A 143085-nucleotide genomic window follows, 5' to 3' on the forward strand; every position below is an offset into this window, starting at 1 on the left:
GTGTCATGTCACAGAGCCATAATTGGATCCAGAGACTCTATCATTGATCGACTTGACTGACAGAGACTCTCAGTATACATTACTAGGTTAGAATCTTGAATTAGAACCTGTAAGAAGCAAGTTTGAGTCCCCTCTCTGCCATAGAATATTATTTGGAGACTGCCATTCAGACCATCTTTCTCCCTCAGTACAACTGATAGGGTTACTGTGGCAAGGAGGAGAGAACTAGGTCCCCATTGGGGAGGAAAGTGGGATGTATATATAGGACAAATACATTAAAATGCTGCTTTGTTTAGAATAACAAAAGGTTCTGTACCATATGCATGGCATGAGGAATAACGGAAGACCAAATGAATGATGAATACAGGTACATTTAAGCAACAATAGTTACTAGGCAACCAGGTTAGAAGTGGGACATTTCCCATAAGTAGCAATTTCAGCTTTGCGATTGGCAGCAAAGTAGTTGCTGTCCTGCATCTGTTATCCAATTTAATCCTGTCTGAAAAGCCAAGGATACAAATGAGATTTGTCTTCCCATAGGCAAACTAGTTATTGTGCCAGCATTGAATCACCCGTGTCTTTCCTATCCTTGGAGTGGAGCAAATGCTCTGTTCAGACAGACGTCATTAAATTAAAACAGGTTTGCATATCCATTCCCTAGGCATTTGCTATCACTATTGTTCTAACTATGCGAACAGGAAGCTGGAGATTTTAATAAAACCGTTCTGGTCCTAAGACTGCAAATGAAGGAGTGCTCAAATAGGGAACCAAGAGTGGGAACTCACAAGAAACTTGCAGGAGCAGCTATGCCATACCTTTGCTTCTTTCCTTCTCCCCCTACTTCGCTCCGTCTCTCACTCTTTCTCCCTCCTGCAATCTTTTTTTACTTGCTGTCTTCTCCATGTCCGTCACTTTCTCTTTCTGCCTCCCATCCCATCTCTCTTTCTTTCTGCCCCCACCCCATAACTTTCTCTTTCTGACCCTCATAACCCTCCTGGATGCCCACCTGCTTCCCTCCTCCTCTACAGCAGCAGGGATGGCTGGGGTTCTCGCAGAAACACAATGGATCTCCCACCTACATAGATCAGTTCCCCTCTGGGTTGCCAGCTCCAAGTTGGGAAATTCCTGAAGTTCCTTGGGCATTGACTAGTTGACAAACACTTGGTTTTGCATAAGGCCAAAATCACAAGGATTGATTCAGAACTTCAGACAGGTGGTGGGACTTCCAGGGATGATTGCCACACAAATGTTGTCAATTTGAAGTGCACAGTGGATTCTGAAATTTGGCTCATGTACCCAGATGAAGAAACCATGGGTATTGTTGGATAATCTCCTTGGAGAGATGACACCTTTGCATTACAAGCAGAGTGCACTGGAGGCTGCAGCCCAGCAGAAGCATCTCCCAAGCATGCATGTGAGCTTGAGCGCAAAGAAAACTCGGAGTCATTTGTAGTTTCAAATCTAATAAAAAGAGTATTTATTAGTGAACTCCACTCTGGATAGAAAGGTAGATAGATAGGTTCACTATTCTAATCTAATCTAGCTGGATGGGGATGGATGCACTCAGCATCCATCCTCTCTACGCACATGGGGCTGTAGAAGGTTTTAGAGCAAGAGGGAGAGTGAGCCGGAAGGAAGGAAGAACCTGAGAGTATCAGTCTAACATCAAAGGGATAGTACCAGCATGATAAAGGTGTCAATCCATGGCTCCCTATCTAGCGTCTGACTTACTAGTAAAAAACCCTCTGTGGTTGAGGAAGGAAACAGCATAAAAGTCCCTCACTTCCAACAGCCAAGCCTAAGGGGTATTGCCTAACCCTGCTGGTTTGGATGTCATTTTTAAATTAGGATCCTTACCCCAAACTGCCCACTGGACTGAATCCAAGTGGTTTAAGCACTCTAAGGGCACTTTTGCACATGAGAATAATGGACTTTCAATGCGCTTTGCAGCTGGATTTTACTGTGCAAAATAGCAAAATCCACTTGAAAAACAATTGTGAAAGTGCATTGAAAGTGCATTATTCTGCATGTGCAAAAGTGCTCTAAGTATGCATTGGTTCAACCCATTTTCACGGGCGATCACACAAAAAACCATAATACCTGGGGGAGGGGAAGGTCACTGCATGACCTTGGGCTAGTCACACACTCTCAGTCTAACCTGGCTCACTTGTGAGAATAAAATGGAGATAAGGGGATGATGTAAACTGCTTTGGGTCAGCTTGGGGAGAAATGAAGTGAACGAATTAGTAATGTCATCTCAATCAAAGTTACAACTGTTGAAGTTTGTTTAGAACTACACTGCACTGTGACTACCTTATGGACTTTCATGAGCCTATGACTTAGAGATAGTCCCAAAACACCTCTACAGCTTTTCTAATATTACCTACCTTGTCCACCAAGTAGAGACAAAATTTCTATAATTGCCTGCGCATATATTTTCCTAATTAAAGCAGCACTGTAAAGGCATATCCAAATACTTAATTGAAGTTCTCTGAAATGAATTAGAATCACAGAATCATAGAGTTGGAAGAGACTCCAAGGGCCATCGTGTCCAACCCCCTGCAATGCAGGAACAGACAATCAAAGCACTCCTGGACTGTGAGCTTACCTTGTTTATCCTCTGTCTTGATATTTGGAACTTCAAATGGGCAATATAAAGCTATACAGGAATTAAGTAATATTAGGTATTGTTCAAAGGAATAGAACATAAGAACATAAGAAAGAGACTGCTGGATCAGACCAGAGTCCATCTAATCCAGCATTCTGCTACTCACAGTGGCCCACCTGACACCTTTGGGAGCTCATATGCAGGACGTGAAAGCAATGGCCTTCTGCTGCTGCTGCTGCCGAGAACCTGGTCTGTTAAGGCATTTGCAATCTCAGATCAAGGATCAAAATTGGTAGTCATACATCGACTTCTCCATATATCTGTCCAAGCCCCTTTTAAAGCTATCCAGGTTAGTGACCATCACCACCTCCTGTGGCAGCATATTCCAAACACCAGTCATGTGTTGCGTGAAGAAATGTTTCCTTTTATTAATCCTAATTCTTCCCCCCAGCATTTGCAATAGAGGATTCTCTCTCAAGTACTTGTTTTGTTCTGTTCTCTGTTGTTCTTCTATGTTGGCACTGCACTTTGCACTTTTCTACATTAAAATTATCTGTATTGTTTTCTTAATTGTTTTGGATTTTGGCCAGTGGCCATAGTGCAATAGTTGCTGTTTAGTTTTTTTCACATTGCCCATATCGTTGTGCTTGTATCTAGGGTTCATAAAATAGGCCTGAGTGCCTAGAAGATTAGGCTGTAATAAATCTGTTTAAATGTCTCAAGACTCCATTTTGGTTTTGTTGTGGAAAAACTAACACAGCTGCCACTCTGGAGTAAAGCAACTGGGTTGGTTTTCAAATGTGATATTTTAAAAAATCACAACACCCAAAGCCTAGTTCAAATATTTGTCATTTTTCATTTTTTTTCTGGTCTCTAATGAATTATTTTTCTGCCCTAAGCAAATAATGTGTGTCATGAAGTAAATGTTCTCCAGTGCACTTATTATTTACACAAACCCACAGACAACAGTAATACTTCACTTTGATGCTTCCCTTTCCTGTTTCAAATTAACATGCCTGTTTTATATGAGCTGGGTAAAAAGCACCCTGAAGTCAAAATCAGTAAGTTTTTGTTTTGTTTTTTAGAGGTTGTTTCATGCTGCTGGTGCTTTTCTGCCTACAGAAAAATAACTGTGAGCAGTGAGTAACTGTTCTCTGGGGACACTGGGTTGGACACAGACTAAATTTTCATCTGCAGAGCATCTGTTTGCCTCTCTTCCTCCACTGCTGTCCACTGAACTAAAAAAAATACTGTTCCTGGGGGATAGAGGCCCCCAAAGAATGACATGAATCCCATTGCTCACTAAGATGCAGGTGATTATGAGTGAAAAGGACCTATGGTTGATTTTTTTTATTCTGGAGAGATTCTTTAAAAATGTCCAGTTACCACAGTGTCTGTTGACAATGGAAGGGATATTATTTAAAATAAGCAAAAAGAAGGGAAGGAATAATGGTTTCCTCTTTATTCCTGGATTTCTGTTTTCCAAAGGAAGGTCGTTGAGGTAAATCTGCAGGAGTAGAGAATGCCTAAATTGTGAACAGGAGGCAGGAGTAACTTGATGTATATCACTGGTCCCCTGCAAAGGTGCATTAGTGAAGGTATCCTCACGTTCACATGATCCTACACATCCTATTTCCCAAGAACATCACATCCTTTATTTTCTCATCCTCAGCGCTAAAAATGCTTGAGATTAACCTGGAAAAATCAGCATATGCTTCACTGCTTCAGCACTTCCAGTCTTTGGCAGAGGCGTAGCAAGGGGGAAAATTGCCCGGTGCACCGGTGCGTCCTCCACCCCGCCCCGCCCCACCCTGGAATGCCCCTGCCCTGGAACGCCCCTGCCACGCCCCCGGAATGCCCTTGCCACACCCCCACAGGGGAGTACGCCTGATGCGTTGTGCACCCCCTTCCCTCTTGGAGCTTCACTTCTGGTCTTTAGCAACTCCAGCTCTGTAGTTTCTGGCTCCCTGCCCATTTCAGGTGATAATGATGTTGCATGCAGTTCCCCGCCTCACCTGAAGGAGGCTCAAAGGACTAATAATGTAGCAGGATAGTTCCCAAACATTTGAGGTTCAATTCCCCCAGCCATAACTGCACATTTACATGAACAAGAATAGCATCTGATTTCTGCATGAGTATTTCCTAATTCTCTAACCATTGAAATGCTGCCTCACTCAGTTATCTGATATAACTTAGAGGTGCTTGCCTTGAAACCAGTGTGTGTGTGGGGGGGGGGGGGGGATAATGTGTTCATTATGTTGAAGAGTGGAATGACATGATAGACTTTAATGCCTGGTGCCATTTCACAGCAGTAAAGTGGGACTTATAAGACTCCCTGGCTCCAGCTTTTGGAACACAAGTTATCACTTGTAAATCTGAAGGTGGAGAACCTTTTCTCTTTTTCAGATCCATGAAAAAACATGTGTCTAAATGATCTGTGCTAGAGATAAAAGTTACACTCGTTTTGATGCTCAGAAGACATTCTTCACTTGCCCTGGGCCTTCTATTTAAGGGTAGTTTTCCTTCCTATTTGGACTCTCTGGTTAGTTTTAAAGTTATGTAGAACATTTATGCACTCAAGATTTAATTGTCCTTTTTCAATGGTTTTGCTGGGTCGTCTGCTAAAGACCCCTTTTTCAGACAGGCCTTCTGTCAGTAACTCCTTGGTACATATCCTTTTGCAATGCCCTCATGTGTCCCAACTGAGGCTAAAATGAATTGTCCCATAGCTTTAATAAATGGTCCATGTTTTCTCAAACAACTTTAGAGCAAAAGAGTCAATTCCTCTTGGAGGACTCTGACCCTCGACATACTTATCTTGCTGCTTGTTTTCTAGCGGTTGCAGAGAAGAGTTGAAGGGAGGTGTTTTTACATATGAGTCTTATTTAAGTTTTCTGGCTGTATTGTTCAAAACCTTGGTCTATAGGGGGGAATAGGGGGGAAGGAAGGAAGGAAGGAAGGAAGGAAGGAAGGAAGGAAGGAAGGAAGGAAGGAAGGAAGGAAGGAAGGAAGGAAGGAAGGAAGGAAGGAAGGAAGGAGGGAGGGAGGGAGGGAGGGAGGGAGGGAGGTGTGGAGGGGAGGGAGGGAGGAAAGCGAACGTAACGTAACGTAACTAATCTAACGCAAGCGACGCATCGAACACTCTTTAAATGGTCTAGAGATCGGCTAAGTCTTTCGAGAGGCCATGTAAATTGTTTACTTCAGTTGAGAAAAAAATTCAGGAGTGACCTTTCAAGCTCATTGGGGAGAAGCACCTCTGAGGCTTAAATGGACAAGGAAAAACAAATGTTGACTAATTTATTTACCTCCTCTTCAGTTTTTCTCATGTAGTTAGGACTGTGGTTGGCTCAGTAAGGGAGGAAAGAAGTCTTTCCTCACAGATGACTTCCCCTGATTCCACACAGTCAAGCCTCAAGCCATGGATCTGGCTTTTTCATGTTCCTTCTGCACTTTGTTAATTTTAACAAACTGGAGTTGTTGTGGGGTCCGTTTATTTTCTTCCTCACGTACCCAAAACAATCCAGATCGTAGGGCAGTTCATTGTTGGTAGCGTCGCATTGCCAAAGGTCTTTTTAATTAATTTATTTGTCACATGATATTGTGATATATTGACATAAAACTAAAAGACCACCCTCTTCTTTGTGTGTGAAGTGAGGCGACTGGAAAAGAGCCTTCCTACATCGAATTTTGAATGAACTGAGCAGGGTTGTTTGGTTGTTTGGAGGAGTGATTCATTAATGTGGTTTCTTAGTCATTCAACTTAGAGGAGCAGCAGTGGCGTAGTGGTTAAGAGCAGGTGCACTCTAATCTGGAGGAACCGGGTTTGATTCCCCACTCTGCCACTTGAGCTGTGGAGGCTTATCTGGGGACTTCAGATTAGCCCAGTGGTGGCGAACCTATGGCACGGGTACCAGAGGTGGCACTCAGAGCCCTCTCTGCGGGCACATGCAGAGTGCCTCCCCCACATCTAGGCTGGCCTGGGCCGCTGGCCTTGATTATTAGCATTAAACCTAGGACCTAGTTTTGGGGAAGCATTGTAGGTAACCCTGTTAAGTGCTGTTAAACCCCACTGATTTTCATGCGAAGAACTACAGCGCGAGCCTCTACCTGGGAGTAAGCTCGGTTGCTGGCAATGGGGCTTGCTTCTGAGTAAACCCTCCTAGGGTTATGATTCACCAGTTGGAAGAGTTGCATGGTTGCTTCAAAGCAAAGCCACCGACCACCACCAAGCCACCGACCACCACCAAGCCACCGAGCAATGCACACCTCAGAGCCAACCGCTTTTTCTAAACTAAAACTTCAGTATTCAGGTTAATTTGCCATGTTGGCACTTTATGATAAATAAGTGGGTTTTGGATTGCAATTTGGGCACTCGGTCTCGAAAAAGTTTGCTATCACTGGATTAGCCTGTGCACTCCCACACACGCCAGCTGGGTGGCCTTGGGCGAGTCACAGTTCTTCTAAGCTCTCTCAGCCCCACCTACCTTGCATGGTGTTTGTTGTGAGGGGGGAAGGGAAAGGAGATTGTAAGCCCCTTTGAGTCTCCTACAGGAGAGAAAGGGGGGATATAAAGTCAAACTCTTCTTCTTCTTCTATTGAATCTCCAGTGTATGTTTCCTGCGCTGAGTTAATGTGGAATGGATAAAGATCACAGATAAAAATCATGGCTAAAGCTTCATGCAGCAGGGTAGTGGGTCTCAGCTCCTTGGCATCCAGCAAGGCTGGCTGATCCCCAATTGCTGCAACAACTTCCGCATTGAAAAAACCAACTGTCTAGAAATCCCTTAGACCAGCGGTTCTCAACCTGGGGGTCGAACGGCCCTTTCACAGGGGTCGCCTAAGACTCTCTGCATCAGTGTTCTCTATCTGTACAATGGATACATGTTAGGGTTGGGGGTTTCCACAACATGAGGAACTGTATTAAAGGGTCGTGGCATTAGGAAGGTTGAGAACCACTGCATTAGACTAATGGGTACCATGGTGTGGTGTGAACCCTGGTATCTCTATAACAGGGGTAGGGAACCTGCGGCTCTCCAGATGTTCAGGAACTACAATTCCCATCAGCCTCTGTCAGCATGGCCAATTGGCCATGCTGGTAGGGGCTGATGGGAATTGTAGTTCCTGAACATCTGGAGAGCCGCAGGTTCCCTACCCATGCTCTATAACATGGTTCTCCTGCAAAAAGAGAAAAGCAACAGCAATGCATCGGCTGACAGAGGAATGTGCAATGGAATCGGCTGCCTAGGGAGGCGACGAGCTCCTCCTCACTGACAGTCTTCGAGTAGCAACTGAATGAAGACTTGCAGGGGTGTACTGCCCGTGGGTCAAGTGTCCCTGGGCAGCTGCCATTTAGTCACACGTGGGGCAGAAAATTGCTCCCCACACTCCTCCTCCTCCCCCCTGGGTCCATATACTGACTTCAAGACCTGGTGCAAATAATTTTTTGACCATGGTGGGGTGGGTGGCCGCTCATGTTGGGGAGGGGGTGGTGGAAAACTGGGCTACATTGCACTGGGCTACATTTTCCCTAGATACACCTCTGAAGATTTGCCAGGGATGCTATAGTATAGACTGATCCAGTACTGAGCAGGGAGTTGGACTAGAGGTCCTTTTGGCCCCCTTCCAATGATTCTATGAGCCTACTTGATAATTCCCCAAGGCATGCAGTTCAGATTCATGTCCTTTAGATTCCTTGCCTTTCTTTTGTGGAAATTTGTGCCACTAATAGAGAACAGAGTACAGAGTACAGAGAGTACAGAGAAGCAACGTTGAGCCAGTATTGAAGAAAACCGGAGTTATTTCACTTTGAAATTAGTAGTATGGCTGTAAGGCTGGGGGGAGGTGTAAGGTGAACAAAACAGCCATAACCCAGGGAACTTACCTTGGTGGATCCATGATTCTTGTCAAGATCCTCTGCGTCCAAAAGAAAGCTCTCTGTTGTTGTGTGTATATTGTCATGAATGTCTGTAAGGATAGAACTCAAGGACATTGTTCATGATATCTCAAAATAATGTGAAAGTGAGAGTAGGGGTGAACACAGTACTTACCCACATCTATTGGTAACAGATGTAGTCTGGGTGGATAGTCATCAGATCTCTGTTAAAAAGCTCCCTGAAACCTGGTCTCTCTTCATATGAAGATCTTTCAATAGCAGGGGCCTCACCATGTCCTTTGGCTGTATTCTTGCATTGCTGCATAGTAGCAATTCAGTTCCTTGTAATAGGATAGGTGGTGGGAAGTTTCCAGTTGTTCTGAGCAGTCAGCTGTCTGCATTCTTTCTCATGGACTTAGTTTTGGTCTAGCACTCCATTACAGATCTCTCATGGCCCCTGGTCACCATATGCTCTGATAGTCTCTCCAACACATCAATATTCCAGTGAGATGATCCCAGTGCTTCTTCAAATTTCTCCTTGCCTAAAAAAAATCCAAAGTCTCTCTTTCTGTCCAGGACACACTGTGGCCTCCATTATTCTTCTTGATCCACATGGACATGTTCCTCTGTTAGAAACACAGAAGTGGAAAGTGCTGGAAAAAAATGGCAAGAGAAAGGAGCTTCCGAAAAGAAAGTTTTTCTGCAGTCTTCAGAGTTATTGTCCAGAGAGAGATGCACTCTAATTAGATACAGTGGTTCTAAATTGCCTGTGATTCACTGATAAGTGCTCCAGTTGCAATTCTCTCATTGCTGATAAGAACCCATGCACTAGAATAGCTATTTGCAGAGCCCAGGAAAAGGAAGTGAAGGAAAACAAAATGGTGCCTTTTGTTTCTGAGTACAAAAAGTGTATATTTTCACAATCTCCATTTGAACCCCAAATGAATGCAACATTGTTAATTTTAACTATTTAAAGAGATTTCGTCAAAGAAACACCTCTAAGGAAGGCAGCAGAGGTTGCCTCTGCTCAACTCTTATGTGGAATGCCTTGTGGATGGGGTTGCTATGGGTTGACGATTCAATGGCACATTCTTTTTGGGAAAAGGTGGACACTACTTCTACACTGGGCTGGCCCTTCAGAAGATGCTTCTTTAGCTCTATTAGAATTATGCTTTCTGGGATGCCAAAAAATTCCTAAACATGTGAATAAGCATCACCCAAACTGCACATTCCAGAAAAAAGAGAGAGGGGGGGAGAGAGAGAGAGAGAGACTTGGATTACAACTTGACCAAAACCAGCATTTCCATAATTTCTTGCCCAAATTCCTATTTAGACATGAAAATCTTCCCATGCAATTGCTCCTCTGTGTGAGTATTTAAAAACCCATTTGCGCTGCTTCTCCCTCCTCCAAACAACCATAACCATTCTTTATTTTTTCTCTCCAGACCTGCAGAAAACAAGGTCTTCTTTTGCTGCACCTGTTCTCCTCTGGCACCAGTTCTCCCATTTTCCCAGCTGTGATTCTGGTCCCTGCAGGTATAACAGGATTAGGCTCGCTGCAATTTTGATGGTGCCAGGTAACAGGATTTTGATGCTCTGTAATTTTACTGTAATTTTGATGATGCCAGGTAATTGCTCTCAGTAACAGGAAAGTAATAAAAACCCAGGCTTTATTTCTAACAGACCCTCAGCCAAAAGAACTCTTACACAGTGGACCTTTGCCTGCCTCTCTCTCTCTCTCTCTCTCTCTCTCTCTCTCTCTCTCTCTCTCTCTGAGCAGCAAGTAGACATGGTAATAAAGTGATATTATGGCTTGATCATTATGTACTAATGGTTAGGACCTTGACAAAGGCATGTTGCTGTTTCTTAATGGTCCTCGCTAGATGCCTGAATGAGCTGCTACCTGCAGTCTGTGACGAAGTGTTCAGTAGAATTGTGTGTGAGCCGTTCTAAAATCAAAGGACAACTGAAAGTTAGCCAGACTGAGGGCTGGAACAGATCTGAGGTGCACAAACCTTCAGGTCGTGTGCTGATGTGCTTCCAAATGCTATGCTTGAATGTTTACCAACATAATGAATATTGCAATGACTCTAAGGGCTATTTGCATACACAACTTACTCCTGGTTTTTATGGCAGCCATTCACAGTCATTTAAATCAGATTGGGAAAATTGCTCTGCATACCTGCCTTTTCCTCTGAATCTCTTCTGCTGTGGAGTCAGCGTATTGCTTCTGCATGTGATCAAATAAACAGGAATATCTATCAAGAGTGAGGGGTGTCACCAACAGCATCACTGGTGGTGCAACCAACCCTCTCTCATTATTTTTTTGCACACTAGTGCTACTGTGCAGAACCACTAGAGTCATTTACTCCTCCAATAAACTGTTATCACTAGCAATTTGTTGTGTACTGACTGGACAAACAGTGCACAAGTAAAAGAGTAGGAGAAAAAAACACTCAACAAAAATGGCTCCCAACCCTGCATCAGCTAGAAACATTTTACATAATGTGTGAAGCAAAAACCTTTCAGCAAGTAGTAGCAATTAACAGAAGAAGTCTCCCTACACAGTAGCTTCCACAAGCCATTCCCCTACTCCAATTTTTTTGCTTTGTTTTGAAAGAACAAGTTTAGCAATAGAATGCTGATGGGAAGAAGAACACACTGTGGAAGAGTAAGGGAGAAGAATGTTAAACCAGAGTGGTCAAATGGATAAGGGTGGTGGACTCGGGAGAACCGAGTTTCATTATCCACTCCTTCACATGAGTGGCGGATTCTAATCCGGTGAACTAGGTTTGTTCCCCCACTCCTCCACATGAAGCCTGCTGGATGACCTTGGGCTATTCACAGTTCTTTCATACTCTCTCAGCCCCACCTATCTAACAAGGTGTCTGCTGTGGGGAGAAGGAGGTTGTAAGATACTTTGAGACTCCTTACGATTGAGAAAAACAAGATATAAATCAAAACTCTTCTTCTAAAGAGAGTGGCTACTGAACCAGCACCAACTGGTGCCATTTTAAATACTATGTGAAGGATCAGTGTCTTCTCCCCCCACCCCCCAAAGATGAGGGATTTCTTTCCTTTTCTTTTTTAAATGAACAAGAAGATATTGCTTGATCACTGGGGCATTGAAGCAATAGTCCCAGCAGGTTCTTGAATACCAAGTTTCATTGAAAACAACTCCCCTACGTTTCTAGCTTCTTCCCAGGGAGGCATAGATGGGGGTGACTAACATCCACCTCTTGATGGTGTGCAGTTAACACTTATGCAAACCATTTAGAATCCAGGAGTGACTCTTGGTGCCTTATCCATGGAGGCTCAGATCACAAACACTGGCTTTTTACCATCTTCAACAGGAGAGGCTATTGGAACCCTATCCGTCCCAACCCGACCTGATCACAGTGACCCATGCCACAGTCACCTCCAGACTGGATTACTGCAACTTGCTCTCTGCAGGGCTGCCCTTGGGCCTGCTCCAGAATCTCCAGCTTGAGCAAAATGCAGCAGTGCAAGTCCTTACCAAAACCCCACGGCAAATGCACATCCAACCAGTGTTCTACCAGCTGCATTAACTCTGGGTGGAGCACAAAATCAGGTCCAAGGTACTCACCTGCAAAGCCCTCAATGTTCCAGGGCCATCATATCTGCAAAACCGCCTCTTCCAGTTTGTGCCCCAAAGAGTATTACACTCACCTAATACTGATTTGCTGTCCCCAAAGCAACCCGGCTTGCCTCAACCAGGACTAGCAACCCCATCTGGAGTGGGGGGGATGACTCAATGGAGCCAGTGAGACCTTACTGGTCATTTGCCCATCCTGACAATGTATTTGGCAAATGCGCCAGTGGAGTAGGCAATTAGGAGGTGGGCAGGCACCGTGGACCTCGGCACTGCCCATCTAGAAGGGAGATTGGGGTTAGGGGCTGAACTGGTGTTTAATCAGACACCAGCGTGGGGGGGAGTGGACTGGGTTGTTCCCAGGGGACAAGTCAACAAAAGTTGGCTCCCACCTGAGCCTTCACACCATGGCTGGTGCCCTGGACTTACACTGCCTGAAAGGGTGGTGGAAGTCCATTTAGCCCCACGGAGGGCTTCCAGTGGCTGGGGAGGTTTGCTGTTTTTCCCGCCTCCCTGCGCCACCCAAAAGCACTCTGGAGGCAGTGGGGCAGAGCAGTAGTGGATGGGGTTGCCCAATATTTTTGGCCGTCCAACATTTTCAGTCATGGAACATTCTGTCAGATGAGACCCAGGCTCTGCGGGATTCAATGCAATTCTGCAGGGCCTGCAAGACAGAACTGTTGCACCAGGCCTACAGTTGAGGTAACAATGGTCTTACCACCTAGTGGCCTCCGTCCCTCTTCCCCTCCCCTCTTACCCTTCTGTCTTTGTATTGGTGAACATTTATTGTTCTTTTAGCATATCAGAATTCCAGTCACCATCTGAGTGTATTGCTATAGAAAGTTTTAGATTGTTATGGATAGAATTTTATTGTATTCATCTCATGTTGGAAGCGGATCTGAGCCTACAAAGGGAAGGGCAGCCTGCAAGTAGAAAGTAATAAATAAAAGTATTAAGCCCGAGCTGCCAGGGAATAAAAAGGCTGATAAGTGGATAAGGGGCAAGGGTCTTAGGAATACTAGGTTGTGCTACCTGTTGCAAGCAGAACTCTGAGGTTATAATAGCTTAGATACTCAACAGGTGAAGAATTCTCTACCCAAGAATGCAGAGACCGAAGAAATTTCACCTATTCCATTTCCATAACTGTTAAAAACACAGCAGCCTTACCAGTAGACAAGGTTGCAAAGTAACCTGAGAAAAACAGCTTCCAGGTTTTCTTAAAGATGATTTGATGTCACTACTATTTCCAGGAGCTTGTCAGCAGATTAAGAAAGAATGTCAATGAGACGCCCCTCTAGAAATGTGAAGCAGTACAGAACGACAGTCTGGTATAATTTGACTTTAATAGCCTGCTAGTTGAAGGCTAACAAATTTTAATTCGCAATTTAAATGCAAATGAAAAACACAGAGGAATGAAATACAACAGAGTAGCCAGCAGTTGGCTTTGGAAATTTCACTCTTGCTTTAATAAATCTTTGACGGATTCTTCCATTTCAATTTATCACAGCTGCCTCCTCCTCTCCATTCCCTCTTTTAAAGGCAATGGCCGAATTAGACAGAACAAAAATTTTGACCGTTGTCTATCACTGTCAAGGGGAGTGATGGATATTCTCACAAAGAAGACAATTGTATCCTGAAATGTTCAATATGAAAGACTTTCACTGTTAAGAATATTATGGAGCTGGGATGAAGTTTGGTCTACAGGGAACATATTATATGATTAGTTAATCCACATAGAGAAACTTCTTCCTACAGAATTATTCAATATCGGAAGCTACTCACATGCTGCATTCACTTTACAAATGAAAGCGGGGAGTACTTCAATGAATGTAGGTAACTTATACCTGAAGCAGCTCAAGCATCCTAAAATGTAATTCATCTTTGAAAAATGAAAGTAGACCATGATCTTTGTCGCATTTACTTACTCACTTGTTGGAAAACAGGTATAAGTCCAATAATGTATGATGCATCTGAGTTGACTCTCAATATATATTACATGCAGAAACAAGAGAGAAAATGAAAAATTCTTCGTTTGGGCTTCCTGTTCAGTCAGGTGGTGGAATCTAGTCTGTCCTTGTCTGGTTCAGGCAGCTGTACCAGGAGGGACTGTCGCTTTGTGGTAGGATCCCTGTGTTGCAATCAGAAGATTCCAAGTTCAAATCCCAGTATATCCAGTTATCTCTAGCAATCACCAGTTAAAACTATCATTTCGCAAGTGCTTCTGTAACCTCAGCTTGTGGGTTTTGTGGGGCAGAACTTGGAATGAGTTTGCAACAACAAAATTTAAAAACAAAATTGGTTTACTTTCTTAACATATAACATCAACATTTAACATCACACTTCAAGGTCCTGTTCAGGTTTGCATTTTCAAGTCCTTATATTTAAAGTCTGCTGATACTGCCAAGTCCAATTCTTCTTTGCAAGTGGGTTGGCTCCTGAAGACTCCAAGGGCTTGATGAACAGGATTCAACATGGTGAAGGTTTCCAGGAGAACTCTCACCCATTACAACCACAAAAAGAAACCCTGAAACAATAAACTCCTGAAACATAACTCCCTGGTCCACCGTCTGCTCTCTGACACCCATTCCAACCCCTGGTTTTCCATAATTGAAGAAAAAATTGCCTCTATCGGACTGTCAGTGGATTCACTTTGCCCTTTGTCCTATTCAGAAGCTTATAGGAAATTAAAAGGTCAACTATTGGATAGAGAGTTCTCCACCTTAATCACTGCAGCCAAGAAAACGTTCTCCCCCCTGTATTTCCTCCCATTTGAACGGGGCCACTTTGGCTCACTACTCCGTATTGTTTAATCAAACCCTGTTCAAAGGAGAGCCATAATGCTCGCCAGGTTCAATGTTATGCCTTCTGCCTTGTTACATGGCAGATTTAATAAGCAAGAAAAGGCTAAAAGATTGTGCCCATGTAACGATGGCTCAGTTGAATCTCTGGCTACCATCCTCATCCCCACTTCATCCTGTCTCCAGCATTCAAGGAAATCAGATCCAAGCTTATGTGAATCTCACTCCCTTACATTTACCCCGACCTCCCCGATTTATTTAGATTACACTACTTGTTGGACAACCCTGATCCTTCTCTCTGTATGATAGTGGCAGACTTTCTCCTGGAAATTACTAAATGCCAGTAGATTTCCTTTGTCCTAACATGTATATCCTATGTTGTATATGCTTTTTAATCTGTTTTTATTATTGTTTTACTGCTGTCTATGCCAATAAAGGCTTGCTTCTCTAACATTTACAACATAGCAAAAATAAACAACTACCTTCCCAGTAGTTCCCAACAATATTGCAGTTTACCTTAACAAGGTGTTAAGGGCTTATACAACCAAGGTCCGAGTCTGGTACAACCAAGGTCCGAGTCTGGTAGCCTTGTCTCCTCCAACTACATGAGGTCTGCAGCCTCGTGCTGCTTTGAGTCTCCACCCCTTACTGGGTCAACCCATTCTGAGGGGTTACACTTACTTCAGGGGTTACACTTACTTCAATGATATTGCTTTAACAGCCCACTGGCCACAAGCCGCATCACGCTAATAAAAACCACAGAAGAAATTTGCCCCTTTTTACATTTAATGACCACCCACGAAAACTTAGCAACCAGTAGTGAAATCCTAATAACTGATCATAGAAAATGAGTAAAATTTTGTAAAGAATACAATTTATAAAATAAAAGCTGCCTCAAATCTCCCCAGCAACTACAAGTCAACAAAAATATGCTTAATAGTCTCAGTACGGTTACATTCACGGCTTCTATCCAAAAAGGGGATACCTGTGTAACATCCTTCAGTTACCTAAGACAGAAAACCATTTAAACCCAGCTAGCATGAAGGCCCTTCTGTACTGATGTACTGTTAAATTGAAAACATACTGTGGAATAGCATTAGGGGGAAGTGGGCCATGGGTAGCCACTGAGCAAACCCACAGAGCTCTCTCCTGTGTGCTGCTAAAATTCCAGAGATGTCACTGCTAATTTAATTTCATTGGTGTAAAACACCATATTTGAATCAAAGCCAAGCAGCTGCAACCTGCTAGCAATAACCTTTTTCCAAGATGATGTTTGATCTTTACCAATGAGGCTTATAAACCCTTCATCAGACATAAGCACCTTATGAAATATCAGGGAAGCTCTTTGCCGAGCAAGGACTTCCAAAGATTTTTGACCTAATTCCACTCTAAGAGCTACCCCAGAAACACAATTTTGGCACATCCGTAATAGAGTGTAGAAACTATGTTAAAGATTGATAGCTTTATTAATAGTTTCATAGTTCCCGGTATATAATTCCCACCCCTAGTATAGAAAAAAAAATGTGTCAAAGCATTACTACAGACTTTCACTTCGTATTTAATGTAATGCAAATACAATTTCCAAGTTAGATTAGTTTGAATTGTTATACCTAGGAAATTAAATTGCCTGACTTTTACACCCACTGCCCAATTTTCCACCCATTTTCATATAGCAAGTAATGTGGGACTTGAGACTTTGGAGATCTATGGCCAGATTGAGTAGCCCATGCTTGTCTTTGATAGACCAACAATGGTCTGATCGGGTACCATCATGTGTATTTACCCAAATGAAAATGTATTGCCCAAATTTTAAAAGCATTGACAGGCCTCCATTTATCAAACTCAGATAAGAAAGCAAGGGGGGGAAATCAAATCTGTTACTACTGACATTAATTGAGGCTGTCTCTGCCTGTCTTTACTTTCCTCCTTTCTTTCTGTGATTCATAGCATGTGTGTGTGAGAGGGGGGGCACAGAAACTATCTCAGATACATGCCATTGGAGAAACCCTATGCTGCTGCATCATGGACAAGCACTGAGGCATCAGCTCCACAGACCCCCCCCCCCCCAAGAACTGCCAGTACAACACTCTGTGCTGATGATGGAAGGAGTTAGCTCTCTAAGCTTCCCCAGCCTGGGAACACCTCCTGCAATGGAACAGAGCTACACCTGCAGAAACTGCAGCATAGCACCCAGGCAACCATAGAGCTGGGGAAAGGCAGCATCTCCAGCCCCAGATGGTTGGGGCTTCTAATGCCACAGGAGGCAGACAGGTGGCATGGTCACACCCATTGGCCCCAGTCCAATCCCTTGCCTTTAACACCATGGCTAATGCTGGCCCCTAGCAGCTAATATAAACCCTGTGATATGCACTGGCAGACCAGGTGCTAAGTTGTGTGACAAGGGGCTAAGGCAACTGACTCCATGACCATCTTGAACCTAGTGGGGGTTAAAAGACACATGGGGAATGGGAGCACTATACAGGGGCATACTGCAGACAAGACTGAGGTGGGCAAGAGAGAATAGCCGCACTCCTGTGGACCTGATCCCCAACCATGGTGAGTATCCCATGGCTACTGCAAGAGATACTGCAGACCTACCCTGCAGGTATGCTGAATGGGATTGGGTATGATGGCGGCCTACTGCCCAACAGCAAAACCCTGGACAGCAGCCAAGCCAAGGTCTTGTCCATCACAGAATAAGATATACTTAATCCCCCCCCCCCCACACACACTAACTCTCCCAAACCATCACTCCTCAGACAGTTCTGTCTAGGAGCCATGGCAGAGGAGGGGGGGAGGCACACTGCAAATTCCCAGTGCTCAACCATTCCTCAATTCAATGGGAGGTCAGCCATTAGTTCTTGTGGAGATCATGGAACTGCTAAACACACCTCCAGGGGAGCCCCTGAAGGGGACAATCATGGTGGGCTGCTCAGAATCAAATCTCATTCTATCCAGTGGGGCTTACTGACAGAAAAGTGTTGACTTGCAGCCAAGCTGTGTCTTCTACAGGCGGAAGCTGCACAGCGATCCCACCTCATGCTGCCAAGGGTTAACCTTCCCAAACTGTCCATGACAGGGGATAGGATACCACAGACCTCCCCTCTAGATGACCCACTGCCCAACCCTGCAGACTTTGGCCCAGCGACATAGCCCTGCCCTCCTGGGACATGAGGGACCAGGGCCACAGCCAAATGCAGACAACACACTCAATACACAAATAAGAACGGGTTTTTATACCCCGCATTTCTCTACTGAGAGGAATCTCAAAGCAGCTTACAATCGTAACCCCACCCTCCAGGCACCTCATGAGGTAGGTGGGGCTGAGAGTTCTGAGAGAACAGTGACTTACCCACAGTCATCCAACAGGCTTCATGTGTAGGAGTGGAGAAACAAGCTCACTTCATCAAATTTGAGTTCACCACTTATGTGCATGAGTGGGGAAACAAACCTGGTTCTCCACTAGCTGGGGGTTTTTTATTATAAGAGGGCAAATGGGAACCCTATCAAGGACGATGCCCACCCCCCTGGAATTGTTAACCCAGCAACCAGCCCTCACCCTCTGGCTTGGCTGCCAGTTGCCTCTTGAGGCTAGGTGGGTGAAGACCTGTGTATTGTGCAAACAGCCCATATGGTGATGTCATATCATGACTTTTACTAGGCAGACTATGGTCGATTCCCCACTTCAAAAGTGAAAGCAGAGGCAAACCAGTTTTGTAAGAATTGGGTGCTTTTGAGTATGGATTCATGCTCCCCACTGCAGCTTGTCCGTTGGGTTTCAAAAAGGCGTACCTCCAACGAGGTTCCAAAATACCACGCGCTATGGGGTGGGAGGAGCGGCAGAATCGGGGTGACTGCGTTGTTGATGCTGGTGTAGTGGGAAGTGCTGCAGGACCCTGGGATATTTGCCGTGAGGAGCGCGCATCTAATGGTGAGTGGGGAATTGGCCTGTTTATGGGGTGGTTTCCCACTGCCTTCCCTAGTCATCCACAGTGTGCACTTTACCCTAAAGAAGCGGGGTCCTCCTTTCACCAACCTCTGAAGGGTAGAAGGCTGAGCCAACCTTGATCTGGCTATCTGAAAATGACTTCTATCAAAATAAAGTTGTGAGCCAAGTTTTGACAGCAGCGCTGCATCTTACCACTCTGAGCTACTGGGCTCCTATCCGTGCCCTTACCATTACTAAAAGACTGAAGTTATAGGACTGGAAAGATAAATGCCCAGCTCCAGTAATCCAAACGATGCGGCACCTTACGGCCTCATCAACATTTTATCGAATTATAGATGACAATTGCATTTGAAAACATTTTTAGAATTTTATAAACCTTGAACAGATGGTATCTGTAAAATAATATCTTTTGGAATTTTTAGATTTCTGTATAGGGGTTTGATTTTTAACAAACAGTGGCAATATGGGGCCAGTTTCCAGCAGTCAACAGCAGACAAAAGAAGCCAGCACCCAAAAAGCGGCCAGAATCCACAAGCATTTGAAAGGGAAATTGAGAATATAACCCTATAACTCTCCTGGACCTCTTGGCGTCTTTTGAAACCATCAATCACTGCATTCTTCTGGATCATCTTTTGAGACTGGAGGCCCTATTCTGCTCTGCCTTGAAGGCAGGTTTCAGAGTATACCACTGGAGGACAGCTGCTCTGCCCCTTGATCTCTGGCCAAGGTTCCATCTTGACCCCCAAGCTTTCCAGCATCGATGTAAAATCACTGGGCGAAGTCATCTGGTTCTGGATGCCATATTGTTTTGTTGCTAGTTTGTAGTTAGCTGTCCAACCAATGGTATGTTTTGGGAAGGAAGTTGATAAAATTTAAGATAAAACAAAACTCATATAATCTGCATAGGTACATGAAAAGTAACTCGTCCTTGAATATCGAACAGATGCGCACTCGACTTCTCTCCAAAGCCCATCCATTCATCTTCCACGTGCACAGATATATATGGCTCAGAGTATAGAGCTGTCGACCCGAATATAAGTCAAGGCATCTAATTTTACCACAAAAAACTGGGAAACTTGTTGGCTCGAGTATAAGTCTATAAATAAAATAGATACCAATAAAATCTCACTGGTTTGTAAGAAAAGTTGACTAAAAGCAATCTTCATGATCAGAGGACGAACAGGATGAAGGCAAGGAGACTGCAAAGACTGTGGCTATCAAAGCTGGCGGATTTACAAGCTTAGCTTCACATAAAAACACAAACGGGAATGGTGAATTTAATACTCAAAGTTGGATGCAGGCAAAATGCTTCTGCCACAGCTGGCATGATCTCCTTTCTTGGCATGCCACAGCTCTGGTGGCCATCTTGGAATTACTGTATATACTCGAGAATAAGCAGAGGGGGGCTTTTTCAGCATTAAAAATGTGCTGAAAAAGTCGACTTATACTCGAGTATATACGGTATGTTAAAACAACCTAAGTGCTCAATGCTTGGAAAATCTGTCTGGGTCCTGCGAAAGAGTTCCATGAATGGGAGGGGTGTGTGAGTAATTTTCACCAATCCCCCACTGATGTTTCCAGGAGTGCCCTACCGAAGAAAGGAGTCAGTACAAGGTTCTGTGAGATTGAACCAAATGTCTTGAAAGCAGACTCATTAGATGATTTACTCAACAAATGGAAAAATGATAAGAATAGATTTGGGCTAAGAACTTTGATACCATTAAGAATCCATCACATCACAAGGCATGATTCTTTTCCTTTATTGAAGTTCATCCTTCACACATACTTATATTTCAGTGAAAACTTCTTTGATATGGCCACACTTGAATGCAGTGGCTCCAATTGGGACAACGCTGTGCAGTCACTCTCATTACAGGAATCTTATTCCAGCTCCAAACTGAATTCCATCACATATTCTAGAGGAATGAAAAACATTGACAAAGGAGATCCTTTAGAATTATTTCATTTGAAAAATAATTTACAAGTCATTAAACATCTTCAGCTGCTTTGCATTTAGTTGTTCCACTTCTGGGTCTCCTGAAACTAAATTAAGATTATCGACTAAATTTCTATTCTCCGTGACAGTTGAATGTAACAATATTATCTATAATATGCTGATGCTACCTTGTTCCATTCTTTATTTTTAGCAAATTCACATTAAGAAGAACATAAGAAAGAGCCTGCTGGATCAGACCAGAGTCCATCTAGTCCAGCACTCTGCTACCCGCAGTGGCCCACCAGATGCCTTTACCAGTGATGTCTTTGAATCAGTATCTAAATCGCAGCAATTAAACTGAAGCCAGGCCAGTAAATGGTGGCTATAAGTTGAGGCTTCTGAAAGAAAGAGCATCATGCTGGCAGGGGATGATGGGAACTGTTGTCCATAACATCTGGAGGGTCGCGAGTTTGACACCTGTGCTCTAAGGAATCAGACAGCAGCTGCTGGACTGCACGAATCTGAGCAAGCAAATAAAGAGGAGCAAAGAGGGAATAAGTGAGGGTCGCTGTGCTTGAGGCTGTTTGGTTCTTAAAAAGTTGCTTATCTGTGTGTCTGAGGCCCCTTCCGCACATGTAGAATAATGCACTTTCAATCCACTTTCAAAGAACTTTGCAGCTGGATATTACTGTGCAGAATAGCAAAATCAACTTGCAAACAATTGTGACAGTGGATTGAAAGTGCATTATTCTGGATGTGCAGAAGGGAACTGAAACTTGCTTTTAGTTCTTGGTGTGTGTTCTAAGAAATCAAGCGGCAGCCTCTGGAGCACGTGACCAGAATTTGTGCAAGCACAAGTTAAATATGGATGTTAAATATGGGTGGGAGACACCCACAGAGAAAAAATGATCTCACAATCAGATGTGAAAGTTCAGAACTGGGCCAAGGAAGTTACAGTATGACATTAACCTTCTTGATATAAGATTCTGCATAGTTTCTAGGAAGTACCCTACCTTATATAACACAGCCACCAGTAGCCACAAGAGGAAACAGACAAGAGTGGCCAATTAGCCACAAATCGCCAGTGGCCAGCAATGCCCAGTAGCCACAAAGTGTCTAATAGTTGCAATTGGGCAGAAACCTGGAGAGCCAGTAATTGGGCAGTAACCTGGAGAGCCAGTATCAACAATGAGCCAGTACAGAGAAGTATCTAATAGACACAAAAAACCTAGTGAGGCCAGTAGACAGAGTGGCCAGAAACTACAAGTGGCCATCAGCCAGGAGTAGGAAATACCCAGAAATGACACATAGTCAGGAGAAGCCTCTAGCCACAAGAGCAGTGGTCAGTAGCGACAAGTGGCCAGTACATTTCCCCTAGATACATCCCTGTGTGAGTTAGATATAATTGTCCTAATTATGTTTATATGTCACTGATAAAAGCTTTATGCTGAAATATGTGGCTCTGTTTTATTGTATTCGGCATCGTGTGTTCTTATTGTACCTGCACAACTGTTTCCTGTTTTTGATTTGCTGATATATTAAATTACAGCAATCTCAGTTCCCCAGGAATGTGACTTTTAAAAAAAATAAACGGCAGTAGAATGTAATCAAATGTCTTTCCCCACTCACTCTCTGTAAAAAATTCTGCCTACTTTTTCACTTCATTGCATCTGATAAAGTGGGGTCAAGCATCGCAAAACCATATGCTACAGTAAAGCTGTCAGTCTTCAGCGGGTTGACAGAGTTTTTGCTTTGGGCACTCACTGTACACTGCCCTGAGTGTTAAAATATTTTTAGAATCATAGAGTTGGAAGAGAATCATAGAGTTGGAATCATAGAGTTGGAAGAGACAACAAGGGCCATCAAGTCCAACCCCATGCCATGCCGGAACACACAATCAAAGCACTCCTGACATATGAAACAGAATGTAGAAACAATCTGAAAAACCAGCATAACACACCTGTCTCCACTTTGTACCCCCATAGGGACACAGTAATTGAGTTCTAATCGAGCGATATTTCCAAGCCTGAGAACTATTCCAGCACCATAAGACCACCGAATATACTCCGCTAGCTTACGAAGATGAGCTTTAGGACCTTCTCCTGAGTAAAGAAATAAAGCCAGTAAGTAAAAGATATATTCATACCAGTGAGTAGCCCAGCTTTTCTTTCAAGAACAGGAAGAAGCATTCAATATATTCCTCTTCAAACACATAATTCAGTCCAACTTAGGAACCTACAAGCTTTCTGTGTAAACAGGAGAAGCAACTCAAATACCTTACTAAAGAAAGGTGGGTTTTATGAGCACAATTCTTACCGTAGTTAAGGTTGCAAAGGTTACCAGCATTAAGGAAAAAGTGTGTTCGAAAGAGATCTCCAAATCCTCCACGGCCAGGACGAAAAGGGAGAGGTGTATACCAATGTAGGCCACCAGCCCAGTAAGCTTCACCTCCAAGGTAATCACCTAGAAAAGTAAAGCAATAGAAAATATAATCTAGAGATGCAAAGGCCCAGGGAGGATCATAGAGTCAGAAGACACCACAAGGCCATCAAGTCCAACTCCTTGCCATGCAGGAACACACATTCAAAGCACTCCCATCATACGCATCCAGCCTGTTTAAAAACCTCCAAAGGAGACTTTGGAGACACCACTCTCTGAGGGAGGGAATTCCACTGTCAAACAGCCCTGGCTGTCAGAATGTTCTTCCTAATGTTTAGGTGGAATCTCTTTTCCTGCACCTTGAATCAATTACTCCGTGTCCTAGTCTCTGAGTCAGCAGAAAACAAGCTTGCTCCCTGGATCCTGTGGATCCTGGTTCCTGTTTAGGTTTCATGCATGGAAGCACAACTTCCCTGCATCTCCTCTCCCACTACAGTCTGACCCCCATTCTCCATGCTCTCCCTGGGAGTTGAAGGACTCTTAGGAGTAGAATGAGGTGGGAATTAGAAGGCTTCTGTTGAAGGGGGGAGTGACCAGCAAAACCCACCCCCACACCTGAGGATCATTTCCACAGGCGCCAACCCCAATATTTTAATTGAGCCTCCCTTGTTTTTTCCAAAGTTTCCCCCCATAGTTTCACAATATCTGGAAATCTTACATTTCTAATGCTGTTCCATTCTTCGTCTGAATGGCTTCAGGCAACTAAGGAAAGTACCCAAGCACTGTAGCCTGCTGTACATTTCCAAAACTGTATCAGAAACACCGCTGTCTCTGGCCGTTTCCGCATGGGCCAAAAACGGCGGCTTCGGGGCGGTAAAGCGCCGCCCAAGGCCACCCCGTTACTCGCGACAGGCGGGCTGCTGTTGAAACGCAGCAGCGCCGCCTGGCTCAAAGTTCTTCTCCCGTCCCTCAGAGGCGGACGTCCAGGCCAGCCCTAAAAGACAACCAGCACAAGTGGTTGTTTTTGAGGGGACAGCTGCTCTTTCTGGCGGCGCGGTCGCAAAGCACAGGCACCGCCGGGAACACGCTGTTTCCCCTTCCCTCTCCCACTTACCTCGTCCCTGTCGTCGTCCTGTTGGCCTCCACAAAGTCCCTCCCTCGCTGTCCTCCGACCCCTGGAGGTCGGAGGGCAGCGTGGGCGGGGCTTAGGAGGCCAGCAGGACGAGGGAAGTGGGAGAGGGGGGAAGAGGCGGCTCCGTGCGGAGCCGCCTCTCCTGCGGCGGCCTCTGCTGGGCCTGCTCGCACGCTTGCGTGCGAACGGGCCTCCACCCCCACGCCGGCAGAATTCTTGCCGGCGTGGGGGCGCTTAGAGGCCATGCGGAAACGGCCTCTGTATTTACAGCCAATGGGTAGAAAACTAACCAAAAAGGTAGCATAATATACTTTGTGATAAAACAATCAATGACTAGCCAGTAGTGGTCTTAAGCATGGCAGAAATCAAAAGTCTACAGTGCTAGATCACTGAGGACTGGTGCCAAGGGGGGGGGGTGTTATATGTGTCATTAGACTCATCCAATTATTGCCTGAGGCACTGGGGCCTCAGCTGGTCATTTGGGTCTTAATGGGAGTGAGTGAACCTAGCTCACTTAGGTGAGCTACAGTGGAATGTTCTGTGGGAGTTAGTCAAGTTTGATGGAGACTCCAGGACAGAACCGGAATGAAGGCCCTCTGCGTTATCTTTCTCAGAATGGGCATCTGAGTAGTTTCATTTCAAAACTTTACCTGCAGCCTTCATAGCGCCAAACAAGAAAAAAACCACTCACGAACTGTAGAAAGCCATAAGAGGGTTGGGGGGACATGCAGTTTTACCCACCATAAGTCAGTATTCCAGAGTGGCCTACAAGCTGAAAAAGGTTGGAACTCCTGACTTATATTCTTTTACACTATGATTGCTATTAACATAGTCACACATAGCAGATGGAGGGGAAAATACTTCAGCGAAGTTGGGACCTAACAACATTTCCCATTCCTATGCTGTTATTTCTTATGGGACAAGTACATGATTTTTGGGTGTGAAAGTTGGACAATGAAGAATGCTGACAGGGAGAAAGTAGATTCCTTGAAAAGTGGTGTTGGAGGAGCATGTTACAGATACCATGGACTGTCAAGACAAATAAGCGGGTTCTAGATCAAATCACGCCTGAACTCTCCTTAGAAGCTAAAATGGCTACAATGAGGCTATCATACTTTGGTCACATAATAAAAAGACAACTGGAAAAGATAATAAAATGGCTACAATGAGTCTATCATACTTTGGACACATAATAAAAAGTCACTGGAAAAGATAATAATGCCAGGAAAAGTTGAAGGCAGCAGCAGAAGAGTCTGGATTTGTGCCCCACCTTTCTCTCCTGTAAGGAGACGCAAGGTGGCTTACAAACTCCTTTCCCTTTCTCTCCCTACAACAGACCCCTTGTGAGGCAGGTGGGCCTGACTAGCCAAAGGTCACTGAGCAGGCTACATGTGCATGAACGGAGAAACAAACTAGTTCACCAGATAAGAGTCCACCACTCATGTGGTGGAGTGGGGAATTAAACCTGGTTCTCTAGACTAGAGTCCATCACTTTTAACCACAATGCCATGCTGGAAAAGAGTAAGACCTAATAACTGATGATAGCCTCTATAAAGGAAGCCATGGCCCTCAGTTATTAAGACTTGCACAAGGCTGTTAACAATAGGACATTTTGGAGGACAGATTCATAGGGTCACCATGGGTCAGAAGCAACCTGACGGCACTTAACACTCGCAACTACATGATTACAATGTGATTTTCTATAACGCAGTGCTTCTCAGGAACACAACTACTACATTACAGCAGAACTGGCTGTATTTAGTCTGTCCTCTGTATTTAGTCTGTCTATTTAGTCTGTCCTCTTGGTTCTTATAACACTTACTACACTGATGGTTGGCATTTATTATAGTGATATTATACTACTTAGAGTTTCACACCTTCGCTCTGAGGTCCAATGCTGTACATATTGAATCCACGCACACTTGTTGGTCCACCAAGATAAAATCTAAAAGAAAACAGAAGAGCCATTACAAGATATAGACAGCCACCGTGACTAATGCTAAACTAGGATCTGAGAGTCCAAGGTTCAGATCTCCATATAGCCCAGGAAGATTACTGGGTGATCTTAAGCCATACAGTCTCTCAGTCTAACCTCATCTCACAGGGTTGTGAGGATAAAACGGAGGAGGGGAAAGGAATTACGTTACAACTTAGTGTTCCACTGGGGAGAAAGGCAGAGTATAAAATAAATAAAACAGATGTCCAATTAAACTTGAGATGAGGAAAACGTGATCATGAATAGGTGCTTGTGTTAAAGAACCCAATAAAAGGAAAATTATTTTTCAAATTAAATCGCATTGTCACAGTTTACATGTCATAGCCACCAAATGTGATGGAAGTAAATAATGTAATAATGCCATCAATACTGAGAAGGACTGTTCAGAGAACAGCGATTAAAATCTGACAAAATATTTAAGAGTGTAATTTCAATTAGAAAAGAGTTACCAGCACAAAACACTGACCTGTACATCCAGAATTAACCACTGTATAAGCAGAAATGTTTCATCACCAAAATACAAAGCAGTACACAAAACTCAGACACGTTTTGATGATTTAAAAAACAACCTGTAACCTGTCTGCTTGTCAATATGCCAACAGGCAAATGTTCCTTCCAAATAACTGGGCTTCACATATATCACAAAGGGACACAAATCACAAAAGTTATTAATAGCCAGTGTCAAATTTTACCTTATTCTACACCTAAATGGTCCTCTAATAATCCAAAAATGCTTTATCACCTTGCTAGCAAGTGGGTTATAAAACACTAATGTAAATGTTTTAGGGATAGAGACTTTCATTTATTAAGAGATATTTGGAGGGAAAGGCAGAAGTACAGTCCATTTATAATTATTTGTTTACTTATCTAACTATACACACGGGAACTTTTTCTCAAAATCTGAATCCTCACACTCCCACACAAAGGATGGAACTGACAAGTCTTAATGCATGTTCACTTCAAGTTGGTTCTTTTGGCACTTCTAAGTTCTTCTCTCTATCACTGCCTGTTTAATCAAATGCTCATACAATCCTGGACAACCTTTTCCATATGGATTGTTTCTGGATCAGTTGCTCAGCTTCTGTTATTTTACATTCCCTGTCCCTTTCTCAGCTCACAGAATTTCACTTCCTGGCTGTGTAGTCCACTGTCCTGGGGCTTGATTACCTCTTCAGTTCCTCTTCAGCCCATTCAGTGCATTTCTTCCTGCCTGCAGTATATTTTCCTCCCCACCTGACTAGAAATATAAAGCCCAGAAAAAAGGCAGATGTGGGGGGGGGGGGGGGAATCATTCTGTCATTTTATCTGAGGATTTTTTTATTTTAGTTTTTCCAATGAAAAAGGGTTTGTTTTCATTCAGAAAGAAGCACATGGTCATGTAGTACATGGTCCTCTAGTACTTTTAGCATGCTGGGGAACCTGATCAACAGGTTGTCTTGGCAGAAATGGATCCCCTTGGTTCAAAGATCTGCCATGACCAATGCCATTAATATTGTAAATACACTTGGGGCTGAGGCAAGACCAAATGGCACAGCCTTGAAATGAAAAGCAATCATTATATGCAATTTTACCTTGTTTAGGTATTTCATGTACTCATGATATGTTTGGTCGTGGTCCATGAATAAATTATATGATTTGACCATCAAAGGCAGGAGCCAGACCTTGGAGAGCTCCACAAACTCTTTCCTACAGTTAGTTAGGTCCTTCCAAGAGCTAAAACACTTGTATTGTCTTCCTGAGAGAGAGTCTGAAAAGTATAAGGCTGCCAGGTGTGTAATTCACCACCTGATCCAAGCTTCATAGAGATCTGAGGGAGAGTCTGGAGGTCCACCTAGGAAGTTCCTGGATTTTGAACAGGAGCCTACTGTTGAAGGGAGGGGAGTCTTTCCACTGGAGTGTACACAGTACATGATGCATCTGGCATAGTGAAACTGGGGGGAGGGGGGGTCTTCCCTCAGTACGAGAAGAGGCTGGACAAGGACAACTGTTGACCCTATTCATATTTTAAAACATAGCTACAAAAATCCTGAATAAATACTTTTTGTACTTAAGTTCATGTTAATCTATGGTCAGTGTCAGACAGACTGCAGTGTGGTATGAGTAGCATGGTGGACTGAAGCTGGGAGATTAAGGGTAGACTTCCCACTTTTTTGTGGAGGCTTACCTAGGGTCAGTCACACACTCTCATCTTAAGCTAAATCAGAGGGTTGATATTGTGAGGGTACAGTGGAGAAAAGGAGAATCATGTTGTATACCACTCTCAGTTCCTATTGGAATGAAGAATGGAGTATAAACAAATACCTGTCCTATGCCTAATTAATACCAAATTATTAAAATATATCCTTACTGAAAAACAATATAATTGTATTCAATTCTAAGTTGTGGCAGCCAACGATAATAGAAAGATATAAAGGATGAATGCATATCAGGGGTCCCCAAACTACGGCCCGGGGGCCAAATGTGGCCCCCTGAAGGCATTTATCCGGCCCGCCAGGCATGGCGGCAATGGCTCCATTCATGTGCAGTGGGGGCTCGAGGGAGAGGAGGAACCGGCTCCAACAGCTGTTGATTGCAGTTACATGATGGCACCCCCAAATCTCCATGAATTTTCTGACCCAGAGTTGGAAACCTTACATGTGGCAACGCCTGCTCCGCCCTTCCCTCTCAGCTACTCCATCTGTTGCTCTCAGGCTTTCTGTTCCGCCTCACTCCCATTGGCATCAGCCAGGCTGGCGAATCGCTCGCTGGCTGCTAGGGAGGAAAGAACCCAGGAAGATACCTGATCCTGGGTTAGATGGAATGCTTCATTGGGAAAGTTCTACTTTTTTTTTTTTACAGGGGAAGGTATTCCACAGCCTCCCCAACAATATTTGGAGCCCACCCTGTACTTGACATACTTTGGTCACTGTTCTAAAAATAGACCATGACAGAAAGGCTGAAAAGTGAAATCAAACATTTTACAATCATTTGTGCATATGAATTTGTTCATATGTATTGTTCATAGTTTTTTTTTAGTCCGGCCCTCCAACAGTCTGAGGGACAGTGAACTGGCCCCCTGTTTAAAAAGTTTGGGGACCCCTGATGCATATGAAGTAAGATAAGTAACACCAACAATGATTCTGGTGGAATTATTTATTTTGTTTATTTTAAGAACATAAGAAAGAGCCTGCTGGATCAGACCAGAGTCCATCTAGTCCAGCACTCTGCTACTCGCAGTGGCTCACCAGATGCCTTTGGGAGCTCACATGCAGGATGTGAAAGCAATGGCCTTCTGCTGTTGCTGCTGCTCCCGAGCCCCTGGTCTGCTAAGGCATTTGCAATCTCAGATCAAGGAGGATCTTTTTTGTTTATTTAGTTTAATTAGTTTATTTTGGGATAGTCTGGGTGTAGTGGTAGTAGGTTAAATAAACTTGTCTGTTTGGTGGTGGCGGGATTAAAAAGAAAAGCTTTCCTCAAATGTTTTCAACAGGACAGACTCATATGAACACTTGACTGGAATAATGTATGCTGTTGGTTACTTGAATTCTTTTCCTGATTCAAGAGACACATCAACTAAGCGGATATAATAAGGTAAAGTTAGAGAACTCTGTGGGTCAAGCCAAAGCAAATGCAATCACTTGCCTGTCAGCGATGCTGGATGGTTTATCTCCAATCGGAACCAACATTCCCCCCCACAACGAAGCTGAGAAAACCTTTTAAAAAGATACATTTACTTTTAAAAGATGCTCATTACTGTTCAGAGCACCTCCGACAAATAATATAAAGACCTAAACAAAGGGAAAAATCCAAACATCTTTTATTAGAACCAATCACAATGACACGTATATATAAGTTCACTGGAACTCTTAATCATGCTAGATGTTACAAGAAAAGTGCAGGAGAGCACCAAAAAGGATTGCATTAAAAATTGTTTCCTGAGAACAGTTTTCTTTGCATTAAAGATTATTTCCTGAGAACAGTTTTCTTTGCCACTACTGTCTTTCTTTCTAGAGTTTCAGAAAATTCATAACAGGGTAAGCAAGAAAAGCTATCTAGCTATCTAACATACTTAACCACTTTATGGCTTCTCTGAAGATGGTAGGAAGACTTATGTGGGCATGTTTCTTAGTGGTTCTAGGGACAATTTTTACGTGGAATAGGACATTTGATAAATACACTGTTTCAGTGCAGCCGGAAGCTGGCAGATGGAGGAGGAGGGGATTTTCAAAGATGGCCGCTCCCCAACATCAGGGTCAGGGCCTGTGAGCTAGCATAAATGCCCCTTAGAATGGCGTAAGTGACATTAACACTGGCTACAGGGTCTCGCTACCTCCTCAGCAGCTTCAGCCCCTCCTTTAGATTGAACTGCAAATCTCCCACTCAATTCAACCGAAAATAATTTCCATTATAATCAGCTACTGCCAATATAGGAGTACTTACTGAGTCCCACAGAAAAGGCCTATTCAACTGAAGCTCGAAGTCCTCTTTTAGAAAGCTCACATCACCACCTGCGTAACCAGCCAGCTCCTAAAAAATCCAGAATCCATTTTGAAACCTCAATGTCAACATCCAATTAAACAAGAAAATATTTATAAACATCTATATGATGGATTTAATCATGTACTGTTTTTGTGTTTTAATGCTGCTATAAATTGAGCTAAATATTCTTTTCGTGAACTATCTGAAAAACAGGACACTTCTTCTCCACAGCATAACAGACACTGCCATTTGAAAGTCAAGCACAAAACCCACCCTGGGATTAATCCAGAAAACAATACCTGATTTATTTTCAGCAAAGCACCTTTTCTGGGCAAGATCGAGGATTTTCGAGAATCAACCACCATTGCATGCTATTAGGGAAGAAGTCATACAAGATTTATAAGTTAGGAATTGGCAATTGAGACATTCTGCTGCAAAAAAAATATATTGCATAAAGATTTACTGCAGCTACAGAAAATACCACCTCAGTTTACTGAATTATTGTTATAAGGAATAATGATAGTATCTTGTGGCCCTGTCCCCTTGGAGTGTCAAAGGGGACAGGGCCACAAGATACTACCGTTATTCCTTATAACAATAATTAATTTTATGGTATTTCCATTTCACCCTTTTGTCTGAAATTCAGCAGTCATTCAAACAAAAAGCAATAACACACAACAGTTCACTGAGAAACTGTGACACTTCGCAAGTGTATAGACTGTTGTAAGGAAGAAAAAAGCCATTTCTCACTGGCTGATTATGCACAATGTGCTTGTTGCATGATGGGGGTGAATGTCCGTCGCAGCAAGATTTCTTGTACAGACCTGGTTCCTCAAGCCCAGCTTTCACTTTCTATTCTCTCCAGGGCAAGTGAGACCAATTTGCTTCACCATCAGAGCGGGGAGATTTGGCAGTGAGAACAGCTTTGCCCCAGAGATCTTTCCTCCACCCACAGCCAGCTTCCCTCTCCCTTGCACCGCTTCGCACGCCTTCACCCTCGCCCTTCCATGTTGCCGGATGCTTCAAGTAACAGAAAAGAAGTTCCCTTGCATAACCTCTAATTCTCTTAATATTTCAAGATATTGACATAAAGAGAGCTTGGAAATAACAAGCCTCTATCCTCTGACAACTGTAGCACGAAGTGTTGTGGGAAGGGGAGGGGGAGAGAATGTCAGCTCTAGGACGGTCCCCTTCTCTAGCAGCCTGTGGTCCAGGGAACTGCTTTGCCTCTTTCATTTGGGGGATGGAAGGATAACTTTTGGAACAGTAATATCAACAGAAGCGCAGTTTAAAGGGCTATGCCAGCAGTCTTGAAAACTGGGTGTAATGAAATCTGTGCCTTTAAAAATCACTTGATGGGCAGAATTAAGAGAACCAGGTCTGGAGAGCTCTCTGCAGAAAAATGCTGGAGAAAGGAGGGAGTGCCTCCTCGCATGTAAGCAGAGAAACTCCAGGAGAGCCCTCTGCAAGCCTAATGCGCAAAGAAGAGTCCCAAGATAAGTGCTGCATGAGTAACGGGCCACTGAGTGGCACAACCCTATAGACCAGTGGTGGCGAACCTTTGGCACTCCAGATTGGCCATGCTGGAAGGGGCTGATGGGAATTGTAGTCCATAACATCTGGAGTGCCAAAGGTTCGCCACCATGGCTATAGACCCAGTAAACTAGCACTCCCTCTAATGCTTCTGGGCAACAATGGAGTCACAGTGCTTCTAATACAGTAATTTTAACATTTTTTAAAAGGTAAAGGTAGTCCACTGTGCAAGCCAGCTTACTGACCCATGGGGTGATGTCAGATCATGGTGTTTACTAGATAGACTCTTTATGGGATGGTTTGCCATTGGATTCCCCAGTTGTCTACACTTTGCCCCCAGCAAGCTGGGCACTGATTTTCACCAACACTGGAAGGATGGAAGGCTGAGTCAACGTTGAGCCGGCTACCTGGACCTGACTGTCATCAGGATTTAATTCAGGCCGTGAGCAGAGCTTTGACTACAGTACTGCAGCTTACCACTCTGCACCACGGGGCTCCGATTTTAATATTTAGCATACTACATTATTCAGCACCATCCAGTCAAGTTACATTATTGCAAAATTCATATTCTAAATGAAAAAAGAAATTACAGAGACAGAAGACTTGAGCGAGTGTCCACTTTCTTCTCGAACAGAAAAGGATGCTGTTCTTGCAAGGCAGCCAAGCTCTCTCCAGACACCTTCCCATTTTAACGTGTGGTTCGTCTTCCATATTGGAAACTACAAAACAGAATGTTTTAACCAGGAATGAGAAAAGCGTATGACAAAATTCATTCTTTGACACTGAACCATGACAAGATGAAGGCGACATTGACAGGTAAGGGGATTTCACTCAGTTCATTAGAAGGCAAAGATGCACCAAAGGCATCTTTATTATCCAATTTCTGTGCCCTATTTACATGGTTCTCTCAAAAAGACCTTCCTAACCACTACCCTGCACTGTGCGACAAAATCAACATGTCCTTTATTGCTGGTTTTTGGTGGGGTTTCCAGGCTGTGTGGCCGTGGTCTGGTGGATCTTGTTCCTAACATTTCGCCTGCATCTGTGGCTGGCATCTTCAGAGGTGTATCACAGAGAAAAGTCTTTCTCTCCTCCCTGCGACACTTGGTGCTGCCATTGTTGGAGAATAGACTTGTTATTTCCAAGCTCTCTTTATATCGATATAAAGACTTTTCTCTGTGATATACCTCTGAAGATGCCAGCCACAGGCAAAACGTTAGGAACAAGGTGTACCAGACCATGGGCACATAGTCCGGAAAACCCACAACCAGCTGAATCCAGCCGTGAAAGCCTTCGATAATATTTTATCACCTTCCAAACATCATACTTAGTAGAGAAGGCCTCAGTGCAGTCACCCAGCTTTTTTCCAAGAAGAGAAACAGGCTGAAAATTACTGAATATGGGGATCTAAGACTTCTTAGTGCCCTGCAGCCTAATGCTGAGAGGCTGATATCCCTGCACCGAGAACTTCCATTCCATTAAAACTGTGAAGACCCAACAAGTGAGGTGCAAACAAGCCCTTACATATTGCTAAAACGCTCGATAAAGTGGCTTGTTTTACTGGGCCACGTTTCATTTTTGAAATACATTTCTGTGTTTACAGTGTTAGAAGTTGTATTGAATTTGCAGCAGATCTAATACCAAGAAAGAGGTGTGTGTTCATATGTGTGTATATGGGGTGGGGCATCAGGGATGTGGCATGGAAGCCAAGAGAGCAGCAGCCCGAAAACGTTTCGGGACCACTGTCCTACTATGAGCCAACTTCACTTAAACAAGCAGCAGCTGATAGATATCCTAAATTCCATTGCTCAGGGACTGACTAGGCACTTCTGAGTGGGGCTCTCTCTGTAGCTGCTCGAGCACTAAAGAACAACCCTTCAAGAGAAACTAGAAAGTTCCCCTGTCTCCTTCAATTTCACATGGAATGTACACATAACTTTTAAAGAGTGCCATGGGAGTCTTTGGATGGCTTCTATGGCCTGAAGCAGAGGTTTCTTGCAGATGTCTTATTGATAAGATTTCTGGCAGCAGTTTCCATAGTTCAGTGTTTTGTGCTGAACAAGGTTTTCAGTGTTTTGTGTTGCACAAGGTTTTCAGTCTGTTACCAGCTGTCCTGAGAGAAAAGTGGGCTTATAAATCAGTGGTTCTCAACCTTCCTATTGCCAAGGCCCTTTAATACAGTTCCTCACGTTGTGGTGACCCCCAACCATAAAATTGGTATATATAAAATATAAAAAGATCATTTTCTGATGGTCTTAGGCAACCCCTGTGAAAGGGTTGTTCGACCCCCAAAGGGGTCCCGACCCCCAGGTTGAGAACCACTGTTATAAATGGTTGAAATAAACTATTATGGGAAGGATGTGAAACAGAAAACGCTGACTTGAGCCATACTCCAGAGGCTAGATTAGAGCCCAGTCTAGCTGTTCCACTGCAGATCAACACAGCTGCCCTCTGAAACTGACTGCAGAAGCTGTTCCTCCTGAGAAAAAACACAGCACTGACTTCGCACAGGCTCTTGATGCGGTTGTCAGTGATGTCCACGAGGCAGGGGATGGCAAGGTCAGTTGGCTCTCTGGGAGCAAGAGGGCACAATTCTGCGCAGAACTGTTGTGCCCCCAAAAGGCGGACGCTGGTACTGCACATTTCCTGCTAGGCAGATGAGCAGCAAGTGGGGTAATTGGCTGATTAAGCTTTACAAAAGGGCGTACACATTCGCTGTTGGGGAGTTCTCCCATACATGAGATGCTGGGCTGCCCACGCTCACATGGGGACTGCAGAAAAAGTAGCTGCATCTGACTCAATTTGTATCTGACTGCTGTGCTGCTTATCCTTTTTGGTCAATGTAGTAGGCGCAAATAGGAAACTTAGGAAAGGGTTGGCCTCTCATGGGCAGTGAAAAGACGCCCTCTAAATTTTCACAATTCCCAAGACCGCCAGGAAGAGGAGACCTGTACATCTGGCAGGACAATTGCCAGAGGGGAGAAGTAGTTGCCACTAATAGTCCTATTTTTAGGCAAATTAACAGTAAATTACCTACACTGATTTCTGTTGATATTCCTCGGTCAGTCTCGCGAAGAGAACTCCATGGGAACTGCCCCGTTACTTTATACAGATTGAGAGAAACACTATAAGTAAAATATTGAAACGTAAGATTATTATAATGAAAGGATGTGAATTAAAACATACATGATTAAGAACTAAAGTCTTTAAAGTTAATTTTTGTCACTGAAGCGAAAAGAGTAGATACGTAAGGCAAGTTCTCTATGGCCCTGACTCATTTAGCAGTATATAGCGAGGTCTACTGGAGGGGTTTGTGCTGATGATCCCGGTTTTTGGACCTTTAAATGGATCTCAAAATGCTGCAACAGGTCAACCACCTCTAGTCAACATTATTTGCATTCTTATCAAGTGAACCAGTGTTCAGGCACAATTAGATACTGCTTTATCAGCAACACAGTAGCAGTTGCATGTGCGTGAGCCAACACAAACCACTAGTTGTGACCTCAGACCAGCTCTGGAACCTTTAAGTCAGACTGGTGTTTCATGCAATGTAATTAGTAAGACAGCTGGACAAAAGGTCATTCGAGACTGGCCAGCCACTGCCTAAGCAATTAAAAATAACACTCCTCCTGTTTCCCTAGCGCTAAAGTAATCACTTTATCTTTCCTCCCTTTAGAGCTACCACAGCGACATCTCTCTTCTTTCTGTTTTGTGGAAAGAACAAGGTGACACCAATACCGTTTGCTCGGATGGGGAAATAATAGTATCAGTGCCTTTCCCCATCTATGTCTCCACTACCTCCTTCACACGCACACCTTTGCTCTAGATAAAGAGGTATCAGGCCACAGAACTTGGAGGTAGGTATGACATCACACAATGTCTCAGTGTCACGACTGTGCAAAAACCTAGACATGATGTCAGCACAGCAGCCAGAAGCAGGCACATAGAATGTCCATCTGATTACGAAAAAGAACACTGTATCGACTATTTGCCCCTGCATCAAATCTGCAATTTACATCTTCCAAGAAAAGCACAGGAGAAACTGCACACCTTCCCCATGAAGTAGACAAAGACTTTGGATTTGGATTTATATCTCACCTTTTTCTCCTGTAAGGAGACTCATTGGGTCTTTCTCTCCTGGAAGGAGACTCAAGGTGGCTTACAAGTTCCTTCCCTTCCCTTCCTTGTGAGGTAGGTGGGACTGAGAGTTCCAAAGAACTGTGACTAGCCCAAGGTCACCCAGCAGGAATATAGGAATGCGGAAACACATCTAGTTCACCAAATACGCCTCTGCCACTTAGGAGGAGTGGGGAATCAAACCCAGTTCTCCAGATTAGAATCCACCTGCTCTTAACCATTACTGGATCTCACATTACGGTAGTTTGCTTTGGGAAAACAGCAGGGGGAAATCTTTCCCACCGATGTCTGCAGTCCTGCTCAGAAATTGTGTGGCTTTTGTACATGCTGCTATTTAATGGCTGGCCCCACTCACCAAACCACCAGTGTATAATTGGTAGCACCCAAGGCTCTTGAAAAACTTTAAGTAGTTACCAGGAACATAAGGTCTGTCCTCACCTGCTTTAAGCAGTCACACAAAAGGCATAATAATCCTGACGCAATGGTTCGTATTAATTGGTTTTAATCATTTTCGGCAAAGTAACATAGATAATTATGAGACAGTGATGACTCGGTTTAATTTTGTGTCTGCTAAGACATTTACATGAATTATATTTCAGAATTATTTGCGGACTTTGGCCAGATGTTTTCAAATGCCTGGCCGAGATAAAAAATAAGCTTGCAGCATATGCTTTTTGCCTTGATAGGATATGATAGAATTGTGGAAGATATAATTGTGGGAGTTCCATGCTGCACTGCATCTCGTGATCTTTCCCTGTCTTTGCCTTTCCCCAGAAACTCCCTAAGATGCCCGGAAAACTGAAGCTTTGCAGGTAAACTGGGACAAGACCTAGAAGCTGCACTGACCGCCAACTCTCAGTTTCAATCCATGATGCAAACAATGCAAGCAACTTGCCTTTCATTATCTTAAACATACAGTTATGATAGAACATTAGAACACAGAACACTTCTGATAGTTAATAATTGCTCAGGACACCAGCATTTTTTTTTAAAAAACCCTAAATATAACACACTCACCGCTGAAAAGTTCTCATGTATCACTGGCATTCCCGACACAGCATGTGGAGTAATATATGGAGGTATGCATACGAAAAATGTATTTGATCGGGTTAGCTATGCTTATTGTTTTGAAAGCCTCCTTTGTTGAAGCTGACTATTAAAAACAGCAAGTTCATGGACATGACTTGAGTAAGTTGCACGGGTTATGAAATATTTTTTGCATGAAGGCATGCACAGGAATAACTCAAAAAGCTAATAAATGCAAAGTTTTAGGCTGGAATTTGCAACTGACAATGGAAATGAAAGCTGAAATCAAGCAACTGCAATAAGATCAATGAAAATCCTAATGAATTATATGCTACCACCATTGAGCTAAGCAAAGGTCCTTCCAGCAGAAACCTTTTCAGAAGAAGAAAGCTCTTCAGGATGAACAAAGACTCAGCATTTAGCTGAGTAAAGCGGTAAGATAAACAATTCAGTACACAAAGCTCTGCCAGAAGAAACAAGTGCTTGAAGTATTTTTTTTTTCCAAGGGGAAAAAAGATGCAGGCTGATCATTTTCAGGTTTACTCAGGGGGCCACTGAATTTAGTGGTCCCCAAGGAAGGGCGCACAGCATCAGTTTAGTGCCGCTTAATCACAGCTGATTTGTGACAACATATGGTGTTTTCAATGCAACAGGTGAACAGAGAAGGTTTGCCACTGCCTGCATCTGTGCACCAACTCTGGACTGCCCTCATAGTCTCCCATTCAAGTACTAACCAGAGCTGACCCTGCTCAATTTCCAAGATCAGAAAAGCCTGGGCCATCCAGGTCAGGGTATTGCACTAAGTATATTTTCTAAAAATCTTACTTTCTCTCAAAGTGTCCAGGCTGTGGTTTAAAGAAAGACAGGCCATACGACGTTTCCTTGGTGCCGTAAGAAAACTGAAATGTCACCTTCTCAGCACGTCCAAAGATATTAGGGAGCTTGAGTCCAAGTACCTAAAGAGATTGACAAATATGCAGCTTTGAACACTTCACAATGTGTTTACCCAGCAAAATCATTCAATTCTTCCCCTTCACATTTTCAGCACTTGTTCTTCTAGACAAATCCCGTTAAACAGAATACATCCTTCGATAAAAATAGTTTAGACTATTTCTGCTTTATGCTACATTCTTTATCTAGTGTTGTACACCACCCTGTGTTGTACACCGCCCTGAGCCCTCCAGGGGAGGGCGGTATAAAAATGCAATAATAAATAAATAAATAAATAATCTAGATTACCACTCCCTTACAGAATTCCACGTGTAACAAAATGCACCTGACCTGTCACATCGTCGGCTTAATGACTGACTATACAGGTCCTGTCAGATTAATCTAATTTCCTTTGTTGATTGGGTGACAGGTTTGATAGATGTATTTATTTATTGTTTGGATTTGTAGACCGCCCCATCCCCGAGGGGCTCTGGGCGGTGCACAACAATATCCACATATATACACTATATCATAAGGTTCACAATAGATTGCAGGGATGCTGCGGATATTGTGTATTTTGATTTTAGTAAGACTCCACAGCTCAAGTGGCAGAGCGGGGAATCAAACCCGGTTCCTCCAGATTAGAATGCACTTGCTCTTAACCACTACACCACTGCTGCTCCTTTAAGATGGTTAGATGGATAAGGCATTGGTTGGAATGGTTAGTGTGGTACTTAATGGTTCCCTGTCTGATCAGAGGGCAGTATCTAATGAGGTGTCAAAGGCCTGGTCTATATCATATCCCCAAGAACAAAGATGCATCAGTACATGAAACAGGTCTTACCATGCTCCCTTCATTATTGCCAACCATAGTGTTATAGCTTCCCGTTAACCTTCTCAGTTCCGTTACTTCAAACGTCACATCCAAACCATTTGGAAGAGCATCATCTCCTAGATACACAGAGGTATTAATGAAAAAGAAGAAGTTGGTTTTTATACCTCCTTTTTCTCTACCTTAAGGAGTCTTAAAGTGGCTTAACATATGCCTGTTGTAAGTGAATATGGGGGTGGGGGGGGGGAAGCTTACAAGTTGCCTCCCTGCAACAGGCACTTTGTGAGGTAGGTGGGGCTGAGAAAATTCTGAGAGAACTATGATTTCACCAAGTTCAGTCAGCAGGCTTCATGAGGAGGAGCGAGGGGCTGAATTTAGTTCTCCAAATCAGAGGCCACTTCCGCACACGCAAAATAATGCGTTTTCAAACCACTTTCACAACTGTTTGCAAGTGGATTTTGCCATTCCGCACAGCTTCAAAGAGCATTGAAAGCAGTTTGAAAGTGCATTATTCTGCATGTGCGGAATGAGCCAGAGTCCGCCACTCGTAACCATTACGCTATGCTGGTTCTGGTGTACAGTATAAACAATACATTTTAAAAATCTGATAGTTTCAATTGGTTTATAGGTAAAAGACAACTCATTTCTTAAGCAGCTTCCTTAATTTTAAGAATATCTGCACATTGAGAAACAGCTCTCCAGTGAAGTTAGGTACTCATGAGCTAGGATATCAATATCAGATAATTATTTTCTAACTTTTGTCTCAATGCATACGCTATAAAAGGTTTAAAATAAACTCAGCCACATTCCTGAGAAACTAACTAGTCAATCTTGGCATCTCACACAGCAACACAATTACCTTGACATGTATCGATCAGAACCTCCACCTGTCTAAAAATTCCTAGCCGGAGCAGCTTTTCACGAGCTTCGTGTGATTTCCTCATGACCTTCAAAATAGATGAGTTCAAAAGCAAGTTTTAATAAAACAGTATGGCTGATTGTACGGTTATTTGCAAAAGGCAGGCTTTGGATTGTACAGTCACAGTGCAATTCTCCGCAGTTATTCCAGTTTCTGAAATCAACAAGTTTAGACAGCAGTAACTTCACAAAGGATTGCCCTTGAGATATTCAGTGCCAAATGATTTTGTTAAGCAAATGGCTTTTTTACCCATAAGATTTTTGCAACATTTTAACCTTTTTGTTCAGATGATTGCATATTATGGTGGTATAATGGTTAAGAGTAGTGTGGTGTAGTGCTTATTGAACTGGATTTGTTTCCCTGCTCCTACACAAGAAGCCTGAGGCCCTTTCCACACCGCAACGGTGTGGGGGCGCGTCGGCATATACAATGCTGACACACACCCTCAGGACTGTTCGCATGGACGGTCCCAGAAGGGTGGCAGGCAGCGGCATAGCCTTCGCACAGGCTGCCCTGGCCCTGAACTCTTACCTCGTCTCCTGGCTTCCAGCTCGTCGCAGAGGCCAGGGGACACGCCCCTGCAGGCTGGAGCGACAGCTCTGGAGTCGCAGGCCAGGGGGGCGTGTCCCCTGGCCTCTGCGATGAGCTGGAAGCCAGGAGACAAGGTAAGCGTTCAGGGACGGGGTGGGGGAAATGGCGCCTTCCAGCCGCTGCTGTTCACACGGCAGCGGTTGGAAGTCGCTGCTTTCGAAAAACCTCGCTGGGGGAGCGAGGTTCGAAAGCAGCGTCTTCGCGCCACTCAGGTGTTGCGAGGCCGGCGCTGCTGCAATGCAGCAGCAGCGGCTGTGTGTACCCCTCCCCAGGGATGCTGTTTTTAGCGTCCCTGAGGTGCTCTTTACCGTTTGTGCGGAAAGGGCCAGTGAGTGACCTTGGCATAGTCACAGTTATTCAGAACTCCCGCAGCACCACCTACCTCACAAGGTGTCTGTTCTGGGGAAAGGAAGGAGCTTCTAAGATGGTCTCACCTGATATGCCCCCCAGACAGCAACGCTTGTAACCACCTGCCAGTGATCCCCAACCCAAAAAGTCCTCATCTAGAACCAGGGGTTTTTTTGGCCCTGACACGAACCTGGTGGAACACTGTGTCAAATGTGATCAGGGCCCTGAAGGATTTATCACAATACCACCGAGCCTGCAAGAAGGAGCTGTTCCACGAGGCCTACAGTTAAGGGAAGCAATGGGTATGTTTCCATCTTAGTTGACCCTCCCTTTCTTTCCTTTCCCTTTGCCTGGCTGAACTGTGGTTTTTGCGTTTCAGTGTATACGGCTGGGAAATGCCCTGAGATTGTTCCACCCTTGTTTGGTCAAGAGCCACTGTACGTATGTTTTAGAGCATATACTGTTGATTTTGTTGTACACTATAAATGTTTGTCTCTTATACTGTTGTACACTACTCTGAGCCCACTGTGGTGGGAGAGGGTGGAGTAAAATCAAATAAATAATAACAAGAACAGCAGCAATTATGTGTTTAAAATATAGCTGTTTTGTCAGCACGGACCACAGGTAACTCTATGTTTAAAGCATAATACATTTGAACATTGGCGACACATTAAAAGTTTTCAAAGTTTCAAAAACATTAAAACAGCATTTAAAAGTTTTTAACATTTCATTAAAAATGCTTCATGAATTTAACTTACATCAATGAGATTTTTAGCCTTGAAAACATCACCAATTTCGTACATAATAATGTCGTCTTTGGTCCTCCCAAGTCCATCAAAGTGTACATGCTGAACCACAACCTACAAATGAAAATTACCATCATCAGAATATTAAATCTCTATAGATTTGATAATAACAACCAGACAATATCACATTAAAGATCACAGTAACTTGAGTATTTTGGTTTTTGAGTATCAGCAAGTCAAAAGTTATGTATGTGAGATGTTAAGGGAAAGTTTTGTTATGACCTATCTTCACTTTTCATATATACATACATACATACATACATACATACATATAAATGATTAATCTTTGGCACCCCCTTTCAGGTAAAGGGATTGATATATTCATTTGATATCTATGTAACGCATAGTAGTGTGGGTTTTTTCTTCATCCAGTGGACATGTAAACAAGCAACAAATTACAGGAAACTAGTGGTAGAAATTATCAGTCGGATTGGAGATTTTACAGTACAATTGTGTAGTTAACACCCCTAAAATTCCTCAACTGTAAATTTATATACGTTTTAACACAGCCCAATTGGCCTTTGTTAAGAACTGGAAGCAAAAAGAAAACAAGAAAAGTCTGAATTCATGACTGGCTCATGAAACAAAGGCCGCTTCCTCAAGACGTAAAACACGTTAGCTGGGTCGCCGTACATGACTGCCGACTCCAACCTCCCCCAGGGACTGCCGCATAAAGTCTCGAAGACGGCGCCGCTACAAGCTGCCGCTCCGATCAACTTACCTTCCCTGCGACTGTCCGGCGCCTCGCTGAGGCCAGGGGACATGTCCCCCTGCCATGCACGACCGCTCCGGAGTCGCAGGGCAGGGGGGGCGCGTCCCCAGGCCTCGGTGACGTGCCAGACAGTCGCAGGGAAGGTAAGTCAATTGGGAAAGGGGGGGAGGGATGGCGCCTTCCAGCCGCTGCCGTTCGCACAGCAGCGGCTGGAAGCCGCCGTTTTCCCAAAACCTTGTTCGAGGAGCAAGGTGGGAAAATGGCAGCTTTGCGCCACTGGGGAGGAGCAATGGCGGCGCAGCTGCAAAGCAAAGCAGCTGCCCCCCCCCCCATGCGAACAGCTCCCTAGGGCTGTTCTTGCCATCCCTAGGGCGCTGTAATTTGGCCCGTGCGGAAAGGGCCAAAGAGACCCCAAAATACTATTGAAAGAAACAGCTCACTAACTAACTGCCCACATATATTGTCGAAGGCTTTTACGACTGGAATCACTAGGATGTTGCTGGTTTTCCGAGTTGCAGGGCCGCGTTCCAGTAGTATTTTCTCCTGTTTCGCCTGCATCTGTGGCTGGCATCTGAAGATGCAGGCGAAACATCAGGAGAAATTTCTACTGGAATAAGGCCCTACAACTCGGAAAACCCACAATATCTTGAAATGGAGATACTTCCAGATCGGACTCATTGTAGTTGAGAGCTATCCAGAGAATGAAATTTGCAGAGACACACAGTTCTTAATTTCACAGGTTTTTTATGGTTAAGGGATACATATTCACTATTATGAATATCCATCTATTATGAATATCCTTATGCATCTATTATGAATATCCTGTTACATACATCTATTTTTATTATATTTTTTAATTATATTAAATATTTTAAAATAGTAAGTTTGGACAATCTGAAATACTTAATCATAATTAAAGACACAACTTCAATTTTGAATACTGTTATAACTTATGAATTGTTGGAATACTACTGAATCATTTCAAAAGATAATCCAAAATATGTTATGAATCAAAATGAGAAAAATCAAAATCTATTTTGAACAAGATGTGGTCACCAGTCTTCACTGATGAAATGTTAAACCTATACACGTCTACACTCTACACATTTACTATACACACAAATTTTAATATAACGGAAGAGAACTCTTCACATTTCTCTGCCTAAAACTATGACATCATAATGATTATAAATGGGAATTCCTGGGCAACAACCAGCACTCCATTCCCATAATCTTCTGCAGCAAACCATTCCTTTACTCCAGGACAAAAGATAGCAACAAAAATGTGCATATTATTTCTGACGTTACAGGAGTCCCTGTCAGCAAGCTCACAACTGATATATCAGATCAGATTCTCTTTGAATAGGTCCCCGAGAACTTAGGTTCTGAAGCTTACACTTTTCTCCAGTTCTAAGAATTTGGCAATCTCTGGTTTTTACTCAAGAGTACCAATATACTATGTGTCACGAGATCAGGACTGGGTGTGTGTGTGTTTGAATCCTGCTCTCAAATCCGGGTTCTTTCCAATCCAGACACTCCAAACTGCTGAGTTCTCAAAGGTTGATTCTGCATGGGCTAAAAACAATGGTGTGAAAATGGTGTGAAAACAGTATAAACCCTTTTACACCGTTTTCACACTGCTGTTTTTGCCCCCTGCGGAATCAGCCAAAGACTTTATTGTGTACAGAAAATAAAAGGTTTCTCTTACACTGATTTCTCAGCAGAGGACCATTCCAGCCCGGTTTAGTTGTTCAAACCGAGGACCTGTGGGCGAGAGATGATCTCTCTTGCCTAGCCCATAGCAGAATCTCCTTCTTTGTTTCCCTTTGTCCCTCAGGTAACTTTCGTTTCCTGGCATGTGCTTCAAAACAATCCTTCGATCCAACCTATTTGGCTTTTTAGTTTGGTTTCTCTGATGATCAAAGTTTTTAACAAGCTTGTGTGACTTCCTATATTCCTGTAACCTGAACAGTAACCGGAACCATTTCATCACGCTGTGTTAGTTACTGTTTCTCCAACTTTAAAACACATGAAACTTCTGATTTAATTCCTAATTATACTAACTGAAGAGTCACAAGCTCCTACTTAATAAAAAAATAAAGGTGTAGTGTATTATAACCTTTTAAAAAAGTCACTATGCCATCTTGGAGAACAGTATTTTTAATAACTACATTTTAATGCCTTGGATTTAAGCTAGGCAAAATTTATTTTAAAATTTTAACAATTCTCTTTCACGGATCCCAAAGGGAATTTTAAAAGTACTGCAAACCTCACACATAAGAGAAGGTTGACTTTTTAAAATTCAGGCACAGTCACACTGATTTAGAAGTTGCATTTCATATATACATGGATTTATCCACACCACTTAAGTTACCCAATACTCACATCTTTATTTTCCAAAATTTCCTGTTTGGTTTCTGGTTCAACTTCAATTAGTTCAGATTCTTCTCCTAAAGCACCAAAATCGGCCCCACTCGAAGGAAGTGGCTCCAGACTCTATCAGATAAAGACATATTGCAAAACTGTATCAGTGAAATTGCTTGGTTACTGATCAAACAGTCTTTTATTAATTTTCCACAATACCATTCTGCTTGTCTTAAACAAAAATGATACAGTTTTAACATAACTTGTACAGCTTATTAACACAATATACACAAATAGTCACGGACTACAGGCAAGCCTCCCAAAACCTATGAGTTTTTTTTCTAACTTTATATTCAGAAACCAGTAGAAAAAGATTTCAGTTTTCCAGGATGATCTCTGCTGACATTAAAGTTACCATTCTTTAATAAAAGAACTTCAAAGTGAGTCAAACTACTACATTCTAATTTGCAAGAGGTTTTACACTATCCCAACAGCTTGAATTGGGGTTTAGAATTCTCAGTCACTGCATATGTTAATTATCACAGCAAAATCTGGAACTTTCCACCCCTTGCAAGTGTGAACTAATAAATGGACTCCAATTCCAAAGCCTTTATTGGCATTATAAACTACAGAGTTAGTAGAAAAGTTGGACTCTATATTTTTGTGATTAACTTTGAGTTTTACAGAATCACTTTTCACCATGTAGTTCCTCAGTTTAACAATCCTATTTTCCCCAAACCTTCTACATCAAGATCCGCATAGTAAAGATTTACTCAGCGCATTCAACAAAGTTGGTTCTAGAACATGAAAACTCAAGTGAATATAACTTCACTGAGCCTTTAAAGTGAAAGATTAAACTCAGAATGTGGTAGCAGTGAAAAATACAAATTCCACTCTAGCCATTTTTACAAAAGAAATTGAAAAGAAAATACTATAATGCCAATACTATAATGCCAATACTTTATTATCAATATAGATAAGGCCTATATCTATAGCATAGCCTCATTCTGAATACTGCGTAAATTGCTGGTCACCATATATTCCTATCTTCTGCCAGTTGTCAGTACAGACCCTCTGAAACCTTCCTGTAGTACTGGAAGAAATTATCCTTCCTGTTTGCAAGGTTTTATTTTAACTGCTATTACACACACACACACACACACACACACACACGTATGTATGTACGTACATATGTACGTACGTATGTACACACACACACACATATATATACACACACACACACACACACACACACACACACACACACACACACACACGTAACTGTGTATTTTACAATCCATTCCAATGTTTTTGATTGTCTATTGCCTTGGAGATGCTAAGTTGGGTGGAAAGAAAGCATAAAAATGTTTGAACTGAATAAACAAATGAAGATATTGTAGAGCTAGAAAAGATACATAAAATAGCAGCCAAGATGATTAAGGGATTGAAGTACCTTTCCTATATGGAAAGGTTAGAGCAGTGGTTCTCAACCTGGGGGTCGAACGACCCTTTCACAGGGGACTCTGCATCAGTGTTCTCCATCTGTAAAATGGATACATGTCAGGGTTGGGGGTCACCACAACATGAGGAACTGTATTAAAGGGTCGCAGCATTAGGAAGGTTGAGATCCACTGGGTTAGAGTCTGGAGCTTTTCAGTTTAGGAAAAAAGATGATGAGCAGCCCAATCCAGAGGCCTGGGACATTCAGGAATGGCACCGCAAGCAGCGCCACTCCACCACTTCCAGAGGGTTTTTGATGGCATGGGGAAAAACACACACAAAAAAACTCCACCCCTCACCATGGGCGAGAATGTCTCCACTGGGCTCAGTGGTCTTACGCCACTCAAAAGGCGCCACCCTGTGCGTCAGCATCCTGGGAGGCAAAGCCAGGATGGAAACCAGCTAAGGTCAGCTCCACCCCCACTATGCCAGAAGGCCCCAGCCACGCCAGCACAGGATCCTGCGACAATGGGACTGGGAAATAGTGGATGCTCCCAAGGTTGGGTGCTGAAAAGCACACAGCTCCCAGATGCTCATGTATCTGGTCCCTCCACCAGCGCGTATGCCCCTTGCACCAGCTCGGTGGGTACCCACATCAGAACAAATCTGTGCCGCTTCAGAGATGAGACCGTCCCTCCCTCTCCGGATTGGGCTCTGAAGCTAACAGACCTCATGTGGTGGAAGAAAATAGATACAGAAAACAACCAATGAAGCTTAGATTCTGGACAGAGGAAAAATACTTCTCTATTTACAGAATTGCAGTTTTAATGTGATAGATGTAATTTTATGTGTTTCCAGTATTTTGTTATCAATTGGATATCAATACCAGGGGTGAAGCATAGTTTAACATTAAGAATATATTATCGTCCCCCTGACCAAAGTGCACAAGAGGATTCTGAGATGGAAAAAGAAACTAGAGAGGCCACAAATTTAAAAGCAAAATAATATGGTAAAGGTAATGGGCTGCATTTTAACTATCCCCACATAAACTGGAAAAATGCGTATGTTCAGGTCAAGTAGTAAGGAGAGAACATTTCCTGGATATGCTAGAAATGACTGTGGCTTAGGAGCAGATGGTTGTAAGAAGTCCAACCAGGGGAGATGTGGGATCCTAGATCCTAATTCTATGTGGGACCCAGGACCTGAGTGCGAAGTCAGTGTTGTTGAGCCGATAGGGAACATGCGCACCACAACTGCTGTCAGATTCCAGTATCTCTGCATGCGAGACAAGTGACAACTACTAATGTATTTACATTTTGCCTTCAGAAAGGGAAATTCTCAAAGATGAGGGGGATAGTGCGAGGAAGCTGAAAAGGGAAAATTAAGAGAGTCAAAAATGTCCAAGGTGCTTGGAGGTTATTTAAAAATACAGTCTTAAAAAAGCTCAGCTGGAATGTGTTCTCAGAGAGTTAGGAAAGGCAGCGCCTAGTCCAAAAGAAAGCCACCATGGTTAACAAGGGACAAATTATGAGGAAATTATTAGGACAAAAAAGATGTCTTTTAGAAAATGGAAGTCCAACTTAACTGATGAAGAATACCAGGGAGAACACAAATGGTGGCAAAGAGAAGCAAGATTAGCTGTAGCCAAGGGAGGCAAAAAAGGATTATATGAGGAACGCATGGCTGCTGTAACATTAAGACTAGCAACAAACAGTTCTTCAAGTACATCAAAAGCAGGAAGCCAGCTAGAGGAAGCGGTAGGCCCATTAGATGATGAAGGAACAAAAGGTGTGCTAACAAAGATGACAGGGAGATTTGCAGAGGAAGCTAGGGAATGCATAGATTCTTTTGCATCTGTCTTCACCCAAGAGGTGAGGTGAGGAAAATTCCTGCACCTGAACCAAGCTTCTTAGGAGGTGAACTGGTGGGAAACTAGCAGAAGCATAGTGGTAGACAAGGAAGAAGTTTCCTGGCAGCCACTGATAAACTAAATGCTACCGCAAAATCCTCTCGGCTCCCAGATTGGCATCTTTGCTATCCAAGAAGTTCTTAAAGAGCCTTCCAAGCATGGGAAATTGCTGGGATGTTCTCACATTAATATGCAACTTATCCCTGAGAATCAGAGGCTCCATCCCCTGAAGAAGACTGGAGAGATGGCCAATGTCACACCAATCTTTAAGAAAAGAGAAGGGTCTAGGGGGACCCAGGAAATTACATAGGCCAGTCAGTTTGACATCTGTTCACCAGTAAAATTAAGTGTAGAATCTATATCATTATTAAACATAAGAATTATTAAACATGTAGAAAAGCAAAGAGACCTGCTGAGGAAGAGTCAGCATGAGCTTTTGTGAGAGGCAAAGTCCTGTCTTACAAAGCTTACTAGAGTTCTTTGAGGGTGTAGAAACAGACATGTGGATAAGGGGGAACCATAGTGGACACACTGTCTACTTGGATTTCCAAAAGGTTTTGACAAATTTCCTCATCAGAGACTGTTGAGAAAACTCAGCGTGGAATGAAGGGAATAAGAGGGGAAGTCCTCCTATGGATTAAAAACTGAAAAGTTTGAGGAACAGGAAACAAAGGGTGGGTATAAATGGGAAGTTCTCACAACGGAGGAGATGTAGTGGAGTGGTGTCCCCAAGGATCCGTCAGATTGGGACCAGTACTCTTTAACCTATTCAAGTAAATGACCTGGAAGTAGGGGTGGAGTAGTGGTGGCGTGGCCAGAGTTTGAAGATGATGTCCTACAAATTATGTAGGGTGGTGAGAAACCACAAAGAAAGGATTCTGTTAAAGAGCTCCAAGCGGACCTTGATAAAATTAGGGTGCAGTGGGCTAAGAAATGCTTAGAAATGCAGTTCAATGTGTAGCAAAATGTAAAGTGATGATGCACATAGGGGCAAAAAATCCAAAACTTCACATACATGCCACAGGTGGGTCAGTGCATATCAGTCACAGACCAGGGAAGGGATTTGGCCGCCTTAGTTGATAGTTCCATGGGAATGTCAACTCAATTGAACTTAGCACCAGCGGCGTGCAACGGTCTCTTCAACTCAAGAAAAAAAGTGCAGAGAAGGGGCAATGAGGATGATTGGAAGGGATTGGAGCACCTTTCGCTTCCCATGAGGAGGAGGCTGCAGCGCTTTGGGACCTCTCCTTTAGTTTGAGAGGAGGCGGCTGAGGGGGGGGATATGAGTTAGAAGTCTATAAGAATTATGCATGGGGTAGAAAACGTTGACAGAGAGAAATTTTTCTCTCTTTCTCACAATTCTAGAACCAGGGGGCATTCATTGAAAATGCTGGGGGGGGGGAAATTAGGACTAATAAAAGGAAACACTTCTTCATGCAACGTGTGATTGGTGTTTGGAATATGCTGCCACAGGAGGTGGGGATGGCCACTAACCTGGATAGCTTTAAAAAGGGCTTAGACAGATTTATGGAGGAGAAGTCAATCTATGGCTACCAATCTTGATCCTCCTTGATCTCAGATTGCAAATGCCTTAGCAGACCAGGTGGTCAGGAGCAGCAACAGCAGAAGGCCATTGCTTTCACTTCCTGCATGTGAGCTCCCAAAGGCACCTGGTGGGCCACTGCAAGTAGCAGAATGCTGGACTAGATGGACTCTGGTCTGATCCAGCAGGCTAGTTCTTATGTTGTTCATTGTGTATTTATTTATATCTTGTGAGCTGTCTTGGGCACTGTGGAAGGTCAGAATCTAAATATTTTAAATAAATCCTGGAAATGATTGCCAGTGGGAATAATAACAATGGGATCGTTGTCAGGGGATTCGATTCATGGATGGATGATAGATCTTTCAGTGGCTATAAGCAATAACAATTTTAACATTAGAAATAGTAACTTAAAAATCCTCCACAGCACTAGGAGGCAGCATCCAAAGACAACCTCATTCAATGGCTGTCCAGGGCAAATGCTTGGCCATTATGTGATACAGGATACTGGACTAGAAGAGACTGGTCTGATCGAGCAGGATCCAGCAGAAAGCCAGCGTGGTGTAGTGGTTAAGAGCAGCGGACTCTTAATTTGGAGAACCAGGTTTGATTTCCCACTCCTCCAGATGAGCAGCGGACTCTTATCTGGTGAACTAGGTTTGTTTCCCCACTCCTACACATGAAGCCTGCTGGGTGACCTTGGGATAGTCACAGTTCTCTCTGAACTCTTTCAGCCCCACCTGTCTCACAAGGGCCCCTTCCGCACACGCAAAATAATGCATTTTCAAACCACTTTCACAACTGTTTGCTAGTGGATTTTGCTATTCCGCACAGCTTCAAAGAGCACTGAAAGCAGTTTGAAAGTGCATTATTCTGCAAATGTGGAATGAGCCAAGGTGTCTGTTGTGGGGAGAAGGAAAAAAGGAGTTTATAAGCCACCTTGAAACTCCTCATAGGAAAGAAAGGCAGAGTATAAATCTAAACTCTTGTATTCTTCTGTTCTGCTCATGATCTGAAGTTGACAAAAGAATCGTATTGTTCTTTATTACAAGTTTCAAGATTATCAGCCTATTTAATAATTATACATCTGTTCACATCTGAGCTTCTCAACAGTTTTACTAAATGCTACCAATCATCATTCTTATTAGATTGCAAACATTTTCTCAGACTCAGAGGATTTGATTGTTATCAAATCCACCCCTTGCTACAACAATTGGATAGCTTTTATTTTTAGGGCTGCACTTCCCTCTAGGCTTTTTTGGGCAACGGTTCTGTGCGTTGCTTAGGCTGATTCCGCATGGGCTAAAACCAGCAGTGAGAAAACAATGTGAAAATGGTGTAAAAGGGTTTATATTGTTTTCACTCCGTTTTCACACCACTGTTTTTGACCCATGCGGAATCAGCCTTAGATTCCGGGTCCCGTACCGCACCGCCCTCTTGCTTCCCCGCCCCTCTTCTCTCACGCGAGAGCCAGCTGCACCGTTAGCAGCAGCCTCAGACCTTAACCCCCGCCAGGTGGTGGTGGTTGGGGGTCACCCCAACTGCTCGTAGAGTCTGCCTGCACAGAACAACCTCCAAGAGCTGGCTCTGCCCACTACTGACATGCACACGATAACAGTCCCTCGAGCCGGGGAGGGGGGCAGCCCTTGGCCGGGTGAAGACAAGCTGGTGGAGCAGGGCTGGGTGGCAAGTAAAAGGTCACCTCGGACATCCCGGCCAAGCCCTGGGCCGCCACCACCGCCCACCTCCCCTGCTGGAAATCCTGTTGCAGGGCTCACGAGGGTGGGCAGCAGAGTGGAACTCGCCATGGCCCCCCGGGCTTGCAAGGGCGCGAGCGCAACTTGCTCCTTACCCGCGCGTGCACGGTCCCCATGATTCCGCCAGCCCGGGCTCCCCGCGCGCAGCATCAACGGGGCGCTCCTGATTGGTCAGAGGCAGGCAAAAGGCGGGGCAGGGTGAGCCGTTTCCATCTCCAGGAGAAGCGGAAGGGGAGCGAGAAAGACCGTAAAGGAAGTCAGAATACGCAACTTCCGGTAAGAGTGGGAAATCACCACCCGCTAGGACTTCTCGTCGCTCTACTCCTGGCCGTCTTTATGATGAAAACTTGGCTTCGCTTCGAGAGGAAAGTTGAGAAGCACTCAAGACTGTGGCTGCTTCTTGTAGTATCTGTATGAGGGGGTCACTCGGCGGAAAGGGAAACCTCGCGACAAGCTCTTTGATGTGAAAACAATATTTTAACTGATGGGTTTCCTTCGCCCACCCCAAGCAAAAATTGTTGGGCTGGAGCCCCAAAGTTACACTTTAGTTCCGCTGATTTTAACATGGCTGAAGGTAGTATTTCGGCATGGCCATGGTGCAAAAACATGGATCCTTATGATTTTTGCATTTGCTCACACCATGCTTACCATCAAATCACATATTCTTTCCATCGCAAACAATCATGGTTGCACTGATTAATAGTGCAGCTATGGCACAAGAACTTAGGGCTCCCCCAAACTCACCATCTAATCACATTCATTCATAGCTGCAGACTGCACCACAGAAATCATGCGTCCAACATGGCATGTGTCTCTAATGCATGAGTCCTCAGGACTTTAATGTTTGGTCATCCCAAATTCATTAACAGGTCACACCCACAGCCATAGATTGTGCCTCAAAATCATGGATATACCACTCTTTGGCGCTGCCGTACTCTAAAAAGATGGATCCTTGTGATTTTTACATGGGGTTGCCAAAAAATAATTAAAAGTACACATCATATCCATGATCATAGATTACAAAATTCATAAAGAACCCAGAGCTACTGCTTTGCAAAACTTCTATTGCACAAAAACATAGAACCATAGCACAGATCATTGTGGATTCTCTTGGCTTTCCACATTTTCAATGCTTACAAACCATGGCGAATAAAGGAAACACATCTCTGAAATCCAGTGCTAGGAGGCAGTATCAGGGCCTCTCTGAACCCTCTTTGTTGGCTTCCCAGGGCAATTGCCCTCTTTATGAGTCAGAATTCTGGAGTACTTCAAGTACTCTTCTGGAATTAGCTTTGGGGAATGATTTTGACAAAAAGCAATTATCCCAATATATGGCGCTTTCTTAATAACAGTATCGAGCACTTACACAGACAAGCAGAGGCAGAGTATTAACATAAAATTTTATTGCTTAACATTTTCTTGTATAACTACCCTGTTTCCCCGAATATAAGACATCCCCTGAAAATAAGACGTAGTAGAGGTTTTGCTGAAGTGCAAAATATAAGGCATCCCCCGAAAGTAAGACGTAGCAAAGTTTTTGTTTGGAAGCATGCCCGTCGAACAGAACACAGAAAAATAAGACATCGCCTGAAAATAAGACATAGCGCATCTTTGGGAGCAAAAATTAATATAAGACACTGTCTTATTTTCAGGGAAACATGGTATATATGTATGTATGTAGAAAATAAAGGAGAATTTGATAGAACTGGCATGGTACATACAAGGGAGGAGAGAAATGATAGCACGATCTGAGCTTGGGGTAGAGTCTCGATGCTGGTGTCTCGATGCTGAGAAGATGGAGACCCTCGACATCAAGGCGATGTATGCCATTGAGGCAAACTTGAAGGTAAGTGGCTCAGAGGCAGCCCTCATCGATGATTGCTTGTCAGATGGAGCTGAAGACAACTGGAGGTGTGCAAACTTGCTTTTCAGACATGACCTGCCTCTTCTCTGACTGACGGGGAACTGCCCCCAAGGCCTTTTCTTGCAGAGCGACCTCTAACTTAGCTGCCTTCTCATGGTGTGCTTTCAGAATAAATAAATGGGAAGACTTGCAGGATGCTGTATTGTGCCCTTCTCCCCAGCAAAATAAACAGGTCTCGTGTTCATTATTTTGGGCCCAAACTCTTTGTACTTTTTAAAGAATGTTACCAGAGATACCAAAGAAGTTTACTGGTTGAAAATTCCTAAAAGGAATGGAGAAACACTTAAATAAATGTCCTTTCTCCACATTGGCAAGGAGAGATCTGACAAAAGAGCACTCTTTCTGCCTCCCTCACGTACATGCTTTGGAGGGAAATGTCGATGTGAGACAGAGCCCAGGAGAGGAAGCAATCCTAATGCTTTGATTCTCCTAGAAAGTTCTATGACTTCTCTGCGGCCACCCTGCGCTGTCCCATGTGAAACTGCACAGAAACCAAAACAATTGACCCAAGTCGTTGCAGACCTGAAAGCAACCATTATTAAGCTTTCAAATAAATCCATGGCTTTATTCAATAGCTACAAGGCAAAGCACAGATTTTAATGACTGCAGCGACAGTTGAAATATACAAATCCAGCACAGAAGATGATATTAAACCACTTTGGTGATATTGTGTATTTCTAGAAAAAATCAAACAGTTCAGAAATCAAACAGATTTCAGTTTGATATTATAAACGCAGAAATGTTCTGTCTTTTATTTTGCTTCACCATATAACAATATGTTTAGCAAGTCATTTTGGAAATAAAATCGATATTTTTAAGACGTGTAGGTCAGAGACAGTAAGTTCAACAGCACCAACAAGAATATAAATAAGTCAATTAAACAATATCTGGGGAAACTTTTATCAACAATTTAAAGCAGACTGATTATTGTACTGAAACAAAACACACTTTTTTGCTTATTTAGTCACAACTGAGGATCTGCTTATTATTTGGTAAATGAAATCTGCCCATAGCTGAAAATGAAAATGGCATAATAGTACAATCCAAACAAAATAGTACAATCCAAACAGAACTTACAAAAGCTTTGATATTTGCCAACCTGTATTGCACCTCATTCCTAATAAAAGAAATCTCGCCCTCGGTCAAATTCCACTTTTCTTTAGCCCTGAGGTCAGTATGAAGAGGAAAGAATTATTTTATTCTTAAATTCCAACAGCTCAGCCTAGTTCTGCCGACTAGAATGCCCAGGGACAGGGGGAGTGAGGAGGGCTTACCTGCTAACAAGACCTGTTTGAAACACAATGAAAACTATTTTGTAAGTGTTTCTAAAAAGTAAATATGAATCTGCTCTAGTGAAGGAGTGTCCTGATCACTTTAAGTAGTAATACTATGAAGTGAGGTGCTACTACTATACAAGGTGTCAAGTAGCTCTGAGAAACTGGGTTGCCATCCCAAAGCATGCTGCTAAATATGCAAGCCACTTGAGAAGCAGCTTTATTTACGATCTACACAGATGTCACCTTCTGATGTCATTGGAAACTTGAAGGCCTTATTCTAAATGACTTTGGTACATTTTTCTCAGTAAAGACTGAGCTGAAAACTGCTTGTATTCAGTGATACCTGTTACAGAATTATTTTAGCAAATTACCTCGGAACTGTGCAAGTTATTATTTTTTTCAGATGTTCTTGATCTTCAGGTTTCCGTGTCGTGCTCGCTTAGGACGCTGCTACTGAAATCCCTTTTCACTCATTAGATTCTTTTCCAGTTCTGCAAACTCCAAATCACATGGAAACTCCCTACTATTTATGAAGTTGAATGAAATCAAACTGTTATCTCTATATGACATCTGCAGTCAGGTTCCTTTGTCACACCTGTACCATCTTCGCAGGAAAAGTCCTGAACTTACGCTTTCTTCTAAAATATTTGAAGCAAAGCGTTGTTTAAGAATGTTCTTAAGGATGTCTTGGTATGCCACAGCATGTAAGTACTGAAATACTAACAATTTCTGAGATATTTTTACATCAAAGAAAAAGCTCGTTGAAACACATTATTTTTAGATAGGCTTCAGGGGGGAAAAAGAAGATTCGCCAATAGTATGTGTGACCAAGACACTAACACGTCCCACAAAGATTACATTTACATGTAAGGCTAATACAAGCATTAAAGGCTTATATGCCACGTCCTTTTCGTTAAGTACAGATGTTTGTTTTGCTCAAGTGCTAAACACTGTTTATAAAGGCAAGTAGAAAATGACTGTTGTTTAAAAGTTTTAAAAATTCTGTTTTGCTACACATTTGCCCCAATATATATTTTTAAAAGTCATTATCTGATCATTTTTCCTAGTGGGGATCTTGTTTGGTAAGCACTGTTATATTGCACTGAGGTCCTCCTTTCAAGTCTGTCTTTTAATCCATCAGGAAGCTGAACAAGAGGCACTATTCTTGCCAAAAGAGTTTACCTGAGGCAATTTGTTATTCATTGTAAACAGAGGACTGGTTGGCAGGTGTTACATGAATCCACGCCCCTTCAAAATTTAGATTTCTCTGTCTGATACAGCAGTTCTCAAGCTAGACTTTTGAGGCAGTCTGGAAACTTTGCTCAGAGAAGGAGTCAAAATCCACTTCCACATCTGATTCTTCAGAGTTCATGAAAAAAGAGGGAATGGACACAAAGCTTTCATTTGTATCAACTTCATTCCTAGCAGACTCTGCACAGTAGGGAAGATCAAAAAACCGTTCTCGGAGGCGCGCAGAAGAATGAGGCATTTTAGAATGGCAACAAGGAGAGGAAAGACCCATATTCAGTGGTGCTGTCTGGCATTTTCTGATCAGCACCTGGCTTTCATTACTGAAATAAATAAATAAATTATTCAGCAACTTTTGACTGTAATCACATATGAATACAAATGATATGATATACAACTTCTAGAATATATGAACAAACAATTGATTTAAAAAAACAAAACAAAATTATCAATCATTGGTGAAGTCTGTGTGAACCATGTGTAGAAAGGATGTATTCACCAATCACAATAGCTAAAATCACAAATAAACATTTGCCTGAGAAGATGTTTAAAAATTGCAATAGATTATCTAGGAATTCAGCGATAATCTGAAGTATTTGAAATGGTGAGATTATCCAGACAGGCACAGAGATTTATAAAATACAAATATAGTTTTATAATCCGTTAAGAGTACATATCCTTCTAAATTCATTAAAGTCAACAAACATAGACATGAGTAATTCTACTCAGGACTGAACTGTTAGATTAGGGTTGCCAACCCAAAGTTTGGAAATACCTCGAAATTTGATGGTGGAGCCTGGAAGAGTGGGGTTTAGGGAAGAAGCAGAAAAAAAGTTTTGATTTATACCTCCCTGCTCTCTCCTGTAAGGAGACTCAAAGAGGCTTACAAATACCTTCCCTTCCTCTCCCCACAACCGACACCTTGTGAGGTAAGTGGGGCTCAGAGAGTTCTGAGAGAACTATGACTAGCCCAAGGTCACCCAGCAGGAATATAGGAGTGGGGAAACACATCTGGTTCACCAGATAACAATCCACTGCTCATGGGGAGGAGTGGGGAATCCCAGGAGTGGGAAATTCTCCAGATTAGAGTCCACCTGCTCTTAACCACTACACCATGTTGGGATGGAAGGGACCATGGTAAGGCATAACGCCTTGCAGTCCACCTTCCAAATTAGCTATTTCCAAGAGGAAAAGTGGAATACATGTTTTTTTTAAAAAAATAAATAAATACATGATTTATGTAGTCTGATATTCCCAGTGAGCTGTTTCAATCTTTGATCATTGCTAACTTCAGTGAGGGGAAATTTGGGAGCCAGATGGGAGGCTCCAGGTTTGTGTTTGAACCCACAGTATGTTCACTCAAGAATATTATATCTGCACATGGTCAACCAAATGCATCAGGAAGCAACTTCTTTTTAAAAATCCATCGAGACGCATGGAGCAACACAAAACGTACCTTGGATTGTTCAGAAATCTTTCTCTTGCTTTGGAATATACAGCACCCGCAATCTGCCAAACCTGTCTTTGTATCCATTGCACATCACTGGGGATATCAGGAAGCCAATTTACTAATCTGCAATAATAAAAGAGATGAATACTTTACACAAAGTCCAAAATTTGAAAAAGTGCAGTTAAGAAGAAGTGGGCAAAAAAAAAATAAATTATGGGTATTTTTCAGGTTTAGGTTTATTGGACTAAAATTTTTTAGGGCCTGCTCCATTAACACAAAAAAAACCCAAAAGCTACAAACACTATATATTGGAAACTTCTTTACCTGAACATTTTGGGTTACAATGAACCCATACCCGAAAAATGCACCTGCCTCCAGACTCCATGAGGGTCTGGGAGGCAGCAGGTGGTGCAGAGCTGAACCCAGGCCGCCTGCTGCCTCAAAGACCCATATGGACTTCAGAGGCAGAAACAGAGTTGACCACAGGACCTGTGTGGAATTGCAGGCTCAGCCTGGTGGTATCCAGCCTTAAACTGTTGTCTCCACCTCCAAAGCCCATAGTTTAAAGTTGGACCTGGTCAGGCCGAGCCCAGCATGAAACTGCAGGCTCTACCTTTAAATTCCACTCGAAGGTGGTGAACACAGTTCAATGCTGGACCCGCTAATCTGCAGGGAAGTGAGGGGGAGAGAGAGAGAGATTTTCTTTTCTTTTTTAAGGTGGCAACTAACTGGACCGGAAAAATGCTGAAAAAAATAGTCATTTTTCAGGATGTAATTTTTTTTACTCCGTTTTATTGCCCCCTTTATGGGGGGAGTGAAAAAAAACACTAAAATATACTGACAATATTTTTTCAGGGTTTTTTTTCTGGTTCAGGTTTACCAAACACTTACCCCCCTCCCTATAGATAAGAGGGGCAAAAGATTGGAGGAAAAGCTAAGCTACTAAATCTGCTTGCTGACATTAGCTTGTTTTTTATTCAGTTTTTTCAGCATTATTGATGCCGACCTACAGTACTCATTATGGGCTATTTCATATAGCAAATGTTGAAAATATTAGGGAAATGTATTGATTTGTTTTATTTTAAAATTCAGAATGGCAATACAAACAGAATTCCAGTGAAGAAATGTTTAAGATGGCATTGTTGTAAGGATTAGTTTGAGACGCTTCTTTTTTTAAAAAAAGAAGGAAGTCAGGTTGGAAGTATTTTGTTAAGATAAACTAAAAGCCCTTCTTATACGTTAGGAAATAAACTGCATTAACAGTAGTAACAAAACAGTAGTAAAAAGTCTTCCAAACTTTTAAACTCACCTTAAGGCCACAAAATATGCTGATTCCACTGGAAGGGTATATGGCAACACCATGTAGGACATCAGTCTCATTGGTAGAAATTTAGAAAGCTGCGCATAGAATCCATGTTTCTCCTTACAAGCCTCCTGTAATGCTGTTATTTACACAGTCATTAATTCCAACTGAACTTAGACACAGTAACTTCTAATATTCTACAGGAATGGACAAGCATGAAGTGAAAAACCACAACAAGCTTTTGTTCAAGTTCATTTTGTAGTCTTGAGGTCTAAATCATATTACCACTTCAATGATGCAAGTTTTTAGATAATTCAGCAGAATCTCTGAATCTGATATGATTAGATCATTTAACTAACGCACATGCTGACATACAGGAGAATCTTCACCAATGCATCAGTCCATGAATTGCTGCTCTCAGTTTGAGTCCTTCCAGTCAGGACTGTGACTTGCACAGAAAACCTTACTTTTGTAGTTGTGTGCCTTCAATTTTCATTCAGAAACAGGAATACACTTTAAGTATCTAAAGTGTATATATGTGTGTGGGTGGGAACGGTTTGTTTTTAGTGGACTACTAAATAAGCCAAGATATTTCTGATTCTCAATGTTTTCCCCATTTTATAACTCAACAGAAATGCACTTCTCTTATGGTTTTAACAATACTGGTTACAATCCATTCCTTTTGCCAACAGGTAATAGAAAACTGGCAGCCCAATCCATGGGAGGAGGGTATAGATGGGCAGTGGATGGGGATGAAGTAACCACACTGCCTCCTAAGAGAAATGTGGAGGAGCAGCAAGGTAAAAACAAAAAGAAAACTTACCTAAAGCTCCCCCATCCAGCCCAATGGGCTGTGCCTGCTCTTTTCCTGGTGTAAATCAATGATAGTAAAAGGGGCATAGCTGAAGGGAAAGTTCTGAGGAAACCAAGGTTCGCTCCACCCCTGGCAATTCCCCCAATTCCTACAATAACGCTGTACCAGGTATCACTGCACCAAAGAACCACTAGCACAGTGGTGTTGTAGATGCCCAAGCAATGCAGAGCTGCACAACTCTCCAATATCAGCATACGTGCTGATGTGAGGTTAACTGTAAGGTTGCAATCCTACAGTGCCTCTAGGAGCAAGATGCACTGAATATCATAAGGTTTCCTTCCAAGGATAGTTGCATAGGACTACTCTCTAAGTGAGGGCAAATGACAATCAGTGATACAGAGGGTAGTAATGTAAGAGCTTCTTTCATCTCTTTTCCTTTCTCTTACTCAGGCCCTTTCCACACGGGCCTTTTACAGCACCCTAGGGAGCTGTTCGCATGGGGGGCGAAGCCGCTGTTTCCAAACCTCGCTCTCCGAGCAAGGTTTTCTGGAAACAGTGGCTTCTGGAAGGCGCCTTCCCCCCCCTTTTCCGATCGACTTACCTTCCCTGCGACCTTCCGGCATGTCACCGAGGCCTGGGGACACGCCCCCCAGCCCTGCGACTCCGGAGCGGTTAAAACATAGAGGCAAGAGAGGCGTGTCCTCACCAGCCTCAGCGTCGCGCCCGGAAGATGCCAGGAAAGGTAAATTAAATCGGGCGACAGCGCAGTGCTGCGCCGTCTTCCCTGTCTTTACCGGGACCGTTTGTGAGAACGGTCCCGGGTAATATGTGTGTGTGTGTGTGTGTGTCGGCGTCGTATACGCTGACACACACCCCAGCGTGGCCGTGCGGAAGCGGCCTCAGTTACAGCTTTTCTATAGTAACCAGACACTCTCAAGCTTTTGCATCATAGTTTTTAAACATGATTGTTCCAGATTATACAATACTCTATGCCAGTTCTTAGTTAAGTGGTTTAATTGATACCATCTGAATCATATTCAAAGCTGACATGCTGAACTTTTATATTGTGTTACTTCTCTTATAAACCAATCTGTAAAGCAGCGCTGATTTGTCAATTCTTTTACTTCAGTTAAAATGATTACTGAAAATTGACAAAATGAAACTGATTAGCAAATTAATAATAAATAATAATAAAATTGTATATATTTTGTTTTCTCATATTGTATGAGTTCTTCATAGGTAATTCTGCATAAAGTATGTCATTTTTGTAACCAACAGACACTACAAAAGCAACAAAGAACTTGTATTGTCTATCATCAAAAGCTTTTCAGTCCCACTATTTATAATGGGAAGTAATTGGCATGTGCTTCATTTTACTACTGAAATCAACTGGGATTTAACATTACAAAATTCTGTTCAGATTGTATTGCTATCTGCATCAGCCTCTACTAATTATTACAACTTTTACTGAAACTTTATTTTGTCATTAACATTGAGATTGACTTTATATCCTTACCTCTGCGAAGTCTAGGAGGTATACTGTCAAAAACTGCTTTGTCCAATGGCCATGAGGCTAACTTCAGTTGGTCAATGACAATTTCTTCCTTCAACCTATTTTCTTTGCTTTGATTTTCTGCAATGGTTTTCTTATCAGTATAACCTGGGGTTTGTACATTATCTCCTTTTTGTAAAGGTAAGATAACAGACATTGAGTCATGCAGTAAACCTGAGGGAAAAAAACATAGAGTTTCTGATGTGATTTCTTAAATTCCAAAGGGCAGGCGGGCACCACAGATAAAAAAAAATACAGAAGTAAAAGAAAATAAAGGTTTGCAGCATTACTTGCTATTCAGGTCAGACCCTCTAGTTGAAATCTAAGTCCTGACCTAAGAGTTTCTTATTGCCTTCTAAGAAAAGAAACTGAAAACTAGTAATGGCATTTTATGTATCTCTTAAAACCAGTATTCTGTTCTGAGCAAATCTATAAGTCACAGTATTTTTATATTTACTATTAAACAGTAACTATGGGTTTGCGCCAGCCTCCACAGTTCAGGTTAAGTAACATATCGCCATACAAGAGAGTCAGAAGGAAACCTGCATTCTTCCTGTCCCATCCTAAATAAGACCGTGCGTGACCTTCTGCAGGACTTTTTTACCGGGCTTTGTAACCAATGGCTAGCATGGCAGCCTCAATGACTTCTCCTGTGCCAATAATAGGGTCAGGCCATGTCAGGAGATGTCTAAGCCAACTTTTTGACAGACAGACAGAAACCTTTATTGGTAGAATGTAAGCCAACTTTTCTGCATAGCAGAGGACTGTATTACACAATCAAAGGCATAACTCTATGGAACTGTCTTTGAACTACATATGTCGCAACCAATTTCCTGAGTTGACAAATAATTGCATTTAATACAACTTTGTGTTCTACACCTGAGCAAGGGGGCTCAGGATTTGTTTCCAGGCACAGTTCAAAGGCACAGTTTCCAGGTTCTTACTTTAAAACCCATAAGTAGCTGACAGCCATGGTACCTAAAGGACTACCTCCTCCCACATTGACCAGCCTGCCGGTTCAGATCTGTCTCAGAAGCCTGTTCTCTGTGCCCCTGCCTACAGAGGTGGGGCAGCTGGAAACCAAAGATGGAGGTTTCCAGTGAGGGGCATGTGACCCACACACTTTCGATCTTCAGAAGACAGTTGAAGACTGTTGTATTTAGGAAGGCAGGTAATTAACTTAGCAACTGTCTTAAATTGTGGTTTTTAATCATGGTTTTTTATTGTTTAATTTATATTGTAAACCAGCTTGTGTAGAAAGGTAGCTAATAAATTTCGTAAAGAAGTAAACATCTAACACTATGTTTCAAAGCACACAAGCACAACAAAACATTGCAAAGTTAATTGGGTCTTAGCAGGATCAGCTGGGGGCAATTTCTCAACAGCTGACTCCCTGAGATCAGCCCCTGGGGCTGATGGTCAGGGTCTGAGGGGTCTCCCTGACTTCCCTGCTGTTTCTCAGGTGTCAGCCCTAGTTCCTCAGACTGCTCTTCTGAATATTTAAAGTCTGAGTCCGTGGATTGCCCAGTACAAGGATTTGTTTTATTTATGGAGGCATTTACACTCCACTCTTCTCCCCATCTAGGGTTACAAAGTAGCCTACAAAATAAATGCAAAAAAATACACCTTGAAAAGAAAATACTTCACTAGGACTCCACAGTGAAGGGCCTTGAGCCCTGACTGGTCTATCTGAACAATCCGATGGCTGTTCCCAAATCAGCAAAACAATCAACTTTATGTTGAAAAACAGCAATTGTGTCCAGCTGAGGAGGAAAACCTGAACCCACAGTCAGGGCTGCAGCAAGGGGGAACTGCGCCCCTGCCACATCCCTGCCTGCCCCCACCATGCCCCCTCACCAGCACACGCCTGGTGCATCACACACACACACTGCCCCCTTGGTGCTATGCCACTGCCCATAGTTGAAGCCCTTTTCAAAGGTGGTCTGCAACCCTGTAGCTGCAGAGACAGCAGAAAAGCCAAAAAAATACAGCCATGTGAAAGGAAAGTAGGAAAACTGCAGAAAAAAGACAAGGTGGGGGAAATGGGGAAGGTTTTTCCTCCCAAGGCACTGAGTACTCTGAAAATAAAATTCCCAAATGTGCTGCTGCTGTGGCACACAAAAGAACCAAGTGGGAAAACAGAGTTCCATCAATCTAGGCATGCGCCTCAGTTGAGAGGGATGGAGCTGACATCTAAAGATGTACGTTCCGCACATTTCCAAACTAAGTTCCATGCAGGCACAAGCAAAGCCTGCATAATACAGGCAAGCCTATTTAACATTCCGTATGTCATTCAGATTACACAATTGAAATTACAATGACCTACCGTTTTCCTTCAAGAATCTAAGAGCATCTGAATATCCTTGTTCACAGATCTCTCCTAGTTCCTGAAAATAAGATTACAGGGGGAAAATTAAGTCGGAGGTAGAAAGTTAGCAACTATCAAAATCAGTTCAGAGAATGCTCTTCATCTGGTTTAAGAATACAACAGTTTTGCTCATGAGCACACGATTATCACTTAGAAACATATTTCAGTGTTCACAAACATGCTGTACATCACTATTTCTTATTAATCTGTTAATATCCTTCTCATAACTGAGCTTCACCAAGTAAATCGAGATTCTTAGGGGAGCATGAAGGGAAACAAAAACAATTGTTGCTGATTATAACAATGCCTATTAACCCTGTTCCTGGGGATCCCCCAAGTGAATCATGCAGTTTTCCCAGGTAGGCAATTTTAGAAGCATTGCAAGACTTACAGTGCAATCTTAAATCTACTGTCCAAGTCCAGAGCCCCCACTGGCAGCCTCAAGCTTTTTGAAGCCACCCAACAGCCTCCACTCTCCTCTTGGATGGTCAGATGGAGTGGAGACAGGTTTGTAGTCTGGGATTCCTTGGCACTCAAATACTTAGGACCCAAGTCATGGCCAAAGGTAGGCCAACATCCATGTCTTGCCACCAGTACCTATCACCCAGCCCAATGACAGAGTTCGTCAGGAACAACAATCAGGATGGCCACAGATGGACCAACCTGAAATAATATGTCTTAACCGTGCCTCCTGGCTCAACACTTGTTGTTTCCTAGGTGCAGCCAGAGAATACTAGAGATCTTTGAGCTTGGGGCATGGCCACAGGTCAGAAATGAGCAGCGATTGGCAATGAGAGTCCGAAGGGAGCAGGGCCTATCTCTGCTAGAGCTACAAGCCTCACATTGAATCAGGGATTCTGAGGGATGGACCTAGCTGACAGGATGTCATAAGAAGCAGGGGAACAAACCAAGGAGAAGGGAAGCTCCTGAAAGTCCTCTGAGGAAAACATACGCAGCTGCTGGGTGGACATCTTCTAAACCAGCAAAATAAAAACATGCATAGAACTAATTTGGAGGTGCATGGATCATTCCATGACAGAACATTACACATGAAGGATAAATAGTTTATACCAATGAAGATAGTTCAGTGGCCAGGTGAGTAAGGGTGAAGGGCGGGGTATAAATCTATAAATAAAATAAAACATAAAACATACAATACCTGGGGTTTTGGAGGGTAAAATATTTGCGTCAAACGATACATGTTTCCTAAAGTACACTGAATGCTGGTATTGGTCAGATTCACTTCATGGAAGTTTTCAGAGCTGTCTTTAGGACAAATGTCACACTGCCCAGAGAAAGGTGAAATTGTGATGGTATTCTTTGAGTTATAGTGAGGTAAGTTGTCAGAAATTCCTCCATCCACATAGCGCTAAAAGGGTTGAGAGGAAAAAGAGGGGAAGGGGAGAGAGAGACATCTGTCTTATTTACCCAAGCAAAGGGCAACTAGCTTACTCCACAGATCAGAAAAGTGTAGGATGTTCAGAAATGAATTACTGGATCTATAGTTCACTGGGGGATTAAATCTTCCAACAATTTAAGAAAAACCATTTGCTCTGGAATAGCATTTAAAACCAACTAATTTTTAAAAGACACAGAGAGGAAGAATCCATGGCCTGATGTTATCTTGTTTAGAGGCGCAACTTGCAGGCATAGAACCATTGATAGGTTTTTTGATTTTAACTAGAATTTTGATAAAATTCTCCTGTCCGCATGCCTGGTTCCTTTGTTGATCATTCATATAGATGAATTACTGTTGCAACGTCTGAAGTATTTAGCTTCATTGTCAGGCGAGTCCTCAGTCTTCTACACATCCGTACCACTCGCAAACATTTTCTCAGCAAGAATCAGCGTTGTCTCAAATGAATTAGTAACTCAAGCAATTGCTCTGAACAACCCTTTAAGGGCAACAATAAAGTCGTGTGAAGTTTTCTGAGGCTTCACAGAGAATGCAGGGCATAACTCAGCTCACATATTGCCCGGCATTTCCTGCAACACAGGAAACAATTCCTGCACCTTTTTTCTGGATTGCACTGTACATCCAACATGGGATGGCAAGCCCCTCAGAACAAGCTACAAAAAAGTACAATTGCACAAAAGGGAGAAAAAAACCCAACTAACCTCTAAGACTGAAAAAAAAATATGAAAAGTCTATTTTGAAAAACATATTCAGTTACTCACAAGAAATATATAAAACAAGAACAAGAATATATACATCAAATATATATCCCAAGAAAAGATAAATGAGAAAATTAAACAAAAAGAACTGAATGACATGTTGAAAAGTCAGCCACAAATCAGCTCTTCAGCTCTTCATTGTATTGGTGGCTTCATACAAGGAAAAAGTACACTTCGTATTTGAATAACAGCATTTATCTGAAGAAAAAACATCTTGCTAGCAGCCATATATATGCTGTTCATTAGACTTCTACCTTTTTTATTTGTGCCTGACATTTCAATGATGTCATTCAGGTTTTTTATGTAATATTCTAATTCATCTTCTCTTGTGAGTAGCCATTGGATATAGAGAGAATTGGAGCTTTTACTGGCAAAGGTGTGTGTGTGTGTGTGTGTGTGTGTGTGTGTACACTTCCTGTTGTTACAGTCACTCCAGTTCTAGACAAAAACAAATTAGATACTCCCATATAGATGTTACAGTGTTCTGTTCAGCTTTCTAGCCCAGGGGTCTGCAACCTGCGGCTCTTCAGATGTCCATGAACTACAATTCCCATCAGCCCCTGCCAGCATGGCCAATTGGCATGCTGGCAGGGGCTGATGGGATTTATAGTCCATGAACATCTGGAGAGCCGCAAGTTGCAGACCCCTGTTCTAGCCCTTTGTTAAAAAACCTCTATTTCTACCCTTAGGTAAGTATAACACATACTTTCTTCAACACTAACTCTAAGACAGTCTCTCTACCAAGGTGTTTCTCCTACATGGTGCTTCTCATAGAAGGATGGCTGCTCTCCCTCAGGAAGCTCCAATTCTCTCTATATCCAGATAACTTTATCAGGTTGTGTCTTCTTCATGCATGCTGAAGTTGGAAGTCAAACATCTGTAATAACCTACTACCCCAAGAAAGGCTCTGATCTGCTTTTTGGAAGCTAGTCTAGGCCATTCTTGTACCACTTTAACTTTATTACAATCTGGTTCTGTAGTACCTCTACCCAACAAGACCAAGGAACTGGATAATGCCCACTGAGGAACTTTTTAAAATTCTAGCGTTAATTTATCATTTTAGAGTAATCTATGCAATATTAATAATTGTGTTGAGAACCTTATCAGCTAAAAAGTCCAAAACTGTTTTCCATTTCCAGTGATGCTGACAGCCTGAAAAAAAAATTGTTGCTAATATACGGAAGAATTTCTACAAGAATTTGGGTCATGACATCAGCTTACAAGTTTTCTCACGCCATTTTATAGTCAGGAATATATGAACAATACTTACCACCCCTCTAAATGAAGGAGGAATAAGGCCACAGTATACAGGTAGGAAGCAGCTGCAAAGTAAAGCCTATAAAAAACAAAATCATCATCATCATCATCATCATCATCATCATCATCATCATCATCATCATCATCATCATCATCATCATGAAACTGAGTCTCTCAATGAAGTTTATTTGAAGCAATTGTTCAGGTTTAAGGCCTACAAATAGGATTTAATAGTGGAATTTAACTGTGCTGTCCTTCAATGTAGAAAAGCCCTGATCTTTTGAAACAGAGATGATCTTTTGAAACTCCCTAGGTCTCTTCAAGATGGAGAACAGTAGAGCCACATTCCGATTAATTAGATGAAATTATTGTTGTGTCATCTGAGGGGAAGGGGGGTTTAAAACTGCACATAAGTCCTACCTTGTTATCTCATTCACTAAGCTGTGTGATTATCTTACATCACCAGGCACAGATCTGATTGGGTATTGGACCTGGGTCATCTCAGATCCTCTGCCCATACAGTTTAGCTTCATTTTGTGTGTTCTTGGTGCCTTCACAATGGTCCCTTGATCCATCATTTTGGCATGTGTGGAGTGCACTCATACTTCCATCATGGCTTCTTGATATTTTTGGACTTTGTGACTTAAGGACTGGAAATGCTACTCTGCTGCTGCCCTGGACAGTTAACTTTTGAATGTCAGAGGATTCCTAGTGGAATGGTAACATCTTGTCTTGTAAACCAGTGTGACTCGCTATGGTGTTAGCCCTTTTGCTGATTTACGGTTTAACATTTTAAATCCTCACTGCCATTGTTCTATTTGAAATATTCTTACACAATTTTAATAAATGTGTTTACTTATATTTTACTTAAAGTTTATTACATGTTTGTCTTCAGGTGGTTTCAATCTATTTCCATTACCTAGGCTACAAAGCTACACCTATCAGGTTAACTGGTTTGTGCAACTCACACTACAAGTTGCCTGCTTTGCAGGGATAAAGTTCTTGACTTTAATTCCAGGAAGGTTGGAAGCTTGCCCCTTAGCATCTGGCTGTTTGGTAGTGAAAAGGGGCTGGTGGAAGCTAACATAGTAGGATCCTGGTTTCAGTAAGCTAAGCACAGTAGTATAGACACAGTTCCTTAATAATTTATCTAACTTCGTGAATCATTTAGTACAGTGCAACTCTACTGCCTGCACTGGAAAGTCATTTGAACTACTGAGTTTTGCAAAGTTTGTAAAAAGCCAGGAAAATGGGACCCTTCTTCCGTCAGGCAGACCATTCCACCTGCAGAAGATTTTGCATGGATGAGCGAATCTGTCATGCCAGTGCATAGGGAGAGAGACAGCCTCAGAAATATGAGGATCTAAGGCCATGAAGGACTTTGTATGTAATAGCGAGTACCTTAAATTCAGCCTGGTGAGTGGGCAGCCAGTGGAGTAACTGCAGAATGGGAGCAATGTGCTGCTCCACCTAGTTCCCGATAATAGCTGACCTGGGGTGTTCTGCACTAACTGGAACCTCTAAATTGATTTGGAGGGAAGCCCAATTAAAGTATTACAGGGCATTATACTAGTCTAGTGTTACAGTGCATTACAACAGTCTAATCTCAATGTCTTCATGGCATGGATCCAAACAGCTAGATCAGGCATACCAAAATAAGGTTAGATGCACATTCATTTCTGATAGCCAGAAAACTTCCTACCTGTTAACACTGGCTTTCAAAACATCTCCTGACAGGGCACTTGCCCACTTGGACTTGCCACCTGAAGAATCTATTTGTTTGGCATGGAACACCTTGATCTTTAAAAAAAACCCAAAAACATGAAGCTCTGGACAGATCTGGATAGATCTGTTGTGCCTCCCTATATTCTACTGTAAACAGAGACCTGCAAGCACACACAAGCTTCCCTGCTTTGTAGGCCCATACAACAGGAAGAAAAGCTATTTTTGAACCAACAGCTATAACATTACAGATTTTTTCCCATCTTCAATATTACTAAAATAATTTGTTTCATAGAAGGAAAAAATAGGCAAGCAGATGGCATTTCATACTATCATAAACAGAATGCTACAAAAATGTCATTCATTCAGAAGGTTGTAAGATTAAGCACATTTATATATGTGCATCTCAATTAATCCTACTCCCACCCCAAGAGCCACAGCTAATAATGTTAAGATAATGAATATTACTTTTTATAACTATATTAATATTTGTTAGCAAAACTAGGAAAGGGCATCCTAATATCTTAAAAGTTATTTTTTTCATTTTCAAACCCTTGGTCACTAATACTTAGTTGCAAATGATAACAATATTTTAAAGGGGTAGCCATATTAATCTGATTTATCAAAATAAAACAAAATATCTAGTGGCACCTTAAAAGACTAACATCATTTATTTCAATATAGAATCAAAGAATAATAGAATTGGAAGCGATCACAAGGACCATCAAGTCCAACTCCCTGCCATGCAGGAATGCACAATCAAAGCATTCCTGACAGATGGCCCTCCAGCCCACTTAAAAACCTCCAGAGAAGGAGACTACACTTCACTCCAAGGCAGTATATTCTACTGTTAAACAGCCTTTACAGGCAGTTCTTCCTAGTGTTTAGGTGGAATCCATTACACCTTGTCCTAGTCTTTGGAGCAAAAGAAAACAAGCATGCTCTATCTTTAACATGACATCCCTTCAAATATTTAAACATGGCTATCATGTCACCCCTTAACCTTCTCTAGGCTAAACATACCTAGACCTCTAAGCTGCTTCTCATAGGGCATGGAATCCAGACCTTTCACCATTTTGGTTGCCCTCCTATGGACCCATTCCAGCTTGTCAATATCCTTCTGAACGGTGGTGCTCAAAACTGGACACATTATTCCAGGTGAGGTCTGATCAATGCAGAATAGAGTGGTACTATTAAATCCCTCATAGACACTACTACTGATGCAGCCTAGAACTGCATTGACTTTCTTGGCTACCGCATCATACTGCTGTCTCAGTTCTTTCAAAATGTGAGTCCTAGGCCATGAAGAGCTTTGTATGGATATAGCTTATGGACTGAATTGTGTCTGGAAATGAATAGGTAATCAGTATAGTGACTTCAAAAATAGATGGCACATGGATACTGCACACAGTTCCCAATAGTAAATGAACCTCAGCATTCTGTACAAGCTGATATCTTGGGATATCTTAAAAGGCAGACCCATGTAGACTGCATTACAATACATTGTGAAGTCACCATGTCATGGATAAATGTGGCCTGATTGATCTGGTCAAGCTATAGAGATATCTTCTGGACTCAGAGATGATAGAAGTAAGTCTTTTTTTTTTTTGCAGCTCCATTAACTTGCTTCTCCAGCAACAAGGCTGGGTTCAACATCCCTAAACCTTCAACCAAGTCAATGAAAATCAGTCAAATTCCCTCAAATGTGGGGACATAACGACCTCCTAGACTTCAGCCATCCTCATTGGCATCATGTCTATCTTATCAGGATTCAGTTTCTGCATATTCACCTTTAGCCATTTGAACATAGAAGCCAGGATCCAGTTCAGGATCTCCACAGCAGTACTGGGTGGTCTGGACAAAGAAATACAGAGTTGGGTGTTGTTAGCATATTGATGACATCCAACTCCTTAGCCACAAATGTTCTCTCCCAAGGGCTTCACACAAAGATGGGGGATAAACCTGAGCCCTGTGGAACCCCAGTGATAACAACTAGTTACCAACAGCAACCCTTTCAGTCCAGTCCCTAAAGAATGAAATAAACCAGTACAAAGCACATCCCTTGATACATACTTCTATATCCAGACATCTCAACATGATGGCAGGGTCCAAAGTACGCAATGATAAATACAACAACAACAACAATGCACAGCACTTGCCAATATAAAGACAGAGATCATCAAAAGCCACCAGCATCATCTCGGTCCCACATTGAAAGGGTTCTAGAGCAGATGAGTACCCCAGTAAGGCCTGGAGTTGTTCTGCAACTATCTAACACCCAACTCAAAAACAGCAAATCAGAGACCAGTCAATAATTTGTCACATTATTTATTTCCAGAGATGATTTTGTAAACTGTGGATGGATAACTGCCTTTTTTACCAAGGGAAGGAAGACACCCTGAGCCAGTGACTGCTTTATGATCCAAAGGATCTAGGAGGCTTGGGTTCAAATTCCCACTCAGCCCCACACCGCCTCCATAAGCAGATTTGGGTCTCCCCCCTCTGGACGGGGATGCAAATATCATGCTAGAAACACTGTACCAGTCACACTATCTCAGCCTAACCCATACCATACATTAATTGTGAGGATAAAATGAATGCGAGAACATCTCTACTGTGACGAGGAACCCAAATGCACAGGATATCAGAAAAGCACAAGCACACAGAACTAAGAAGAGAATCAACTCCTAAGTCTAGCTAAAGTCTAAAGGTCACTGGTTTAACCTTTGACATCCCTTTTACAGGAACAGTCACAGGAAAAGATGGAACTCTGAAATGGAGGATGATTAATGCACACTTCACTCAGTTTCATTCTAGTGCCAACCTCTTAGCTTGTGCACCTTGCACAAAATATGCCAAATCTTTTAACTCTTTGGGAGGAATACTGCATTGGCTATTCTACAATGGCTGAGGTCTCATCAGTTCTGCCTTTACCAAGTCAAAACATGTTGATTGTCCTTGGTTTTTTATGGCTCTAGATTAGGACTTTTTTTAAAGTGACTTATTCTGCCTATTCTTAGCACTCTCCTTCTCATTTGACTCTAATAATGAGGGAACATTTCCTTTCTGCAGGTAACAAGATGATTTTATAGCCTGGTTTCCCACTAGAGTGCGAGATTTCTCTGGAGCCAGGGCCTACTGTGTGTTTTTATTTGAGGCTGAATCCATTATGTAATAATAGTAAAATGATTAGTTTGTTAATGATTAAGATATAAGTAACTGATCTTTAGATATTTATTGCTGTTTTGGAACTAAAGGTTAGAAGGTAACGAATTTGAAAATTATATAATGTTCTCTCTAAATTATATTGTTATCATTTTAAGATCCAATATGTTAGAATATGTATAGTTTATGGGTAGCTGTATTTCTTTTTCTGTTTGTTTTTTCTTTCTCTTTGTTTCCTTTTTTGTTAGTGAATTATATTTGAAAAAATTAATAAAAATATGATTTAAATATATTTAGGGTCTCATTTACAGCCCAGTCTAGAGCCCTCGATAATGGGACCAGCGCCACCCCACCAACTCCAAGAAGGCAAAATACAGAAAAGGCCTCTGTGGTGCTGCCCAAAAGGGTGGCGTAAGCCCAAGCCCCCGGTATTGGCGTTCCAGCAGGCAAAAGCCAGGTGGAAGCCAGCTAATGGTGACTCCACCCTCGGCCATGCATTTGGAATGCTCCTGCTTTGATGGAGACAGCAGGAGAGATGACGCCATGGAGGGTCACGGCGGCCGCTTGCCAGTGGATTTCCACTGATGCCAGGGTAAGTGGCCCAAAGAGGGTAAATCCGCTGGAACAGCCCCACACCGCCTCCATAAGCAGATTTGGGTCTCCCCCCTCTGGACGGGGAAGCAAATATCGTAAACTTCATGCTAAACGGTGTGCAGGACAGGTAATGCAACATGACTTAAAAACAAAACGCTGGTAGCAACAATTTAGAACATACCTGAACAACTTCTTCTTTAGAATTAAAGTCGGATGCCAACACGTTTTTGCCATCAGAAACTCGAGTAAGTGAAATGCACAATCTTCCTGCCATCAACTGATGAGTGTTCTCTGGAAGATTTTTGCAGATTCCATTTCTCATTATCTTCATCACATTGAACGAAGGGTGAAACGGACCGAGATTTCGCCTCCTTGCTTCTTTGGCAAGCTCCATAACGTCTGCACAAGCTGCCGCTGAAAGACACATTACTGCATATGAAACAGACCATTCATTTCAAGATTTTTTTCATTATGCATCAACTTTAGTCCCAACCTGAGAGAAGCTGGTGTAGGAGTCCCTGTTTCCTGTGCTTATTCATTAACATTTTGCAATACTATATCCATAAAAAATAAATTGCACACCTGTCTAGGTAATCAGAAGAGAATACTGATCTGGCCTATTTACCAAGACCTGAAAGGAGTGCATCTATCTCTATTGACTGACTATAAACTCCTTCATCAACCCCAAACTAGAAACCAGGGGAGATGGAACTATCCTCCATGGAGTGTTTTGCTTTTTAAACATTCCTAGTGAAAACTATTGCTGGCAATGATGGTCTGTTCCTTATGCTGGGATTCAAAGCATTCTATTTGTTTACCAGCTGCCTAGAACTCCAGTGGGCACCCTGCCTGAACCAACGGTGGTGCCACTGGCATAGTGCTGGAGTCCCAGACTGAGTGTTCTGCAGAACCTGACCACCTTGTGTAAACTAGTTCAGGATTTTGTAGCTCCCTTAGCAACCATGGGTTTTGTTCAGTTTATAACAAGTCCAGTGCGTGAAAAATATGTACTGTTATGATCCCCACTGAACTGGCTCTGGTCTCTTGACTCAGAAGCCTCAAAGAAGCATGAGGAGATAGAAACATAGGAGACAGCAGAAAGCTTGGGGGAGACCCCTGCATGATAGATGATTCTTCCCCATATGAAGAGCTTGCAATTGAGGCTCTTTCCCCAGAACTTCCCTCTGTCCCTCCAAATAAGTGCCAGTCTAAGATTTTGCCCATGAGCCCACATGGATCCACCCATCAGCAGTGACAGCAGCAAGCTCCTGCAGAGATAAATGAAAGGAGCCACAGGACTAGATTAGCAGCTCATGCACTAGCTGTGGAACCCAGACAACCTAGTTGTCTGGAGCATTCTGGCCTAATTCAGCCCTCAACTGGAGAGTTCCAAATAATGCCTCTGGCTTAATCCAGGCCTCACCCAGAGAGTTCCAGAGTAGCTGGATACTGCCTCCAGAGTAGCTGGGGCTCCTTAGCCTAGTTAAGCTAAAGGCAAGGAAGAAAGCACTGCTGGATCAACCAGTTCACAAAGTCATAACCCAGAGGTGCTGGACCCAGCTCCAGACTTTGCCTGCTCCAGCACTCTAGACCAGCGGTTCTCAACCTGTGAGTCGGGACCCCTTTGGGGGTCGAATGACCCTTTCACAGGGGTCGCCTAAGACTCTCTGCATCAGTGTTCTCCATCTGTAAAATGGATAAATGTTAGGGTTGGGGGTCACCACAACATGAGGAACTGTATTAAAGGGTCAGGGCATTAGGAAGGTTGAGAACCACTGCTCTAGACCCTGCCAAGTGAGAATATGCAAGTTAAATCCTGGCTCTCAAGATCTGGAGGCTAGAGGTTTAGCCTCTGACAGGGTCCAGCCAGAATAGTGTGGAAATATCCACCACACCGTATTAGAGAGATCCGTACTGAATAATTTTTCATAGCTTTTGCCTGTAAAACACTGATCAACCACAAAGTTCCCCAGAGTTCATCATTTTAAAGAAACTCCTCTGATTCTAATACAAAACTTGTATTTCAGACATGAGTCTGTTCTTTTTCTCTTTTGAGCAACTAACAACTAAACAAGACACCTGTATAATCTTTTATCAAAGAAAAGATTCTTTTTATTGAGCAAGACAGAAGAAAATAAAGACATAAGAGAATTAACTCCACAGAACCCAGAAATGAATGCTAACAGTATCAGTGTTCCTAGTATTACTTATTCATATGATAACCGATGATAGTCGCTTAAAACAAATCAAGTTTTAGTTTTTGTATCTGCTTTTAAGGATTATTTTTAAAAGCCCAAGGTAACCAATATCTCATCAAGAGATCTTACTTCTTCTTAAACTTCGGCATTCTAAGATTTCTAAACAAAGAAATCTGATTTGCATCTCACAGGAGTGATTGTTTATAGAAAAATATTAATATAATCTTCCCTACCTTTGGCTCTCACAATCATTTAATTATTTCTAAATATCTGAGTGGTTAACTCTAAATAACAGATAGCAACACAGGTGCAAAAAAGAACATAAGAAAGAGCCTGCTGGATCAGACCAGAGTCCATCTAGTCCAGCACTCTGCTACTTGCAGTGGCCCACCAGATGCCTTTGGGAGCCCACATGCAGGATGTGAAAGCAATGGCCTTCTGCTGCTACTGCTCCTGAGCACCTGGTCTGCTAAGACATTTGCAATCTCAGATCAAGGAGGATCAAGATTGGTAGCCATGGATCGACTTCTCCTCCATAAATCTGTCCAAGCCCCTTTTAAAGCTATCCAGGTTAGCGGCTATCACCACCTCCTGTGGCAGCATATTCCAAACACCAATCATGCGTAGCATGAAGAAATAACTAATCAGCAAATGCATATGAGATGAGCTGATCATGGAATGAGGTCTATTAAGTGGTAGTATGGCACAATATATTGATGCAATGTTTAATAAACGTTTATTAAATGAGTTCCAGTAATTTGTCATGGTGGTAAAAAGTGCTATCACACCGCAGTCAATCCTGAAGACCTCAAGGAGTTTTCAAGGCAAGAGACAAACAGGGGTGGTTTGCCATTACCTGCCTCCATGTAGTAACCCTGGATTTCCCTGGTGGCCTCCCACTCAAGTACTAATCAGGACAGACCCTGCTTAGCTTCTGAAATCTGTTGAGAACAGTCTAACCTGGACCATCAAGGTCAGGACAATTCATGGACTAGGGGCACAATTTCATGCTGTGCTAGAGGCTTCAGTAAAGATTATCTAGGTTAATCTTTTCTGTCCACCGAACAGGACTTAGTATCCACAGTTGCTGAGCTTTGCACTTCTCAAACTGAGGATTTGTGACTCCAGAGATAACATGCTTTTTGTCATGACAAGAGGTCCACATCTCAAAATGTAGGATCCACTGGTTGGCAAACTTTTTAATTTTGTACTTCTTAAGGACTCACTTAAAGAACTGTTTAAGTCAAAATGCAGTTATTGTATGGCACAATCATTTTTATCAGCAGTGATGAAATAAGCAGATCTTCCTTTTGCAATCGAACCTTTTAAGGCAGGACAGTGGCAGAAAACACAATGAGTAATACTAGTAATAAGCAGAAATAAGCATTATTACTTCACAACAATGAAGTAAGTGAATAGACTTCTTGAATCTTAAGACTATCGGCCCTCAGGATCACCATGATGTTCTACAGTTTGCTGTCTGCCAAGATAGGATTACCAACCTCCAGGTAGAAACTAGCTCTCTCCTAGAATTACAGCTGACCTCAAGAATACATTGATCTATTTTCTATTTCATTTCTGTTGCACTAATTTAAAGTATTGGTTTTGTCCTTTAAAGCCCTACACAGCTTGGGACCCAGCTACCTGAAGGACTGCCTTCTCACATATGTTCCTCTTGACTGTCCCACCCATCAAAGAAGCTCATCGGATGGGCGCATAACGGAGAGCCTGTTTGATGTCAGCCCCCACCATTATAGAACAATCTCTCCAGAGAGTGACTGGCACCTGGCGTTCTCACAGTTGGTTTTTTAAGAAGCAGCTGAAGACATTCTTATTTAGGACTACATTTGACTTATTTAGGTTTTGTTTACTGGAAGTCCTAATTGGCGTTTTTAAATTGTGACTTGACGTGTTTTTACAATTGTTCTTTTTTTTTCATTGTTTTTAATAATCATTTTGTTTATATTGTAAGCTGCCTTGAGTTCCACAAAGAGGGAAAGCTGCCAATAAGCTTTCCAGATTAGTTTAAGGACACTTCCGTTCCAGAATACTTTTGGGCTGAACTGATTGTGAAATGGTACCTCTTGTTCTAGTGTACCTCGTGCTTTTATATATAAATATTTTAAACCATGATTGTTCCCAGCATGGCATTTGTGGTGTCTGCCATCGTGGTACAACGTCTTGGGCACTTCCAGGTCTTAATTCAATCGACCCTTAACTCAATCGAGACCGAGTGCCCAAATTGCAACCCAAAACCCACTTATTTATCACAAAGTGCCAACAAGGCAATTTAATCGGAATACTGAGATTTTAGTTTAGGAGTCGGTTTGCTCCGAGGCGGGAGTAAGCTTGGTGAAGCAACTGTGCAATTCTTTGAATGGGTGAATCGCGACCCTAGGAGCATTTACTCAGAAGCAAGGCCAGCCTAGATAATAGGAAGGTGTGTGGTGGGGGGAGGTGATTTTCCACCCCCCCCACATGATCTAACTCTATGCACAAGTGTCTACAGAGAGGGCTCTCTGAAGTGATCTAACTCTATGCATCGCTATAGTTCACAGAGAGGCCTCTTAGGTACACCTCTGGCATCGCAGCCATAGGATTCTGCCACCACTGCCCTAGTTGAATTGACGGACAAAGACAGTTTCTATTAAATCCTCACAAGATGGTTATATCAACAACAGAAGAGGTGTAAAAATACATTTTAGCATCAGCAGCATTTTAATATGTAAGCAATACTTTTCCAAATCAGCTGTCATTTAACTGCATACTCTTTGATATCCGATCCCAAACTTCGACATAACGTGTGTGTATGACAGAGAGAGACAGAGAGACAGAGGAAGGAAAAGGAAGGAAGGAAGGAAGGAAGGAAGGAAGGAAGGAAGGAAGGAAGGAAGGAAGGAAGGAAGGAAGGAAGGAAGGAAGGAAGGAAGGAAGGAAGGAAGGAAGGAAGGAAGGAAGGAAGGAAGGAAGGAAGGAAGGAAGGAAGGAAGGAAGGAAGGAAGGAAGGAAGGAAAAGGGAAGGGAAGGAAGGGAGAGGGAAGGAAGGAAGGAAGGATGGCAGGTAGGCAGGCAGGCAGGTGGTGGTGGTGGTCTTATTGTAACCTCCTCTACAGGAGAAGAGAATCACATCAATAAATAAGCGTAAGTCTCACTCTTATTATCCACTAGGCTTAATTACAGAGTTGAAATTAGGTTTTACCACTACTGATAAGTTTATTAGAGATACTTGAGTCCTTTCCCTTTAGGGGAAAAACAAGTAATTTTTTTTGGGTGACTCTGATTCATTTATTACATTATTACAAGAAAATATTTTGAGAAATAATAGTTCAGATTAGACCAAGGGGGTTATCCAAAGTGAATACAAGAGTAACTGGAAAGATAAACAGCAAATATTCTGTTTCTCTTATGATAGTAATTCCATTAATCATTGATATATACTGTAAAAGCAAACCACAAAATTAATTTTGAAGAAAATACACAACTGTACATATATACATTTTAATAAACCCCTTCAAGGGGATGCATTAACTGGCCTTTTTTAAAAAAATTAATGAAACTGCAAATTTGATCATAACACTATGTGTTCTGTGTACACCTGCATGCTTAACCCTTTCCTGATGGGAATGTTTTCCCTATCAACATCAATTTCAAGTGGTTCTCCCACAAGCACAGGGAAAAGTTGCAGAGCCCATGTCTTATCTGCTGCATAGAGTAAAGTTGCTTGTGGAAAGCAATTTTGATTGAAAAATGACTCAGGAGGAAAGGGTTAAACACACACTTACTGGTCACTGTTGTGAATCTGATTAGAATATCACAACAATTATTTGGCTAAGGGGAAAAATCTAAGTAAAGCAAGATTTGCACTAAAATGTTCTTCCATTACTACAGAAAAGCTCAAATTGAAGTGCATTCACAAAAGAAGAGATAAAACTCTGATCTGGAGAACAAATCGCTCAGAAGCCTCACCTCTATATCTGAGCACAGTTCATGACTTCAAGTTAATTTCGAAGGTATACATTACAACAGCATATTTGCTACAGCTACTTCTATGTTTTCCATGGAAGAGGCAAATGGCCATTTTGATGGAAGGGGAAAGAGTTAATACTGCACTCTTTTCCCTGACCCATAGCAAGGACACATTGTGCATGACTTCAACTGGAGGAGAAGCAGAAGGTGGGAAAGGATGCTGGTGCTTTTGTTTGTTCATTCTGAGCAAAGTGTGTGCATCCATGTACCCTCTTCTCATAATCTTCAAAGAACTGTTGGAGCTTTAAAAAGAAGGTTAAGACACCAATTACAGAAGAGTTGAAGGAGAGGCAGAAAGACACTTTCCATTGCTTGGGGGAGTGACTGGGTACCAGCGGATGACATTCTGCCCACCTGATTTAGCCTCTGGACACTTTCGCACACGCAGAATAATGCACTTTCAATCCACTTTCAATGCACTTTGCAGCTGCATTTTACTGTGCGACATAGCAAAATCCACTTGCAAACAATTGTGAAAGAGGACTGAAAGTGCATTATTCTGCATGTGCGAAAGTGCCCAGAGTGACGTGCTAGAGTCATTTAAGCCTCTCCCCACACATTCTGTTTTCTCAGTCTAACAGTGCAGACTTACCGGTAAACAATGTTACATCATTCTAAGTCAGTTGACGCCAATGGGCTTAAAATGCTGCAACTCCGCTGAGGACTGCATTGTAAATTAACCTTAAGCAGCTATTTGCTTCACAGGAATATCAGCGCTTATTTCACACCAGTATTCTTCTCCCGTAACAGCTTGGGAAAAGGGCAATTTAGATATAAAAAGGCTCAGGAGGAAGAGTTAAGCTCCCTTGTGCTACTTACTTTCTTGATCAAATTAGCAATCATCTACGGATGAATTCAGGTTTGGACGGGGGGTTGTTTTTTTAGAATAAACACAAGACTTATCATAAAAAGCAATGTAAAGGTATAGACCTCCCAAGGCAAGCTGTACAGCAGTTTTCACTTTCCTACTGACACCAATGCATCCCCCACTGCCATATTGCTCCCTTTAATGTCCCCAAATGCCCCATCCCTACATTAAGCGGTCTGTCCAGTTCTCACTAGCATTATTATTAAGGAAATGTTCATGCGACCTGTCCAAAGCCATACCAGCTTTCAAATAAAAATACCACAAAATCATCACTACACTAACAAAAGCAGTCCTACACTAAAGCCCACTGGGCACACCGTCAGATTTATACCCCCTTCCCAATTTGTATCCTAACATTTTGCTTATGTTTTCTTACTCCTTAGCTGTGCTTGTGATGATTTGCAACCTACAGTATATTACCAGCACTTAAATTTACAGGTCAGACCTTTGCCACCGCTAACCATCTATAATCATTTTATTTATTTATTTGGCCGTTTCCGCATGGAAGCAGAAGTGGCTGGGTCGGCGTACTCGACGCCAACCCGACGACGTGCATTATTCTGCTACAGCTACTTCTATGTTTTCCATGGAAGAGGCAAATGGCCATTTTGATGGAAGGGGAAAGAGTTAATACTGCACTCTTTTCCCTGACCCATAGCAAGGACACATTGTGCATGACTTCAACTGGAGGAGAAGCAGACGCCGACCCAACTGGAGTAGTACTCAACGCCGACCTGACGACGCAGAAAGAGCCGGGACGACGGCGCCACAGAGCGCCGTCGCCCGGCAGATCCGGCATGTCCCCGGGCCTCCAGCACGTCGCCGAGGCCTGAGGACACGCTCCCCCGGCTCTGCGCGCCTGCTCCTGCGTCACAGGGCAGGGGGGCGTGTCCCCAGGCCTTGACGACACGCCAGAGGCCCGGGAACAAGGTAAATGCAGGGAGGGAGGGGGGGGAGGCGCCTTAACTCAATCGAGACCGAGTGCCCAAATTGCAACCCAAAACCCACTTATTTATCACAAAGTGCCAACAAGGCAATTTAATCGGAATACTGAGATTTTAGTTTAGAAAAAATGGTTTGCTCCGAGGCGGGAGTAAGCTTGGTGAAGCAACTGTGCAATTCTTTGAATGGGTGAATCGCGACCCTAGGAGCATTTACTCAGAAGCAAGGCCAGCCTAGATATGTGTATGTGTGTGGGGGGGAGGTGATTTTCCACTCCCCCTACATGACGAACTCTATGCACGCGTGCCCACAGAGAGGGCTCTTAGTGCCACCTCTGGCACGTGTGCCATAGATTCGCCACCACTGCCCTAGTTGAATTGACGGACAAAGACAGTTTCTATTAAATGCGATGCAGCTGCGCCCCCTGTGCGATGCAGCTGCGCCCCCTGTGCGAACGGCGGCCTGGGGACGGCGTTTTTGCCATCCCCAGGCCGCCATATTCCGCCTGTGCGGAAACGGCCTCTGTTTGTTTGATTGATTTCTAAACCGCCCTCCCCCTAGGGGCTCAGGGCGGTGAACAACAATGATAAAACAACTTTAAAACATACCATAAATACTGATTCGCAATAATAAGAATAAAAACCGGAACCATATCTCGTCAGATGGCGTCATCCTCCCCCCTCCCTCCCTTTATGCCCATGGGAGGCCAGATGAAACAGCAGCGATGTTTTTAACCAGGCTGGCCAAATGCCTGGCGGAACAGGTCCGTCTTACAAGCCCTGCGGAAACTCTGCAGTTCCCGCAGGGCCCTGATCTCCCTTGGAAGCCTGTTCCACCAGGTAGGGGTCAGGGCTGTAAAAACCCTGGCCCTTGTAGAGGCCAGCCTGATAGTTTTAGGGCCAGGGGTCACCAGAAGGTCCTCCTCTGATGAACAGAGGGGCCTAGCGGGGCGATATGGGGAGAGGCGGTCTCGTAGGTATGCAGGTCCAAGGCCGTGAATGGCTTTGAATGCACAATGATAAGGCACTTGAAATATGAAACCAATAATCTGTCAGGAACGTTTTCTGAAGAGTATCATGAATCACCCTCAATATATAATGAATAATTTCTTATTTCATTTCCACAAAATATGAACATCCTCTTCACACACACTGGGTATTGGTAATTTCCTAAACACAGATGTCTCACGTTTCCAGCTGAATCACCATTCTCCATTTCATAGCACAAAGTACCACCCACACACCAGATATGGAAGCCCTCTTCCCAACTTAACTGAAAACAACATTCAATGCAGGACCCTATTATAAATGCCAGTAGCTCAACACCGGAAAGCATAAAGCAGGACATTAAGGAGGACCTTATATGCATATGATTCATTCGAAGTTGTGAATTCCAGTTTTAATATTATATGACAGAAAAAACAGAATGACTTTTTTATACCCATTAGGGACCAAGTCCATAAATTATAAAACAGAACTTTCAGCCACATGTGTAGCTTTTACTGCACATTTTTAAAGAAATATTATATACACCCTCTGGCATAGAAATACCAAATGCCCAGAGCCTTCACCCAGCAACTGCCTGGTTATTTTAGCATAGGTACCACTTTCCCTGTTATGAGATTCCCTTGACTTTTGCTTTCTAAAGAAAGAGTGGTGTTAGGGTTCAGCCCCCAAGCTAAATCCATATTATCTGATCTGCAAGTTCTTTTTTTAGATACAAGAAAGCTCGTGCCCCACACACACTGAAAGCCCATCTCCTTCACAGGTATTGGACTGAACCTCAAGACTAAAAACTGGGTCCAGCACAGAGCACTGCCTCAAGGGAAACTCCAAGACCCAAACATTTTAATCTCTCCATAGAGATCTATCCTATTACTTTGTAATAAGAGGTTTAAATTACAGGTGGGAAGATATTGGCAGGATATTAGGAAAAACTGTTTAAAAATAAAAGTGGTTCAGGGGTGGAACATGTTGCCCACGGCTGGGATCTCCCTCAGTGCTTTTAAGTGGTGTCTGGATGACAATTTGTCAGGGATGCTTGATGTTATCCTGCATTACATAGGGGGTTGGACTGAACGGTCTATAGGCCCCATCCAACATTAATTCTACTAAGACTTCTTTTATTTTGTCTAGCATTCCCTCAGTGATCCCTGACCTATTTTGTTGGTTTTGGGCATGCATATTTTATGGTATTGTATGTGGATTTTAACTGTGGATTTAAAGATGTTTTCATGATGTATGTTTCTAATCTGTTAGTTGTCTTGGTGGTCCTGTTGAGGGCAGAAAGGCAAGGGTATAAATTTTGTACATAAATAACATCCCATTGAGCATCTAGTAGAGGGGTGCCCAGCATGGCACCCTGGACATCATGGCACCTGACAACACCTTTCCAGGTGCCCACTGAGTGTTCTTAGAAATTGAGTGGGGCCAGGTTGAATACTTGCCCAAAAGGAGCTCTGACTGGCCACTGAAGTTCTGATTGGCTGGGCAAATTAAAATAACATTTCAACAGCACTATGACTTAGTGTTGGTTTTATTCTCTCAGACACCTCTTTCCCAGTGTATTTTTAAATGCCCTCCATTTCCACTACACTTGGGCTGCCTCTATGTGCTTGGCTCCGCCTCCTGCACCACTCCTTTTGTGGTCAGCTCCACTGTAGAATAGGCCTAAGTGGCCTTCATCACTGTGTCCACATATTAGGAAAAGCACATCATCTTGAATTTCTGACTGTCAAATGGCTGTAAGTGAAATATTGTTGTTGACAAGACGCTATGTAAATCGACTGAAATAAGTGGCAAAAAAAGGGCAGGGGTATAGTCATCCAGAAAATGTATTAAAAACTATCCATATGGGGCACCCTCATATAAAAGATTGCCATTCTTGTGTTTTTCCTCTCCTGCAGACTTCTGTCTCTTCAATAGCTGCAATCCTAGAGACACAGGTTGTTTCATAAAGAAAGTATGCTAACTGAAAAGCTGTACCTACTGAACTTCTATAGTTTTTTTTAACACTTGCAGGGAAGAGTTGATGACAACGTTCATACTTCTCTTTTTTTTAAATTTCAGCAATGGATAGAAATTCGAGAGATACTGGCAGGGCTCTTGAACCTGTTAACATGCTGAATGACAATAACATAGATAGCCAGCATGGGTCAGACGTGTCAAATCAGGATCTAGGAAACACAGGTGCTAATCCCCAATTTGCCATGGAAACCTGCTGGGTGGCTTTTGGCCAGTCACAAAGCCTCAGTCTAGTCTACCTCACAAGGTTGCTGTGAGAAGAGCTGCTAGAAGGGCAGGGTATACATGAAGTAAGTAAATAAATAACGGGGTCATCAGAAAACATAATTTGATGCACATTACACCAAGTGTCAAAATCTGCATAGTTTTGATCTGAAAGCCTTCCACCAGGTGAGAAAGTAAAAACCTGACAGGCATGATCTATGCCAAGGTTATATGGCTGTCAGCTAGCAAGAAGTTTGTTTGTTGCTAATCCCCCCCCTCCAAATTGCTAAAAGGAAGTTGTTCTCATGTCTTAAAAGCAAACCTACTCAACAAATAGAAGGTTAAATCCAGTGCACCTTTCCCCCCAAAGGCAACTAAAGCTGCTGTAGATTTTTTTTTAAAGAAGGCATCTCACAAGCAACAAAAACAGTTTTCAATTTATTCAATAACTGGCCTGTACTAGTTAAAATCAAGTTGTATACAGCATCCACACCATGCGTGCATACTAGCATCAAAGAAAAAAAGTAGTTTATTTATTGTTTCGGCTTTTATACCGCCCCATCCCCGATTATTTTCGGATCCCGTTTATTTTCGGATAATAACAACTGACCCCCGCTCCCCACCGAGACATTTCTTAAAATTAATCCTTATTTCCTTTCTAAAATCCAAGTACTGAATCGAAGTTATTTTAAGATTGATTGACAGTGTCGCCCTCCCCCACGGTTCCTGCTTGTCATGTCATGGTCTAGCCGCTAGAACGAGTGTCGCCCCCCACATCAGTTTTCCCCCCCAAATCTCCCCCAGAGACGCACCCAAAGAGCCGCCCCCTACGAGGACGGCGGCAGTCAGGGCCCCCGCCGAGGCGCCGCAGATCCGTTGGGCGTCGCGGACGAGGTGCGGGGCGCGCTCTTGCAAGCAGGCGGCGGCGCCGATGTGGTAAATGCCCAAGAAGCCGCATCCCGAGAAGGACAGGTTCCAGCCGCGCTTGCGGTCCGGCATCCCGCAAAACCTCCGTCGGGAGAACGGAAGACCTGGAGCCGGCAAAAGCGCCTCTGTTCCCTCAGCCGCCTCGCGGGCACCTGCGCCGTTTCTATTCAGAACCCCGAGAAGAAACGGTAACACAAGCCTGTCGTCCCGCCCCCGGTTTGTGGGGCCAGACGTTCCAGCCAATCGGTTGGTGGTATTCAAATCAGCAGCGGCCGGTAAGGGGGCGGGACTGCAGGGCTGCTGGCGAAAAGGCATGTGGCCTTCTTTGCCCTCCCATGGTGCCCTTCGGTAGCCAGGGGAGCGCCTAGATGGGGGGGGGAGGGAGGGAGGATGTGCTTTTGGGTCAAAAGTGCCTAACTTGCAAGGACTTAGGTAAGGGGGGGGGTCTCGGGTTCAACCCCCCCATTCATGTCCGAAGCTCCGCCCACCCGTTTGTGGGTTTTTAAAACATTTTTAGTGTTATTTTTTGTTTTTGGCCTGCAGGGGGCACATTGTTTATGCTAGCTAGCTGCACCAAACTTTCATGGATTGTTTGGGGGACTCTCCTGCTGACACTACCCAGGTTTGGTGAGGTTTGGTTCAGGGGGTCTAAAGTTATGGACTCCCAAAGGGGGTGCCCCCAGCCTCCATTGTTATGAGAACTAATAGAAGATGGGGGCTACACCTTTGAGGGTCCATAACTTTGGACCCCCTGAACCAAACTTCACCAAACCTGGGAGGTATCATCAGGAGAGTCTCTTACTGATATCACCCAGGTTTTGTGAAGTTTGGTCCAGAGGGTCCAAAGCTATGGACTCCCAAAGGGGGTGACCCATCCTCCATTGTTTCCAATGGGAGCTAATAGAAGATGGGGGCTACACCTTTGAGGGTCCATAACTTTGGACCCCCTGAACCAAACTTCACCAAACCTGGGTGGTATCATTAGGAGAGTCTCCTAAAGACACTGCCCTCAAATCTCCAGGAACTGACTAGGCTGAAGTTGGTAACCCTGTTGCCTGAGGGTTAGGTCTCGGTCCCTTAAGCCAACAAATGGACTCTGAAGTATTGATCAGAAGTGTTTATTGCGCAGGCATCGAAGCACCACACTGGTAAAGCCAGTTCTGGCGAAGCTGGCATCCACAGTCCCCTTTATCCCCTGAGTGAGCCCCCCTTCCTGTTTCCCCAAGAATTTGTGAAAAACAGCCTTTGGAGCTAATGCGCCCCAAGATCGCTAGCAGATAGCAAGAGAAAGCCACCTGGCTTCCTGCCCCACAAGACAACAAAAGCAACATTGTTCCCATGGGACAAGAGGGCCAGGGGAAGCCTAGTTGTCTACGAGTGTGTGAAGCCATAAAGCAAAGATCAAGAAAAGAATGTGCAGATGGCAGTGGTTACATATAAGTCTGGTTGCATATATCTAAATAGAAGCAATGGTGTGTTATTTTAAGCAGGTACATGGTTCCGGGAATGCATCTCAATCAACTAGATAACATCCCCTTGACATAGATAGCATCCTCCTGACAATGAGGACATCAGGAAGATTTCTACACTTCTCTCATTCCACAGAATGTCTGAACAGAAATGTTCAGGAGGACTTTTCTGAAAATCACATTAGAACTATGGCAGGATGAAACAGTCCAGGACGCTTCCTTTGTAATGGAATGGGATTACAATCTGTTGCAATTATTACTGCCGGTATCGTCTTGCCTTACTGCATTGTTTTGTAGTTGTAATCCACTTCCTGGACTGTTTATATTGGTAAGGTTGCTGTTGTCTCCGGCCCACCACTTATCTCTCTGTCACAACTGGTCTTACTATAAGCCCAAACTCTGGAAAAAATGGCTAGGGAGCTCACAAGTTAATAGTCTTGGGTTAAAATAACCAAGAATTCCTGGGTGGGAGATAGCAGATGCGAAGAAGGGAGGCAAAACTGGTAAAAACCAGTGCAACCAGGTCATAGCAGGTGAAGGAGCCAGTTTTAACACTTTAAGGTGAACTATAATGCAAAATGATGAGGCCATGGGAAAAAACACCCCTCCTGAAACATAAATAATAATGCAAACTGCACCCCTACTGTATATTATGGGACGGTACTTCACTGATTGGCATGCATAAAATGAAAAGATGATGCTAACCAATTAAAACAGTGTTAAGAGTGCTGTAACCATTTTCTGGAGAAGGGGAGGGAGAGTTTAAAACTTTATGCCTGTCTCGTAGTTGTGATACTGTTACCTCTGCTGCTCGGGTAACATTAAGTGATTTTAGCTCAGGCAACGTAGTGAGGCGCAGGAAGCCGGTGTCCTTCAAAAGCAAAGTATTTTATTCGGACGTGGTTGCTGCAACTCGGGCAGGGGAATCGGGCTTTCGTAGCCAAGTGCAAGAACTTTTATACACACACATCGAAGGGGGCAAAGGGGCAGGTAAGGGGGCAGTTCCCTTACCTTACACCAATAAAGAAACATCAATACAAAAGAAAGATACAATTACAACTTTTGTGAATGAGACCATGAAATCTTGCTGTCAAGCGTCTTCCCGCGAGGCTTTACGATGGTGCTGAAATGGAGAGCGGAGAAGGTCCATTCATAGAACTGGGTGGGCCTGCTACTACACCCAGTTATCTTTGTTATCAGACGGGCTGTTTCCTTGAGTTATATCCTGAGGCTCCCGCGCCTCAGTCCCGCAACAAAAGAAAGTTCAAACTGTCCAATGGTGGTCCCGACACGTTCTCCAACAGCTGGAACATCTGGGGTGCTGTCATCAGATTCGATTTGCAAAACCAAAGGGGTCTTTGTCTTTGCTGAGGAGTCGGCTGGGTGTTAGCCCAAACTAAATTCCAGGGCCAACTTCCCTGTCTCTTTATATCAGATGTTACAAGCTATTGCCTTTACCCATGGATACAAATATTTAAAATAACATTTCTAAACTTAAACATTAAAGGAAACTTTAAAGAACCTTCAATACAGTACAAGCACATACCCTGTTTCCCCGAATATAAGACATCCTCTAAAAATAAGACATAGTAGAGGTTTTGCTGAAGTGCGAAATATAAGGCATCCCCTGAAAGTAAGACATAGCAAAGTTTTTGTTTGGAAGCATGCCTGACGAACAGAACACAGAAAAATAAGCCATCCCCTGAAAATAAGACATAGCACATCTTTGGGAGCAAAAATTAATATAAGACACTGTCTTATATTCAGGGAAACACGGTATACCTATAAGCAAGAGTATCCTAAATTAGCAGTAACAAAACCTTAATTTAACTAGAGTATAATCCTAAACACTGGGCAGCTAATAAATTCAACATTGAGGGGGCTTACATTAAACCTTAAAAGGAACAAAGGCAAGAAGGAAACCATGTAAAATATCAGCACATTTGCATGTACACGTTCTTTCCACGCCTTGTGGAGGCTTTTGGACAACACTGGTCTCTTTGTTCTGACTCTTAGCCAGTGTAGTTCGGTAACTCGACTCAGAAAAATATTTTGGCTATTTTCCTGGTGGTAACAATACTGCTTTTTAAAATGTGGATGTCTATTTGTGATCAAAGTGAATTAGTTTCACTGACTGGTGTGGCTCTGTTGGCTCAGGCAGCACCAAATCACAAATCCTGGCACCTGGAAATAATAGCAGGTAACATTACTGCTCCTTCAGTGCTGAGACCTGCCCACCACTTATAGCCCCATTCCTGTCAGAGGCCTGCTAGATTGCTGCCACACCCAAAGCCTCACCCCCCTGCAAGCCCACCCTGGCTGCACTGTGATTTGGGTGGGTAGTGCCAGGCCAGCCTCACTCCTGACCAAGCAAAGACAAGGTGATGTCATCCCAACGGAGTTTGGCCTGGCCAGTGGTGCAAGGGGGTCATCCTGGCTGCTTGCTGTTATCAAAGAAGATTAAGAAAGGGCTTGCATTGCATTGGGTGGAGTCTTCCCACCCTTAACTTTGTTGTTATTCACATGTTTTGGAATTTGGTAATTCTAGCCCCGTTGTTTATTTATTGTTAAATATTGTATCTGATCGCATTGTTTTATATTCTGTAATGTGCCTTGAAGCTCATCAAGAAAGCCGGACTATAGGGTTAAATAAAATGCTTTTTATTCTATGTTACTGATAAAAAGCAATTTCAAGCAGAGAAAGTACAGACCCCATCTCAGCACAGACTGCATACTGCTAGAACAGTGAATATAATTTATTAAAATAAGTACACTGATTCAAACCAGTGTAGACCTTCTAGTCATGCAGAGGGGAAAAGGTCTGGAGGCAAGACCTTATCACAAACCCACCCTGGGTCTGCATGTTCTTACACATATATTGCATGCTCTGAGCATGCAATATACATGCAATGTAGACATGGTTGCGGTTGACATTTCCACCTCTCCCTCAAACTACGGTGACACATATACCCCCAAAATGAGTAATAAGTAGCGTATTACTCTACCTTGCTGGAGGCAAAAGAGTCAGAAGAAGGTGGGACAGAAGTTGCACTGAAGGCTCAAAGGAAAACTTTGGAAAGCTTCATTGAGAAGTGATCTCTCTCTAAGCAGTAGCCACAGAAGAAAGTAGGCAGCATCTAATCAAAACTACATTTAGTTGTACATATTATTATTGAAAGCTAAGAGTTTCGGTTTATTGTGAATACAAACTGTGCTCATTGTTTAATCACCGTAGTTTTACCACAAAGCTTGTGTTTTATTTCCTATCCCCCCCCCCTATTTTTCAGTTTTTGGATTGTGTATGAAAAGTCATGTCGTATACTGTTTTACTGTGTTGTTTTGTGATTCTGTAATCTTATTTTATTGCATTGTTTGTTGTCATATAACTCAGACTGTACTGTTTCGTCATCTTTTAATTTTGTAATTTGCCTTGAGTCTCAGTGAGAAATTCAGGCTGATTTAGTTAATAATCAATGATGTTAATAATACATACAATTTACCTTCTGGGTTAGATGATACATATTTTATCCTTGTAGTTTCACTTTGGAAGCACACTATTTACTACAGTTGTATTACAACTACGTGCAGATTTAGTATAGCTATTTCAGGGGGAAATGCTTTGGTCCTTTTGTTGGCACACGAGGATCAAAATAAATTTTATAACATCTCAGTGAGTGCAGTGCCGTATATATTCTATTAACTAGTTTCCTGATTCTATCACAGAATTCCCAGTCATTTTTATTCCACTACTCTGGAAACAAAATCTTCTTTGTGTTCCTTTAAATAGCAGTGGCCCATGTGTGATTTGGGCTGTCCCAAAATGAATTTTAAGGTACAAAACTACCAGTTAATTGTTCATGAATATATGGTGATAATCAGCAGGAGAATGTTTGAGAATGAAACTTGCAGATCTCCCAGTCATTAGGTACAGGATTTGGCCTGGCTCAGAACTGACATTAGAGTGTAAAACTAGTTTCTTATTCTTGACCTAGGGCAGCTGCGTCAAACGGGCTGCACAAAAATGAAACTTTGGGTTGGACGTGATGGTCGGGAATATTGTAGGTGATATCCAGCTCATGGAAGTCATGTGTAACAACAGATTCCCTCCCTCATGTTCGATGGATTTTCAAGGCAACATCCTTCCTGTCTATTGACCTATACAATTTCGTGCTTATGTTGATTAGTATTGGCACCAAATACTGGTAAAATGAAGGGTGTGCCTTGGAATCCTTCCATCAGTCAAAGTGAAGAGTGGTTGAACCAGTTGGCCAAGGAGAGGCAGTTGGGGTTTCTTGTTGGGGAAGCTCTGGGTGGTAAGGGTTGAGACTGGTGGGAGGTTTTAGCAAAGATAGGAAGGATCAGGCTGGTTATTTTGTCCTTGTTGGGTTTGACTCAATTCTGGTTATTCTATCTAGTGTTTTTAATGATTTACAAAGTATCCCATTCAATGTTCCCTGTCAACTGTGTGGTCATGATTTCTGTTCTTTTGTTTAACCTGAATATTGGTGTGATGAGTATAGTTATTTAAATTCCTCACACCACCCACAGACTTGGCTATGCTCACGTGAAATAGAACTGGTTTTGTTTGCTCACGGGCCTGGTGTTCCTGAGTCAGGGAACAGAAGGGAATGACCCCGGTAGTTTATCTGGAAGTTTGCAGGTCTCCTCTGATTAAAACGAAGGCTCTTCTGATGGCAGCAGAAGGTACTTAAGGTGACAAGGGTTGGAAAGGTTAAGTTCAGTAACCCTTGCAGCAAGTTAAGTTGGATCAGAGGGGAAGCCTCCTCCTCCTATTCCAAACTGGTTTTACCCCAGTTCACCACAGAATCCTATGAGAGGATCTGTACTAAGCAATTTTCAATGCTTTTCCTGTGCAGAAAATGATTAGCAGCAAGGTTCTCCAGGATTTCTCTTATTAAGGGAGATTTGCAACCATTAACTCTGATAATACAAAGCTGTAGGGAACAGCGCTCTGGTCTCTAAACTGTTAACCAGCAAACCAGACAAAATATCTATATAAAATTTAGGCTTTCACTGAAAGATCCACTGAAGATGCCAGCCACCGATGCAGGTGAAACGTTAGGAGAGAATGCTGCTAGAACACGGCCATACAGCCAGGAAACCACACAGCACCCAAAATTTTTATCTTCTATTGAGAAAAGAAAAGAATCTTTTTATTGAACAGGTCAGAAAAAATATATGGACAAAAATGTTTTCCCCACAATCAGTGACAAAGGGAGGGGGAACTGCTTCTGGGGCATAAACTGCCCACGCACCCCCTCCTGCCCCCACTCTGCTCTGCCTCACCCCCACTCCGCCCTGGCCCCGAAACACCCCCGCCCCAACACGTGACGGCAATGGCGGCACCTGAGACAAGCAACCCCAGATGTCCCCACTGCCACTACGCATCTGCCTACAATTACTGTAAAGGTAACTACTAGAATTATTAAAGTTCCTACCATCGCCTACTCATCGAGTAGCAAATAATGGTCTTAAAAAACAAATCAGGTTTCAGCATTTTGTCTCCCTGCTTTTAGGGATTATCAAAACAGCCCAAGTAACCCAAGAATCTCACGCAGAGAAATCTGATTTGCTTTTCACAGGAGTGCGTATAGGAAAATACCAGTCATCTTTCACAAGTATGCCTCCTCTCTAAACAATGATTAGCTCTTCAGATGGGTGTCTTGGCCACCCTGGACACATGAAGCAGACTTCCTGAGTCAGACCTTCCGTCCATCTATCTCAGAACGGCCTCTGCTCACAGAGGTTCTCCAGAGATTCGGGCATAGAAAGGCCTTTCCCAGAACACACTGGGCAATGCCCGGCATTGTGGCAGGGACCTTCAGCATGCCAAATCTACTCTACAAAAGAACAAATCTGCTCTATGCTACACTAATCTACAAAAAGAATTACCAAATGGAATAGTGCATTGTTGTACTTGGTACTGCTGTGAAGAAATTGCAGGGGATTGTCGCTTGCTGGAGGAAGTCTATTATTCTAAGTGCACAACTCTGGAAGCTTAATCTTTTTTGTAAGTATGAGTGGTAAGTTAAGCATGCACATGGTATAAGGGCTTTACATCTGAGCATGCACAGCAGTGGGGCAACCTTTTTGTAAAGAGTGTTTATGGGGGCGTAAAATCTTTCCGCATTACACACATTACAGTGTGTTGGGTAGAGATAAAACTTTGGGCTAGTGCCGGGTTTGTGGCTACTTGGAGAGGTCTGTTCACTGGGTGGGGAGCAGCATTGAATGTTTGATGGTGTAGTGCTTTGGAACAGGTGGACTCTAATAATAGGAACTGGGTTTGATTCCCCACTCCTCCATATGAGCGGGGGTCTCTAATCTGGCAAACCAAGTTCAAATCCCTGCTCTTCCACCTGAAGCCTGCTGGGTGACCTTGGGCTAGCCACAGTTCTCTCAGAACTCTCTCAGCCCCACCTACCTCACAAGGTGTCTGCTGCGGGGAAAGAAAGGGAAGGAGATTGTAAGTCCCTTTGAGACTCCTTGCAGTAGAGAAAATTGAGGTATGAATCCAAAGTCTTCTTAATTTTTTTGGTATAGTGGTAAGCTAGGCATGTACTTGGCACGGGGGGCCTTTACCCCTGACCGCGCACCTCAGTGGAGCAGTATTTTTGTAAAGAGTGTACAAGCAGGAATATGTCATCCTGTTATTAGCCGATTTTAATGTTGATATTTTTGTATTGTTTTTATCCTATTGCATTTTGATTATGTTTATATAGGTAAGCCGCCTCGAGTCCCTTGGGCGATTGGCGGGGTAGAAATGCAAAATATAAACAAACAAACAAACAATAAATAAATGGATGTTTACCCACGTTACAATGTATTGGGTAGAGATAAAACTTTGGACTGCTGCCAGATGGGGACCTTCTTTGGGAGCGCCGTTGGCTTGGAGAGGGGTCTTTGCACGATTGAGGAGGGGGTCATATAGTTCCGTGCCTCCTCCAGTCGGCCCCGTGGGAAGCGGAGAGGCAGGCGGAGGGTTAATCCAGGAGCTCCGCTTTGCATTTGCCGCATCCCTCCTTGCCTGCCTATTGAGCGGGGCTGTGTGACATCACCACCTCCGCCGCCCATTCGTCCTCCTGGAGGGGGAAGCGGCGCCCACCTCCGTCTGCAAGGCGGCGCCCGCCTGGAGCGCAAAGGGGCCGGGACAGGCAGGGTGGGCGAGCCCCGCGGCCTGCTCGGAGTCCTTGATGCACCTTGGCTCCCCCTGGGCCGCGAGGCAGGAGCGCAGGAGGATGGCCGAGAGCGAGTGCGAGACCCCCAGCACGCCGGGGGAGTTTGAGAGCAAATACTTTGAATACCACGGGGTGCGCCTTCCGCCCTTCTGTAGGGGGAAGATGGAGGAGATCGCCAATTTCCCCGTGCGGGTTAACGACGTCTGGATTGTCACCTACCCCAAATCAGGTACTGAGGCTGCAGGGAGGGGTTTCAGAAGGAAAGGCGGGAGGGGGAGAGAAGCTGGCTTATTTTGCTATGCATTTAAGGGAAGGGCTGTTCTCTGCTATGGCACCTCCCTGCGCTTCATCACCACCTCCCTTTCAGCAACAGGTCGAGCCAAGCAATTGTCCCCCACCCACCCCATTACTTCCAAGAAGGCGCCATGATGATTTTCTGGGGATGGTGTGGGATTTTCTGAGCAGAAATAAGAGCCAGGGGTTTGAGCAACGGCGTCAGAGGTGTACACTGTGGGACCGATGCTTTAAAGCGTTAGTCTCTCTCATCCGGGGGAGGGGGGACCACAAAATACAGCTGCACATGCCTTGTCCACAGATGGTTAGTTGGGCTTATTCCTGGGGTGAATTTTTGCATCTTCAAAATATTCTGGGTGCTTTTTGAGGGATGGACCTCCAATGCTACATATTACCTAGGAAAATTGAACAATGGCAATAGATGCCCAGTTTCCCTTTGATGAGCCCAAGCCCGATTACTCAGAAGTAAGAGTAGTAGAAAAAGAGTTTAGATTCATACCCCACTTTCTTCTCCTGGAAGGGGTCACACAGCAGCTTGCGAAACCCCTTCCTTTCCTTTCCCCACAGTAGACACTTTGTGAGGGAAAGTGGGGCTGAGAGAGTTCAGAGAGAACTGTGATTGGCCCATGGTCACCCAGCAGTCTTCATAGGAGCTGGGAAGCAAATCCGATATACCAGAGAAGAGTGGGACGAGTGGGGAATCAAACCAGTTCTTCAGAGTAGAGTCCACCTGTTGTTAACCACTACACTAGGTCTCTTGAGTCCCACTGAGTGCACCTGGAACTGTGGCTCCAGGAATTTGGAGAGTCTGATGCAGTCTGCACATGACACCCACCCAAGATCATTAAAAGAATCCGGTCATCTGTCACGAGCAACCACAACCTCATTAGTCCCCAAAGTGCCAATTTAGGAAGCAGGATGATAGTTGGCAGCATTTAGAGCAGTAGATCTACACCCCCAAGCTCTGTTGTTTGGGATCATCCCCCTCTGATTTCAGTGTGACTTTCTTCTGAATATACATAAGGGTCCATTGTAATGGTTCCAAGTTATAAAGAAACCCAAGGGGGTTATGCTGCAGCTGAATGAAAACTCTTTGATTTGTTGGTTTAATGGGGAGGGGGGAGAGCAAAGTAATGAAGAAATTTGCCTGTTGTCTAAGAGATTTCAGTTTTGTGATTTATATGCCATCCATGTTGTCTGTAGATAGATCCCTGCCCCAATGAGTTTACAATCTAAAGTTTGACATGAACGAGGCAACAAGGGGACAGGATGGGAGTGGTAAGATAGATAGTAGATTACTCCATGAAAAAAATCAGCTCATGGAGGGAGAATCAGGAAATGGCGTGAAGATGTCAAAAGACTTACGTTGGTGTGAGTTGAGACTGGCCCTCTGGTTGCTTCCGCACAAGGGGGATCCTCTGCACATTACAAATGTAGAAGCATATGCAATGGCAGTAGAACAACTACCTGTGGGAGTTTTCTGTGTGCTTCCTCCTCTCTTTTTTCTGACTTTCCCCTTTCATGTGTGCTTTACAGCAACTCCATGTTGGTTCTCATGTTGTGGTGACTCCTCCCCTTATCTTCACATGTAAGTTATAGTGAGGAACCTCATGGGGTTGCAGCCCTGTATGCAAAACTCTGCTCATGACCTGATCCTGCCAGTAGCCAATTCAAGATTGACTCAACTAGCTTAAGGTTGACTCAGCCTTCCATCCTTCTGAGATTGGTATAATGAGTACCCAGTGTAGATGACTGGGGAAGGCAGTGGCAAACCACCCCGTAAACATAGTCCGCCTAGTAATTGTTGTGATGTGACATCACCCATGGGTTAGTAACAACCCAGTGCTTGCACCGGAGACTACCTTTGCCTTTTCAAGTTATATGCTACAGCTCTACAATGCTACGTTATGGGTCTATAATGGTTCTGTTAAAGTTGGAAAAAAATAGTGTCCATAGATCATTATAGTTTGTTATAGCAATTTTTTAAAAAATTCCAAAACACTCTGGTGGTGTGCCAAAAACAAATATTGTCCTTTCCTTCAGATTCATCTTCTTTTCCACATTTCCCTGCTACCTTCCTTTCCATCTGGCTTTTACTATTTCCAGTCACTCCCTACCACCTCTGACTGACAGAAACCAAGGCCTAGCAAGCTTAACAAATGTTGCTGTGGTTTCCTGGCAATTCCTAGAACAGCCACCAAAATCTCAGAACATAGTCATGCTAGATCTCCATAGACATTCATGTTAAAACTACAGACATTGCTTCTGTTATTTTCAAGAAAACCCAATGTGTTTTATTTTTACAGATATAAGGCTTTTCTGCAAACTTAGAGTTTACCTCAGATTTGTAGGGAAATTCCCCCTGCCTATCTTTGCCAAATGCTACCTGTTTCCTTGAATTGCGCATGTTTTATTATTTAATTTGGTTCTGGAAATATTTCCCCTTTGTTTTTCCTCTGTTGTTTTCCAGAGTTCTTCAACTGCAATGATTTTGGGATCTGTGTCATCTTCCCTTGAGTGTACAATAATGTTGAAATGGTCTTTATTCTCTACCCCACCATGCACCGTGTAGCTGCCCAAGCTCCCTTCAGCCATTTTCTCCTCCCCCTCCTCCTGTTTTCAAAAGGATTTTTTCTTTTTGTCATACTAGCAATGTAATGTTGAGGCAGAGATACAAAGAAGCAGGCTTGACTGGACCAGATTTGTCAATTTCACATTTTTGAACTGTCACTTCAAATTGTGACTGTGTTGTAACGCTAGAGCCCCTGCACAAAAGAAAAAAAACATGTGTTTTTTTCTATGTCATGGATGACAGCCCACCACCATCAAGATCAGTTCATTTTCAGCAGCAGCATGTGAAATAAATGCAACTGGAGGGGGAAAAAACCCCAGAACAACAGAGGGAAAAGAAGTGTGCGGAATGATTTCACAGAAAACATTTTAAGACACATGGTTTGATCACTAGGAAAATCTGTGGTAAGCTGTGCACTGGAAAAGACCTTAGACAAGCTATTTTTTAACATCTACGCAGTGACCTTTTTCTTTTTTCCAGTGGAGCAGGAAAAAAAGTCCTATGAAATATTTTCTCTTTGCTATGTAAAGACAGGCAATAGCAAATCACCTCTGTTTTTCACAGGCCTTGAAAACCCTGTGGGATTGCTATACATCTGCTGCACTTTACACACATAGTAGATTTATAGGATAGGCTCCAACCTGCTTTTCTGCTGTGAAAAAGAGTAGGTGAGGATCCTCGTCTGTGCTGAGGATCATGGAACTCTTATGGACATCGGCCTCATAGGACGGGAAGAAGGGGAATTCGCTGGCATGACCACTCACTTTTATGTCCTGTGGCAGCAACAGTGTCTGGGAGTGGATCTCTGTGATGGTGGACACCACCAGTTGAATCGGTATGAGATATATTTAGGCTATTATTTTCAATTTTATGAACTTTAACAATATCCAAATATACTGACAATGGCCCCTTCTGCACATGCAGAATAATGCACTTTCAATCCACTTTCACAATTGTTTGCAAGTGGATTTTGCTATTTTGCACAGTAAAATCCAGCTGCAAAGTGCATTAAAAGTGCATTATTCTGTATGTGCGGAAGGGCCCATAGTCAGCTTATTTGGATATCATTAAAGTTCATAAAATTGAAAATAATAACTTATGTATATCTAATAGCTACTTGTGACTGTGAGACTTCTTCTGTCCAAACAATGAACTCTTAAAACTTGTTTCCTACTTTCAAGTTTGATTTCCCCCTCAGATAGCAAAAACAATACTAAGACACGATAGGATATGGTAATTTGCAGCTCTTTCTCAAAAATAGGGGATATTTGCAATTTTGCTTGTTGAAAACTAGCAGGGTCTTCCTCAGACAGTCTACTCAATGGCGCATACTCCCAGGAATGTAGTCTTGGGATTAAATATTTATTCGTAGTTGTGCGTGCTAATATTCAATCATTTCTGTTGTTGGGATTTTTTAAATCCTTGGCAAACATTTTCTTGAATGTGGTAGACTGCTCGGAAGCGGCTGTGGTATGCAAAGGCTAGATTAGAGCTGACTGGCTACATCTTTATAGTTCTTTTAAGATGCACTTCTGAAATATTGATAACATGCAGGAAGTACTAAAATTGCAACTTGATTTGCTTTTCAAATCTATTCAAGTTTTTATCTGCCCTGTGCTGGGCCTGTGTCTGCTATAGTGTCTCCTGCTTTGGTGAAGACTTGATTTTATGCTAGTCTGTTGATAGCAATGAGAAGTAATCTAATATGCTATGTCTAGGATTTTTTATGTGAGTTTCCAATAAGATTTTTGTAAGATCTTCTACAGAAAATGTATTATGATATGATGGTTTCATTTTTCAGAAATATATAATGACTTCTAATAATTTCTAAAGCGTTTGGGAGGCGTACCCCTATTTAGGATTGCAAATATTGCCTTGAATCTGGTCCTTAGAATTTTTTTTAACATCCACCCAGGTCTGAGAATATTCTATTTTCTATTTTATCAATCATATGTAAACACATATCCATGCATAAGACCTAGTGACACCAATATTAAGTTAATGTAGGAATAATCTTTGTCCCTTGAGTGCAGTTTTCTCCAGTTATCTTTCAGGTGGAAATATGGAAAAGATTGTTGAGAACTTTGTTATTCAGGGAGGTTTGTTATTTTCCCTTGGAGTCCTCCTTGGTAGCAGATCTGTCAAACGTGTCAGAGATTACACACTGTGCCCAGAATTAGTTGTATGTATCGTTCCTGTGGTAGATGTGCTTTGTCTTGGATTTTGCCTTTTCAAAGTGAGAGTCATTTGTTAGGGTCTTTTAAGGCGTTCTCAATTACAATAGAAGAGCCAGCACGATGTAGCGGTTAAGACCAGTGGACCCTAATCTGGAGAACCAGGTTCAGTTCCCCACTTTTCCACATGAAGCCTGCTGGGTGATCTTGAGCCTGTCACAGTTCTCTCAGAACTCTCTCAGCCCTTGCAGAGGCAAGCAATGGCAAACCACCTGTGAATGTCTCTGGCCTTGAAAGCCTGACTCAAGTCAGCTGTCATTTGACAACACGCACAAGGAATGAAATTAATGGAAAAGATTGGAGGGCACTTGAGCTGCTTTCAGCAGTGGGTAGCCACCATGACTAATAGCCCCTGATAGAACTATCCTCCATGAATCTGTCCAATCCCCTTCTAAAGCTGTCTATGCCTGTGCCCATCACCACATCCTGTGGCAATGAATTCCATATTTTAATCACTAGCTCTGTAAAGACATATTTCCTCTGAAAAGCTAATACCCCCCAAATCTTGTTGGTCTCTAAGGCGCTACTGGACTTGAATCTAGCTGCACTTATGGCAGAGTTTGTGTTGCAGGCTGCAGCAAATACATTCTTCAGTCCAACCTCTGAGATCTCCTGATTGCTAGATGGATTGATCTTTCCCTTCCCCCTCCCATACTCTCTCCCTCTCTGTTGTTTCTTCACAGGCATTATTATCCACTGAAGGTCCCTTCCCCCTCTTTATCTTTACAAAAACAAACAAGACTGGCCCTTTGCCTCCTAGGAACTCATTAAGTTGCTACAAAGACAAACAGGATTGAATGAACCCGAGAGCCTGTCAGCCTGAATAGGTTCATGATGCTACCCGGCAACAGGGGGAGGGGATTGCCCCTGCTGGAAAATGTCCTTCCCCCTATAGTTTACACTCCTGTCCTCAGGTGAGGTACCTGTGAGGGTTCTGAGCAGAGAAGTGTGAAACTGCTTGCTCTTTACCTCCAGTGTTTGGGCCAGTGCCCTCTCAGTGGATTTCCCACCACCCAAGTGCAAGGATGTATGCTCTAGAGCAGGGACGGCCAACCTACGGCACTCCAGATGTTCATGGACTACAATTCCATCAGCCCCTGCTAGCATTACTAGATTACAAGATAACTGCCATAAAAGTGTGTGTTCAGTATTTCTTCTTGTAGTGTGATTTTGGCCATTTTAATTTTTTTAATAGTGCATCTTCCTATGTACTTTGCTGTTTGATATGAAATACTTTCAATTGATTTGTTCCAAGTTAAATCATATTTTAAGACAGACTATCTCTGTCCTATGAGTATTCATCCTACAACATTTCTCATTCAATCTCTGTACGGTGTTATTGCTTTTGCTTCCAAACTGTTACTGCTTAAGGTTGCAGCAATTTTCTCATACCGCTGAAGGAGGACTGGATCTTTTTTTTTCTTGTTTGCAGGCACCAGTTTGTTGCAAGAAGTAGTATATTTGGTGAGCCAAGGAGCTGATCCTGATGAAATTGGCCTAATGAACATAGATGAACAACTTCCAGTCCTAGAGTATCCTCAGCCTGGATTGGATATCATCAAGGTACAACTCAATCTCCTGAAAACTATGTCAATTATTTTAAATGCTTTCATTTTACATTTCCCTTTTTCACATCCATTTTCAAAACCCATTTTTTGTTCTGCTTTGCAAATGGGCATGTTTATTGTATTGCAATGATTCAAAATGTAACAGTTCTACTTAAAACTTAACTAAAACCTTTTCTTTAAAATTAATTCATATAGCACACACTTCCTACATGCTTCTGTGAAATGCAGTCTAAAGCATGAAATTTTGATTCACCGTTCTTGTTCTTTAGGTGGACCACAAATAACTTCACCTGATACAAAAGAGGATGTGTGTGTGATTGTATGTCACTTACTCTTTTTTGAGCTTCCATGTTAACATGGAAGGGGGAGCTTATGTGTCTTCCCTGTGATAATTTGGGAATATTTCAGAGTATTCCTTCTTTACAAAGGGTTTAAGGCTCAGTAAAGATCCAAATTTTGGCTAATATGCTTAAACCCACCAGAGATCCAACTTTTGACTAATATTGTTAAACCCACCAGAGATAAAAACCATATAATACCTTTTATTAGGACTGACAAAAATAGCACAAAACACTGAGCAGACTTTTGAAATACAAATGAACAATATTATTGGTGATTCTTTAATGGCACGAGTTTATTTGATTTTAACATATTGCAAAATCGCGGGCAAACATCTCCAAGGTATTCCCTTAGTGGTTTGTTACCTTAATAATGATCCATAAAACAATTGGTTGGATTCAATATAATAAGGAGGTTAGTTATAATATCCAAGGTTAACCAAAACTGTACTCTTGAATATGCATGCACCTACATCTAGTAGTGAACCTGAAGGGTTTGTTATGACAGGTTAGGGAGTACTTTATTTTATTGTGATTTTTATCCCCCCCCCCCCCCGCCAAAGGCTGGGCTCTGGGCAGCTCCCAACCTAATTTAATGTTTACAATCTGCAGTACAAATTAATGTAATACAATGTAATATTTCAAATACTCATCCCCATCAACATGAAATACATCATACAAATTCCTAAAGTTTGGCACTGTAGCACGTCCACTGGACTACTTGAAAAACATGATTCTGTGGTCAAAGTCATGAGTCTTTATCTAAAAAATCTCTCAAAACTTTACCCCAAGGTAATTGCTTTCTCTTGACTCCCAGCTATGGCCTTACACCCGACAGTGTTATTGGAAGGTTTACTGAAATATTGAATTGTATGTGAAGCACTTTAATCACTTTTAAAAGCTCTATATTATTACTTGTTCCTTCTTGTTTCGTCACTCAGGAGTTGACATCCCCTCGTCTCATCAAAAGCCACCTACCATACCGTTTTTTGCCCTCAGATCTACACAATGGGAATTCCAAGGTAATGGTTAAGTTACCTTTGATTAATTTGCTGTTTTGTGAAGTTAAAAGTTTATTTAGAACTTTTTCTATGCTATCTCTTCCAAGTCCCATCAAGGCAACTTTTAATAAAAAGAATGTAACAGCATAAAACCATTACATGCCATTATGGAAATGGGGTGGGGGAAGAAACGGGAAGGAAAAAAGAATAATTCAGCAAGAGGAATTCTTTTCACATTCTTAGGTAATATATATGGCTCGCAACCCCAAAGATCTGGTCGTGTCTTATTACCAGTTTCATCGCTCCCTTCGAACCATGAGCTACAGAGGAACGTTTCAAGAATTCTGTCGGAGATTTATGAATGATAAGTGTAAGAAACTTTAACCCTGCCTATGTGGAAATACCTTTTTATATTTTAATTGTTTTTCTTATTAGTAAATCATTGAAAAATTTATTTTCAAAAAGCCCTTTCAAACATTAACCACGGTCTTCATGCAGTAGAGAGCCAGTCTTACTCTACCACATACCTAAAGATATTGAGATGGATACTCGTGATGGCAGTTAATCTGTCTGTCGCTTCTTACCCAGTACTATAGTGTTTTGCCCACTGGATGTTCTCATAGATCTACGTATTTACCCACAACATATATGACCCTCAGTATCCTGATGGTGTTTTGCCTCTAATTTGTTCAGTTAGGGAGTGAGCAGCAGTGCAGCCAGGGAAAAGCAGGTAGGAATTTTGGCCTAGCTCTGTGACTTAGGCCCCTTCCTCACATGCACAATAATGCATTTTCAAACCACTTTCACAACTGTTTGCAACTGGATTTTGCCATTCCGCACAGCTTCAAAGAGCACTGAAAGCAGTTTGAAAGTGCATTATTCTGTATGTGCGGAATGAGCCTTAGCCAGGTTCTACAAGTCAGTCCAGGAGTTCCATACAATGCTCAGCAACTCTGATGTTTATGCTATAGACTGGTCATCAACATCCTGTTATTGGAATAAAAAAATCTCTAGACAAATGATTGGTCTAAATGAAACCAAACTTTATATTTGCAAACAAAAAGCTTGCAGGAAACACACAGACACAGAAAATTATGTGCATGTGCCCCCAGAGTAAAACAACGAAAATTACTTTATAATGTCCCATAATGCCCCTCCTTCTACATTGTAACAGTGGTAGATTTTGATTGGCAGTTCGTAATTTAGGCAAATACTAGACATTTGATTGGACCGTCTTAAAGCAAAGAACCAACAGAACTGTATTCAAAGATAGAGGGTTTGAATTGACAAAGGACCATAGTGCTGAAAGTCTCTTTATCTTGCCTGGTCTGACTGATAGAGAGCCAGATGTACTAATGTTTTCTGCCAGCCCTGACCTTGTCCATTGCTGCAATCCAAGACTCCCTTTCTGTCTAGAACATCATTATGCATTGTAGTTTAAAACAAACATTGCTACTTGGCTTTCCAACTTTTACAAGTTAAATCAAACATATTCTGTCTTACAAAATAGAACATACATAATTAAGTAGAACAAACATAATCCAACAATTCCATAATTATTCCACACTGTCAAGATCTCACAGTGTCTGAGCCTTCAGGAGGAAACACTCATGTGTTTCCAGGTCAAGTTTTGTATTGGAAATCAGGACTGCATTCAGACTTGTTAATGAGTTTGCTTACTTGACTGTTTCAGATTTAAGGAAATCAGATCCAAGTATGTGAATCTTACTCCTTTACATTTACCCAATCTCCCCGATTTATTTAGATTACACTACTTGCTGGACAATCCTGATCCTTCTCTCTATATGATAGTGGCAGACTTTCTTCTGGAAATTACTAAGTGACAGTAGATTTCCTTCCACTTAACATTTATTTCCTGTACTGTATATGTTTTTAATCAGTTTTTTACTATTGTTGTTCTGTTGTCTATGCCAATAAAGGCTTGCTGCTACTGTTAATGAGTTTGCACAATATATGCAAATCTGCACATGTTATAATTTCCATTTAAGTGTGTGTTTACCTTGGAACCAAAGTTTTTATTTTTTTATTTTCTCATTTATAGCAAACCCCTGCTTTGGTTATACTTCTTTTTAGGGTTCATACATTTTCTTCTTTATTCTGAAGAATAGTGGCAATTTCTCTTGTAAATTGGCTGCTGCCTTTCTTGTCTCCACAGTAGGGTATGGTTCATGGTTTGAACATGTGCAGGAATTTTGGGAACATCATATGGACTCCAATGTTCTTTTTCTCAAGTATGAAGATATGCACAAGGTAAAGACTTTACAAACGCTGCAAATGTTCCTCTTCCCTTATTGCCTATGGAATTTCCCCTTTTTCTCTAAGCAGAGAAGACCAGAACTGCTAGTATTCTCTCCAGAGTGTCTTTCTTGCACTGATTATTTGGTTACATTTCGTGACTTGTATTAGCCATCAGATTTTCTGCAAGGAGGCATGGTGTTATAAAATAAATAGAGAGGATGGAGAAGAGAAGATAAATGTCTATACAATTTGCACAGAGGAAGGCCTTTTAAATGATGGAATTGCTTACTGAGTGAAATTTGCCAAGCCTGGCCTCCCTCAAAAGCCAGAACTACCCTGGAAAGGTCTCTATCACCTCCCCCAGCTTTTTATGTACAGAAATCAAGCTTACTTAGCAAGAACAATTTACTTATACCCAGTTTAAACACTTACCATAGCAGTTTCATTTTAAAAGCACTTTCATCACAAAAGGACAAAGAAAAATCTCTCTTTATCGTTAATTATCCTCCAGTAGCAAAGAAATGAGGATGGATATTGCTTAAAGCCCAGTTATATTTGGTGTGGCCATGAGCAGTTGTTTATCATCCTGCCTCCCAACTCTCCACTCCAGAATGAACCACAAAAAAGGTCCATTTTTACTATTTACAGAGGAGAGCTTCTTGTAGCAAAGTGAGTTATCTCCAATCACTGATTAGTCCAGAGTGAACCCTCCCCTAGCAATTTACATCTCCCATCCGGCAATCTAGCTACAAAGATTCTCCACAGAATCCTAAGGCGTCAGCATAACTCATTTATTTATATTATTCATAGTTTGCTTTCCTCACAGGGACATAGTGAGCCTGTACAATCAACAAAACAGAACAGTCAATAAACAACTTACTGGGATTTTAGAAGGCTGGAACCAACACGGAATCTAAAAGACCGAACTGAAGCATGGCTTAAACAATAACATGAAACATTAAGCAGTGCAAAAATCCTATTTACAGGATCCTACCTACAGTAAGATGAATAGAGAGCAGGATTTTACTTGCAGTAAGTTGTATAGAGAGCAGTTTAGACTGCAGTCCCTAATTGTTTATCCAAGTGTGTTCATAAACCATTTTGTACAAGCCCATTACCTGTGCAAAAAGACCTCTTGAATAATTTAGTTTTGCATAGTTGGTGGAAAGCCAAGAGAGTGAGAGCTTACCTGGCCTCCTCAGGAAGGTCATTCCATAAAGTGGGAGCCACAGTGAATAAAGTGCCTGTGCAGGAAGTAGATAATTTTGCCCATTGGCCCTTGCAGAAAGCCCACTCAGATTAGCAAAGCTGTCATGGCAGAGCATGGAGGAGAGGCACTCGCTCAGATAAGAGGGACCAAAGCCATGAAGGGCTTTGTATGAGATTGCCAATACTTTAAATTGAATCCAGTAACAAACAAGCAGCTTATGGAGCATTTGCAGAGTGAAAGTAATAAGCATGCTCCATCTTGCTTCTAGTAATACCTGAGCTGCAGCATTCTGCACCAGTTGGGAGTTTCCAAGTGGATTTTGAGGGAAAACCAGTGTACAGTGCATTTGTTTTCTAGTCTTGATGTTATTGTGGCGTGGATCCAAGTGGGCAGATCAGATGTATCACAGTAAAGGGCATCTCACCAGCTAGACTGAGTTGGTAGAAAGTTTTTTATTGCAGCTGTATTGATTTGTTTCTCCAGCAATAAAGTTGGATTCACTATAAACCCAATGCTTTTAACTGAGTCAGCAGTGGTCAGTTGAACTCCATCAAAAGTGAGAAACACATTCCATGCTTCTACCGCAGCCTCAACAAAACATATGTTTGGAATCCTAGAATCCCGCAGAGTGTTCTAGAATCCAGTAGGGATCATGAGGCTCTGTGGGTGAAAGACTTTAACCAAGGTCCCTGTCATACTGGGTGTTGGAGCCACATTCACCTTGGCTTTAAGTGGGTAGTAGACCATGTTTCAAGGCAAATCTCCAGCCCTGAAAGCAAATCTTCCATCAAAAGCTCACCACAAAAGATTAAGTCCAGGGTGTGGCTTCTTTCATGTTGTCAGGGATGGCACCTAGTTGATTGAGATGCATTCCTGACTCCTTGCCATGGCTACATAAATCGCGTCCCAGGCTTTAGCCTGGCAACACTGTTGCGGCGGGGGAGGAAGGAGTGCAATGCCTCCGCCCTGCCGGCTGGCTGAGGCAATCATGTGGCGTGGAACTGCCATGTGACGAGGGCCTGGCAGCCTATAAAGGGCTGCGCCGGCAGTGATCAGCCTCTGTAGCTTGCATGCTGGACCTTCCAACATCAGGGGCCACCATATGAGGTCCGAGGTGGTGATAGAGCTTGTTAGGGCAAGCCTTGGGCCCACGCCGAGAGCTCGCTGCCCGGCAGGAAGGGGTGTCACAAATTGGGTTTGCATCCATGTGGCATCTAGTAACTTCCTGTTCCAGTTCCCTTGGGGGATGTGCCGGACAGGGGTTCTGTCCGAAGGGCCTAAGGGGTCAGCTTGGGCTGCCCTATAACCAGGTTCAGCAGTTCGCTGCCTGGGGGCCAGGAGGTACTCTGTTATGCTCACCCAGCTTCAAGATTATTGTTATATGGTTAAATAAATTGGGCTGCGGCTGACTTCTTTTCCAACAGACATATGTTGTTGTTTCATTAATGGAATGAGTCTCCACACATCCGCAGGCAAACTGCAGACAGTGATTGTATCTAGGTGATTGAGATACATTCCTGTCAACGTAACTGCTTTAAGATATATGTATTTTGCCTGCTAAATGTTACCATCTCGGTAGTGGAACATTCTTTCCTTGATCTTACTTGTATGGTTTCTCACGCTTGGTAGATAACTAGGCTTATCCCTGACACCTTCTACTCCCATGGGAAACAGGATGGGTTTATCTCTATCTGTCATTAACCTTGGGGCGCTTAGGGTCTGACATAATGGGACGGGGGATTGTTTCTGGATAAAGGGGGTTGCAAGAGCCAGGTTTGGCAGAACTGGCCTGTTGCAATCTGGGTGCTTTGTTACTTTTCCAATAAACACTACTGATCAACAATCCAGAGCCTGTTTATTGATTCAAGGATTGAGACCGAGCACATGTGTTGGGCCAGACTCGATTTGAGAGAGATCCAAGACTATAAATTCTGGGGTGGTTTCAACCAAGTATCCTTGGCATGAAGAATTTCCATGCTCTAGAACGATCAGTCGAGCGTCCAGCACCATATCTGTCTGACCTGAATACTCATAACATTATAGGGCATTGTAACAATATGAATTAGAAAATGAGAAATTAGATGCTGTTCTCAATGTTTATCTTTACTTATTGCAATAGCTTATTGTTTCTAACATTATCCCCTGTTGGCCTGTCTTTTTATAAGCACATGCACACCATCTTTTTTTTTTTTTGCAGGACCTAACAACTATGGTTGAACAGCTGGCAAGGTTCTTGGGTGTCTCTTATGACAAGGCGCAGTTGGAATCCATGGTGGAACATTGTCACCAACTCATTGACCAGTGCTGTAATGCAGAAGCCCTTCCTGTTGGCAGGGGTATGTCAAGACATAAAATGTCCAGAACTTTTGAAGCATTGGGGAAAGAATTTGTGGAGCACTTACTTTCCTGTCACCCCTGAACTTCTTTAATAGTTTAGCAATATAAAATGAATCATTTGTAACTTGGCATATAAAATTTTGCTTATTTGTGGAATTTAAAAGGGTAAATATTTTTGTTTTCTGTAACACAAGTTGCAAGTACTTGCCTACTATTTGAGAAAGAGTTGCAAACTTCTATCCCCCCCCCTTTTAATTTTTGCTATCTGAAAAGCAGGAAAAAATAAAGGAGGTAAAGAACAGATATTGTTGCAAACACAATAAAGTATTTTTATGAACAAACGCACACTTAATATTGTCCTAATAGGTAGGTCTACCAGCATATTTGATAGTTAAGCTAAATTTTATAGCACTGAGAATCCTGGACATTACAGCATGTTATTCCTTGCCAGATTATATTTAAATGAAAAATACTCTTGAAAACAATATAGAAATGAATTACTACTATCTAATGCTGTGGATTGTCTTACATTAAAATGTTCCTATTACACATTTTGAGTAAAACCTTATGCTTCCTTTCACACATTTCAAAAGGGAGAAAAATATTTTTTTTTAAAAAATAGCTTCCCATTTCATGATGGGCAGCCCTATCCAAAACCCTTGGCAGTGGGATGCAAGCCATCCCACCACCTCCAAGAAGGCTTCCAGCCCTGTACCATGGGTGGGAGTCAACTAATACCCCCCAGGACCACCCTGACCTCCCCGCCCCCCATGCTCTGATGGAACATAGAGTACCCATCACTAGCTCAGTACAGGATACAATGTTTAGACGTATACCCTGCATATACATGTGTGTGTCACTTCGTAAGAAAAAGCCAGCGTGCATTCTCTTTACAAATGAAACTGGGATACCCCTCAAAAGGAACCCCAAATAGTTCATTCCACGATTAATTTCATCTGGCATGGACTTTTTCTTTCAAACTAGTTGATCAAACATCTCAGTTTTCAGTGTTTCTTTTTTAAGCAAACAATTATTTTTTGAATTAATTTGTTTTCTGTCTGTGATTTAGTAATTGCTTTTCTCTGAGCATCAACATAAATGTCTAAGATGTCTTTTCTTCTTCCCCGCCCCCAAAAGTTGTGATTTAAAATTCTGAGTTAAACTATAAAGAACTTGTTTTGTAATTATATTTAATTTATCCATTACATTTATCTTATTATTTGCTTTATGTTGGTTTTTATTCGTTTCCCCCCATTTTAGCTCATTGATCTTTACTCAGAAGAGAACTCTCTGCTTGAGTTCCTTACATTTGTTCCATGCCCATCACAAATCACTGTGTCAGGAATCAGTTCGCAAATCCAGGTGGGTGACTTCTTGACCAGCTATCCATGCCAGTGGGTGAGAAACAGATGCCTGCAAAATCTCACCATACGTAGCACAGGGGCATAATGGCAGTAAACCTTTTGTGCCAGGTATGCCACAAGTTATGCTTAAGAGTAGAGTTGTTTCTCAAGTGTGCAGTGAGGGATAAATTTTGAGGTAAGGAGTGGCCCTGGGATCACAGAGATAGTCTGAAATCTAGGCCTAACTCTACAGCACAGTCAAGGCATACAGGCCCATTCACTCTTGTACATCTGTCTCATGCATGACATGGTGTGCTGCAAATGCCCCAGGAACTTACCTACATTATCTGAGAGTTATCAGGATTCCTGAGGCATAGACCATAAGATGCATATTCTGAGCAGTGGCACCTAGTAAGATACAAATGGAATCTAGAGTGGTCCTGAGTGAGGACACAGGACTTTTCATTTAGAATATTTATGTCTAACTCAAAAGGAGGGGAAGGAGGAGGAGTTTGGATTTATATCCCACTTTCCTCAACCATAAGGAGTCTCAAAGCGGTTTACAAACTGTCTCCCTTTCTTGCCTCACAACAGACATCTTGTGAGGGAAGTGGGGCTGACAGAATTCAGAGAGAACTGTGACTAGCTCAAGGTCACCCAGATGGCTTCATGAGTAGGAGTAAGGAAAGAAATCTAGTTCACCAAGATTTAGAATCTGCTGGTGATGTGGAGGAGTAGGGAATCAAACCCGGTTCTCCAGATTACAACTCACTTGCAAACAAACACACATGGACTCACAGAACTAGTCACACAATTTATTATCACTAGAAGAAATTATGTTCTCATTTCGTATGTGTTAGCTTTTTGGATTATATTGTACTAACTTTATCATGAAGATAGTGCTCTATCAGAGAAATACAGAATCAGGTTTTATTAATGATATTCCTTCTACTCCCTGCCCCTGCCATTGGCAGAAAGAAGGATTGGAATTGGAGAGTCTAGGACAGAGTGAGGTACGGAGCAGAGCAAAGAGAGCTTTGTCATCATAATGCAGTTATTTATTTTATTTATTTATTTATATTTTAGATTTATATAGGCCGCCTCTTCCCCGGAGGGCTCGAGGCGGCTCAACAACATGGCTGTTATTAACAGCAACTCAGTTGATAGGCTAAGACACAGATTGCATAGAAAATCTGTTATTAAGAAAAAAGGAGGCACCTTACTGGATCACACAGTGACCAGTTAGTTGCCCTGGATAGCCGGCAGACAGGGGATACGAGTGAAAGCCTCCTCCCAAAATTGCCTCCTAGCAGTGGTATTTGGAGGCATGCTGCTTTTGAATATGGAAGTTCCCTTAGTCATCGTGGCTAGTAGCCATTGATGGACGTCTCCTCCATGAGTTTGTCTAATATCCTTTGAAAAGCCGTCCATGCTCCTGGGTACAGCTATGTCCATTGGCAGTACATTCCACCATTTTGTTACTTGCTCCATTAAGAAGTACTTCCTTTTATCCATCGTGGATATTTTGCCTGTCAACTTCACTGGGTGTGCTTGAGTTAGTGAGAAAAAAGTTCTCTCTATCAACTTTTGGTCTCAATATATATATACAGATAATGGCCATTTCAGTGGTTGTGTTAAGGATTTTTTGCAGGTCACAGCAAGGTACTTTTTTCTTCAACATTTCCCCTGTTGCTTCTCTCCAGCCTCTGCTGTTCATAGTGGTTGTATTTTACTGTTCTGGCTAATAGCCACTGATTGACGAGTCCACTGCAGGCAGACACCTCCAGATGGTATCTTCCAGATGGACTACAATTCCCCATGGATTATATTTCATTTGCCTCACCAGCATGGCCAATTGGCCATGCTGGTAGGGGCTGATGGGAATTGTAGTCCATAACATCTGGAGTGCCAAAGGTTCGCCACCACTGACCTATCCTCTATAAACCTGTCAAATCCCTCTTGGAAGAAGCCTTCGACAATAGAATGGGTTCTACCAACTGAACTCAGGGTGGCATTCTTCTTGTATTATATTTTCCTTAACAATTTAGTAGCCAAAATATAGGTCAGCAATTTGTCATTGATTGTCCATTACCTTGTAGGATGAGGCATAATCACGTTTGCTTACTGCATTATCACTCTAATTTGTGTCTTTTCTGTTATTTCAGGACGAGTTGGGCTATGGAAAGATATCTTCACTGTCTCCATGAATGAGAAATTTGATTTAGTTTACAAGCAAAAGATGGGAAAGTGCGACCTCACATTTGACTTTTATTTATAAAAAAAATGCATGCCTATAATACAAATATTCTAGGTAGAAGTGCTTTCGGCATTCATTTATCACTTGCTAGACACAACACTGTATCTGTTATGTGTGTCAGGAGTTAAAAACTAAAAGGAACAATGCACTGGGAAGTTCAGAATGTAAAGAAGAGACATGCTGGGTTGAACCAAAGGCCCCTTATTCCTGGGAAACTTACAAGTACGGCATGAGAGCAATATTTTCCCCTGTTGCTTTTCTCCAGCCTCTGCTGTTCATAGTGGTTGTATTTTACTGTTCTGGCTAATAGCCACTGATTGACCTATCCTCTATAAACCTGTCAAATCCCTCTTGGAAGACAATCTAATGTTCTGGCAATTGCATCTCATTGCAGTGAATCCCACACATCTGCTTTGTATGTTGCTTCTACTTCCCCTTCCTCCAGTCTTCATTGCTGCCGCCTCCCCGCAACTCTCCTGCCATTCTTTTCTCCCCACCCCTCTCGGGGGCTCTTTATTTTTATTTCTAATTGCCTGGTAATGCAGACTAGTAAATTTTTAAGTGTCACAGTGTAAATTGGTAAATTTTTACCAATTTTTTAAAAAAATTTAAAACCACATTTTAAAAGCCATTAGTTTTAGGAGTTTCTAAAGGTTCCCATTTTTAAAAAATGTATTCATTTATATACTGCATTCCACATAAAGAACTACGTCGAATTGAAAATCCATCCGCCTCTTCTTCCTGGATCTTTTTTCTAGTTGAATGTTCTGTGGGATCCTAGTGGCTCCTTGTTTTACCCCCGAGTATATAGCCCACTTTTTCAGCTCGATCCTTGGCTTTTACCTAGCTGGAAACTTGCGGCTCATAATAGTGGCTGGTATAAAACAGAAGCTATGCGAGGTGAGGTGAAGGAGACAACCTCTGTTACTCTTTTTCCTATTGTGGGAAGTCACTGTGGATAATTTAACTCTCACACACCCCTTTAATGTGATCTTGTGCACAGCACACCCAGATTCTCCAGGCAGCAGTTGCTCAGCAAGAGTTTACAGCCTGAAGGGGGGGAAATTGAGCAGCAATTGTGTGCACATGTGAACACACATGTGTGTGCATGTATGGCTGCTTTTTCCCAACATTAAAACGTTGATCATAAAAACAGACCACAAACTACTTAAAATAATAGTGTTAAAAGATTAAAAAGCCTGGGTAAAGATGTGTTTTAGCCTGATGCCCCCCAAAAAGCAATGTAGGTGCCAGGTGAGGTTCAAGCAGGGCTGGATCGATGTTTAAAATGGCAGAATAAATTGTGCTGACCTCTTATCAATTGTTAATGAATTATTACACTTTCACATCATCTCATCCATCTCTTACCTACAAATTTCTTCTAGAATTCCTTTTCTTGTAAGGAGTTTCTAGCCAGATGTGGATGTTAGATGTTAGGGGGACAGACTTTAATGAACTCGGAGGCATGATAAGAGTCTTTCCATGGCAAGAATGCTGGAAGGGAGAGAGAGGAGAAGCAAAATAAAGGCTGGGCTCCCCTAAAACAAGAGAGCTCTTGCAGGCTCAAGTCATCAGTATTTCAGAAAGATGGAAAGATGGCAAATGATTCACTGTGACGGGGAAAATTTAAACCCCAACGAAGGGCACCCACTACCCAAATAAAGAAAATAGATTCGAAGTCTTTATTTTAGAAAGTGAAGTAGATGGCCTGTGGGTTGTGTCATGTTACCAAAGCACAGATCCCCCTATCTGGAAGAGAAACTTATATTAGGGTCCATGTGGAAACTAAAAACAATTTTTCTGTATGATCTTTTCTTTTTTGTCCCCTTCTTTTGACCTGAGCCCTCTGGGGGAGGGCAGTCTATAAGACCAATAAATAAATAAATATTGGGTGTTTTTTTTTACAGAAAAGGATATGTTTGGAATTGGGAATGCAAACACCACAAAGTTATCGTGCGTGGTTAATCTCTGTCTTGCTCTGCATCTTGTGCCTTCGCTAGCCCACAGAGAGCACTTTGCCTTTCTTCTTTGCATCTCTGTTGCTTTTGAACTAACACAGCCAATGAAGCTGATAGGCAGTAGATTCAGGATGGAAAGAGTTTGTTATACAGTGAGGGACTAAAATATGGAATTTGCTGTCAGAGGATTTGCTACCAATCTTGATCCTCCTTGATCTGAGATTGCAAATGCCTTAGCAGACCAGGTGCTCAGGAGCAGCAGCAGCAGCAGGCCATTGCTTTCACATCCTACATGTGAGCTCCCAAAGGTATCTGGTGGGCCATTGTGAGTAGCAGAGTGCTGGACTAGATGGACTCTGGTCTGATCCAGTAGGCTCTTTCTTATGTTCTTAAGATGTGATAATGACAACAGGCATAGGGCAAGCTTTAAAGGGTGGTTGGATAGCTTCATGGAGGAGGAATTTATCAACAGCTACTAAGCATGGTGACTAAAGGGAACCTCCATGTGTGGAGGCAGTCAACCTCTGAATCTCAGTGCCAGGAGGCATCATCAGGGGAGAGCCTCAGCCTGTATGTCCTATTGTTAGACCTCCATAGGAAATGTTTGGCCAGTATGTGAGACAAGATACTGGACTAGATGGACCAATGGATTTTTCTGGCAGGGGACTTTTTATGTGCTTATTTCTTATGTCAATAAAAGTGGCATATTGACTCAGTTTTTTTTTCTATTTCCTTTTTTTCCATTTTTCATTTCCTAATTGGTCTTCCAGAATAATATAGTGACAGAATATTGGACTTGACTTGGATCTGGACGGGCCAAGTTCAGATCCCTCCTCTGCCATGGAAGCTTGCTGAGTGATCTTGAGCCAGTCAGATATTCTCAGTCTATCCTAACCTAGGATCAAATGGAGAAGGGAAGAATGAAGAACGCCACCCTGAGTTCATTGCAGGAAGGGCAGGATTTTAAAAGTACTAAAGAATTACAGATAAAGAATTACAAGGTATTTCATCTCTAAGCTGATGATTAAAACAAACAGCTTCAGTTTTAGCATGAAGATCATGGAAAAATAATTCCGCTCTCAGGGGTGGCCAACCTATGGCGCTCCAGTTGTTCATGGACTACAATTCCCATTAGCCCCTGCCAGCATGGCCAATTGACATAGGGCAAGCTTTAAAAGGTGGTTGGATAGCTTCATGGGGGAGGGATTTATCAACAACTACTAAGCATGGTGACTTACAATGGGAATTGTAGTCCATGAAAATCTGTAGTGCCATAGGTTGGCCATCCCTGCTAGATATTGGTTAGACAGTATAATGAACCAGGAATAGTGTACAGAAAATGTGTCCCACCCTACAAAAGTGTTCACGTCTCATCGTTCTGTTACAGGTATGAAGGCTGAAAGACAAAAGTCTTCTACAGATCTGGCCTGAATGACCAAACCCCTTTTTCATTCTCGCACAAGAATGCCCAAAATGTCCAGGGTGCTTGAGGCAGATATCAATGTGCATGAATAAAACACCTCTAACCTTACCCCTATCCTCCCCTTCCTTGCTCAGGCTCTACGGCAAATATGTGATAAAATTCTTAATAGGTCAGATCTTCAGACAAGTTTACTTCTGAAATAACACCTCACTGGAAAAAAAATAATGCCAGGAAAAGTGGAGGGCAGGGTGGGAAAGAGGAAGACCTAACCTGAGATGGATTGACTCCATTAATGAAGCCATGGACCTCAGTTTGCAAGACCTGAGCAAGGCTATTAAGAACAGGACTTTTGGGAGGGTATTATTTCATAGGGTTCCCATAAATTGGACGCGACTTGACTGCACATCATGCACACAAACGTACCTGTCATCAGGCTCACCTCCCCTGGCCCCAGGTGCAGGCAGTGCATGCAGCAGTGGGTGGGCAGCCACACCTGCAGCCTCAGATCTGGCTGCTTCTGGCAGCACTGCCTACTGCCAAAGACATCTGCCTCCTCCCTGATTTTGGGTAGTGACATTCCGTAAGTGAAGTGCCACTACTGAAAAAGCCTGGTCTCTGGTTCCCACCCACCTCAACTCTGAAGGTGGAAGCATAGAGAGCAGGGTTTCTGAGGTAGATCTTGAAACATGGACTGGATAATATGGGAGAGGGTAATCCTTCAAGTAAGGACCACTCCTACGAAAAAAATCATAGCTTACTCTCAGGGAAATGTGCATAGGATTGCTGCCTTATGGGCTGTTTAATTAAACAGAAGTGTACTCCCTGGTAAGTGGACATAAGGTTACAGTTTTCATCAGTTTTTTGTTCTTAATTTTTAAAAGTCAGGGCTTTAGCCTCTTGTCATAGGGAAGGTATAAACTTTCACTGACCATGTTTTTATGTCACTGTCGTTCATTGGAAAAGCAGGAGAACTTCCCAGTGCATTGCTCCCAAAAAAGAATCTAAGCAGATTCAGTCCTTGAACTTGTCTTTCCACAGGGAGCAACAGTTGTGTAAGGAAAGGATAAGTATCAAGAATACGTGGCTTCTATAGAATGCATTATGTAAGTGTAAAGTATTATTATATATGCAGTGAGGGATGTATATCTTTTCTGCTCTGTTTCTGATTACTTATTTAAAATGTCTTATATCAGCTTTTCAGTGGGAATCTAAAAATATTTCAGTAAACCACATACCAGTTTGTTTCTGAGGAAAACCGGTTAGAGGCTATACTGACACCCTAAAATGATCTCAGGAGTTGAGCTGTTAATTTTATAGCATGGGAAAATGTGAACAAGTAATTTTATCTGCAGACTACAATGGATAAATGTAGGGGCTTCTTGTTGTCATAACTGTGTTACTTGCATGATTTCTGAGAGAATGATACTCCATAAATAATGGGGGTGCCACTTCACCCCTAGAAACGAGAGTTAGGTCATAAAATTCATCATTAAAAATCATCTTTCACTGTTTATTTTTTTTAATTCAAATGCACTAGTGCCACCAAGAAAGAACGAAAGAAAGTCAGTCAGTGTTGACTGTGGAAACAGTAGCAGAATCTACCTGGGCAGAGCAGAGCTGGGGGCGGGAGTATCAGAGAGATGGGAAATGGAGGTGTTGGCACACGTTTACATTCAGGAAGGCCCACAAGAAAGAAACTGGGGTATGTGCTGTTGGGCTGGTGAGAAGGTAGGTGAGATCTGGGCTTGCTATGCTGTCCCACTGCCAGGGTGGTATACAGTTACAGTGAGTCAGATGAGGAATGGGAAAGTTCAAGTCCCCATTCAGCTGTGAACATTTTAGGGGGGCTCTGTCACTTTCTGTCAGCCTAAACAACCTGACAGGATTGTTATGGAAGTAAAAGGGGAAAGAGAGAATATACCACCTTGGGTTCTTAATGATAGCCTAGTAATTCTAATGATAGCCAAGTAATTCTAATTTATCAAAGAGCTGATAAAACAACAGAAGCAAAACTTCCATGAATCTATGTTAAGACAGATAATAAGGGGGGAAAGCACAATAAAATTAGCCTGCTGTCACCCTCACTTCCTGCCCATTTTACTAAAGATTAGTGGTCACTCTCTCCTTGGCCCTTTCCACACATGCAAAATAATGCACTTTTAATCCACTTTCAATGCCCTTTGCTGCTGGATTTTATTGTGCGGTATAGCAAAATCCACTTGCAAACAATTGTGAAAGTGGATTGAAAGTGCATTATTCTGCATGTGCAGAAGGGGCCCTTCTATGGTTATGGTGAAAGGCAAGGGTGGATGTTGAGTGTTCATAGTGCACAATCCAGTTAATGCAGCTATGAACTTCTGTATTTGCTCATTATATGATTCTTTTGTCGGAGTGTGTGGACCAGTGGGGGTGCAAGGTGCAAATTGTGCTGATGTTACATGAAGCTGCTTCATGTTAGTGCGGAAGCATCAGATTTTGTTCAGAAGAGGCCCTGCTGGATGGCCTCGTCCTTAATTCTACACGAGAGCTGATCTTGTAGCAGGCCATACGGGAGACCCCCAAATTCACAGTGTTCAGGCAGTGGAAGTCGGCAATGTAGTCTGTTGTATTTTCGCTAGCTCACTGATGCATTTTTTAAAAAAATGAAACCTCTGTAAGGCAACAGATGATCTTGGCCAAAAACACGTCTTAAACCGAGCTATCAGTTCATCATAGGTCTTAGTACTCCGTGCAGTAGGTGCTGTCAGATAACAGATAACAGCAAATGTTTTTTTCCTTCACACTCAGCAAAATTGCATGCTTTTGTTCTGCCCCTTCAATTTTATTAGCTTCCAGATAGTAAGATAGTCTGTCTGCATAGCACTCCCATAACAGTCTGCTTGACTAAAATCAAATTCTTCTAGTCATTTGCTTCATTTATATCACACATTTCCCCCCAAACAGTGACCCAAAGCAGCTTCCATCATTCTCCCCTCCGTTTTATCCTCACAACCATATTTGGGGCAGGACAGCCATTTCTGAAATGATCTAGCAGTAATATGGACAGGAAAGAGCTTGCGTGGTATCAAATTGTTTTCACAGTTTCCGGATGTTTTAACAGCAGGTGGATCCCATCCTTGTTGCCAGATAATGCATAGCGCAGCAGCAACCAAACATCCAGTTTCCTTTAATTTAATGGTATATTATATAGCATTGAAACTTCAGGCAGATAACTTGTCTTGAAAAAGGAGATACAATAATAGTGGACTGAAAGCTGTTTCTTGTCCACTAAGCCCAAGATTGATTGTCCTGGCCAGGTTTTGAACAGCTTGTAACCAGTACTCCTGGTTCCAGGTAGAGAAGTGAAATTGGGTCCGTCATCCCCCCCCCCCTCCCAGCCCCAAGCTCTCCTGCTTGCACTGAGACCTTCTAGGTTAGCCATTTGAAGAGAAAGTGCCCAATGAAAAGAATATCAAAGAATGCATACTCCATGCACATGTGCAATGTTGCAATGTTCTTATCAATTTCCATCTGAATTATAAAAATACATTAAAGCTGGGAGGACCTCATCATAACTACAGAAGAAGTTCCAGTTAGGTGCATTATGCATTTTAGGCATGCAGCATGCGTTTATTGAGAACCAAATCTGCTGTGTTTTTAGAAAAGCACGCTACTATTTGCACATGTACTTTACATAAAGCTGCTGTCAGCATCCTTCCACCAATGTCAAAAACCCCAAAAGCCCTACCTGGCCCCAAGTTCTAAAAAAACGCTTAGTGAGCTCTAGGAAAGATGCAGTCAGGAGGTATGAGGAACCCTGGGTTAAGTAGTAAAACTTCAAGTAAGGATGACATGTGATAATTTTAGACAATATGCCAGGCTGATGGACAAAAACATTCAGACACACTTCAGCACTCGCAGACTCTCCACAAAGCTCTTTTCTCTCTGCTCCCCAAAACCAGGCCCCAGGCCACACCTCCTGTATCATCACTCCATGTGGTATAGCCCTGCCTAGGCCCCCAATTTCTGACTCAGCCATGACGTTCACACTGTCTTAGTCTGGTATAGCTCACAGGGTTATTTTAAGGACAGAGGAAAAGACGTCCTTGGAGGAATGTAAAAAATAAAGCCTTTTTTCAGTCTCAATTAGAGCCGGACCAGAAATTTTGGTGCCTTCTCCATTAATTGGGTAAACAATAGGGCAAACAATTACTTTGGGCCTCCACCACGTAACGGGGAAGATGCTCCCATTCAGGCTGCCTTTAGTTGCCCGCAGGCCTTGACTTGGCAGGGAAGGCTCTGCCAGCCAGTGAAGTGTATCAGGAGCTCTGGCCTTGTGCTGGTGCCTGGCCAGGCTCTCTGCCCTGCATCTAGCCTTACCACTGAAAAACAGAGGTTGAGGAGACAAGATAAGGCAAAGAGGAGGGAGATTGGATATATTAAAAAAAAAACCCTGCACAGGTGGGAAGGGAGCAAGGAGGCAGCATGAATTGCCAATCAGGAAGAAAGTGCTTGTCTCTCTTTTCAGCCTCACCCCCCACTGGGTCCCACTCACTCCAGTGTTTCAAATCCTAGCCTTTTCTCATCCATGGCCAGTAAATCAGAGAGGCTGGAAACTGCAGAAGCATCAGCAATGTGGCATTCCAGCTCTGCTGCCAAACTAGCCTTTGCCTGCCAGTGATTTCTGCTCCGTGGGGGTGCCAGAATCAAGAACTGTTATTGAAGGACTGTGTGACATTTTCTGCTGAAATGTACTGAAGTATCGATCTGACTGCTTCTCCTCAATAAACTCTCTCTCTGATTAATCCAATTTATTACAGTCTCTGTTTTGTTTTCTAAGCCTACTTGGAGCTCTCTCACTTTTCGCTCCATTTCTAAGCCTCTGGACACACAATAGCCCCTCCCTTCCTGGGCATGAATCCTGTTCATGCAGACAAGGAAGTTTACATAAGCTGCCCCAAGCATATTTGGTAACAGGCAGAATTACCCGGAGGAGGCTGAATGGAAAAAGACATGCATAGATGGGCAGCCATCATTCTTGGGTTCTGACCCTCTAGACATAGGTGTCAAACTTGCTGCCCTCCAGATGTTATGGACTACAGTTCTCATTATCCCCTGCCAGCATCATGATGGCAGGGGATGATGGGAACTGTAGTCCATAACATCTGGAGGGCAGCAAGTTTGGCACCTGTACTTAGTGGAACACCTTTTTGGCCAGCAGGCTGCATTTGGCTTGACTGATCACACACAGGCAAGCGTATACGCAATGTTGCTGATGACTATGGGGCCCAATCACATGCCAGTTTCCATGCACCAACACAAACTTATGAAACATTCCATAGTAATATGTGAGGAAGATATCTGGGAGCAGGGATTCACGTTTTTAGTACATTTTCCGTTTGTCAATAAGGAATGGGAACAGGGTTCTGAAATTGAAGGAGGTTCATGACACTGTTCATTGTATATTCTAATGCCTGTATTCCGTATATATATATTCCGTTTGTGTGTGTGTGTCTACTAACGTAACAATGCCTCTGAAGCTGTAGTTGTCATGGCTTACAACTGTTTCTATTTTAAACCATTCGGACTGTATTGTTCTTAGCATTGCAATCCAGTTTCACTGCACTGCAGTTTGTATAATATTGCAATTCAGTTTCACTGCATTGTCTGTTTGTATAATATTGGCCTTAGTTCCACTGTTTTTAATTGCATCCCTTATTGAATTGCTTTAATTGCACCACCCACCTTTAAATTACTGTTCTTAACTGCATTGGTTTAAATTGTACAACCCCACCTAGAGCCTCAATGAGAATAAATAAATAAATACTATCTTTCAGACTAAAAGCAGGCAATTCTGCAGGTGATGCACCTCTTATCCATTGCTTTCCTGGCCGTTCTGCTCAATCTCTATTGAAGCATTAAAATACTTGTGTTATAATAGCCAAAGGATGAGGGAAACAGAGTAATAGACACAGGGAGAACGTTAGAGTCATGTCAATTGCACAGTCTATGGCTACTTCATGTACTTTAAAGGAGAATACCATGTCCTACAGAGTGTGTCTAGATGGGTCTGCAACCTGCGGCTCTCCAGATGTTCCTGGACTACAACTCCCATCAACCCCTGCCAGCTGCCTGGCAGGGGCTGAGTGGAGGATTGTGATCAATGGAGCACTCTGGAGAGCACCAGGATTCCACAGGCACCGGTCTAGACACTTACCTGTAATCTAATGTTAGTATGTACATTGTTTCGTATTTGGGGGGTTCAGTCTCAATTGTATGTGGACATTCATTTTTTTCACTTTAAAATTCTAGTCACTTTCTAGGCACTTTATTCAAGCAGCATTTTAATTGCTTGTCAGATCATATCATTGCCAGTAGCAATAGTGTAGTACGTTTGTTTGGATTACTGATACTTTTTCGTGACGCTTCCCTGCTTCTTTTGTCATTGCACACAACAGTTGATTGGAGAGCAGGATTTGGGCCCCACAGTCAGGAGCATTAAAGGTGGACGCAGAAGTCGAGAGTGGGAGATGTAGCTGGGGAGGCCAGCAGGGCCAAGAAGATGAGCACAGCAGACTCAGCAGCTGCAGACACGAAGGCAAGATTGGCAACTGAGTAGGTGACTGCAGCAGCCACAGAGGCCTGCAAGGTGGTGGAGGCATGCCAGTCAAAGGTCAGAGAGAGCCAGCATGCCAAATCTACTAGAAAGGATGACAGAATATGGGAGGACAACAGCAAAGTACTCAAGGTGACAGCAAGAGCCAGGGAAGAGATAGAGCCCTTGTTCTCAAAGGCAGTGGCAGTAGTACCATTTGGCAGGGGCAGAAGCATGGACCCCAGGGCGGGCTGCTAAGGGGCTGGTAAGGTCAGGCCCTTACTGAGGACTCATTGAGGAGGACTGTGTGCCCCAAAGGTAGAGGGCTAAGGACAGCCAGAGAGGGAGATTCAAAGGACTCAGGACAATCCCTGGCAGCTAAGTACTGGTGGCTAGCAGAGGAAGGACTTGTGGTGGGGAGGCACAGAGGTCTAAGTGGGTGGGGGCTGGGAAGTTGACACTATCGTGCTTCTATAAGGCTGACTCAGGCTAAGTGGCCAAGAAGGAACAGGGGAGAGTCTCCCCAGCATGACAGTGCCATGGGCCCCTAATCTGTGGCCACCATAAGAGGTGACACTTTCCTAGTCAGGATTTTTTGCCTCAACGTATAACATATTTATGCATTGAAGCTTCATTGCCTTGTTCATTCAGTTTAGGTAGAGACTGTTGGAGCTTTTCACAATTCACTCTGGACCTTAGCTCTAGTGACATCCACATGCTGAACCACAGTATTGTTCACCAGATTTCCAAATCGTTTATAAAGTAAATAGCACCAATCCTAACACAGGCCCTTGGGAGACCCCTCTGGTTACTTTCCTCCAGCGCAACAACTGTCCATTCACTCATATCTCTACTTCCTGTAATTTTAAGTAATTTCTAATTCTCAAAAAGATCCATCTATAATTGCCTGCCTCTGCATCATGACCCTGGCATTCCTTGGAGGTCTCCCATTTAAATACTAACCAGGGCTAGAGCTGAGAGTGTGTGACTGGCCCAAGGTCACCCCACAAGCTTTTATGGTGTGAGCAGGGAATTGAACCTAGTCTGACACCTTAACCACTACATTACGTAGGCTCTACACTGCTGCAATTGGAATTAAATGCAAGGCCAATTCCTACTACTTCCACCAACAAGGTTCTGAGTACAGCAACCGTGCAAACCTTTATGATAGAAGCCTTGCAAATAGGATGCTAATGAACCACCTGAATCTGATTTCGATCTGAGGGAGAAATTTTAAGAATTCTCCAGTAGATGGGAGTAGAACACAGCTCCCCACTGCTGTAATGTATAACCAACTATGCAGAGTGAATTAATGTAGGTGTGTTAGTCACAGACGTAAAATTCTCTGCCGCCTCATTTTGCTTCTTGTCATGAAATATGTTCAAATGTTCAGCCATTACACTCTAACCAGATTTCATAATTACATCTGGAATCTACGGAAAATGGAAGGTTTCCAAAAATGCAGGTTTCCGTTAGCCGTTGTTATTGTCAAATCCTTTTCAAAAGCCACCTAAGCTAGTGGCAGTGGATTCCACCAGTGAATTAAGTATTGAGGTTTGTTGCTGCACCACTCAGAGATTATCCACCTTAAAAAAAAAAAGTTTACTCACTATTGAATCGAATATTGCTGTACTCTGTATATAAAACTGAGACCGATGATCCTGCCCGTCATGCTTCCAAAGAAGTGAACTCTAGCTCACAAAAGCTAATCCTGAAACAAATGTTGTTTTAAAGTTGCTATTTGCCTTTGTCCTACAGGCCAACACAGCTGCCCTTCGGGAAGCATTACTAGCGGGATTTATTTATGTAATGCAAAGTGCATGAGATGCTATTTGGCGCAGGTTATATACTATCAGTGCTCTTTCATAACTGAGAAAGAAATTCTCTTGGGCGTTTTTTACACATGACATCAAAAAAATATCTTCGGTTGCAATTCGACTTTTTGTGTTTATGGGTGAATAACGTTAATGCGAAAGAGAAGAGGAAAGACAGTCGTTTTAGGAAACCTGCGTATTACAGCTGTATCGTGGACGCGAGAAAGGCAAAAACCCTAGTCGTATGAATGTAGTAGCATCTGTCCCGAGGTTATGACTGCTCAGAGTCCGAACTTTTTCGACGTCTGCTTGGGGGGGCGGGGGGGCTTAAAAAGGCACCCCCAGCCTCCTTCTCCGCTTTGTCCAAGTTCTTCTACTTGATAACAAGGAAATTCATTCATCCTCTTGCAGCGGAACCTTTCCAGTTCCGGCAATCAGGCGTCCCAATCCTGCAGCATGCTTGCTCACGAGGAAGCCGCAGTGACCTTCAGGGACGCCCAAGGAGTTGGGCGAGCGAGAGACGGAGGATTTGCAGCGGCGGGATCCCATTGTCACGCGCACGCCGTGCAGTTGCTAGGCGGCTCGCGTGCTTTGCGGCCAATTGGAAGGGTCACCCCCGTTGGCAGGGCAACCGCGTCTTAGCAACGCGGCTTTTGGGAGGACCGCGAGCTCAGGGGTTAAAAGAGGGGCGCTGCGGGCAGAGGCAGGGGTGGAACTGTCGCCGCCCGCAGGACGGAAGCATCGCTCAGATCCTTATGCTGGGGTAATGGGGTTGGAGTGTTCTGTTGTTTGACGGGAGGAGGGAGGGGCTGTGGGAAGGAAGGTACAGTTTTTCTAGTTTCAGTTCCTGAACAGCACAAACTGGGATTTGGGGTGTAAAGTAAAGTCCCCCCCCATATTGAAGGGGAGGGGCTTGGCCAATTGTCAGTTCACAGGCGATGCGACATTTGAATTGGGGCCTTCCTGAATCACACTCCGTCTCGATTTCTTTACTCATTTCATTCATTCCATGTCTTCCTCCCAGTGGGAACTGAAAGCAGCTTACATACCTCTCCTTTTTATCCCTATTTCATCTGCACAACAACCCTGCAAGGTAGGTTAGGCTGAGGGTGTGTCACCCACTGAGCTTCCATGACAGTGTGGGGATTCGAACCCATGCCTCCCTGATCTTATTCTGATCCTATAAGCAGCATACCACAGTGGCTCTCTAAAGTGGAACAGCTTTATAGATCTCCGGCAGTCCCCAAGCTTTAAGGGTGGGTTTAAAAATGCAGCTCTTGATACAGAGAGGTTTTGAACCACAGCCCAGGAGCAAGCTAGCAGATATTAGGGACATACTCTAGGAATCTGATTGCAGTAGTAGGTCTTCAGAAATGGGAAGACTGAAGATGTGCCTCCCTTCTAGGGTTGCCATCCTCCAGCTCGTGGCTGGAGATCTCCCACTATTAAAAACAGATCTCCAGGCAACAGATCAGTTCACCAGGAGAAAGTGGCCACAGTGGAAGGGGGACTCTGTGGCTTTTTATTCCTTTGAAGTCCCTTCTCTTCCCAAACCCCAACTTCCTCAGGCTCCACCCCCAAAATCTTCAGGTATTTTACAGCCTGGATCTGGCAACCCTACTCCCCACATATGCAGAATTCTGCAGCAGGCTGCCGGAGCTCAAAATGAGACAGAGGGTTTTCAAGATGAAGGCATGATCCTACAAACCATATCCTCTAGCCACTCATCCCCACTTTATTTCTTTCCCTAACCCTAACCCTCCCCCCAACTGACAGTGCATTGACGGTGGATTGAAAGTGCGTTATTCTATGTGTGCAGAAGGTGGCATGCAAGGAAGAGGAGGGAGGGGAAGGGGGCCCAGCATCTGGACATGGCCCACCCACCCTAGCAGAGGGAAGGGAGGGGGAGGGAGGGGAGAGGTGGCATGCAAGAGAAGGGGAGTGAGTGAGGGGTAGCATGCAAGGGAGGGAGGGGGCCCAGCATCTGGACATGGCCCATGTTTCCCTCTGACCATGATGAACCACAAAGTGGAAGAAAATACATTACTTGTTTTCAATGTTCATCTTGATGTTTTGTTAATAAATTAAAGCATCAGACTAAAGAAACCCCTCTTTTCCTGCCTCCCTCAAGTCTCATTCCACAATGCATTTATTTGTTTACTTGCTTGCTTCTTCAAACCAGATTACATAAAACCCAGAAACAATGCAATATGACTAGGATCACAGAATGAGAAAATAGTCTCAGCAACCAGCTATCAAATGCAAGGTATGCCATAAACAATAGAGAAATTGGAACTACAGGTTATAAAACATGCAGTAAAGCAAGATATATGGACATAATCCTACTCTATTATCAAGGCACCATCAGGATTGTTCTATTCTAGTACATTTCTAATTCCCTTTTAAAAATGCCCTCCTGTTCTGTGGAATGTCAGAATTGGGGGAACTTTCCTAACCTTCTCTGGTAGGCTGTTCCACAAAGGTGGGAGAAACTGCAGAGAAGACACTGCAGTTGGATTCAAAGTGGGCTGAGAGAAGGAACTAGCCAACAGAGAAACCACCAAATGTTGAAGTTCTTAGTTGCAGGGAGCTCAAATAGTTCAAATTAGCAGATGGATCAGAAATTAAGTTTCATACCAATTTCTCTGTCTTCATAACTACTTAAATTTAGTAGATCAAAACATGTCATTTTAAATATTATCAGCCATTCCATCAGTATGTGCTTCAAAGGTAGAGAAGACTAACATTCACATACATGTAGCACTTACTAAAATATTCGTTTATGATTCCTGCTCTAGACTTTATCTGTGGTAGGTAAATGGAGTGCCTACAAAAGAAAGGGGTAAATATTACAGCTAGTGTTTTGAAGTCAGGATGCTAGAAGGCTCACTACTGGCTAGTGCTACCCTGAACTTGTGTTGCTTTGGGTTTTGTTTGAGAACCAGTGTGATGTAGTGGTTAAGAGTGGAAGTCCCAGGTTTGAATCCCCACTTGAGCGATGAAAGCTCGCTGGCTGACCTTCGACCAGTCATACTTTTTCAGCCTGACCTAACTCACAGGGTTGTTGTGAGAGTAAAAAAGGAGAATGATATAAACTGCTTTGAGTCCCCATTGGGGAGAAAGGTGGGGTGTAAATTAATTAATTAAATACATAGATAATATAGATATGATCCTTGGGAAGGAATACTATAGAAAATTCAATGGGAGTAAATTCCAGGGGGGTTGGAGCTTGAGCCTGTTCAGATTTAAATTGTTGTGCAAACCAGGCAACAGGAGATAGATCCAGTGTTTTAGTCTGCCTGGTGTGAGTTTCATCAGTTTGAATATCTTATTATTTATTTATTTATATATATATAAAATCTCTCTCTCTCTCTCTCTCTCTCTCTCTCTCTCTCTCTCTCTCTCTCTCTCTCGGATTTATATACCGCCCTTCCCCTGAAGGGCTCTTAAGGACTTGTACAGGAAAAATTTGAATCAAACTCTTTGATAAAAGCAATAGGTTCCACAAGTGCTTTCCCTTGTTGAGCAAAACTGGAAAGTTCCTCACATGCTAGGATGATAGCATATGCAAACTTTTGCAGAACTGACTTGGACGTGACTCACATACAGTTGCATTGTGATGCACTTGTTCTGGATGACTCTAGTCAGGCCTGATTCAGATGCAGGCATGCACCTAAGAGTCCCTTAGTGTCTAGTTAGCTTTCCTGTATAAGATTGCTAATCTGAGCTAAACCTCAACATCATTTTTGGTTCAGACTGGGGACAGAACACAAGTAGAATAACTACTTTTTATTGCACCACATCTACATAGAACTGCTCCCTATGTCAAACATGGGGCAAGCCACATAGCTGTTCTCCAGGGACGTAAACAGATACCTGAGGAAATGGTTCTAACTATTAAAGCTAATGAATTCATAGTGAGAAATGCATTCAGCATTGAAGTACTCTAGTTAGCAGTAGCTTTATTTTTGATCTCCATTTGTTATCCTTTATTCCCTGTACTCTGTTATCCTTTACCCTGTACTCCCTACCCTAGGAAAGCAAGAATTCTAGCCGAAAATAGAGTAGCAAGAGGAATCTCCCAGCCAGAACTTTCACTATCTGAGTCATATTATGTTTGTGTCCTGCCCTTGGAATTTATAGCTGTGGGTTTTCTCATTTTGTCTTCATAAGAAGAGCTTGTGACAGGACCTAAGGGGGTGACAGACTGCGATAACCTAAAAGCATCTAGGTATAACTTTGTGGCTGAGAGCCAAACTGCACATGCCAATGATGGAGGTTTAGTACTGTATATGTCGACTTATTGCTCAAAGCTCCTTAACTGAACCTCTGACACAGATCATCAAAAGCTATGTAAAACTGCTTGTAGTTCCTGTCCGCAATTAATATTGTGACAAATGACTTAATTTATCTATCGGAATTTTTAAAGGGTGGATAAAATTAAAAGGGTAACTATTTCATGTAATGAACTTCTCACTTAAATGATGTATTCTAATAATATATATATTTTTAAACTGGGGAGAATAAGAAGTAGAAATGATAGCAGATATAGTACAGGGGTTAAAAGTGTGAAATGTGAGCCACAAAGTCCCTGGTTCATATCTCAGCTTTACTGTGATTTCCTTGATGACTGTCAGTAAGCCAAGGTATCTCAACCTTGGCAAACATCCCCTTTCTTCATTTGTGATATAGGGATAATTATACTGGCCCAACTCATAAGAATTACTAGGAAAACATGTGCGAAATAGCTTTATAAGAATTATTTTAAGAAGCATTTTAAATTCCTTCTTTGTTATATGAATTCATTTCTATTTCTGTGCTGGACATTTTATTGCATCTTCTAATATTTATGTCAAACATATGCAAACCTCATGCTTTGACAAACAGCTCTCCAAGTAGCATGGGCAAATACAGCAGAAGTGTGCTTGCTCAGAGTATTTATTTATTTGTTTATTTATTGGACTTGCTACCCTCCCCTTTCTTAGCCAAGGCTGGACTCAGGGTGGCTATTAAAACCAGTAAGGGGTTCACACTGAACAGGAAGAAGGGAGCCAGGCTGATCTGCTGAAGAAGTATATTTCATTGAATAGTCCCTACAGACAAAGTCCCTACTTTGTCCCTACTGACAAAGCACTACCTTGCATTGTGGTCAGGTAAAGGATGCAGGGGCTTACCGACCATGGGGACATGGGGTATCCCATGTCCCCAGGTGCACACCATTTGGTCAAGTGGGGGGATGCTAGGTGCCGGCCAGGTCCTTGCGCCCGACCTCTCCTGTGGCACGGTGACCCAGCCGACGCATGTTGGCTCTTTCCATGCTGGGGTGCCACTTGCCAGCTGAGCTGTTTGCCGCAGCCGTAGACCAGCTGTTTGCCGCAGCCGTAGACCCAGGGAGGCTAGGAAGGGCAAAGCTTGGAGGGCGGGTGGCGCCTGCCTGAGCCACCCGCCACCGAGCCCTGCCCTCCCCTGCCTTCCCTGGCCTCCCTGCTGGCTACTGTAAGTGTGGTGTGGGGGAAGGGCACCAAGGGGGGGGGGTAGTGTGAGATCCAGTCCTGCTCTGGGTGCCATTTTCACCCAGTATGCCTCTGGAAGGATGGGACACAGATCAGTAGGGTTGCTATCCTCCAGGTGGTGACTGGAGATCTCCTGCTATTATAACTGATCTCCAGATGACAGAGATCAGTTCAGCTGGAGAAAACGATCACTTTGGAAGGTGTGCTGCATGGCATTATTTTGAGCCTGAGTCCCTCCCCTCCCTAAAGCTCACCCTCTAGGTATTTCCCAATCTGGAGCTGTCAACCCTACAGATGAGGATGTCTTAATGTATTTAGTCCTCACTCAGGTGGCTGCTTTTCTCTTCACGGTATGCGAAGTTCTGGGAGCTTTAGTTCCATAGTAAAAAAGCCAATAGACCTAATGCCGTTTAGTCACCCATTAAGCTTATACAGCTAGGCTCTTCTTTCTTCTATTTTTGTCTATGCCCTCAGAAGTGTTTTCCTTTTTTACTTTCTGTAGCAATCATGTCCAGAGTGGTGAGTGCATTAGATTGCAGTAGTTTATGCCCTCAGTCTCATAGGATTGTGTTTAATTCAAGACTCCCAGCTACATCAGCAAGTGGCAGCAGACAGAGCTCTGTCAACTCCACCTCAAGTAAGTATTTGTATAACTGTTCAAGTTGGAGACTTTGAAAACAGCAAATCAAGGCATTTCAGACTATAGAGGAGGTTCTAGCGGGCCAGTTCAGATAAGATGGTATGTTGTAGGGAAAGGAAGTGCATGGTTCCCCTCCCCCTCTCTAAATTAACTTATGTTTACGATCTTTTATTGAAATTGGGATCCAGCGTGGTGTAGTGGTTAAGAGCAGCACGTTCTTAATCTGGAGAACTGAGCTCAATTTCCTCCTCCTCCTCATGAAGCAGGGTGACCTTGGGCCAGTCACAGTTCTCTCAGAATTTTCCCAGTATCTCTTGTCTTGAAAACTCTACAGGGTTCCCATAAATCTTGATGGCACTTTCTACCAACTACCAGCTGAAGTTAGTGGAAATTTTTCAGGGGTTAAAAACAAAACTAGCATGAAGAACTATTCATATATACTGCAGAATAGACCAAGCCAGCCTCTGACCTGGTAAGGGGTACCAACTGGCCAGCCTCTGACCTGGTTAAGGGCACCAAAAGGTCCTGTCTTTTCAATAGAGGCTTAGTTGGATGCTATTAACCAGGCAATGTTGCCTTCTACATACCAGGAAAAGCTTTGGTGGCTCCTTCCGATACATTAAAAAGGCAAGTACCGGGTCATTACTGATCCATGGGATGATGTCACATCATGACGTTTACTAGGGAGACTATGAGCCTTTCCCCACTTACCTTAAGCCGCGCGCTACTTGAGGAGAGTAGCGCGGGATCCCCCGGCACTCCCCACGACAGGGGCGGCGACAGCGCAGCCACCCCGATGCTGCCGCTGTTGCGCCCCCTCAGCGCGCGGCATCCAAGGCGCTCTTCTTAACGGCGCCTTTTGATGACCCTGAGAGCAGCGCGCAGCATAGGGGGCTCAGGGTGAGTGGGGAAATGCCCTATGTTTACAGGGTGGTGTGTTACCGCATCCCCAGCCATCTAGACCTTGCCCCCAGCAAGGTGTCTACTCATTTTACCAACCTCAAAAGGATGGAAGGCTGAGTCAACCTTGAGCTAGCTACCAGAAACTGACTTCTGTTGGGATCAAATTCAGGCCATGAACTGAGCTTTTCATTGTTAAAGGGACAGGATACTTTTTTCAAACCAGTTGGCAGCCCTAGAAATGCTGGATCATTGGAAGAACTTTGTGTCTTCAGGAGCACTTATTGCAGCATGAAATGGTTAGGAAACATACACATTGAACTGGGGGTTACAGGTTCAAAGACTGCACTACAATCTTAAGTACATCTACTGGGAACTAAGTCTCATTGTGTTCCACAGGGCTTGCACCCAAATAAGTGTGCATACAATTTTACATTTTTCTTCTTATTGTAGAAGAAATGTGGAGTTCTGCCTCTGTTCACAGGAAATAGCATACCTAAAACTTGTTGGTAGACCCTGTCTAAATGGAATCTCTATAGGTGTATGCAGACTAGTAGAATCAGGGGAATGGAAGTTTCCCACCTTTCCTCTTCTATGTGCAATCCATTAATAGCTACAAAATGGTTTTCCTGGGGGTAGGGGGGGGATGACATAGAGCAGTGGTGGCGAACCTGTGGCACTCCAGATGTTCATGAACTACAATTCCCATCAGCCCCTGCCAATTGGCCATGCTGGCAGGGGCTGATGGGAATTGTAGTTCATGAACATCTGGAGTGCCACAGGTTCGCCACTGGGGGGGGGGGGGTGGGGTTGTGTGGGTGGGGGGGGGGGGGGGGGGGGGGGTGGGGGGGGTGGGGGTTGGGGGGGGGGGGGGGTGGGGGGGGGGGGGGGTGGGGGGGGGGGGGGGTGGGGGGGGGGGGGGGTGGGGGGGGGGGGGGGTGGGGGGGGGGGGGGGTGGGGGGGGGGGGGGGTGGGGGGGGGGGGGGGTGGGGGGGGGGGGGGGTGGGGGGGGGGGGGGGTGGGGGGGGGGGGGGGTGGGGGGGGGGGGGGGTGGGGGGGGGGGGGGGTGGGGGGGGGGGGGGGTGGGGGGGGGGGGGGGTGGGGGGGGGGGGGGGTGGGGGGGGGGGGGGGTGGGGGGGGGGGGGGGTGGGGGGGGGGGGGGGTGGGGGGGGGGGGGGGTGGGGGGGGGGGGGGGTGGGGGGGGGGGGGGGTGGGGGGGGGGGGGGGTGGGGGGGGGGGGGGGTGGGGGGGGGGGGGGGTGGGGGGGGGGGGGGGTGGGGGGGGGGGGGGGTGGGGGGGGGGGGGGGTGGGGGGGGGGGGGGGTGGGGGGGGGGGGGGGTGGGGGGGGGGGGGGGTGGGGGGGGGGGGGGGTGGGGGGGGGGGGGGGTGGGGGGGGGGGGGGGTGGGGGGGGGGGGGGGTGGGGGGGGGGGGGGGTGGGGGGGGGGGGGGGTGGGGGGGGGGGGGGGTGGGGGGGGGGGGGGGTGGGGGGGGGGGGGGGTGGGGGGGGGGGGGGGTGGGGGGGGGGGGGGGTGGGGGGGGGGGGGGGTGGGGGGGGGGGGGGGTGGGGGGGGGGGGGGGTGGGGGGGGGGGGGGGTGGGGGGGGGGGGGGGTGGGGGGGGGGGGGGGTGGGGGGGGGGGGGGGTGGGGGGGGGGGGGGGTGGGGGGGGGGGGGGGTGGGGGGGGGGGGGGGTGGGGGGGGGGGGGGGTGGGGGGGGGGGGGGGTGGGGGGGGGGGGGGGTGGGGGGGGGGGGGGGTGGGGGGGGGGGGGGGTGGGGGGGGGGGGGGGTGGGGGGGGGGGGGGGTGGGGGGGGGGGGGGGTGGGGGGGGGGGGGGGTGGGGGGGGGGGGGGGTGGGGGGGGGGGGGGGTGGGGGGGGGGGGGGGTGGGGGGGGGGGGGGGTGGGGGGGGGGGGGGGTGGGGGGGGGGGGGGGTGGGGGGGGGGGGGGGTGGGGGGGGGGGGGGGTGGGGGGGGGGGGGGGTGGGGGGGGGGGGGGGTGGGGGGGGGGGGGGGTGGGGGGGGGGGGGGGTGGGGGGGGGGGGGGGTGGGGGGGGGGGGGGGTGGGGGGGGGGGGGGGTGGGGGGGGGGGGGGGTGGGGGGGGGGGGGGGTGGGGGGGGGGGGGGGTGGGGGGGGGGGGGGGTGGGGGGGGGGGGGGGTGGGGGGGGGGGGGGGTGGGGGGGGGGGGGGGTGGGGGGGGGGGGGGGTGGGGGGGGGGGGGGGTGGGGGGGGGGGGGGGTGGGGGGGGGGGGGGGTGGGGGGGGGGGGGGGTGGGGGGGGGGGGGGGTGGGGGGGGGGGGGGGTGGGGGGGGGGGGGGGTGGGGGGGGGGGGGGGTGGGGGGGGGGGGGGGTGGGGGGGGGGGGGGGTGGGGGGGGGGGGGGGTGGGGGGGGGGGGGGGTGGGGGGGGGGGGGGGTGGGGGGGGGGGGGGGTGGGGGGGGGGGGGGGTGGGGGGGGGGGGGGGTGGGGGGGGGGGGGGGTGGGGGGGGGGGGGGGTGGGGGGGGGGGGGGGTGGGGGGGGGGGGGGGTGGGGGGGGGGGGGGGTGGGGGGGGGGGGGGGTGGGGGGGGGGGGGGGTGGGGGGGGGGGGGGGTGGGGGGGGGGGGGGGTGGGGGGGGGGGGGGGTGGGGGGGGGGGGGGGTGGGGGGGGGGGGGGGTGGGGGGGGGGGGGGGTGGGGGGGGGGGGGGGTGGGGGGGGGGGGGGGTGGGGGGGGGGGGGGGTGGGGGGGGGGGGGGGTGGGGGGGGGGGGGGGTGGGGGGGGGGGGGGGTGGGGGGGGGGGGGGGTGGGGGGGGGGGGGGGTGGGGGGGGGGGGGGGTGGGGGGGGGGGGGGGTGGGGGGGGGGGGGGGTGGGGGGGGGGGGGGGTGGGGGGGGGGGGGGGTGGGGGGGGGGGGGGGTGGGGGGGGGGGGGGGTGGGGGGGGGGGGGGGTGGGGGGGGGGGGGGGTGGGGGGGGGGGGGGGTGGGGGGGGGGGGGGGTGGGGGGGGGGGGGGGTGGGGGGGGGGGGGGGTGGGGGGGGGGGGGGGTGGGGGGGGGGGGGGGTGGGGGGGGGGGGGGGTGGGGGGGGGGGGGGGTGGGGGGGGGGGGGGGTGGGGGGGGGGGGGGGTGGGGGGGGGGGGGGGTGGGGGGGGGGGGGGGTGGGGGGGGGGGGGGGTGGGGGGGGGGGGGGGTGGGGGGGGGGGGGGGTGGGGGGGGGGGGGGGTGGGGGGGGGGGGGGGTGGGGGGGGGGGGGGGTGGGGGGGGGGGGGGGTGGGGGGGGGGGGGGGTGGGGGGGGGGGGGGGTGGGGGGGGGGGGGGGTGGGGGGGGGGGGGGGTGGGGGGGGGGGGGGGTGGGGGGGGGGGGGGGTGGGGGGGGGGGGGGGTGGGGGGGGGGGGGGGTGGGGGGGGGGGGGGGTGGGGGGGGGGGGGGGTGGGGGGGGGGGGGGGTGGGGGGGGGGGGGGGTGGGGGGGGGGGGGGGTGGGGGGGGGGGGGGGTGGGGGGGGGGGGGGGTGGGGGGGGGGGGGGGTGGGGGGGGGGGGGGGTGGGGGGGGGGGGGGGTGGGGGGGGGGGGGGGTGGGGGGGGGGGGGGGTGGGGGGGGGGGGGGGTGGGGGGGGGGGGGGGTGGGGGGGGGGGGGGGTGGGGGGGGGGGGGGGTGGGGGGGGGGGGGGGTGGGGGGGGGGGGGGGTGGGGGGGGGGGGGGGTGGGGGGGGGGGGGGGTGGGGGGGGGGGGGGGTGGGGGGGGGGGGGGGTGGGGGGGGGGGGGGGTGGGGGGGGGGGGGGGTGGGGGGGGGGGGGGGTGGGGGGGGGGGGGGGTGGGGGGGGGGGGGGGTGGGGGGGGGGGGGGGTGGGGGGGGGGGGGGGTGGGGGGGGGGGGGGGTGGGGGGGGGGGGGGGTGGGGGGGGGGGGGGGTGGGGGGGGGGGGGGGTGGGGGGGGGGGGGGGTGGGGGGGGGGGGGGGTGGGGGGGGGGGGGGGTGGGGGGGGGGGGGGGTGGGGGGGGGGGGGGGTGGGGGGGGGGGGGGGTGGGGGGGGGGGGGGGTGGGGGGGGGGGGGGGTGGGGGGGGGGGGGGGTGGGGGGGGGGGGGGGTGGGGGGGGGGGGGGGTGGGGGGGGGGGGGGGTGGGGGGGGGGGGGGGTGGGGGGGGGGGGGGGTGGGGGGGGGGGGGGGTGGGGGGGGGGGGGGGTGGGGGGGGGGGGGGGTGGGGGGGGGGGGGGGTGGGGGGGGGGGGGGGTGGGGGGGGGGGGGGGTGGGGGGGGGGGGGGGTGGGGGGGGGGGGGGGTGGGGGGGGGGGGGGGTGGGGGGGGGGGGGGGTGGGGGGGGGGGGGGGTGGGGGGGGGGGGGGGTGGGGGGGGGGGGGGGTGGGGGGGGGGGGGGGTGGGGGGGGGGGGGGGTGGGGGGGGGGGGGGGTGGGGGGGGGGGGGGGTGGGGGGGGGGGGGGGTGGGGGGGGGGGGGGGTGGGGGGGGGGGGGGGTGGGGGGGGGGGGGGGTGGGGGGGGGGGGGGGTGGGGGGGGGGGGGGGTGGGGGGGGGGGGGGGTGGGGGGGGGGGGGGGTGGGGGGGGGGGGGGGTGGGGGGGGGGGGGGGTGGGGGGGGGGGGGGGTGGGGGGGGGGGGGGGTGGGGGGGGGGGGGGGTGGGGGGGGGGGGGGGTGGGGGGGGGGGGGGGTGGGGGGGGGGGGGGGTGGGGGGGGGGGGGGGTGGGGGGGGGGGGGGGTGGGGGGGGGGGGGGGTGGGGGGGGGGGGGGGTGGGGGGGGGGGGGGGTGGGGGGGGGGGGGGGTGGGGGGGGGGGGGGGTGGGGGGGGGGGGGGGTGGGGGGGGGGGGGGGTGGGGGGGGGGGGGGGTGGGGGGGGGGGGGGGTGGGGGGGGGGGGGGGTGGGGGGGGGGGGGGGTGGGGGGGGGGGGGGGTGGGGGGGGGGGGGGGTGGGGGGGGGGGGGGGTGGGGGGGGGGGGGGGTGGGGGGGGGGGGGGGTGGGGGGGGGGGGGGGTGGGGGGGGGGGGGGGTGGGGGGGGGGGGGGGTGGGGGGGGGGGGGGGTGGGGGGGGGGGGGGGTGGGGGGGGGGGGGGGTGGGGGGGGGGGGGGGTGGGGGGGGGGGGGGGTGGGGGGGGGGGGGGGTGGGGGGGGGGGGGGGTGGGGGGGGGGGGGGGTGGGGGGGGGGGGGGGTGGGGGGGGGGGGGGGTGGGGGGGGGGGGGGGTGGGGGGGGGGGGGGGTGGGGGGGGGGGGGGGTGGGGGGGGGGGGGGGTGGGGGGGGGGGGGGGTGGGGGGGGGGGGGGGTGGGGGGGGGGGGGGGTGGGGGGGGGGGGGGGTGGGGGGGGGGGGGGGTGGGGGGGGGGGGGGGTGGGGGGGGGGGGGGGTGGGGGGGGGGGGGGGTGGGGGGGGGGGGGGGTGGGGGGGGGGGGGGGTGGGGGGGGGGGGGGGTGGGGGGGGGGGGGGGTGGGGGGGGGGGGGGGTGGGGGGGGGGGGGGGTGGGGGGGGGGGGGGGTGGGGGGGGGGGGGGGTGGGGGGGGGGGGGGGTGGGGGGGGGGGGGGGTGGGGGGGGGGGGGGGTGGGGGGGGGGGGGGGTGGGGGGGGGGGGGGGTGGGGGGGGGGGGGGGTGGGGGGGGGGGGGGGTGGGGGGGGGGGGGGGTGGGGGGGGGGGGGGGTGGGGGGGGGGGGGGGTGGGGGGGGGGGGGGGTGGGGGGGGGGGGGGGTGGGGGGGGGGGGGGGTGGGGGGGGGGGGGGGTGGGGGGGGGGGGGGGTGGGGGGGGGGGGGGGTGGGGGGGGGGGGGGGTGGGGGGGGGGGGGGGTGGGGGGGGGGGGGGGTGGGGGGGGGGGGGGGTGGGGGGGGGGGGGGGTGGGGGGGGGGGGGGGTGGGGGGGGGGGGGGGTGGGGGGGGGGGGGGGTGGGGGGGGGGGGGGGTGGGGGGGGGGGGGGGTGGGGGGGGGGGGGGGTGGGGGGGGGGGGGGGTGGGGGGGGGGGGGGGTGGGGGGGGGGGGGGGTGGGGGGGGGGGGGGGTGGGGGGGGGGGGGGGTGGGGGGGGGGGGGGGTGGGGGGGGGGGGGGGTGGGGGGGGGGGGGGGTGGGGGGGGGGGGGGGTGGGGGGGGGGGGGGGTGGGGGGGGGGGGGGGTGGGGGGGGGGGGGGGTGGGGGGGGGGGGGGGTGGGGGGGGGGGGGGGTGGGGGGGGGGGGGGGTGGGGGGGGGGGGGGGTGGGGGGGGGGGGGGGTGGGGGGGGGGGGGGGTGGGGGGGGGGGGGGGTGGGGGGGGGGGGGGGTGGGGGGGGGGGGGGGTGGGGGGGGGGGGGGGTGGGGGGGGGGGGGGGTGGGGGGGGGGGGGGGTGGGGGGGGGGGGGGGTGGGGGGGGGGGGGGGTGGGGGGGGGGGGGGGTGGGGGGGGGGGGGGGTGGGGGGGGGGGGGGGTGGGGGGGGGGGGGGGTGGGGGGGGGGGGGGGTGGGGGGGGGGGGGGGTGGGGGGGGGGGGGGGTGGGGGGGGGGGGGGGTGGGGGGGGGGGGGGGTGGGGGGGGGGGGGGGTGGGGGGGGGGGGGGGTGGGGGGGGGGGGGGGTGGGGGGGGGGGGGGGTGGGGGGGGGGGGGGGTGGGGGGGGGGGGGGGTGGGGGGGGGGGGGGGTGGGGGGGGGGGGGGGTGGGGGGGGGGGGGGGTGGGGGGGGGGGGGGGTGGGGGGGGGGGGGGGTGGGGGGGGGGGGGGGTGGGGGGGGGGGGGGGTGGGGGGGGGGGGGGGTGGGGGGGGGGGGGGGTGGGGGGGGGGGGGGGTGGGGGGGGGGGGGGGTGGGGGGGGGGGGGGGTGGGGGGGGGGGGGGGTGGGGGGGGGGGGGGGTGGGGGGGGGGGGGGGTGGGGGGGGGGGGGGGTGGGGGGGGGGGGGGGTGGGGGGGGGGGGGGGTGGGGGGGGGGGGGGGTGGGGGGGGGGGGGGGTGGGGGGGGGGGGGGGTGGGGGGGGGGGGGGGTGGGGGGGGGGGGGGGTGGGGGGGGGGGGGGGTGGGGGGGGGGGGGGGTGGGGGGGGGGGGGGGTGGGGGGGGGGGGGGGTGGGGGGGGGGGGGGGTGGGGGGGGGGGGGGGTGGGGGGGGGGGGGGGTGGGGGGGGGGGGGGGTGGGGGGGGGGGGGGGTGGGGGGGGGGGGGGGTGGGGGGGGGGGGGGGTGGGGGGGGGGGGGGGTGGGGGGGGGGGGGGGTGGGGGGGGGGGGGGGTGGGGGGGGGGGGGGGTGGGGGGGGGGGGGGGTGGGGGGGGGGGGGGGTGGGGGGGGGGGGGGGTGGGGGGGGGGGGGGGTGGGGGGGGGGGGGGGTGGGGGGGGGGGGGGGTGGGGGGGGGGGGGGGTGGGGGGGGGGGGGGGTGGGGGGGGGGGGGGGTGGGGGGGGGGGGGGGTGGGGGGGGGGGGGGGTGGGGGGGGGGGGGGGTGGGGGGGGGGGGGGGTGGGGGGGGGGGGGGGTGGGGGGGGGGGGGGGTGGGGGGGGGGGGGGGTGGGGGGGGGGGGGGGTGGGGGGGGGGGGGGGTGGGGGGGGGGGGGGGTGGGGGGGGGGGGGGGTGGGGGGGGGGGGGGGTGGGGGGGGGGGGGGGTGGGGGGGGGGGGGGGTGGGGGGGGGGGGGGGTGGGGGGGGGGGGGGGTGGGGGGGGGGGGGGGTGGGGGGGGGGGGGGGTGGGGGGGGGGGGGGGTGGGGGGGGGGGGGGGTGGGGGGGGGGGGGGGTGGGGGGGGGGGGGGGTGGGGGGGGGGGGGGGTGGGGGGGGGGGGGGGTGGGGGGGGGGGGGGGTGGGGGGGGGGGGGGGTGGGGGGGGGGGGGGGTGGGGGGGGGGGGGGGTGGGGGGGGGGGGGGGTGGGGGGGGGGGGGGGTGGGGGGGGGGGGGGGTGGGGGGGGGGGGGGGTGGGGGGGGGGGGGGGTGGGGGGGGGGGGGGGTGGGGGGGGGGGGGGGTGGGGGGGGGGGGGGGTGGGGGGGGGGGGGGGTGGGGGGGGGGGGGGGTGGGGGGGGGGGGGGGTGGGGGGGGGGGGGGGTGGGGGGGGGGGGGGGTGGGGGGGGGGGGGGGTGGGGGGGGGGGGGGGTGGGGGGGGGGGGGGGTGGGGGGGGGGGGGGGTGGGGGGGGGGGGGGGTGGGGGGGGGGGGGGGTGGGGGGGGGGGGGGGTGGGGGGGGGGGGGGGTGGGGGGGGGGGGGGGTGGGGGGGGGGGGGGGTGGGGGGGGGGGGGGGTGGGGGGGGGGGGGGGTGGGGGGGGGGGGGGGTGGGGGGGGGGGGGGGTGGGGGGGGGGGGGGGTGGGGGGGGGGGGGGGTGGGGGGGGGGGGGGGTGGGGGGGGGGGGGGGTGGGGGGGGGGGGGGGTGGGGGGGGGGGGGGGTGGGGGGGGGGGGGGGTGGGGGGGGGGGGGGGTGGGGGGGGGGGGGGGTGGGGGGGGGGGGGGGTGGGGGGGGGGGGGGGTGGGGGGGGGGGGGGGTGGGGGGGGGGGGGGGTGGGGGGGGGGGGGGGTGGGGGGGGGGGGGGGTGGGGGGGGGGGGGGGTGGGGGGGGGGGGGGGTGGGGGGGGGGGGGGGTGGGGGGGGGGGGGGGTGGGGGGGGGGGGGGGTGGGGGGGGGGGGGGGTGGGGGGGGGGGGGGGTGGGGGGGGGGGGGGGTGGGGGGGGGGGGGGGTGGGGGGGGGGGGGGGTGGGGGGGGGGGGGGGTGGGGGGGGGGGGGGGTGGGGGGGGGGGGGGGTGGGGGGGGGGGGGGGTGGGGGGGGGGGGGGGTGGGGGGGGGGGGGGGTGGGGGGGGGGGGGGGTGGGGGGGGGGGGGGGTGGGGGGGGGGGGGGGTGGGGGGGGGGGGGGGTGGGGGGGGGGGGGGGTGGGGGGGGGGGGGGGTGGGGGGGGGGGGGGGTGGGGGGGGGGGGGGGTGGGGGGGGGGGGGGGTGGGGGGGGGGGGGGGTGGGGGGGGGGGGGGGTGGGGGGGGGGGGGGGTGGGGGGGGGGGGGGGTGGGGGGGGGGGGGGGTGGGGGGGGGGGGGGGTGGGGGGGGGGGGGGGTGGGGGGGGGGGGGGGTGGGGGGGGGGGGGGGTGGGGGGGGGGGGGGGTGGGGGGGGGGGGGGGTGGGGGGGGGGGGGGGTGGGGGGGGGGGGGGGTGGGGGGGGGGGGGGGTGGGGGGGGGGGGGGGTGGGGGGGGGGGGGGGTGGGGGGGGGGGGGGGTGGGGGGGGGGGGGGGTGGGGGGGGGGGGGGGTGGGGGGGGGGGGGGGTGGGGGGGGGGGGGGGTGGGGGGGGGGGGGGGTGGGGGGGGGGGGGGGTGGGGGGGGGGGGGGGTGGGGGGGGGGGGGGGTGGGGGGGGGGGGGGGTGGGGGGGGGGGGGGGTGGGGGGGGGGGGGGGTGGGGGGGGGGGGGGGTGGGGGGGGGGGGGGGTGGGGGGGGGGGGGGGTGGGGGGGGGGGGGGGTGGGGGGGGGGGGGGGTGGGGGGGGGGGGGGGTGGGGGGGGGGGGGGGTGGGGGGGGGGGGGGGTGGGGGGGGGGGGGGGTGGGGGGGGGGGGGGGTGGGGGGGGGGGGGGGTGGGGGGGGGGGGGGGTGGGGGGGGGGGGGGGTGGGGGGGGGGGGGGGTGGGGGGGGGGGGGGGTGGGGGGGGGGGGGGGTGGGGGGGGGGGGGGGTGGGGGGGGGGGGGGGTGGGGGGGGGGGGGGGTGGGGGGGGGGGGGGGTGGGGGGGGGGGGGGGTGGGGGGGGGGGGGGGTGGGGGGGGGGGGGGGTGGGGGGGGGGGGGGGTGGGGGGGGGGGGGGGTGGGGGGGGGGGGGGGTGGGGGGGGGGGGGGGTGGGGGGGGGGGGGGGTGGGGGGGGGGGGGGGTGGGGGGGGGGGGGGGTGGGGGGGGGGGGGGGTGGGGGGGGGGGGGGGTGGGGGGGGGGGGGGGTGGGGGGGGGGGGGGGTGGGGGGGGGGGGGGGTGGGGGGGGGGGGGGGTGGGGGGGGGGGGGGGTGGGGGGGGGGGGGGGTGGGGGGGGGGGGGGGTGGGGGGGGGGGGGGGTGGGGGGGGGGGGGGGTGGGGGGGGGGGGGGGTGGGGGGGGGGGGGGGTGGGGGGGGGGGGGGGTGGGGGGGGGGGGGGGTGGGGGGGGGGGGGGGTGGGGGGGGGGGGGGGTGGGGGGGGGGGGGGGTGGGGGGGGGGGGGGGTGGGGGGGGGGGGGGGTGGGGGGGGGGGGGGGTGGGGGGGGGGGGGGGTGGGGGGGGGGGGGGGTGGGGGGGGGGGGGGGTGGGGGGGGGGGGGGGTGGGGGGGGGGGGGGGTGGGGGGGGGGGGGGGTGGGGGGGGGGGGGGGTGGGGGGGGGGGGGGGTGGGGGGGGGGGGGGGTGGGGGGGGGGGGGGGTGGGGGGGGGGGGGGGTGGGGGGGGGGGGGGGTGGGGGGGGGGGGGGGTGGGGGGGGGGGGGGGTGGGGGGGGGGGGGGGTGGGGGGGGGGGGGGGTGGGGGGGGGGGGGGGTGGGGGGGGGGGGGGGTGGGGGGGGGGGGGGGTGGGGGGGGGGGGGGGTGGGGGGGGGGGGGGGTGGGGGGGGGGGGGGGTGGGGGGGGGGGGGGGTGGGGGGGGGGGGGGGTGGGGGGGGGGGGGGGTGGGGGGGGGGGGGGGTGGGGGGGGGGGGGGGTGGGGGGGGGGGGGGGTGGGGGGGGGGGGGGGTGGGGGGGGGGGGGGGTGGGGGGGGGGGGGGGTGGGGGGGGGGGGGGGTGGGGGGGGGGGGGGGTGGGGGGGGGGGGGGGTGGGGGGGGGGGGGGGTGGGGGGGGGGGGGGGTGGGGGGGGGGGGGGGTGGGGGGGGGGGGGGGTGGGGGGGGGGGGGGGTGGGGGGGGGGGGGGGTGGGGGGGGGGGGGGGTGGGGGGGGGGGGGGGTGGGGGGGGGGGGGGGTGGGGGGGGGGGGGGGTGGGGGGGGGGGGGGGTGGGGGGGGGGGGGGGTGGGGGGGGGGGGGGGTGGGGGGGGGGGGGGGTGGGGGGGGGGGGGGGTGGGGGGGGGGGGGGGTGGGGGGGGGGGGGGGTGGGGGGGGGGGGGGGTGGGGGGGGGGGGGGGTGGGGGGGGGGGGGGGTGGGGGGGGGGGGGGGTGGGGGGGGGGGGGGGTGGGGGGGGGGGGGGGTGGGGGGGGGGGGGGGTGGGGGGGGGGGGGGGTGGGGGGGGGGGGGGGTGGGGGGGGGGGGGGGTGGGGGGGGGGGGGGGTGGGGGGGGGGGGGGGTGGGGGGGGGGGGGGGTGGGGGGGGGGGGGGGTGGGGGGGGGGGGGGGTGGGGGGGGGGGGGGGTGGGGGGGGGGGGGGGTGGGGGGGGGGGGGGGTGGGGGGGGGGGGGGGTGGGGGGGGGGGGGGGTGGGGGGGGGGGGGGGTGGGGGGGGGGGGGGGTGGGGGGGGGGGGGGGTGGGGGGGGGGGGGGGTGGGGGGGGGGGGGGGTGGGGGGGGGGGGGGGTGGGGGGGGGGGGGGGTGGGGGGGGGGGGGGGTGGGGGGGGGGGGGGGTGGGGGGGGGGGGGGGTGGGGGGGGGGGGGGGTGGGGGGGGGGGGGGGTGGGGGGGGGGGGGGGTGGGGGGGGGGGGGGGTGGGGGGGGGGGGGGGTGGGGGGGGGGGGGGGTGGGGGGGGGGGGGGGTGGGGGGGGGGGGGGGTGGGGGGGGGGGGGGGTGGGGGGGGGGGGGGGTGGGGGGGGGGGGGGGTGGGGGGGGGGGGGGGTGGGGGGGGGGGGGGGTGGGGGGGGGGGGGGGTGGGGGGGGGGGGGGGTGGGGGGGGGGGGGGGTGGGGGGGGGGGGGGGTGGGGGGGGGGGGGGGTGGGGGGGGGGGGGGGTGGGGGGGGGGGGGGGTGGGGGGGGGGGGGGGTGGGGGGGGGGGGGGGTGGGGGGGGGGGGGGGTGGGGGGGGGGGGGGGTGGGGGGGGGGGGGGGTGGGGGGGGGGGGGGGTGGGGGGGGGGGGGGGTGGGGGGGGGGGGGGGTGGGGGGGGGGGGGGGTGGGGGGGGGGGGGGGTGGGGGGGGGGGGGGGTGGGGGGGGGGGGGGGTGGGGGGGGGGGGGGGTGGGGGGGGGGGGGGGTGGGGGGGGGGGGGGGTGGGGGGGGGGGGGGGTGGGGGGGGGGGGGGGTGGGGGGGGGGGGGGGTGGGGGGGGGGGGGGGTGGGGGGGGGGGGGGGTGGGGGGGGGGGGGGGTGGGGGGGGGGGGGGGTGGGGGGGGGGGGGGGTGGGGGGGGGGGGGGGTGGGGGGGGGGGGGGGTGGGGGGGGGGGGGGGTGGGGGGGGGGGGGGGTGGGGGGGGGGGGGGGTGGGGGGGGGGGGGGGTGGGGGGGGGGGGGGGTGGGGGGGGGGGGGGGTGGGGGGGGGGGGGGGTGGGGGGGGGGGGGGGTGGGGGGGGGGGGGGGTGGGGGGGGGGGGGGGTGGGGGGGGGGGGGGGTGGGGGGGGGGGGGGGTGGGGGGGGGGGGGGGTGGGGGGGGGGGGGGGTGGGGGGGGGGGGGGGTGGGGGGGGGGGGGGGTGGGGGGGGGGGGGGGTGGGGGGGGGGGGGGGTGGGGGGGGGGGGGGGTGGGGGGGGGGGGGGGTGGGGGGGGGGGGGGGTGGGGGGGGGGGGGGGTGGGGGGGGGGGGGGGTGGGGGGGGGGGGGGGTGGGGGGGGGGGGGGGTGGGGGGGGGGGGGGGTGGGGGGGGGGGGGGGTGGGGGGGGGGGGGGGTGGGGGGGGGGGGGGGTGGGGGGGGGGGGGGGTGGGGGGGGGGGGGGGTGGGGGGGGGGGGGGGTGGGGGGGGGGGGGGGTGGGGGGGGGGGGGGGTGGGGGGGGGGGGGGGTGGGGGGGGGGGGGGGTGGGGGGGGGGGGGGGTGGGGGGGGGGGGGGGTGGGGGGGGGGGGGGGTGGGGGGGGGGGGGGGTGGGGGGGGGGGGGGGTGGGGGGGGGGGGGGGTGGGGGGGGGGGGGGGTGGGGGGGGGGGGGGGTGGGGGGGGGGGGGGGTGGGGGGGGGGGGGGGTGGGGGGGGGGGGGGGTGGGGGGGGGGGGGGGTGGGGGGGGGGGGGGGTGGGGGGGGGGGGGGGTGGGGGGGGGGGGGGGTGGGGGGGGGGGGGGGTGGGGGGGGGGGGGGGTGGGGGGGGGGGGGGGTGGGGGGGGGGGGGGGTGGGGGGGGGGGGGGGTGGGGGGGGGGGGGGGTGGGGGGGGGGGGGGGTGGGGGGGGGGGGGGGTGGGGGGGGGGGGGGGTGGGGGGGGGGGGGGGTGGGGGGGGGGGGGGGTGGGGGGGGGGGGGGGTGGGGGGGGGGGGGGGTGGGGGGGGGGGGGGGTGGGGGGGGGGGGGGGTGGGGGGGGGGGGGGGTGGGGGGGGGGGGGGGTGGGGGGGGGGGGGGGTGGGGGGGGGGGGGGGTGGGGGGGGGGGGGGGTGGGGGGGGGGGGGGGTGGGGGGGGGGGGGGGTGGGGGGGGGGGGGGGTGGGGGGGGGGGGGGGTGGGGGGGGGGGGGGGTGGGGGGGGGGGGGGGTGGGGGGGGGGGGGGGTGGGGGGGGGGGGGGGTGGGGGGGGGGGGGGGTGGGGGGGGGGGGGGGTGGGGGGGGGGGGGGGTGGGGGGGGGGGGGGGTGGGGGGGGGGGGGGGTGGGGGGGGGGGGGGGTGGGGGGGGGGGGGGGTGGGGGGGGGGGGGGGTGGGGGGGGGGGGGGGTGGGGGGGGGGGGGGGTGGGGGGGGGGGGGGGTGGGGGGGGGGGG

The 143085-nt window shown here is 47.4% G+C and overlaps 3 protein-coding genes and 1 long non-coding RNA gene across 5 annotated transcripts; 1 reads left to right on the forward strand and 3 right to left on the reverse strand.

Moving 5' to 3' along the window:
* Positions 1 to 593: 593 nt before the first annotated feature.
* On the reverse strand, positions 594 to 20189 carry LOC125435189. Its single transcript, XR_007244864.1, has 3 exons — positions 20041 to 20189; positions 5722 to 5725; positions 594 to 606 (listed from the first exon to the last, which is right to left on the reverse strand). It is a non-coding gene; the product is annotated as an uncharacterized LOC125435189 (long non-coding RNA).
* Positions 20190 to 20584: 395 nt separating this feature from the next.
* On the reverse strand, positions 20585 to 51826 carry SAMM50 (SAMM50 sorting and assembly machinery component). Its single transcript, XM_048501883.1, has 15 exons — positions 51681 to 51826; positions 44961 to 45071; positions 41816 to 41917; positions 40059 to 40146; positions 39212 to 39318; positions 38263 to 38393; positions 35312 to 35399; positions 32865 to 32993; positions 31041 to 31112; positions 30703 to 30789; positions 29905 to 29975; positions 26165 to 26232; positions 23093 to 23239; positions 22737 to 22878; positions 20585 to 20756 (listed from the first exon to the last, which is right to left on the reverse strand). Exons 1-15 carry the CDS (start codon positions 51699 to 51701, stop codon positions 20711 to 20713), a joined length of 1410 nt encoding a protein of 469 aa, XP_048357840.1. The 5' UTR covers positions 51702 to 51826; the 3' UTR covers positions 20585 to 20710.
* Positions 51827 to 54227: 2401 nt separating this feature from the next.
* On the reverse strand, positions 54228 to 84828 carry PNPLA3 (patatin like phospholipase domain containing 3). The gene is made up of 9 exons (XM_048501909.1): positions 84508 to 84828; positions 72616 to 72848; positions 66967 to 67032; positions 64681 to 64890; positions 63480 to 63540; positions 61118 to 61327; positions 58794 to 58926; positions 57491 to 57607; positions 54228 to 56357 (listed from the first exon to the last, which is right to left on the reverse strand). The coding sequence occupies exons 1-9, from the start codon at positions 84692 to 84694 to the stop codon at positions 56078 to 56080; spliced, it is 1497 nt and encodes a 498-aa protein (XP_048357866.1). The 5' UTR covers positions 84695 to 84828; the 3' UTR covers positions 54228 to 56077.
* An 8368-nt stretch (positions 84829 to 93196) lies between these two features.
* On the forward strand, positions 93197 to 113376 carry SULT4A1 (sulfotransferase family 4A member 1). 2 transcript variants are annotated; one of them, XR_007244776.1, is made up of 8 exons: positions 93197 to 93519; positions 99823 to 99953; positions 101238 to 101318; positions 101541 to 101667; positions 103474 to 103568; positions 106964 to 107102; positions 108364 to 108465; positions 110612 to 110744. XR_007244776.1 is itself a non-coding variant. In XM_048499730.1 (7 exons), the coding sequence occupies exons 1-7, from the start codon at positions 93306 to 93308 to the stop codon at positions 110722 to 110724; spliced, it is 900 nt and encodes a 299-aa protein (XP_048355687.1). In that variant the 5' UTR covers positions 93197 to 93305; the 3' UTR covers positions 110725 to 113376. The 2 variants fall into 2 exon arrangements, 1 of the variants encoding a protein (XP_048355687.1); XM_048499730.1 differs by lacking the exon at positions 108364 to 108465 and having other exon boundaries at positions 110612 to 113376.
* Positions 113377 to 143085: the final 29709 nt, after the last annotated feature.

The sequence above is a fragment of the Sphaerodactylus townsendi genome, linkage group LG06, assembly GCF_021028975.2.
Source record: "Sphaerodactylus townsendi isolate TG3544 linkage group LG06, MPM_Stown_v2.3, whole genome shotgun sequence".
NCBI lineage: Eukaryota > Metazoa > Chordata > Lepidosauria > Squamata > Sphaerodactylidae > Sphaerodactylus > Sphaerodactylus townsendi.

What these genes read in the sequence shown, in the direction of transcription:
- SULT4A1 (XM_048499730.1), top strand. Translation starts at nt 93,306, where the DNA reads ATGCACCTTGGCTCCCCCTGGGCCGCGAGGCAGGAGCGCAGGAGGATG. An exon ending in CTGGATTGGATATCATCAAG is followed by an intron (nt 99,954 to 101,237) that starts GTACAACTCAAT and finishes TTCGTCACTCAG; the next exon opens with GAGTTGACATCCCCTCGTCT. An exon ending in TACACAATGGGAATTCCAAG is followed by an intron (nt 101,319 to 101,540) that starts GTAATGGTTAAG and finishes TCACATTCTTAG; the next exon opens with GTAATATATATGGCTCGCAA.
- SAMM50 (XM_048501883.1), bottom strand. Translation starts at nt 51,701, where the DNA reads ATGGGGACCGTGCACGCGCGG. An exon ending in AAATTTTGGAAAATAAAGAT is followed by an intron (nt 41,918 to 44,960) that starts GTGAGTATTGGG and finishes TTTCATTTGTAG; the next exon opens with GTTGTGGTTCAGCATGTACA. An exon ending in GAATATCAACAGAAATCAGT is followed by an intron (nt 32,994 to 35,311) that starts GTAGGTAATTTA and finishes TCTGTTTTGTAG; the next exon opens with TTTCCAATATGGAAGACGAA.
- PNPLA3 (XM_048501909.1), bottom strand. Translation starts at nt 84,694, where the DNA reads ATGCCGGACCGCAAGCGCGGCTGGAACCTGTCCTTCTCGGGATGCGGC. An exon ending in TTTACCCTCCAAAACCCCAG is followed by an intron (nt 63,541 to 64,680) that starts GTATTGTATGTT and finishes TCTTATTTTCAG; the next exon opens with GAACTAGGAGAGATCTGTGA. An exon ending in AGATTTCTGAACAATCCAAG is followed by an intron (nt 56,358 to 57,490) that starts GTACGTTTTGTG and finishes TATTTATTTCAG; the next exon opens with TAATGAAAGCCAGGTGCTGA.